Genomic DNA, 121,140 nt, shown 5'->3' with positions numbered 1-121,140 from the left:
ATAATTTATAGTGATTATAATAATTTATTGAGACACAAATTGAGAAATTAATAGTGTTGCAAATAATGTACACATGTTATAAACTAACCAAAAAACAAGTGGCAACTCAAAGTGTCTCATACTCGTAAGGTTATCCAAGACCAGAAATACCCTCTCGATCATGGTATTCTAGCATCTATCTGCTCACTCACTTCTCCATCTAGTCTAGCATCTTCTATTGAGTTCATTAGTTTGTCTAAATTAATTTGCATAAAATTAACTCCATTATAATGTCATAAAGATGAGTTCACTTGAGCTGTTTGTGCTTAGGAGTCACGCAGGGCATTCCTGTATTTTACGTATGATTTATATTTGATAGAAACGCATTGCTAACTGCTGTTATCACAAGGAACTGGACTTACTTACCTACTGCAATCTGAGCATTTGTTTTACTAGTTGGTAAAGGTAGCATTTCTATTGTTTGGCGCTCCCCAAAGAACCAAAAGCAATATTCTCTCCGGGGCTATTGTGTACTGGAATAAAAAATAAAATTCATTTGCCTGAACTCTCTCAGTTTTGCTGTATGTCCATTTTAACTCCAACATTGAGTCTTTTCTACGTTATCACAATCTACATGAACTAATATTCTCTTCTCAATGAACTGTGACAAAAAAAAGTTTAGAGATTTTGTTTCCAGATTTATTTTGCCACAATTCTGTATATATTGGTATAGGTAACAAAGATGATGACTTGTTCTCAAAAGAGCAATCTGAGTAATAAGGTGAAGAATCAGGTACCTTAAGCTACCATGGGCATATAGATGCAACAAATGGTTTAATTATGCACGTGAACTAGCAAAAGTCAGCCTTTTTGTATTTTTCTAAATAATATATAATGGAGGAGAAGGCTCTTTTCTCTCTTCACGCTCGTTTATTCACTAATGAGAGCGTTGGCGGGAGAGTTCAAGTTTCATCTCATTTCCCATTATGATTGGTCAACCTCAGTTTAAGATTCAATAGTTTTTATAGCCTTTTGTAAATCATTTTAAAATCGTCTCACTGGTTCTACTATGTATAATACTGGGTTAGCTTTGCCATTCTTTCAGAAAAATTAGCCAGTGATTAGCCTCGCAATGCATGCTAAATTAATTAATTTAAAAACAAAGCTCTCCTGCAAATCTTCCAGCTATCTCTTTAGTAAATAACCTCCAAAGTTTCAATTGATCAGCCAGAAAAGCGTTCACAGTATAGCACAACCAACACAGAGAGCTTGCTAGCAAAAAAGTGTTAGGTGAATGGGTGGATGGGATGAAACATTTACACAAACCAAGATGCATGGCTGACACGTAGCAGTATGCAGGATGCAGTTTGGTCTAATTTCTGACAAATTGGCAGAAATCAAAGCACTGGTGTTAGTGGCACTGCACCTATACAGCTACCATTGGCCATTGGTGGAGAGTTTTCACATATAGATTTGGGACAAAGACTACACCTTTAACTAAAATATAAGCTTACAGAAGAATTGAACATTTCACCACTCTGGCAGAATTATGGATTATGAACTGCAAACTCGAGTGAGCATGTCCCAAGAAGGGCTGAGCTGGACCCACGTAATGTGTAGAGAAGACAGTGAGAGTTCATAAAAAACCACCATCCCAGCCCTTTTGTCCATGTCTGTTACTTTATACACAGCTTTGAGCACAGTACGGTGGGTTTTTCTAATTCCCTTTTTATTCATCATGCTTTATACAAATTCTGCCCTCTGTGGTCACCTATAGAAAAAGTTTCAGTCACTGCCAAAAGGTGTAACAGCATGCATTGAGTGACGGTTAGGACTCCTCATTTACGTGCATGTGTGTCCAGGTACGGCCCATACATTTCTCTTGTATGTTCTGATCAGGCAAGGTGCTCACTTACATCCAACACCAACATAAAGTTTTATGAGCCCTACCCCACCTGCATACAAATCTGAAACACTGATTGATTTAAACAGGAGCCGTTTCCAGTTTTCCTCTTATTGGCTACAACAAATAGTGTAAATTGTGAGAAGATGGGGGTATATTTTACACATATGTAAAGTAAACATGCATAGCAAAGTAGTAATGTTTAGAAAGAATGTTTGGGGTTGTGGATTGCCCTTCTAGTTTACCTTTAATGAAGTTTAAATGAAATAACAAGCTGAAAAAAATACTAAGGTATACGTAAGGTATTACCCCCAGTTTTTGTCGACAAAGCCTTTTTTTCAAGGGGATAGCGGTGAATACAAATGCGTCAAACCTACTTTAAACTTTTTAAAAGACAAAGCAATTAACCATAAATGATCAATGGCCTCAGGAGAAGCTTCTCTTATTAAAGTTTAACCATCATCTGATAAATTATCATACTATCCATTCCTGAGGTGATAATTCTTTCTTATCCTTCACATCTTTTGCATACTTCTAATCAATACTAGTTCAGCTGTCAAAGTGAAAACCTGTGTCCTGTCCTTTGCCAGGCTAATTGGATGAATCTCTTTGCAACAATTAATCTTTGCCTTTTAATGTATTTCTCACTATAACAGAGGGACATGCCAAACATTTCCGCCAGACCTTCTTTCATGAAATAGCAAGTGATGGTGAAATTAACATTAAAATATAAATTGGGCTGGAATGCCTGTGGAGGTAAGAGTGAGCTGGGGTCACATAACACAGCACTCCGTACAAGCAGCTATGTAGGTAAGTGTGTTAGAGTGAGTGTGTTAGTGTGTATGATATAGTGAGTGCAAGCAACTGTGTGTGCAGGTCTGTCCAGATAATGATGTAACAGCAAGTGAGAGGGGATTGTGTAAAGTTGCAGGGTATCCCTCTCAAGTACCAAAACTTCCATCTATGTTTGCATGCACTGATTAAACTTCTTACCAGGCCCTACAATGTAGGATTAGAAAGACATCAAATGAATGAACTGTGCGATAAGAGCTACTAGATACCACATATTTAATCACATATCTTACATGGCTCATTCAATAAGTTTCCTGTGGCACAAAAAGTGAAAATGGTCTGAAGTGATATTTTTCTCTGGAGATTAACCACCATCATGATGACATTAATGCTTTTAAGATAAAGAGGAGTCATTATTCCAAAATATGATGCTATCGTTGCCCCTTATACGTTTCAAAATGTGACCCCTCATCCACTGGTGGTTCTGCCATTATGTTGGCACAATGCAAAGACACTAAGATGGATACAATTCCCAGTGATAAACTCTGCACGTGTTTTGCATATTCAAAAGCTGTGGGTTTAATACTCAAAAAGTTAGAATGTTCTTCTATAGATGGTACAGGTAATGGGCATATTTAAACTCATACCTCTGTAATGGCTTATGATTAGTACCAGACGCTGCAAATAACAAAAGAATAAATACGAAGTATTATTTTAATGAAAAAAAGAAGCTGGGTGCAGAAAGACATTGATGTGACATGTTGTGAATAGTAATGCACTCCAGAATAAGTTTAAAATAAAGCGACATGTCAGTCTGTCCTTTTACTTTGCTGAAAAACGACAGTGGGGAGCTTTGGCAGGAGGCCTAGACTAAGCAGACCGAATGCTGCAAAAGACAAAGCTCTAGGTATGGAGCTCCAGACACCCATTTTCAGGTTTAATGGCTGGGTCAGCAGAACACTTCCATTGTCAAATAAACTCATATAATGGACAGCCTTTTCTTATATATATGCATACCTAGTGAACTACTTGTATTTTTACTTTTATTTATATAGTGCCATCAATTTACACAGCTCTTCTTGCAATACATATATTCGAGGGGTATGAGAAGACTAGAATTGACAGACTGAGACAAACCAATGTAAAGAGGGCCCAGTCACAAGCTTACACTCTAGAGATAATAACGTCTGTATGGCTTCTGTACTTCTAGGACTGCACATATTGTACCTCCCATGTATTTAAATATAAACTGAAGCATTAAGTATGTCTGTTGCTGTTGTAAATATTATATACATACCACAATTCACAATGAGTTCTTTATTTTAAAATGCATATATAATTCAGTTTCAAGGGAAATCAAATGCAGAATATTAATGTCTTACATATCTTTAAACAGACCCTCCAGCCATCACATACATTTTAATGCATACGGTAGCTGGGTAGTACTTTTAAATTTTTGTGCTGTTTTTGCAAACTCATGGGGGATTCTGCAGAAGCATAAATGTATGCATTTAACGCTTCGCTATTTCTTACAATGAGAGCCATGGAAGCAGCCAGTCAGTGGCAGGAAAACAGCCGATCAGTGCCAAGGATTATCGTACTATAGAGGTGGATGGAAGCTGCAGAGCTGCAGTTTCTAGTTTCTAGTTCTATAACTACATTTTGAAGAATGCATATTAAATCACCGTAATATGTATTCTTCTTTAGTAGGAGTGCTAGGAACATTAAACTGCCCCTTTATGTTTGATCCGACGCATAACAAATTAATGTATGTGTGATGTATACCAGTCCAAGACTTCAATTTGCCTACTAAGCTTTAAGAGTTTGTGAAATGGACTTTAAAAATATCTAATAAACTTGATGTACGTTATGCAGACAAAAGTATCGGGACACTGGATCATTACACCAACAGGGACTTGAATGATATTACATTTTGATATTACAATTCTAAATTCATAGACATTAATATGTAGTTGCCCCCCCCCCTTGCAATTACAGTATAACAGCTTCCACTCTCCTAGGAGATTTTGGAGTGTTTTCGTGGGAATTTTTGCCCATTGATCCAGTAGAGCAAACGTTTGTGAGGTCAGCACTGATGTTGGACGAGAAGGCCTGGCTTGTAATCTCCGTTCCAGTTCATCACAAAGGTGGGGTTGATGTCTTTATTTTTTTTTTTATACTTGGGGATTCCTTTGAAATACCCAACGCCCCAATGCATACACACACTTTATATTCAAGCTTATTACTAATTATTTCATTGTGAATTATTTCAATTCAATTGCATTCTTTCTTTGAGAGCACATTTATTCTTTTAATTTATTAATGCTTTTCCTGCCTAATTTAAACATGTATTCAACAAGAAGTCCTCACTTCCACTCTGTGCTTTTCAGCAAATAAATTGTACCTATGACAAAGGTATTTGTGTGTTTTGTTGCAGTCATTTTCTTGTCTCTCAGTTCTGTGACAAAAATAGTTTTAAAACAATAATTCTAACGATTGTAACATTTGTGGGCATAAAAAAAACAATAGAGTTTTTTTGGACAGCCAGTGATTGATGGAGTTCTCGGCCTTTGACACCTTATATTGTTAGCAAAGCCCAAAGAGCACATAAATATAATGTTCAAGTGCAAGACCCCTGACAGAGGCAAGAGATGTCCACCTTACACTCAGGTAACGTATTTTAGGAATTACCAAGTTGCTAGGGATACGGTATGATTACTTGGTTGAAATGTGGCTGCATTATAGGCCCACTGTTTCATCACATATCTCATGTAATGGAAGGGCACAGGGCAACAGGCCTCAGTTCTAAAGCTTACGGCAGGCTGCCCCATTGTAGGATTAGACTTCTCCATGCACCAGTGTTAAATGGGCCACAACCTCCATAGAATGCTGCACCCAGCACTGCGTGCCTTAAAGAGCCTTAGTCCTGGGATACGGCATCATATCTGGGCATGAGGCAATAAGGACGAGGGATGCAGAGGAGCGAGGATAGGCAATATTTCCGTATAAAGGTCAACAGTGTCTGTGGCATGGTTTGTGAGGTCCATGGATCATCATTAAATTGCCCATCACAGGCTCCAGCAAACGTCCACCGTGAGTAATGTTGGTGCCGACCCTGCGGAGTCAGGCCAAGGACAGCACCAAATATAAATACATGAGTCAAAGCATTAAGAGAACACCCACTTTTTCCTTCAAGTCTCACTTATATTGTTTGTGGGATCTCTATCAATGTGTGCTACATAGTTTTTTTGTTCGTTTGTTTTGGGAAGGCGAAGAGCAGGAATTCATGGGTGTCCTTTACTTGTGCGTGGCTTAACACCACCCGCAAATACATGAAGGATAGATGCACAAGATTAATGAATCTGTTGTGCCAGTGGCTTTTGTAGTGAAAAGTAAGAGCCAAAAGATAAATCTTAATGACAAGGGCTGCTTAGTTTCAGTTCCTTAATACATGCAGACAAGGCTTGCTTTACTAATCCCTGACAAAATGTTGGTATTTTTACATTGACACGTGAGTGGAAATAAAAAGAAAAAATGTAAAAAAAATAATCACATTTGTCCAATGTGGCATTGTATAAGAAATACTTGCAATCCATATCATTATATTGTATATATTTTTTCAAGTTGAGAGAAATTTAAAAATAGCTTTATTTCACAGAACTAGCCAAATAAAGACATTTATTTTACTGCTTGTATACCACATGAAGTGAACGAATTGTTTTTAGAACTGCTTGTGACTGACCCCGTCAGAAAAGGGTTGCTGGTTATCACGTTGCTAAGGGACACATCAATACCAATTAAAGACTTTTAGAGCAGTCCTTGCTCTTTAGAGCACGATTTCTGTGAAAGTGTTATGAGCAGATTTGATTACATGAAATCAGGGAGCTTGAAACCTTAATAGAGATTAATTAGTTCATCAGCAAAATCATTACAACGGCACAAAGCATAGTACAGACCAAAGAGAATAAGCTTGGTCATACAGTGCAGACATTTCTCCATTAATGAAAATCGGGCTTTAAAAAATAGCTTTAAACACAAATCATGCATTTGATTGCACCTTGGAATAGTCTTGTGAACAAAGTTCACAATTCAGTTTTTCCACATCCTTGTGATACTCAAGATCTCAAAACCGGTGTAAAGAGATAAGTGAATTAAATGCAAATACGATTCATAATCAGGAACCCAAAATTTTAAGTCAGGGTATCTGTTACCTGTGGACAAATATGGATTATTTTATTTATTTTTTCTTGGGGTGGACAATCGAAGACTGAAGGCTATATGGATCATCACTGAATGGGCCCTAAAAAGATGTGATTTCTTTAGTTTCTCTACATTTGGAACCTAAAGGGTGCCTGGATATTTCCCTTACCAAGGGCACTTAGGGATAAGGTAGTATTTTCTCTTTCTTTTACTCAACCCTTTTATCCCAGGGGTAGGAGGGTAACAGGTGGGATCGATGACCCTCTGAAGATGATTTTTCTTTTAACTCGCATCACTCTAATGGGCCGGGAGGGTAAAGATACCCCCTTTCCAAGGGTAATAATGTGATAGGCTTCTCTGAAGAGGTGGGTCTTAAGGGATTTTTTTTTTTAGGACTGGAGGCAAAGGGAGGGTCAGATAGGTCAGGGAAGGGCATTCCTGAGGATGAGGGCAGTCCATGAGAAATGTTGTAGGCAAGCATGAGAAGTGGAACTAAGAGTTGAGGACAAAGATTGTGAGATGAGCGGAGAGAACGTAAAAGGAGTGTATTTGGAGATAAGTGAGGAAACGTAAGTAGGGGAACTGCTATGAAGAGCTTTGAGAGTCAGAGTCAAGGTTTTAATTTGAATCATGGAGAGTATGGGCAACCAGTGAAGAGACTGACAGGGGGAGAGGTGGTGGAAGACAAACGGGTAAGGAAGTTAAGTCATTGGCGTAAATTAATGGCAGAAGCCATTTAGCATGATGGATTGAAATGGGACAAGCATGAGAGAGACCAGCTAAGAGTTACCGTGTTCAAGACAGGCGATAAACTTACCAAGGGGCATAGTAGAATGTGAGAACAGAAGGGATCCTAGAACTGAACCTTGAGGTACACCAACAGAGTAAGGAAGGAGAGAGTTACCAGAAAATATGTCGCTGAAGGTGTGACCAGAAAGGTAGGATGTGAAGTAGAAAAGATCAGTGTCAACTGGGAAGGGTTTAAAGCAAGAGTGGTCCACAATGTTAAAAACTTCAGAAACATCCAGAAGGATTAGCAGAGAGTTATGGCCCTTGGATTCAGCACAAAGTAAATCATTGGCCACTTTAATAAGATTTTCTTAGCAAGGGTGAAGGCAGAGTAATCGGAATGTAGCATGAAGTTATAGTGCAGGAACTCAGAGCTAAAATGAAGCTTCCGCCAGCCACATTCAGCAGTACAAGACTAATGACAAAGATGTCAAGTTAGTGTCAGGAAGAACAAGTGGTGGTTGGGGTTACATCCTCAAGAGCAGATCTGACAGAATTTTAGAGAGGTAGGTAGGCTTGACAAGTTCAAGATGGGAGACAGGAGAGGGTGTAAGTTTGTTACTGGAGATTTAAAAAAAGGTCTCTGGTTACACAAGGTTGTTGTGTAGAATGAGGAATAGGGGCAAAGCAAGAGAGAATAAAAAAAAAAGGTGGTGGTGGGAGAGGAAGAAAGGAAAGTGAGCAAATAGAAAAAATATAAAGGTCCAGGGTGGGACCATCATCATGAGTAGTGGAGTTAGTATGTTGTGCAAGATCAAAAGATTGAGTAATAGACAGGCATTGAAAGCCAACGGGACTCAAAAAGGTGACTACCGGGATAGTAAAGTATTTAAAGATGAGACAGGGTACACCAGGAGAGGAAGTGGAGAAACCATGATTAGAAGTGGTTAAGAAAGACATTGGCAGGAATAAGGAGACAGTATTCAACAGCAATGCATTAAGATACAGGATTGAATATCCAGGTGGTATGAACCTCAAAGGGGGTCAAACGAGACTGATAGAGCTGGGGAATAGGTTGAAAAGTACAAGCTGAGGAAAGTAGGAGGTGTACATCACCACCCTTTTTCCCCCATTTGGGCCGGGGAGTGCGAGTGAGGTGGAGGCGGGTAAAGCCCCTTGGGCCAGATGGTACCAGCTCCTGGTGACTCACATACACACTGACACACGTTCGCTCATCACTTAACTTTCCAGCAGCCGTAGCTTTTTCCCACTGTATTTCCACCTGGTCATGCCAGTCCAATATTCTTCACAAAGGGTCAGAGGGTCAGTCCAACCTGGACCTTTTGGACTGACTTGGGGGGGGGGGTTGCACCAGGCCAGTCCGCCCATCTATGGTTGGAGGCCACCATAGGAGGAAGCAGCTGGAGAAGCAGTTTTAGATGATGTTGGCCACATTTCAGTGAGAAGGTATAGGGACATAGAAGTGAAGTGGATGCTGTAGTTTGGTAAGAGACTAGGTAAAAGAAGAGTGTATGTGATGAGTAAAGGGGAAATGAAGAGTGTATGTGATGAGTAAAGGGGAAATGAAAGTAATGAGGGAGCAATAATATAGCGCCTGGAGAGAGAGACATTTTTGAGTAATGATAGAGAAGCCTGATAATATAAACGTGAACATGTTGCCTGGAGAATGTTAGTGATAGAGGTGAGAGAGAAAAGGGAATAGGAGTTGTTGAGTAAACACAATCAACCGGTATGGTAGCAGTTGATATGGATCAGTAGAGTAACGATTGAAGGAGTACTTCCAGATTCCTCTTTCATATTTCTTTGTTGCCTTCTTGCACTCCCTTGTGAACCCCTCTTGTAAACCTTTTAGTGGCACTTAGGAAACTGGCATTTAGATGGGAAGTGGCCTGTGCCTCCAGGTTGCCAATATACCACTTTTTTTAAATATAATTTCCCTTTCTTTCATTGTATTTTAGGGAGGGGTGTTCTAATTTGGTCACATTTTGAGTATGAGTGAACCTTGAACTTGCATAGCCTCTCCTGATATTCCCATAATGTAAGCACCTATTCCCCTGCAAACATTTACAACATACATTTAACACAAAGAGAAAACAATAAATTACCATAAAAGGCACTGCAAAAGACCAAACAAAACATTTCTTATGGACTAACGTTTTATTGTCTGCAGATCATATGAGAAATGTAAAAATACACGCTGAAAACCACAACACACAAACCAAAAAACATGTATATCACATTCAAACCCCCTTGCATTTTTAACCTTATTTTTTTTCTGACACAATTTTCAGCTTTCAGGTGAGCTTAAGTACATAACACTTTTTGGCAGCATTTCACATTCCTGAAAGATTTGTCTGATAAAAGTTCAAGATGTGTTTAAGAGGCATTTCCACCTTAATGCCCATGTAGGCAGTATTATTAAACATTATCAAGCCATGTCATCCAAGCCCTAAACACTGGGACATGATAAAATTATTCCACACGATTTAATCACTCACCCACTAAAAGGGCTTGTATGCGATTAATCACTTAAATTATTTGAAACATTTTTTTTTGGTATTTATTTTAAGTATAATCTAGCCGTTTAATTCACAATTGATTTTTCAAAATATATATTTTCTGTGCAAAATGTATTTTTGTGAAGGCTTATACCACATTATGAAAAAACATCTTTTATAAAAGATTTTTAGTTCTAAAATTGCTAGACTGAAACAGCACAACAACTCTGTCATAAAAACACCCATTCTACATTCTTTGTAAATGTACTTTGGTTGTTAAAAGGTGTTAAAGAATAAGCAAGAAGGAGGTGCCTTGTATGTGAATTATATAAACTCATATATATATGGAAATGTACACAGGAGTGACTATAGAAAGCTCACTATAAGCACAACCTGATTTCCAGGGTAACAGCATTTGGAAGGCTATCATTACCAGCAATGCCCAACGTCTTTATGAAATGATCCAGTAAGATACACTGAACTGGGATTTAAGACAAAGCAAAAGGTTAGGACAACACCAGGCATTGCATGGCAATAAAGCATACATTCAAAATTTACAAAAGAAAAATGATCTGAAACCCGTTTGACCAGCAAGAACTATTGAGAGGCAAAATATTACATCATATTAAAAAGTAAAAGCAACAGTTTATCCAACCAGGCTGCAGCATACCGTTTGTTATTGCTTTAGCTTTCTATACAGAAGATGTATTCAAGTATATACACAACATAAAAGCAATGAACACAATACCCTTGCCATTGTGAACACACACAACCTCTGGTCTTACTGGTCTGTAAAAGCTTCAGAAAACTTCCAAATCAGTCACTTCCGTGTAACTGTACCATACATAGATTGGTAATGTATATCTAAGGATTTTTTTTATACCAAAAAGAAAAAGGCATGGCCCAAAAAGTAAGGGACTATTCATTTGTAAAAAAGTATTGGGCACAGAAAGAGATCACTAAAGTGGAATAAAAATGACCCCAATTCTGTGAATACATTTCATGTATACAAGATGATAATCTGCAGACGGTGTGCACAAAATAATGACTTCAGGAGACACCAACATACAACATAATAAATGGAGCCAATGGGCTAAATCTCTACCATTAACCAATACAAGCACAGTCATCCATGTAAAAAAAAATGATATTGCTTTTATTATTGCCACAAACCTCCAGTTGTCAAATCGATTGGAGAATGCAAAAGTACACTTTTACCAGAATACTTATGTAATATGGACTTGAATATGAAAGGGCAGAAGCCCTTTTCTGGTGGGGAAAAGGTACACTCAGTGATCATTTCACCAGCCATACTTCCATTTTGGCACGTGCAGACACAGCATCAATATGCACAACGGAAATAACAGTTAACATGTCTCTGAATATGTACACATTTTTACAGCAGTGCAAACAGGGAGGAAGACCATTTCCCTCATCTGGCTTCCATACTAATCAATGGGAATACTATCAAAACAAAGTAAATGTTACGCATCCAAACTGAAATTGAGTTGGTGAAGTACCATCTGATATGTATGGCATATAATGTAACATAGTAAAAAGAAAGTGAATTTTCACACGACACCACACAAAACAAGCTTCTTTTCAGCACTGAAAACATTTCAACATAATTAGAATACAGACAGTACATATTAATGTAACATTAAAAGGTGCTTCTCAGCAGGTTGCATTATAAGAAAATGCAAGGAGGCAAAGTGTTGAATAATAAATATACTAGTTATAAGTACATTTTATACAAATAATAAGATAATAATACAAAAAAGTCTTTGCAGAACAGTAACCATGTACACTTATTGCTCGGACTGCTTATCAAGGAGCACTTCTTAACATTTTAGGTAATAGCACATTACAAGCAGCGAGTCGCTTCTTCTGCTTTGTTCCTGTAACCCTTGAGCTTCAGTAATTCCACTGGGATTAAAAATACTAATACAGAAAGAATAAAAGGTACAAAAAAGCATGATGTGCCATTGAGATATGTCTATCAATCACAGAGAGACTCAAATTAGACTTGATGCTCATGCCCCTTTATAAACATAAAAAAATTGCAGACTGCATCCAGCTAAATGGTTTTCCCATAAGTATGGAATCACCCTGCTCCTGAAGCTTTCATGGAGAGACTATTCTTACTTCATTCCCACTGTGATTTTTGAGGCATGTAGACTACAGTGTTTCAAAGAACACCGGAAGCCAGAGCCATCAACCCTCTCTTCTCTTAGCTTAGTCTTACAAATGCCTTGTTTCCTCCATTCACACTTTACTAGATAACACTTATATTTTTAAATGGTTAAAACTGAAGTGTGTAAAGTAACTGAAAAAACAAACACTGAAAAGGTAAAATAAATAAAAAAAAAAAATTGCACAAGGCAGGCAGACGTAAACACTTCAAGTGCGAGTCTTCCAGACGCCTCGGATGCGGAGCATGTGCCGTAACCACTATGAGGCAGCTTGCAACTTGAACAGTCAGTAATCTTGCTTCAGAGCCCGATGAGAAAATCATCTGTTCACCGTCATGATTTAATCTTCCATAACTAGAAGAAAAAGAAAAAAAAAAAAGAAAGACCGGGAATAGTTTCAAGTGAATGTGATTTAAAACTTTGGAATCTTAATATGCATGTTGAAATGATACATAATAGAATTTAGTTACATAACACTTGCGTGATTTAAATGGTTTGTGCACTCAGGCAAGGGCCCATAATAATGTTAGTTTAGCAGAACTATGAAGGAACATGTTACATGTCATACGCACCCAAAATACATTTTGTACCCGACGCATTCTCCTATATCACCAACCTCTGAGATTTACAGCTTTAATTAGTTGTAAACTGCTATCAAAGCTTTACAATGTAAATGGGGTATAGTAATCTCAATCTGGCAAAAGAGCATAAATAGAAAACTGGCCCCCTGCTTTAAAATAGATTCACTTACATTACTTTGATTTATTTATACCAGAATAGCTCCAATGTCAGGATTATAAATATTCAGCTTTTCAGTTACTCACCTTCAGGTTAAACCCAAGCAGATCGCTAATAACACCAGAAACAGCAGAAAGGATGACCACCTGGGTGATGTTATAAAGCAAAGGATTCATCGTAAGCCCGTACAACCTAAAGGGATTGTCCAGTTCCTTAAAGCAAGACAAGCAATCCGTTAGACTCAGAGAACTCTAAATGCACACCAAACAATGGCAAAGTCCTTTATTAAATCAATATATAAACCTGCGATAATGTGGTGAGTTAGCGGCACCAGAGACCTTCCCTAATATTGCAGCACTATATACAAATACATACAAAGAAGAATGATAATTGGCACACTGCCTTGCGCAAATGTCAAAGCAGGGTAAAATCAATTCTTTACTGATGGTTCTCATTGCCCCATACACAGGATAGGCATGCATAGTGCAAAGTTCATGTAGTAACCAACAGAAATATATATTTTGCAGGGTCAGCTCAGTCCATCATACAGGAGAACCAGTATTCACCGTTCTTACTGTAAACTGAAGGCTGTGACCCAAAACTTGTATTATCCTGCAAACTCCCTGGTCATTGGATACATTGCAAAATGCTATGCAAGCATTCCATCGTATCATATCTCATACCATCATATGCTTCTACTGTAAAGCCATAATTCAATTGATGTGAAATGGCTGGTTATAATAAAAAAAGGAAAAGGACAAACATCTTAGAGACATTAAATTCTGTAAAAAAAAAAAAAAAAAAAAAAATTGTAAAACTTGGGGTATCTGAATGACAATATGATATCTAGGCCCAATATTCTGCTTAATTATCATGATGATAAAAATTAATCCAACAATAAGATCTAAAACAAGTAACATATAAGGCTCTTACTTTTAACAACTTGGTGGCCAATTTCAAGACATTATTGACAAGTGTCAGCTCTTCCTTCTTGTTTGGTTTCTTCTCCATTTTCAAGTACAAGTTTATCTGCATTATTGAAGGGGATATGTTAATGGGCAAAACTGTGTTTTAACATATACATATAACTAAAGCTCTGCACTTTGACACTACATTTTCACATTGTCGAGCCACCTATTAATTATATTTTTCATTTTATTTATTGAATCTTGTGCCAGCTGTGAGGCTACATATGATAAGCAGAGCCTACCTCTAATTCATCAACTGCACACAAAACACAAAGAAACACCTGAAATAAAACAAAACCATGCTTCTCACCTGCTCGGTCAGTAATATTGAGGTATTGCTGTACTTTTTGCTGGTTTCTGAGCCAAGTGTAACAAATCTCAATAAAAAGAGCGTTAATGAAATGCACCAGATCACCAACTCCCAATTATAATGATACGCCAAGAAAGTCTCATGAACATGAAGAAGCTGAAACACAATAAGAGCCAATTATATTCTGTTAGAAGATGGCGATAATGAAATGTATATCAGTTCTGCACTTCCAAATCAGTAGCCACACAGGCAATAACATACTATGTGCTATAAAAATTAATATCCACAGTGTCTTGTTTATTTCAGGATTCTGTTCCTAAATGTTCTTTTTCCCCAGCAAGAAGCTAATTGACATTTATGAAAAGCATTACTTATTCCTAGGAAAGCAGAAATCTTACAAAATTAATGAAATGACAAAAAAAAAAAAGTGAGAGCATCTGCTATGCTGTACCGATTAGCGTACAAACAATACACGTTACACTACAGTAATGTGCACTTGCAAGTATTGCTCACTAGATGGCAGACAAAGGCTAAAAATGGATTTCTCAGTTTAACAAAGACAACTACTTGAGCTGGCTTTTAATATGAAACTGCCAAGAAAAGCGGGTTTCATAAAGATAAAAAATGGCAGCTTTTTAAGACCCCTGATTGTTACTGCGTCCTGAAAGTAATACCTATACCCATTATGGAGGTTTTGCATGTTAGCATAATGCATGGCATAGTGTTGCCTAATATTTATCGATACTTGGTTGTGTATACCTCACCTGGGCACAGCAAATAAACACGACTGAAATTGTCAGTAAAAAGGCAGAAGAAACTATTACATCAACCGAGCGCTGGGGGCCTCTCCGCTGAAAAAAAGATGGATATAAAAACATTCAGTTAGTGTCTTGAAAAATAAATTACGAGGAACTCGGACTTCTCACTAAACTCCGGGAAAACTAGCGGCGGCCCATTTAACATTTGTGCCTTATGATGATCCCCTGAGTGTTATTGAAACGAACAGCGGTTCAACACAGAACAATTTGGAGGGTCATAAAACACAAAGGGGTTTATTCACTAAAAGGACAGCTGGCAGGAGAGTTGATGTTTCAACTATTAATAAAATAATAAAAAGGGACAACACTGGCAGATTTCTGCAGCACACAAACCGTTCTGTGCAAAAAGATATGTTAAATGATAAAATACAGAAAGCAAAATGAGTGAACAGAAGAAAAATCCAAATCAATATTTGGTGCGACAACATTTTGCCTTCAAAACCACATCCTACATTCTAGGTACACTTGCACACAATTTTTTGTCGGCAGGTATATTGTACTATTGTACTACTTAAACTAGAAACTGTGGTTCTTCAGTGGATTTAGACAGCCTCAGTTGTTTCTCCACATAATCCAAGATGCAAAGTTGAGATCAGGGCTCTGTTAAAAAGATCGTTTTTAATGATTTTGGCTGTATCACATGATGGATAAGTATCTGCCTATAATTGTCCGCATTGAGACCATTCATTCTGACCAAATCCCCAACTCCATATTCGGCCCCAAACGTGCAAGGAATCTCCACCATGCTTCACTGTTGCCTGCGAACATTCTTGGTATCGCCCTCGAGCCTACAAACTTCACAGCCAAACATCAACTCATCAGTCCAGAGCACCTGCTGCCATTTTTCTGCACCCCAATTCCTTTGTTTTCATTAATAGTTGACTTGCTTGACCTTGTTTCCATCCAAGAGGTATGGCTTTTTGGCCACAAGTCTTCCATGAAGACCACCTCTGATCAGCCACCGGATGGTAGATGGGTATACTGTTTTCTGCGAATGTTGAGCTGATGGCGCTGCTGGACATCTTCGACTGTAAGCATGATGTGTCTCATCTGCTGCACATTGGCCGACCAATGTGTTTATTGTCCTCAACGTTACCCGTTTTATTTTTTGCTTCTTCAAAAGAGCTTGGCCAGAATATATGTAAACCTGTCTTCTTGAAATTTCTGCCTGGGAGAAACTTTGCTTTATGCAGTAGAACTACCTTGGGTCTTATTACTGTGCTCAGTCTTGCTATGATTATGACTTAAGTAAGTGAGTTTGGGTGTTCCTCATCCATTTTTTTCCCTCCGACACCTAACTGTGCAAGTGTACCTAAAAAAAACTGATGTTTTTTGAAGGAAAAGGGTGATCACACCAAATATTGATTTGATTTAGATTTTTCTTCTCTCCACTCACTTTGCTTTTTGTTTAAATTATATATATATATAATTTTTTATTATTATTTATTTTTCTTTTTTAAACTATTATTAACATGTGTTTTTGAAACTATTCTTGCTTTCAGGCAGGTGTGAAAAAATGCTATAAACTGTGTATAATTCAACACATGAGGGAGCTTTGTATGATCCAGAGTTAAATGAGTGAGATTTGTGCAGAGCCAGTTGGCCCTTCAAGAAGCTGAAATCACAACCCCTAATCCACAATTTCTGAAACCTTCCTCTTTATAATGAAAACCCCAAACCAGGAATTTTATTATATCAATGACACACCCTAGAAATGACCCATGGGCTTTTTGGGGTGGGGAATAAGATATGTCTGAGCATTCAATACAGTGTTGTATTTAAAGAAATAATGTAGCACTTGAGAAAAACGGGGTTAATATCATACTATTCCAGTAAACTCTCATACATTTGGATGGTGACACAAACATCACATTGAGCTTGTTGTTTATGTCAGTGCTAAGGAATGAAGTCCCCCCGTAGAGGATTGTTCTAGAGTGTTTAACAATAGAACCAAAGCATTTATCATACTGCCTTGTAGTAACAGCCAATATACAGCTATTTTATGTGAATCATCATGTTAATGTAATTCCTATGAAAACATTTAAATATTGCAAATATTAATATTACAAAGCGACACTAGTAATATAAGAAACAGGAGTTAACCAAATTCAGAGAAAGTGGCACTCCGGCCAACATATGCACTTTAATCCCTACAAAATTTCAAGTTGTCCCTTTTGCAGATGTATGGTGGGACTCCATACCCCCTATATGCATTTGCCGGTTACTTTGATATGTCTAGTTGGGTGTCAGGGAATTCTTATTGATTCTATATCAAATATCTGAATGTACAGTGGTTTACTGACAGTGGTTTACTTTTTTTGCAGTTTATATATATCTATATATATATATATATATATCTATATATATATAGATATATATATATATATATATAGATATATATATATATATATATATATCTAGAGAGAGAGATATATATATATTTTTTTAAAACTTACTTTGAGATAGGAACGAAGGGAAAGCCACATTTTAATGTTTTGTACTTTCTTAAGGCGGAAATGTGGAACTTCAGACTTTCTGGCTCTCCGAGCAGATGTTAAATGACCAAATAATTTGGCAAAAAGTAATCTCTACAACACAGAAGCATTACACATTTTCACAATTATATATTAAAAAAAACATTTGACTAATTTCAATGTAAGAATGAAATATGTAAACAAATGGATGATGAGACTTTTGTGAAAGCACTGTTTACTTTGTGACAAGTTCGGACATACCAGAGAATATGGTTCAAAAAAATATCACAAAAACAATTGTGTCAAACTTGAAATAGTTACTCAAGTTGTAGAATTTTTTTTATTATTAATTATTTATATTCCTTCCTAAACGTCACTACAGATCTGGAGATCTTTACTACGGAGTCACTATTACCACTACAGCCCTAATTTGTTAATCTGCTCCTGTTCATTTTATCACTGATTTTGAATGGCCAACCCAAGGACCAGGCGCTTTCCCTTTTACATAATTTTACTTTGCTTTTAGATTTGTGCCACATGCTTAAGGAGATACAGTAACAATACAGTATCTCATTCTTATTTATTTCAATAATGCAATAATTATGTAACATTTATGTTAAAGAATTTTTGTAACCGACACTACACGTTACCGGTTTCATCATCCCCTTTTATCCATAATGGTAAGATATCCTTGTATTCACAAGATACTGTATTCACCAAAGGATGTGCTTTATTACTGGCTACTTTGGATATGCAACCCTTAAAGTTATTTATATGAATGGTAGTTTGGGAAAAAGAAAACTTTGAAAGTTTTGCTTTGCTTATTGCTAAAGCAGTCACCTTGGCCAGACCTGGCCTCATTACAGTTACACATTTTGCTACAAAAATACTTTAATCAGGATATTTCGTTAATCCGAGGTACACTCACTAATTATGAAGCATGATAAGATTTAAAATGAAAGGCATCTGCAAGACTTCTTTTTCAACAATGATTGACCTTTAGTACAACAATGGGTGGCATGATATACAAATAAATAAATGGAGCAAGATTAAGTACAAGGCAAAGTGATTAACGCAAAATAATTACATTTAATGTTGCAATATTACATTAGAGGCACCCTAACATTATAAGTTCAGAATTTACATATTGCTCAACATGCAAAATAGGGAATTTTAAAAGGTCGCGCTCAACATACCTGCTTGTATGTCCTCTCTGCTACACAAAGCAAGAAAAAGAAAATCCAAACCAAGGAGACTCGAACCACAAAACTAATGACCACCATAGAAATGACCATGATGTCCGTGCTAGAACCAAACGCAATACTAGAAAGTTCTGAGGCAGAGAGGGTTGCCAGCTGTTCCAGGTCCCTGGACTCAGACAGCCTAAAAGCAAATGGAGTTACACCCAGGATCACAGAGATAAAGTTCCCAAATATCTGATAGCCAATTCCTGGGGTGTAACTGTTTACCTAGGATATAGGAGATATAGGAAAGTCTTTATTAATTTACTTGCAAAATGTTAATAAATACATTGTATACATTTTGGTTACCAATCACTCTATACAGATTATAAAAGATTACATCAGTTAAGTTTTAAATGTATCATGTAGGTTCCAAGCATGTACTCATAAACTTTTAGTTTGGAGCGAGCGCCATTCTTGAACTTAAATTACTGGTCTCTTCCAAGTGCCAGCTAGCCATTATTCCTATCCTAAATGCAAGATTTTTATTATCATTATAGCAAACACTCTAGGTTCATGGATCAGAATATTATTTTTACATTAAACAGTGTCCAAAGCATAAGATACTTACTCTGTTCATGATCATTCCACTGATCTCCAAAACAGACATATCTGCTTTCTTGCAGTCATTGCCCTCCCACACGATAGCACTAACTTTCTCAAGTCCTGGATTAGAACTATGAAGCCAGGGTAAGTGACTCTGGAATGGGGGAAACAGACACAAAAAAGTCATTTTTCACGGTAGAATGTGTTATTAGATCTGTATGCGTCCAACACTGTGCACATTACCTACTCAAGGATTACACTACTTAGGTTTCTTTTCACTATTAATAAAAGTTTGGTAGGTGATGTACAGATGGGGGGGGTTTGAAGAAGTTAAGACAAATTACTATTAAAAGAAAAAAAATAATGGAAAAAGAGATAAGGGTAGAGGGATGGGGCAGAGGGGAAGATGGCTGTAAAGTATCCATTTGTACTAGCAACAACAAAGAAAAAGCTTGGACGAGAACCTGATGAAAGGGATCATCTCTAAATTCCCTCTTCATGCACAGGCCACCGTGGTTAGTTTCTGCATCGGTTTCACTGCTGCAGGAGGAGCGACACTCGGCACAGTGCAGCAGATCCTCCCAGAGCACGTCTTCGGTTTCGGATTCCGGTCTTGTGCTTTCCGAGTCCTGTCTGGAGCTGGAACACCGAGAACTGCAACTAGTGCCTGATTTTTGGACGTCCTGAAAAAACAGGTTTGGTACAAAACCAAAATGATGTGATTAACCAGAAACAGGATATATGGAGGTGGCACAGGATGGATTCACAAATAATCCTTTTTATTTATGCAAGATGCTATTTTGTTTCTTTGATATAATAAACATACTGAACGCTGATGCTGTTCCTCCCTTTTCCTTCCCGAGTTGTTTCATATCGTGCTGCAGCACACACACTGGGGATATGATATCATTTGTGCGAATGCTATACATTCCTCATATTTTCATACAAATTAGTGTTTACAATATCATACCATTGCAGTGTTTTTGTTGATCTCTAATGTGAGAGACCTTTCTCTATTGAGAACATGCTTCGTAATACTGGATGTCCTTTTATTTTCAGGTGTGGGATAAAGCACACTACTGTGTTACGGTTTTTGGATTTTATCATTTGTCTGCTGGTGTGCTGTTCACATACACGCAAGGGCTGTACACATTTTTTGGTTTTTAGGATTAAAAAAGTGTTCTTATATAGCAATATGCAATATTTGCCATAACAGGTGTTTGGGTCCTACTATAAAACCGCAAGCCTTCAAGAACATCAATTAACTTTCTACCATCATTATGAGCAGAATATGCAATACAACTTAATGCAGAGCAGAAGTACCTCAAGTTTAATTATCACTCTAAATGTAGTTTTCATCTTGGAGACTTAAATATACTGACACACTAAATTAGAATCATATTAGTGAATGAAGAGATTCCACCAGTGAAAATGATCGGAAATAAATGAAGCAAAACATATTCCCAATTAGACTTCTGGTGTTAATTGTTTTAATAATTATGCCCACAGTTCACATAATTGGACACTAATTACGCTTCAGCAATTAATGCCAAGAAAAGAAAACTGTATGGATGTCATACCTCTTCGATGAACTTTATGTACTTTAAGAACCTAAGCAAATGAAAGAAATTAGATGATCTAACCCACTGATTTCATGTAAAAGGTGTTTCCATATAAATGTCCTGTTTACTTGTCTTTGTTACTCAGGGGCAGTTTCTTTATTTCAGTAAAAATGAAGTCTTAACCCAGCTGGCATACCTCTGCAGCGTAGTGCTTTTTGTAATGATGGGCTTTTCTGTTCCTGACGGTACTGTCATCAGCCACACGATCTGTGTTTCGTCGCGCTATGTATCCTGTGCTTGGATCATCTTCACTAGATACTTCGTCAGAAATATTGGCTGCAGCTCTTTGTGCATCCTGGATAATACAAATATAACGGTTTGTAAGACAGTTAAAGACAACTTAAGGTTTGACATGCAAATTTTGCTGTGTAACTAGGCGGGATTATTTGCCGATGCACAATCATTGGTAAGCCAGTTTAATAGGTAAAAGGCATGCCATTTTTTTTTATTATTATATAGTGCAAACAATTTACGCAGCGAAGTATGGCCACAAAACAATATTGTACTAGAATAAAAACAAGTTATTTGTTTTGCATTAAGGTTTTTGCATTAAGGCATTTCTTAAACGCTCTGGAAGACCCGTTCAACAGATTTGATAACAGGGAGAAGTGGTGCTTCCGAAAAGTAGACATGTATGTAGAAGCAGTGGGCTGAGAAGGTATGGAGAGACATGCGAGAGAGCGACATAGTCACACTTGCAAGAGGACTGATGTCTGAGTGAGTATGAAAACATGTGAAAGAGCCTTGCGAGACATGAATTGCCCACCCCTGTAATGCATAGATTAATTGGAAAATAGCCAATTGTTACCATACGAAAAGTTGAGCAACAGCTCAACCATTCTTACAAATACCTACAAATGCTGAGCATATAGGTCCCTATTACAAAAAAATTATATATCTATAATGCTATAGTTTGAGCGAACCCTTTTATGCCTCCAAGCTACCGAACATAGCGCGAGAGGGAGTTTCAGTCTAACTTTGCAGCTCATTAGTAAAAACACACAAAAAAGTTGACCGGTCAGTGGTATTTAACCCCGCAGTGCTTAGCAAGAATGTTCTCAGACACATCATCAAAATGTTGGAGAGGGTGTGATGCGATAGGGATGTCGCAAGATTACAAAAAACGTGGGAGAAGGTTCTAACAGAAATAAGTAGTGTCACAGGGATAGTTATTCCAGTTAAGCCAGAAACAACATTGTTGAACTTTCTGCCAGGCAACATGTCAAGAGCACAGAGGTATGGAGAAAACCCATCGCACGTTGACCAATTCTGTGGCTAGGCATCAGAAAACCAGGGGGACTTAGAATCGGACACATACAAACTGTGGTCTGGACACAAGGCTTCTCAATTACAGAAACAAACTTAAGGGGGGGGGAGCCTTCAACATAAACAAAGCCAATAACTCTCAGAGACATGCAGAGGGTAGAGAAAGGTGCATTGAGAGTTCCATAGCTTGGTGAATGTTGGGGGAACTCTAAGGCAGGGCTTGACAAATTTGTTGTGAATCTAGGCGCCAGCTAAAAAAGTTAGGAGCCAGGATTTTTTTTTAAACTAACAGTTGGTCAGGAGTGATCTGATCATCATCAGCCCACTTATTAAACTCACAGCATTTGACCTGGAAGCACCCTGGACTTTCAGGTCAGTGCTGTTTTTTTGGTTTTTTTTTTTTTAAATAATTTTTTTTGATATATATATTTTTTTTAACACTTTCAATGCTGATGTTCCATTGGAGCACAGCATTGATTGATATTTAGTCCCCACAAGCTTGTGGGGACAAATGTTAACCCCTGCAATGCCACGAATGTGTTATAAACAATTGTGGAATTGAAGGGGTTAACGCTGCACTGTCGCTCTCATGGAGCGATCAGGCAGCAGGGGGGTGTTGGGGCTGGTCTCCACACTCATGTGGAGACCAAAGAACCCTCTCCCCTGTCACTGAAGCTGCCTCTGACAGCTGGGAAGCAATTGCTGGTCTATAGACCAGCCATTGCAGGGGGGAGGAGTCTCTGATGACTGCTGTAGGCTTCCATACCTACAGGAGTCATCAAAGGGCTTGTGGTGGCTCGTTTTTGCTGTTGCTGGTCTGCCTGGACTTCCAGGCAGACCACCAGCAGCAGAGCCCCTTGAAAAACGGGAATTAACCCCTAAATGCCGCGATCGCGGCATTGAAGGGGTTAACGCTGCCCTGTCGCTCTCATGGAGCGATCAGGCAGCAGGGGGATGTTGTGTCAGACTCCTGGGCAGACAGCAACAGCAGCGCCCCCGCGTGGTGACACGGGGCATTTTTTTGTGAATGTAAGAGGCTGACAAACTCCTAGGCGCCAGGACAAAATTCTGAGTCGCCATGGCGACCTGGCGCCTGGGATTTGTCGAGCCCTGCTCTAAGGTTTTGTGGCTCTCCATTCCGTGTGAAATTACTAAAAAATGTTAAACCAAGGAAGGGGGAGTGCAGACCTATACTAATATACGCACGAGATGCACCCATTGGGGCCGGACAGATATTTTTTTCCTTTTTTGATCTGTAGACTGACTTGGTTGGTTTTCAGTTATTAGTAATCATCATGTGTATTATGCTAATTGTGCATTGCTAGCCTGAAGAGGCAATGCTGCAGATTGTATTTGTAATAATCCAGCTTCTAAGGGCATTAAGGGAATGTAGATAAAGGATCTGACATTACTGGACACTGTAAATCTTTTATGGTGTTTGTAGGCAGCATACGATTATATTGTGATTAATAAAATCAATACGTTAAACAAAAAACTGGGGAGAAGGGAAGAAGCATAACAGAAGGATCCCAGGAAGTTTGACCTAAAAATAGAATATGTTCTGACATCATTCCTGCAGCCAAACTCCATATTCCTGGGGCTACTGAATAGCATTGCATCACATTTTTCTTGGTAACCTCAAAAGCATTGGCCCTAATTTATCCAACACCCAACATACCAGGGACTAGAAGAAATGGGTCTATAAGCCAAAGGCACCGCCACCTCCTCAAGAAAAAAACAACCACAATAGTATGCAAAGTATAAAAAACTGCAAAACTAAAAACTGCAAGGCACACAGATATGCAGAGACTCAAGGTGCAGATAACAGTTTACAACTAGGTCTATCAGGATTCCACTGTCACTGACAGCTTTATTCACAAAACAAACAGGCTGTGGAGTCATTAAAAGATAACATTAAGTCTCTGACCTTCTCACAATTACGTGCTTTCGTTGACAACACTAACATAAGATCATCTTCCTACTGCGGAACGTTCCCATTAAATCTGTTTAATAGTGTTTAACATCACATAAGCAGCCACAAGAAGAGAATTAAAAAATTTGATTTGGTAACAAAGATTAAAATATGCATTTTACTCGACCAGCTTGGCCCTTCTAACACAGGCTCCTTAAGACCATTCACTGTGAAACGGTGAGCTGAAACATTCACGTTGCCTGCAATTCCTGTTTACCAAATACTCCTCGTAACCATTTGAAGACAGTAAGGTCCGGTGACCAGGACCCTCAGTATCTTGATTGCCTGTTTTGGTTTATTTCTGGCTATGATAAATTGTTAGCAATACATTTTTCTCACATGCCATCTTGTGTGATTTGTGAAGTATTTTAACTTTTTATAAGAATAGATTTAACAAGTTACATTGAAAACAAAAGTTGGCCAAAGCAGCCACATAAAATGTTCCAAAGAAGCCCTAAAGTAATTGAAAACTGTTCTGTACATCATAGAGGGGATGGTGTTAAAACAAAACAGTAACACAGTGAGAAGCAAAGCCCTTCTATGTGAAATGGGGAAGATGGCGGACTTCATTTTTAATTGAAGTATCGTATACACATGGAGGTGATCAAAAAAGGATGTGGGAATCAGCATGCAATTCGGGCAAGATAAGAGACATTATTACCATTTTGGTTTTGTTGTACTTCATCTTTGTTTGTGGTGGATGATTCCTTTTTGTTCCTGCTCCCCATGAAGCTTCTTCTGAACGAAGAGATTCACAGTGAGGCTCGTGGAGCTGGACGCCATCTTCACTGCTTTTCCCAGTCAGTCTCCCCTCCAACGAGACGTAACCGTTGTCAGTTTCTGTGGATTTGTCGATAGAGTTTTTTGTTTTCTTTGAACTGGAGTGAAAGAGTGAATCACGTTAAATGATATTGGAAATATGAAAGCTGTATGAGGCGAGAGGGTATGTTTTAGTAGCTGCTTCAAATGCTACACTAACTAAATCTAAACTAACAGTTGTAAGAAGTATTTAGCATACAAAAACAAAAAGTGCGCTTAAACGGTGTGTTGAAAGGATTATATTGTCTAGTGTCTTGCATGCAATCTTAAAAAACAATCAGCAGATACAGTTCTGACCTGATACAGTTCTGACCTGATACAAAAACTAGGCTAAATCAGTAAATCTAAACACTTTTTTGGCTGCCTCCCCATCACGTGATGAAAAGTTGACAAACACAAAATGAAAGTATGTTATTGTGCATGATTGACAATCATCTGAATTACAGCAATGTTTTCTACAGACACCAAACATGAACACAAGGCAAAGAGTGTGCTCAAAAAGTCTGATAAAGCATGGCATGTCCAATGAAACCAACTTGGAAATAATTATTTAGAATGACCAACATGTCTTATAATAAATATTTCAAAGCATATTGTGAATTATTAAAAGGACAATTTTTGTTTTCGTTAATTTGGCAATAAGTCACCCAAAACAATACAGAACAATTTGGCAGTTTATTATATCAGAATTCGAGGTCTATCACCAAAAAGCTGGAACAGCGCAGTTTTTCATGCAGAGACAAACTAGAGAGATGCGGATGAATTAATTGACCCCATACAACAGAACCTTTGTACTTTGGGGGATAAAAAGACAATGAATGGAGGGCTGCATAAATGATATAAACTTCAATCTCAGAATCGACTAACCATGTTATTCCCAAGATTGATTTCCATTAACTTTTAAATGAGCAGCTTTAGCCATTGTTCAGCCAGCTGCCCGCTTCTAGCTCCGCAGTATTACACACAAAATAAAAATAAAAAGCTATTAATGTTGTGATACTGGACTTACATTTCCACCACTAAATTTTACACAGAAAAAGACATACAAGCCCTACATTCAGGGCATTTCATCTAATTCATTATAAAAAAGGTCCGTAAAAGGTTTTGTTTTTTTAATTGGGAAACTGTAGTCTCTAAAATGAAAACAAATATTTTTGCAGTGTCTAGAATGAAAACAATCTTGTTCTCATGAAGAGTCATTTCGAAACGGTCCAATCAGCTAGACAATACCATCAGTTGCTATGGTGATAAGACGCTGTAAACTTTGTACCATGATCGAGCTTTATACATAATCCCCAAACTCCTTCTGAAGCAGCAAATTAAGCACACTAGCTGTATCTAAACAACATGCATCACTCGGCTACACGGCAGGGACACCCAGTTAGGGTTAGACAACGTAAGATTTGCAGATGAAGATGTCATTTAAGTGAAAAAGAATGATATGGATGTTTGATAATTTACATGTGCAAATCATTTCAGTAATATCTTTCCCTACATAAGTTCTCGTATGTGTCTTCCCGCACAACGGCCAACAGGACTAGCAGTTTGTACTAGGCAGAATCCAGCAGGGGTGAAATAAATATACCACCCTCTGTGCTGTGTGTTTGCAAAAGTAATATTGAAGGAAGATGCGATGTTCATAAATTGTTGCTCGTGCAATTATCTCATGGACAAACTTGATCAGAATTTTTGGAGCACAGCGAGCAACAGCGACAAATCAGCACGATACGACACAAAGACGGACAAAACACACACTTTTGTGAAGATGTGCACTGCCCCTTCATTGGACATGGAGATTTGTTCGGTTTCTTTTCAAGGCACAGAAATAAGATATAAACCTGTGAGCCATGAAGTATGTATGAGGTGTCGTACCACACCAGTGTGACAGACGCAGCTTTGTTCCGGAGAGATTTCAATTTTTAAACAGTTACAATACCGAAAGAGATCAAATGCTTCAGGCAATCCCTCTAATGCGTGCAATTTAACGTTAATGGCTTTAACAAAATTAACTCATTTAAATATTAGAGAGCATGGCTTTATCCAATTCCTTATTAGAATACAATTGAATTTCTAAGCAGCGTTATACAAGTTTAACAGCCTATGTTAGAAATATTGCTTCTATGACGTGACTTATAGCTAGTTTGCTGGATCCCACAGCCGTGAGTCACGCGATGGTGTCGGCATCGAAGTATATCTCCTGCTTAACATTTTGATACTGAAGCTATCCAGAGAAGGGGTGTTGCACATTTTCAAATATAAAAATCTGGAATAAATACAAACCCTGATAAAAAGAAAGCAGCATGCCAGATATCTCTGAAGACCGTGCCAATACTGTAACAGTTGTTTGCACCGTAGTTCTGCAAAGTTCCCTCTTGTGTATTATCTGTGGTGCTAGAGCCATCGCCTTCCCTATGCACTTCCAAATGTGCGGCTTTCCTTAATTTCCTTCAGCAGAAGAGATCAGAAAGTCGAAGGATCTTAAGCATCGCCTTACAACGCACTCATGCAACAATGCCATCAAGGTCACAAATAGGCCATGTGCGTGGCTCAGGGACTACACACATAATATGCTTACAATGTATCAATGGTAAGAACCAAACAAAGGAATTAGTACATTATTATACTGGGAATAGGCGTCTTGCCAGAACTCCCCCTCATTTCACCTCTAACACTACAGTAGCAATGGAAATGCTACTTCATCATCTGCTTCCATAGGATTTAGTAAAGCAAGTTTTTTGTTGTTTTTTTTTATAGGAAGACACACAATGTGTGTTGACAATTTAAGCTACTAAACATTGCTATGGCAAATATGATTTGTAAAGAGCAATTACATAAAAGCGATGAATTCTGAAGTAATCCTAGATTAGAACTCAAGAGTGGGAGAGAAAAAAAGTGAAGAAGAAAAGGTTAAACGTTTAGGTTACTAAACAAGCTAGAGAACCAAAAGGACCAAATGATCATTTTCAGGGAATAATGAATTTGCTGAAAAGCGGGCTAAATCTTAAAAAGTAATGTTTTTTGTCTACCAACATAGCTAATTAAGGTTCTTAACAGATAATCCTAGCTGTATATATGGTTTAACCATTTGTGTGTGTGATATGCGAGACCTAATGTGCCACAAGAGCATGGTATACTAAAACCCATGTCAGATCCGAAAACGTGCATTCCAGGCAGGGAAGATTAAGATTTCAAACACAAGTTGCTCAACTAACCATCTGACACACAAAGGGTTAAATAAAGACCTGGCACACCAGCCAATCAGTAGTGCTCATAACAAAGTCATGCATAATCAAGCTAGCTTTTGCCATTTTTTATTTATTTTTTTACCTCCTTCTCTTTCCACCTACAATAGGAGGCGATTTAACAGTCCGCGTCGAGACAATCTGGCAATGTACAGCTCCAAGGAGCAGCATAAGCCACACAGGCCCAAATACTTCGGTCAGAGGTACACAGCGAGGCCCGGGTGCGATGAAGAACAAGACCACCGCAGCAGCTACAACCATAAAACATGAAAAACATAATTAAAGTGCATTATATATAATTACACATTACACGTCAACCCACCCGTCTACCCATCCATCTACCCCTCTTTCCAACAGTAGAAATATGAAGAATTTTATCCCTTTCAAACTAAAGCTACAGATATATAGTTGGCTCACTGTGTTTGCATACATCATCTAATAGGGGGAAAATACTACATTCAAAAGGGAAGAAAAGACTACTTTTATATTCAATGCAGCTACAATTAAACACAGCCAAACATACAGGCTAAAAATAAGTTACCATGGAAACAGACACTGACTTGGGAATGCAAATGAAACGGCAAGGGCTTTGTGAAAGGTCAGATATGCTAGTTATTTGGCATAAATTGCTTGTATGTTTTCGTTTAATATTTACGCCGAGCACCCTAGTGCATCAAGTTGTCAGAAGCAGCACCAATTTTAACTGAATGTACAAAAGAAAATGCTTTTTTTTTTAGCTTATTCCGACAGGGTTTTTCAGGAAGGAAACTGAGTGTATAGATGCCAAATGCCCAGATAAGTCACATCGTTCCCATCTGCAGGCTGCTACCATCAGTGTGCATGCAATCATCTAATCAGACACGCTAAACATGCACAGAAAATATACAGCTTCAATACCTTTTAAAAGTCTGGGGTCACTTAGAGATTTCTTGGCTTTTGAAGAAGAGCACATTTGTCCATTAAAGTAACATGAATTGGATGAGATATACAGTGTAGACGTTCATGTTGTAAATGAATATTGTATTGTAGTTAACAGAATATTCCATATGTGTACAGAGGTCGTTTATCAGAAACCATCACAAATGTGTTCCAATGGCACGTTGTGTTAGTTAATCCATCTTTAAGCTTAAAAGCCTAATTGATCATTAGGAAGGTTTGCAATTATGGCAATGTTACAGCTAAAAATATCCCTGTTTTCCATGAAAGTGACCCCAAATTTTTGAATGGCAGCATACAGCAGACTTTTGTTGTACATGCAACAGACTGACAAACATCGTATTACTTTCCCATTATAACGGTGGCCATTCCCCTACTTCCGCGTAGCACAGCAGTAACATACGCGATGTTTGATATTTATCTTCATTTGTAAACATCAATACATTGGTTTATATAGACACACCTCGGCCTCTTGTGGCTTTACTATTTGCATATTAGCGCTATTATGTACTTAAACTAATTGGAACCTACACCGTACTATCTGTATGAACACTTAAATATTTACTTAAAACAATGCTTTCGGTGGCATTGAAATATTTGTTTAACCACTTGTTGCCTGCTTTGTTGCATGGATCACACTGATGGACTAGAAGCAGGTGCACAAAGGAACAAATGACAGCGACTGTAACACTTATGGGGGAGGGGCGCGTATTTCAAGCCATGAGCAATACACAGCCTGGATTAGCTAGAGCGTCTGGGACATTGCAACGCAGACCGTTTGCAGGTAAAGCACAATTTTTTGATTTACTTGGTGACTTTGTAAGCTCCTTCAAGCATAAAAGGACCACCCCTCCCCCAAAGAAAAAAATATATCGCCATCAATGGCATTCTGGACCCAACGTGAATTACTAGATCAGAGGGACATAAAAGATGACATTTATTTAGATTTACCTGCAGAGATAAATAAAAAATAATAAAATGCATAAAAGCAATAAACCATTATATTCTCAGAATATGTATTAAAAAAAATCAATTGCCATGGAATTCTTCAAGCTTCGACTAGCTTTTGCATGTAAAATGAATATAATTTGGTTTATTCATGTTAGTGAATTGTATATTAGTGCCATGTGTCTTCTGCTTCCAATCTGTACCGCATTTCTCATTTACATAAAATTTTGTGTATCCAATAAACATTACTAAGACATAATCTGCCCTGAAAGTGTTTTAACGGCCGTCCTCCATAACATGATGAAAACTAGTTCTCCATAAAAAAACACATCTGGTTTGTCTGAACCCTACTAGGTGGCACAATAGAACGATAGAACAAAGTATATTGCATTTTCAGCCTCTTGAAAAGTTAAGGGTAATTATGTTGCACAGCACCCCTTAGCTGTCATGCACTTGAGTAATGTTTTGAAAAATATTTTGGAAAACGTGAAAAATCTATGGGCAAGGTTTGATCTTTAGTAATAAAAATAATTTTTTTTACCTAAAGTGTGGATCAGACAAACTATACACGCAAAGATTTTGACTGGTGAGCCGCACAGTGTTTTCCACAGCCATCGTCGGGGAACACACACATCACCACGTTTGTTTGAGGCCACATGATTCAGAGTCAAAAAAAGAACGGAATTTCAAAATACTTCAGAGCCGTTTTTTTAGATCACGAAGTGTTTTGTTTCAAATCTTAAACTCATCGCAAGCTTGTTTAGGCAGGGCCCGCCTCACCTTTTGTTTCCGTTAGCCCAAATTATACCTGCTATGGCCTGTGTACCCATTGTACAGTGCTGCAGAATATGATGGCGCTATATACATTCTAACTTTTTTGTTTTATCATTTTGCATTAATTGGGAAAAGATTATATCTTTTTTTTATTATTGTGGAGGAAGGGTGGCACAGTTCTCCCTTCAATATCATAAATGGGTGAAAACACGGGCACAACATTTAATACTTGCTTACAGCTACAACTTCATTAACTCTTACAGGTTACAGAAAACCGTCCCTCAAAGTAAAATAATAAATAAAAGCTGATTGCCCTACTAACGCTCTGCACCCAGTCATTCAGTATGATGGAAACGGTTTGCTCCCGTATTGATGCAAGCACTGCAAGAATCTAAGCACATACTATATGGATTCATTCCTGTAAGAAACCCATTGGAAAGAACAAAACAAGCGTAACCAGATAAACATCAGACGCCGGATCTGAATGATCCAGCACTTTTTAACTCATTTGGCTATTTAAGGTCTCTCCTGTCGTTGTACAGATTACAATCCCTCTCGTTTTCTTACACAATTTTCAGCAGTTTAAAGGAATCTACAGTCCTTTTTGTAACGTACATTGGTGTACATTTTGCATATCACATCAAACAACGTAAAACATTGTGCCAATAATAGGCGACATTATGACGCAGCGATTATCATTGTCAAGCCCGAGGGTATTGACCATTATATATGGTATGAAAGAAGCCAACTGAGAAACAGCAAAGTGATTAATGAAAGGAGAAAAATGCACTAATAAGACTACATGCGATAAAGTACCAAGCAGAACTGGCTAGGTCGGTTGCTAATAAAAATACTTGAAGGTGCTATTCATGCGAGACATTGCATAAAAACAACTAACAACCTAAGGTACAGGTAACATGCAGGCTAAAACAAGTGCTTTTGGGCTAGAGAATAATGCATTATGATCATTTACCATAAACAATAGATAAAGGATATATTTCATGTAAAATGTAGAATATGGGAAAGCAAGAAATCTGCCCTTTTCACACGACCGCACCAATCATCAATGTTGCCTGTTTGAGTCTTGTACATTTAATTTTAAAAATTGTACATGCATGTATTAAAGCACGCAATACACACCCCTAGCTACATGAAATTACTGGCCAGGGTCGGTTAACCAGATCAAGCACAAAATTAAGTATTCACACCCTCTCCACACGCCCCTCCTCCTAATCCATTTATGCCAATTACACCATTTTTTAGGATTTTCTGTTAATTGTGCCATTAGTAGCCATTTTCATGCAGTCCGGGGGGGGGGAGGCAAGCCCAGCAGAGTGTAAGTACATTATGCAGCAAATATCCCATTACCACGACGAGTGTATGCGAATTGGAATCACCCTATAAAAGTCTTTAGGTAGTGGATTAAATCACCAGCATAGAGAGAAAATGCCCCCTTGAACTACTTGCCAGCCATTCTCTGCATATTTCCCTCCTCTCAAGTCATGCCTTTAAAGGATCCCATATTTCCATCCTAGTTTCTTTTTTACGTTAGTTCCAGGAAGGGCAGAGTTGGCCCTGTACACCGCAGACGTCAATCTGTGAAATTTCTCGTATTTCAATTTACAGTTTGGAAATTAATTTGAAATGTATCCAGTGTGCACGTAGCATACAAAAAGAGGCTCTGTGCTGTGCTGAATTCACTCACGGGTGGAGCAGAATAACAGGCTAAATTCCCTAAAACTGAATGCATACATTGGCTTCCAAGATGCCCCTCTGTCTTCCAGAGGAGTTTGACTCATAATTTCCCCCGGCTGCTGCCTCTAGGTCAACCGATGGCACGCACAAACATAGCGGACTTAAAAGGGCTTTACTTTTTTTTTTTTTTTTTTTTTGCTTTCATTCGTTTACTAAATCAAGTTTGTATGTTGTTGATTAGAAATCTGAAATATTTGGCTGTAGCAGAAGCAGTTTGTCTGCCGAACGGTTGGAGAGCGGAACAAGAATTTTCAAGTTTGGGGCTGCATTTCTACAAGCGGAGATTTGGCCAGAATTAACGGTATCTTTAATGCTGAGAAACGCAAGCAGATTCGTATCCGTCAAGCAACACCATCACGGAGGCGTCTGATTGGTCCCAAAGCTATTCTACAATAACGACCCCAAACAAAGTCATTAAGAACAAGAAGTCATGGAAGCGATCGTATGGTCCCACAGAGCCCTGATCTCTAAATTGAGACTGTCTGGGGGAACATGTTTTGCTAAAAAAAACAAAACAAAACAAAAAAAAACAAAAAAAAAAAAACTTAACATGTCCATTTTAGAAAGCATTCTTACTTTACAGCATTGTTTTCACGCCTGCCTAAAACCTTTACAAGGTACTGTAGGTTTAGGGTTTTTTTTTTTTTTTAACCTTACCTTGAAGAAGATACAGGAGAAGCAACCAAAAGAAAATGAGCTTCGATGTTACTTGAAGCCACCATCTAAAGAAAAAAGGAAAGAATACAACTCTGACAATTCCTTTCCTTGTAAGCGATGTCCAAGGGCTTTCAGGCTTTGCTTTAGCAAATGCAGATCCTTTTAGTAACAAAAAAAAGCACAGGTTACTCAGAATACATGGGTAAATAAAAATAATGATAATGCTGTTAACCCCCTTAATGACAATGGGTGGTCCCTAAAGCCATTAAAAGGGTTAAACATACATTTACATACATACATTTAGGACAGTAAGGCCAGCCCTATGTTTTGGATAAGTGCTGCATCATGTACAGAGAAGTTACGGAAACTTGTTTTATCTTTCTCCTTAATGCTACCCGTCACTTAAAAACTGTATTTAAAAGCTTACTGAAGTATGCCATTAATATAAAGTCCTCACCTATGTATTGCATCACAGCAGTCTGACATCATACAGGCACTCTCACCTCCCACCTGAAGCTCGTGCATGTGAAACAGCAGACCTCTACAGATCCTAATACACAGTGTTGGCCAGCCATATGGGGGTGTGTGTGATTGACACATAAAAAAAATTACTTATCAATCGAAGTCTATATGGTTTTGTGAATGTTCTGCGCCCCTGACCTTTTAAGATTGAGCTGCACCTTTAGTTAATTGGCTATTAGCTCCACCACTTATCAGATATTCCAGACTGATCAAGCTAGTAACGTTTTAACGCTTTAAATTTAATAAACCCGATTGGACATGTTATTCAACATGGGCATTTGCTATTGATTTACTTACCTCTAACAAGATCCACATCTATAAGATCCGGTTTGACATGCCCAGTCTTCTTTGGTTTGTTCCTTAAACCCTGGAAAATGGAACATATATGATGTATATACTGCAAAAATAGTTTACAATATGATACATATAATAATAATAATAGAGTGCATCATTATCGACAAGTTAATAAGGTACCAAGGCTTCAAGCACCAAGTACAATGTAAATGCTAGAGTATTCTAAAAGGAAGGGAATTTCCATTGGCTGTTTGTAATTGTCCTTGTTTACATTCAGGGAAGTTTTTAAAATACAGATATGCCAGCATTTTGTGGCAATAGTATCTCGTTAAGATTCGTTTTCAAAGGTTTTTAAACAATTCAAGTTCACCCCTAATGTTTTCAGACAGCCGAGTCATGCGAAAGTGTTACCTTAGCAAAATCTACCGGACAAACACCCTGATCATTATCCTGTCTTGAAATAAGAAATAGGATGGCTTTGATGGAAAATCTAAGGTTACGCGGGAAAAAATGTAATTGGACAAGCAGGACTTCCTTAGTATCACCACAAATAATCAATTCTGTGAGGTGTCTGAGCAGGGAAGTCACCAAAATGTCAAATGATTGACAACTGCGACCTCAAGGTCTGCAGGTACAGAGAGTTAATTGGATCAAAATTAAAATCACTATGTAATATTGAAAGAAAAAATCTTTGACCGTGGCAATTTAACGAATCAAGAGATGTAGTAATACGCCCATTCAGACCTGGCTCATCCATAAACCCACCTACACCCTATGTATTTTTTCCCAAGGACAGATGCATTTTTTTTGTGTGTGTAACCTATGACTTTGCATTTTATTTATAGAACACCATCAGATTGCACAACGCTAATTAAATAGGAGTGCAATGCTGGGGGGGAAAAAGTGATACTACTGAAAAATTGTCCGAATTTATGTTCAGCAACATCACCCAAATATCGTAATAAAATACATGCATAGGATTTTAAGTCTTGGAGGGCCACCCCCTTTGGGTTGGGGTAGCGAAGATTTATGGCCAAATTTGTTTTTACTGGAGACTTGACTAAGTTAGCGGCAGTGTGATTAAAAATGCAGTCTTTCAGATAGAATAAAATGGCCTCAACGTCCCACCCTTACTGGATATACTCAAGAAGGACCTGTCACATTTTACGTGAACTTTTATTTGACACAGCCCAACCATTAACCCCAAAATAAGGATTTTCATCACATGAAGCTTTATTCGGAAACATATTAAGAGTCTATTGAACTGCTTCTTTTGCATCCACACGGAGATGCTGTAAGATGAAAGAATTTTAAAAAGGCACTGATTGGGTCTAAAGCTGCAGGAAGACATAGAAGCCTAGATTTACTGTACGGTACCAAGAAAACACATAAGATTTTTTTAAGTTAATAACAATGATAGAAGCCCACCTACTAATGGGATAAGGAAAGTTTTCAAACATCCCAACTTCCGAAAGACATTCCAGATCTCAGGAATTTCTGCAACCGTTCTGCTTTTGAGAGATCCTCGACAGGCCTACGGGTCTATAAAATCAATCTGAGTCTGTGCAGTGGCAGCACAGACCACCATTGAAGCTCTGAGGCAGGGCACAGCAGGGTACTGCTTCCGGTAAGGCCCTTCTCTTCTTGACCTTTTCTCACACCCCCTAACAAAGGTGTCCAGATTTGGACACCTAAAACATTGGGGGTATTTGTTTCATATAAATGAAATGCATGCTCAGAAGAAACATCCTTATTCTTTAAAAAAAAAAAAAAAAAAATACATATTTGCCCCTGATATATACACAAGGCAAGTCGAAATCCCTCTGACCCCAACATATACACTACAAGTGAATATTCTGGACTAGACTTGAAGCTGTTTACTGAACAACAAGGACAAATTAAAATATTCCTGCACCGACCAGAAAACCCGCAAACCTATATATCTTGAGGGTGTATAATGTAATCATGCAGCGGGCACTACACATGCACCGACAAGTCTCAGAACTGCGCTACTTTAGTCACCAAACTGGTTCGCACATGAACTTCGTTGTCCTCTGCTACTATTTCACACATCTTGAAGGATTTCACTCCCTTTGTTGTCTGCCGCTTCACACGCATCAAGTACACCATGAAAAACCCACATAAATCACGAAACCATGGAAAGTAAGAGCATTATTGCTCGGGACTGCAGATTTGTGTCAATGACCACAAGAAATCATTTGCTGCCGTTTCGCCATCGTATTCCTGGCCTCCGTTGCAATGAGGACTTTGAGGAATAATGGGATCAACTCTAACACACAATAAGAATAACTATAAAAATTCAATATTCCATTTCCATGGTCACCACAGCTTTCCACACAGCCCAAACTATGGTTAAAAGTAGTCCAACATGAAATCGCACAAACCTTATTACATGTTAGCATGCAGCCATCATTTTGGCTCACTACAAGAAAAATATGCAGGTTTCATTCATATGGATGCCCAAGCACTCACAAAGAGGAAAAAAGTGTTAAGCCAACAGTGTTAAATTGCTGTGCTATACGGTAATACAAGAATAATTGGTGTTCTTACAAATGACCCAACTTACATTATTTTAAAATTAGGCAATATGGATTGTTTCACTCGGTTAGCCACAATAAAATGCAAGCTGTGCAGGTCAACTTACCAGCTTTATGAACTGCACACCATCAAAAGAGAACAGTTTCGTTAGCAAGGATTATTCTCAGGAAACTAGCACACAACCCACTTTTATTATATATGAAAGTGATCTAGATTTCTGAATATGGCCCAGACCGAGATATAGTCTCTTATTCCACACGCAAAACAGAAGCTGTCACTTATTGCATTTGAAGGGTTTATGAGTACAAACAAGCATCTACAAAATAATACTTTGTAATGCCCATTGTTTACATTGAAAACAAGCATACATTATAAACACACAAACAGTGCAGCCTGAGTAAGTCACCGGCACACCAGTCTGCTGATTATTGTGGGGAAAGTGGCTCTGCTTAAGGAACAATCAAAATGGCATGACTGTTCATTTTGACAAACCTGATATAAACAGTACTGTGCAAAGTTTTAGGTAGGTGAGAAAAAAAAAAGCTTTCAAAAAGACATGTTAAATTGCAAAGCGAGTGAAATCAAGAAATATTAAAAATCAGTATTTGGTGTGACCACCATTTGCCTTCAAAACAGCATCAATTCTTCTAGGTACACTCGCAGCGTTTAAGGAAGTCAGCAGGTATGTTGTTTAAAAAATAACCGAGGTTCTTCTGTTAATTTAAGCAGCCTCTGTTGCTTCACTCTCTTCATGTAATCAATCTCAGACAAACTCAATGATGTTGAAAGCAGGGCTTTGTGGGGGCCGTACCATCACTTCTAGGACTCCTTGTTTTTTGGGGTTTTTTTACACTGAAGATAGTTCTTGCAGAATAACTTTGGGACCAATCAGATGCCCCTCTTATGTTATTACATGACGGAGAAGTATCAGGAGATACCACTCATTCTCACCAAATCCCGAACTTAGTTTATGGAAATGCAGCCCCAAACTTGCAAAGAAAGCTGTGGCTTGCAAACACGCATTCTTGTACTGCTCTCCAACCTTCAGATGAACAAACTGCCTTCTCCCACAGCAAGATAATCCAAATTTTAAATAATCACAGAGTACCCGCTGCCATTTTTCTGCACCCCAGTTCCTGTGTTTTTGTGAGCAGTTGAGTGGCTTGGCCCTGTTTCCACGTTGGAGGTATGGTCTTTCAGCCACAAGTCTTCAGTGATCCCACTGTTTTCTGCCAACGCTGAGCAGATGGCAGATGTGAAGGAAACTAGGCATGTTGTGTCTTGCATTTGCGGCACTAAGTTTCCTTGGCCGACCGCTGCGTCCTCAATATTGCCCATTTCTTTGTGCTTCTTCAAAAGAGCTTGGGCAGGACATCGTAACCACCGTCTGCCTTAAAATTTCTGCGTGGGAGAGACCTTGCTGATGCAGTATAACTACCCTGTGTCTTGTTGCTGTGCTCAGTCTTGCCATGGTATACTTTGTTTGACATTAAATTGTCACTTCACCTTCTTAGTGAGTTTGGCTGTTTCTTACCCAGTTTTATTCCTCCTACACAGCTGTCTGTTTAAGTTAATGATTGTGTTTCAAACTACACTTTTATGATCATTAGCACCTGTTTGGTGTAATTGTTTAATCCTACAGCCAACTATATGCCTACAAAATCCATGACAAGTGCACCTAGAATTGATGACTTTGATTGATTTGCTATGAACAGTACTGTGTATATCTATCCACATTGTCCTAATGTTGCCTAAGCAAGCTGCTTCAGGGACACACACAAACTAAGATAGGGATAATTACACACACAAGGAAAGGATGTTTTAAAGTATAATGTGACATGAATAATCAGAGTTCTATGAGCGACACAATATGGCTAGGTTTCCACTTGGGTTTTTGTCCGGCGTTTTTTTCTTGATGAAAAACGCCAGGAAAACTGCCAAGAAAACTGCCGCTGCATTTACCTGCGTTTTGGCGTTTTTTCTGCAGTTTTTTCTGGCGTTTTAGCCTTTCTGTGGAAATTGCTTTTTTTGACCTTAGGCAGTTTTTCCAGCCTTTACAAGTTAGAAGTTTCACCCAGCTAAAAGGGATTAGGATAAATGGCAAGTATCTGCCCTCTCCTGATGTCATTTACTTGGTAGACCCTTTTGTCTCTTTTCTGTGGTTTGTAAGGCATGCTTTATTTCGAATGTCTGCTCCTCTGGGAAGATTGGCCCCAAATGATGGTGCAAATTGTTTGCTGTTGCTTTTGGCACGCAGGATCCGGTCGCGTATGTTTGTTTGTAATGGCATGTTTGTTCCAAATGGTGTAAAATTCAATATGAACCAGTCCAGGACTTTGTTTTGTGTGAAACTGTTTGTTTTCAGCCTATTTCTCGTAGGACACACAGATACTGGGTCCATCCTCTGCATTGTAACTGTGGAAAAAACGCCATAAAAAACGCCAAGGCAATAAACCCACATGGCTTTTTCATGGCGTTTTTTCTCTCCCATAGACTTCTATTGGAGAAAAAAAGCCAAGATTTCTTGCAAAAAACGCCAGAGTGTCAACATGCTGCAGTTTTGAAAAACTGCCACAGAGCCCAAAAAAGCAGAAAAACGCCAAAGAGGACTAAAAAAACGCCAAACAGAAAAACGCCAGGTGGAAATGGCATTTTGCGATTTCCTATTGAATTACAGCTAACATCTGGCTGCATGCGTTTTTCACAAAAAAACGCCAGGTGGCGCTATTGGCGTTTTTATAGGCGTTTTTAGCTAAAAAAACCCAAGTGGAAACCTAGCCTAATGGGATTTTTTTTTGTCTTGTTGCAATTTTACAGAATGAGAGAGAACTAACATGCTGTACATACTCAAAACAAAACAAAATGTGGAAACACTACCTTGATTTCTCTTTGTTCCACAGATTTTTCCCAGATCTGCTGGTCATATGCCCCAATCTAAAAAAAATAAGAAGCACAGGTTAATTGAGAAATATCCACAATATAGTGTGTTTATATATGTATAATATTAATTAACTGCTCGATTTAGGGATGTTGTGAAAATGCATGCTGAATGCGGAATTAACAAAAGGTTCAATACATCGTTAGCAGAGCTCAGGGAATGATTTATAGGCCATGCATTAGTAGGCTAATTCCATAAATACACATTTAAAATGCAGTTTCCCAAAACCAGTTGATCCAGCCATCATACGCACTTCAATGAATATGATCATTGAGTGGTCCCTTTACGTTTTCATTGTGTCCTCTGCAGATTATGCAGAATTCCCCTGTATCAATTTGCCCACCTCCTATTTTCCATCTAGAAGATGTGTTCGGCTAAAGGCATTTCCCTATATGCGACATTTACTTCTAGTCAGGTCCATCACTGGCTTGAGGAACACTGCAGGTGGGGGTCTCTTCCGACCCCCATGTGCAGCAAGAACTCACATTGATTCCAATGTACAGGGGATATTAAACACATAGAAGGGAAAACGCATAAGAATGCTAAAATTATATAAAATAACCACAATCTAGGGTATAAACACATAGCAATCATTTCACTCCCTTTACTATGCATTGTACAGGCCCATCCAAGCTATGGAAACTCCCTTTACAAAGCCCATCTGTCCTATCCACAAATAATTATTTTAATATAAAAACATTATTTATGAGGGGTTTGACCAGTTGGGCATTGGGATTTTTTTCTAGGGCAGGCAAAAAGAGGAACTGTTGCCGATCAGCCCCACTGGATAACAGAAAGGGGATGGGGAACGCTGCCTATGGGATATGTGGTGGGCCTCCTACGTAAACCCGGCCAGCTAAATATGCTATATGTGGTTGGCACTCAAAGCTTTAAAGGCTTTTATTACAGAAATTCAATATCTTTCAACATGAAAGGAAATGAAAAATATTAGTTACACTTAAAAGAGCAGCCATGGTTTTAAAATGTAACCAAAAACCTTAGGAGTCAGCAGTTTTCTTTCCACAATTGACAATTATTCGGTATTATTAAAAGCTGCAGGAGTTAGCAAGAGTTTCAATATTAGGCAAAAGCCCTATCTACACTCAAAAACAGGCGCGATGCTTGGACTGCCTGCGGTGACCGTATGCATTAAACAAAAGGCAGACGCTGTGATTTTAGTCTCGTCCGGTTGCTGCATGTGTGAGCGGTCCCTGGCACAGCGATTAGAAGGTGTCATTTTTTTTTCTCTATTTCAGAAACCACTTTCATATCAATAAATATGGTCAAGATACCAGCAGTTCTGCAATAACGGAATATAGAGTGTAACCATATAGCATACTTACACGACTAGTTTCTAAATGCTCTATTTTGATAAACAGCTTAAACATACCAGGCTAATGGAGACATCACTGTGGACTGGATTTTCCCCAAATACTTAAAATGACTTGTATACATGTTAAATAAAGTAATGTGTTGTTTTTCGGCAGTTTCTTGTTCAAAGCCTTTCAGCGGGGCCTCTGAATTTGTTTTCTCCACATTGCTCTGCTTGAAGGTCTACTAGGTTAAATGGGACCGGGAACGGTTGTAGGAGGTCAGACTGGTATCATGTAGAGATGGATATGACTCAATATCTCAAACCATTTAATGCAGGGAACAGTCAGAAGAAAAATAAAATGGACAGGTTTCTTTTACTGGGGATATTTAGGAAGTTTCCTATTCAAATCATCTACTGACTAAACCATTCTTTAAGCTTGTTAGTTTTGTTTTGTGGATTTCAAAGTTGACAGCAATTTGTGAACGTTATCTAGATGAAACCCTATAAAAGCAGTTTCTATGCCCGTTAATAATGCTGATGGTTTTTCCCATTTTCCTGAATGGGGTATTCTAACCATTATTTAATTCACTTAATTTGCTATGTGGGCTGCTTTGAGCCTCTAACCTTCTTTCTATGGACGAGGTCTCCATAACTTTTCCTTTCTTGACTACATCAAGTCTTTTTGTGGGACATATTTAAGAGCATGCAGGGGTAAGTTTGTTATGGGGCTTTGCTGATCTCCCCAACAGGCTCATGGACCGGTGGTGCAGCAGAGAGCTTGATTGTCCAAGAGGCCATAAGTAGTTATATTACCCCAGGGGTCGATCATTGCAGGGTTCTTAGTTTTGAATCTATCATAACGAGGAATGCTGAAATGGCCACAAAACAGCACAAAGTACTTCACAAGTACTGAAAGGACAAGCTAACCCATGGGTATATATATGAGCGAAACATTATAGGTCACAGAGTAAAATACATTTCACAAGCAATAATTGTCTAAAACAAGTGGTAACTTGTTAGCAATACATGACAATTTCCCCTGCATATTCTAGATCGAAAGCAGACTTTCAGAGCTCGAGCTGAGATGTTTCAGAGCATATTGCGCAATCCATATAATGCAGGTAAAGGTGGCATGTTCTAGAAACACACCTATAGTCACGGGTCAGTACACGTAGCAAAAATTCACTAGAATCCATGTGAAGTGTAATCATATGTGCATTTTACCAACACTAGATGATGTTACCTTGCAGAGTACAACCGGATTACACGAGGTCCTCATACTTTAGTTAGGTGCTCAGAAACAGCAATGCGTTTGAAATTATGTTAACCTGAACGTTATCCGAGATGCATGTATTTATGAAGCCAACTTAAGGTCTGTGACACTTACAGATAATGAAATCACCTGTAATTCTAACGCAATAATTTAAACGCTAAACCAAAGAAATGTTCGGTTTGCTTCTAAGATGGGAAACCACAACTGAGGTTAATTCACATTTTAAGTTGAGGATTGTAGTTGAAAGGATCAGATGCCATTACAAGGTGTTTGTAGACATGACATGACAGTACTTAGCACCCCATTATTTACAATACACCCACCACGATGCAGGTCATAATTTTCCAAACTGGAGCCACCTGCTCGCGGACACAGGGCTGAGGGGGGTAACAGAAGACGTTACATGCCCCTGTGGTAGTAGTTCTGCAGCTTATCCCAAGTGCCCTGACCTGAAGAAAGACTACTACAGGGTTAGTGTGCGTAGCCTGTGTATGAATGACCTGGGAGACGGCTGCTGGGTCACTTAGCTTTACATGCTCCCTGACCAGAGGGTGTCAGCCCTCCTCTGATGGCATAGAACATTTGTGTCTTTAAAGAAAGAGGGGCATTCGGGTGAATTGTAAAAAACACAGTAAATATGTGAAGCAATGAAAGGAGACTCTTTTTCACATTATAAAACTGCCAACTGAAAGTTGGTACTTATTTTTTCTTCAGTCACTAATATTGATATTAAGTACAGAAAATACAAAGTCTCAGTTTCCAAGTATTGCCTACTCATCAGAAAACAATACGCATTCACGGCTTAATCTTCCATAATCTTAATTGTATGTTTCATATTACCGGCGGTGAGTCAAGCACAACAGTCTGAAAAGCTTATGTCAAGAAATCATTTTGTAAGACAGAAAGACAAAATTGTGTATCTAAACGCATTTACATACTAAATTTTTTGGTTATTGTCAATTAAAATTGCTGAAACAAGACTGCTGTCCCAGGTGTAAAAAGAACAACGCTGTGTTTGTGTTGAGGCAGTCTTATTTCAGCAAAATAATACATTGCTGATCGTGATATGTTTAAATGGCTTCTATCACTGCCTCACCTTTCAGCATAACTAAAATGTGTATGCTAGCAATAAATATAATGATATAGAAAAGCACTGGATATAGGTCAGTCTGTCCTGTCTTGTTGTTCTTTTATCTGGCCATAAGTTTGGTTCAGGTATGGCACAGAGGAGGATCACATTCGCTAATTATGCCAATAAATGTAATACAGAACACAAAAAGCAACTTGAACATGAAAGAAAACATGAACATCAAACTTTAAAAACAATACAAAAAAAAACCTTACCTTTTTCTGATACCAGACTATTGCATCTGTCACTTTGGAGGCCATTTATCCTACTGAAATCACACATCTGACATCGTAAGCTGTAAGAGAAAGAGAAAAGCTTACTCCCACCTCGCTCCAAGCGCTGTGAACACAAAGTGCTCGGATGCGGTGTATAAATAGCACAGATACCTGTACACCAAGAGGTGTGTGTGCCGGTGCTTACGTTACACCCCTCATTACTATTTTAGCAACAGGATTCCTCGCCTGTTGCGACATCGCACAATGATTCCACTGTATTAAAACTAAATATATATATATACACTTAGCAACGCAAAACAAAGGAAGCAAGAGTCAAATTCACAAATCCCTTAACAATTGATAGAAAATTGAAATCTTGAGTCCTTCAAGTGTTTTGACGTTAGAAACAAAGCGACAGCTCAATTCAGCACGGTTTATAAAAGGTAAATATTGCTGTTATGTACAAAAATAAGAAATATCTATATTGATTTACATCATTACAGATTTTGAATCCATTAGTTTGACTATACCTGTAGGAGGTGAACAAGGTTTCTGGAGGGGACAGTCCAGTTATCATATACACCATAATGCATATTGCAGTTGAGTGGGCCATTTAAGCTTTCATTTCTATCTCCTGCAAGTGCATGAAGGGATTTATTTAGGGGAATCTTCCCTATGCGCGGTTGCCTGGCTACTTCGTCCCTTGACTTAATGTGAAGAAAAAAAACAAGAGAGCAAACTAATATAAATTCTTTGTTAGTGGGCACACCTGACTGCCTCCATTAAATAAAAAGAGCATCTCAAATAGAAAGACATGACACTACGGCTCCATAACTTCCCCCTTGTTTGCCTTTGCAACTTGGAAAGTTATCTGATCAGGTTTTGTAGAGGATAATGAGAAGCGACATGATAATTACTATCAATTAGAAGAAACGTAGCAGTTTGTCACTGGCAAAATGCCACGAATTTAGACTTTTTTTTTTGCTTTTATAAAATTTAGTTTCCTCTGAAACTACAAAACAGCATTTTAGCGTTCTCAAACCACTTGGTCCTAACTTGAAGGAAGAGTGCATGTCTTTACATCAGACCTGTACGTTGTATTCTACTAAGGAGTTTAATTAGTAACACCCCAAACAAAACACAATTACTACTTGGATGACACTTACAGTCTGGAATACAAAAAACATGTGTGTCATTCCCCATCTACATACGCGCATGCCGAGCAACATACTTTAGTTTAATCATTCCATTACACAACGGACTGTTACCCAGCTCGTAACACAACGTCCTAAATAAAAACACTGCATCAGACTCATCACAAAAGCGTTGCTATGGCAAACTTATCTTTAAGTGATAACAGTGCATGCACCGTACATAATGCATAGTACAATCCACACCATCGTGTCACTTTCAAAGTGTATAATTTGTACTATTTGTAGTAAGACTTCAAAATACCGTATTTGCTCGATTATAAGACAAGGTTTTATCTTCTTATATTCAAGGTGGTCTTCTAATCAGACCTCAAACAGAGGTCTGACTACAAGACTAAGATCCAAATCCCCAGCAGCGCTGCAGGGTGGAGGGGAAAATCTATGAGATGCGTGCACACAACCTCTGCTGCTGCCGGAACTTCTATGACGGAGCGCAGGCGTCACATGACCTTCCGGTGCTCATTCATAGAATCCCCGGCGGAGGTGCCGGCAGCAGCAGCGGAGGTTGTCTGCGCAGACCTTCCCTGGCTGCCCCCACTACACACCAAGGAATCTGAACCACAAGGAGAAGTCTAGGGAAGCACTAAGTCGGGGGGGGGGTGAGAGTGGCATATGGCAGGTATAAGGGCTTTCTGGAGGCAGAGTGGCATATAGGGGGCTAAAAGGCATATCTGGGAGGCAGAGTGGCATATAGGGTGGTATGAGGCATATCTGGGGGGCAGATGTGCAAAACTGGGGGCAGGTTGGCAAATAAAACAAAAACGTAATTTTTCTCAGTCATAGTTTTTATTAAATATGAAAAATAGTTTACAAGTGAATTAATATTTACTAGTACAACTTTTTTCTCATAGGGCAATCTTATATTCAGCTGTTTTTCCTAAATTAATATTCAAATTGTGAAGTGTCTTATAAATCGAGTAAATACAGTATATTAAAATGTATTCCCCTACAAGAATTTCCAAAGGAGTCACATTTTCTTCTCACTAGTACTGATAATACACCGGATTATTTTGTTAAAGGGACTCTCCAGCCATCATATGCACCTCACTGAATTTTCATTGTGTCCCCCTTTCAAGGGCCAGAGTACTTAAATACACTATCAGGGATTGTAAACTACCCCTTTAACCCCTTCAATCCCAGGGGTTTTTGGTACCTCAAAGCCCAGAGCAATTTTGCCTTTTTTGGGGTATGTCGGTTTAGCGATGATTCTCTTTTCCTGTGAATAGTGTACCCATATAAACTATATATTGTTTTTTCAAGGAGAGATAGAGCTTTCGTTTGATACCATAGTTGGATGATTAGCTGAAAATTTAGAATGAGAAATTTAGTAAAAACTAGCGAAGATTAGAAAAATAAACTAATTTTTTTTTACATTTTCCCCCTGAATCCTCACAAAATTAGGTAAAGTGATGGAAAATCCCCTCCAAGTTTATCAATTCAGGTGTCCTGATTTCAGAAATACCTAATTTATATAGATTTTCCAGACTTTCCCAGCACCAGGGAGCGTTCTATTAGGTCTACAATTTTGTATAATTTTTATGCCTATGGCTTAACGGGTTTGGGGGTTGTGAACGGGGGCAGGAGGGTTATACTGGCTAGATGTTATGCTAGGGCAATGGGATGTAAGGTTTTTTTAAGAATTTTTTTATTATCTTTTTTTATATTTTTTTAAAAAAAATTTTAATTTTAATTTTTTTTACATTTTTTGTATTTTTTATATATTTTTTTTTACACATTAATGGTTAGAGGTCCTCCTAGGGACCTCCTGAACATACCAGTGATGTCACAGTGACATCACAGCTGACATTATAATTTTTTTTAGTATTATTTATATTATTATTTTAATGATTTATTTAATATTATTTTTAAATGACTAACCGTTTTTTTTTTTTCAGCTTTTCTGTTACAGGCCGGGAGGGGGAGTGAGAGAGATGGTTTCTCACTCCCCTCCCCGTGATCCCCCTGCACAGATCACACTGTGATCTCTATGCAGGTCCTCACAGACCTGCATAGAGATCGCAGGGTCTCTGTGCCTCATCGGAGGGCAGGATATCCCCGCAGGGGATATCCTGTCCTCCGATGACCTTCCGGGTTACGTCAGCAGTGACGTAACCCGGAAGGGAATGCCCGATCGCGCGTTTGCAACTGCGCGATCGCGCGATCGGGCAGTTTACCGGTAACAGCTTACCGGCTTTCATGCCGGAAGCTGTTACGGGCGATCGGACAGCAGAAAGCCGGCAAAGCCGGCTTCTGCTGTCAGTGGGGAGTCCAGGCTGTCAAACGACAGCCTGGTCTCCCGTGCAGCGGCAGGGATGTGTCCCTGACGCTGCACGAAGGGCTGGACGTACCGGGACGTCCATAGGGGTTTCTTTGTGGGCGTTTTTTGGACGTCCCGGTACGTCTATAGGGGATTGAAGGGGTTAAAAGGAACAATCACATCAATGGTAGGTTTCCCAGATTAAACAGAAGCTTAGGGATCTCTTAACTCCACTCTGAACGCCCCTATGTACATATTCATTAGTAAATCCAAGTTACAAACTAGTGAATTATTTTATTTTGACCACACTAACTCGACGTTGCAATCATGGCTGCTGCACCTGAATGTCTGAAGCTTTGTGAGCTCTTCTTGAACTAAACAGTTGAGCTGCTGGGTCTATCTGTACGAGTCAGCGCAATAAACAGGCTAGAATAACCTGCTATAGACATAAACATATGTAATTATGAAACGTGAAATTACTGGTACGTCATATTATAACAAACACCTAATTTATGCTATTTTTACTTCGGTATGGAAAAGGAGAATCAGCATTAGCTGGTTTCAGAGTTAGGTTTCAAAATGTAAGCTCTCAGAACGTCCTCTAAAACATACAAACAAAGCAGATCGGTTACTTTTCCCAGATTCTACGTTTTGCAGTATTTGAAAATATACACCGAATCGGAGTATTGATTTTTTACATCAGAGCCTGAGAACATGAAGTTCTCCTATGGTTATATACCAGGTGGATTTCTAATACATTAGTATATATTGGAAAAACATACACCAAGCGCAAACAGAACAGTCTCACATAAAGCCAATTACCATCCTAGTGTGCTTTGGACACATTAACACCTCAGTTACAATTCATTATTAAGGTTTAATTACACTCAAAACAAGAAACCAATTTACAAAAGTAGCCCCAAGAGAAAGGGCTGGTCCGAAGTAACCACAGCCATGAGGAGCGGTAAGTAAGTCTGCGCTTTATCATGATAAAGCTGCCATATAAGAAAGGCAAGGCTTTTGTTTTAAGTGAATCAGTGCTTGGTGAAAGCTGTACACCGACACTCATCCGATCTACTATTCCGTCTATTGCTTTAGGTGCAATATTCACACGCAATGTAAAATATCATTCTTATGTTCGTATGATCGGGTGTTCTTAATCCGCTCACGTGAGTCAAAAGGATAAGAAAAGCAGCCGTGCATCATTTCGCTATCGGCTAATAATTGGTCCGCTAGGACAAACTAAACTGGTCAGAGGTCTTCAAACACAAGCAAGCTGATACCTGCAAAATGAAACATACAGGAACAAAAAAAAAAGTGATCATGCCTAATAAACAAACCTACAGACCTCTCCAGGCACCCACAACATTCTACATATATTACACTTTTGCAAGCAATATAGAAACTTATCCTGAAGCGGGAGACTAAAAAAATGCTCATGACTCACAAGGGTGTGCAACTATACGCTAAGAACATCTTTCAACATAGTACTGTAGGGAACACAAGTGCATCTCTGAGGTATCCAAAACACACTACAAACCAGGTGTTCTATAGTGCACTGCTTAAATTATTCGGTACACTGTACATAAAGAAAAATACAAATTTTCTTTAGTACACATTGCCTGAAATTGATTATAAGGGGAGATTTACTAAAAAGGTGTACATACACTCAGGCCATCTTAATCTTGTGTGTACATATATACACAATGACGCCAATTGAGAAGTCTCGTACAGTTCACATAATGCTTCTGGTCAGGGCCGGCCCAAGACTTAATGCCGCCTGGGGCGCCGGGGGGGCGGCATTTTAAACTTCGCCGACGCCATTATCTACCCTAACCCCCCCCCGTACTTACCTTTAAACAGTCCTGTGGCGAGTCTCCTTGCTCTGCCACGGTGCCGGCTTGTAATGCTGAGCGCCGTAAATTGACGTCACTTCCGGCGCTTAGCATTACAAGCCGGCACTGTGGCAGAGCAAGGAGACTCGCCGCAGAGGAGAGAGGGGCGCCGAGCGGGTAAGCGAAACCCACTCGGCGCCCCTCTCTCTCCTCCGCTTAAAAAAAAAAAGCGCTTGGGGCGGCAAAGTGCCGCCCCTTCAAAAGTGCCGCCTGGGGCAATTGCCCCAGTCGGCTCCATTGTAGGGCCGGCCCTGCTTGTGGTGCATGGAACCCGCAGGTAAAACGGTAGGAGATACCCTTTAAGAAGCAGTCATTTCAATAAATAAAAAAAGCCAAACTGGCTTCCTTCTAAGACAATGAAGGGAAATGGAATAATGACACAGATGCCGAGACCAAGAAGTTAACAGGGTCGCTACCATGCACATTTAAGACAGGTTTATAATACACAGACATGGCATATGACACTACGTTTGTTTACTCAATATATTGAATGATAAAATGTAGAATATGGGCATGTGTAATATCTATACAATCCGGCATATTTGGATAATAATGCATAGGATAAAGCCATGCCTGGGGAGCACTGCCAACCCAATGTTGGCAGTGGAGTGTCCCTTGTAACGGACAATCTATGGAGACCTGAGCCCGGTTAGGATGGTCGCTGAATAGTTATACCAAACCTGTAGAGGCTTTCTGAACTATGCAATTATTTTTATAGCAAAAACAAAGAAAAGGACATCACAGTAGAAGGTACCATCCATAAGATACTGAAAGGATGAACATTACCAACATATCCTGGATGGCATGCATGTTTGGGGGTTTAAAGGCATTCAAAAGGGGTCACTATGCAATTTCATCCTCCCAGTGGATGGTGCTTTATCAAACCTAAACGGAAACTCAACCACCTTCAAACGTCACACAGACGTCCAATGGTCCCCTTTCTCCCCTCTAGAGAACCATGAGAAATTCAGACCTTTAAATACCCATTTCTGGGGGTCCTCCTATACTGTGTATAACTTTTTTGGATTACAATCGGAATTCAGTCTAAAATATCTTTTTGTCCCACCTTTTCAAGACAGCCCAAACCTATCAACACCAGCCGAAAAACTTAATGCAAGAGAGCCAACACAATAGGGAGGAATGATCATTCAGACTGCGATAACGGAGTTATACTCAGTAGGTTATGTAATGTGTAACGCATGCACACATTCATATAGGTCAGAACACTTGTTGGAATTTAGTTTTAATTCCCATATCTAAAGAAGGAAAGAAAACTGGAACAAAGTGCACAATATGAAATGGTCAATAAAGCATGCCAATAAATGCTCCACACCTAGCACTTCAACGTACATAGCAGTGTTACATGTATTACATAACACATTGCTGGGGTGCAGTCACCTAAATGATAATAGACCAAGCCCTTCTTAAAAAAATTAAACGATAAATCTCAATTTGTCATTCATATATTGACTTTATATGAAACAGGACAAGCCGAGCCCCCCTAACTTCTTGTTACGTGCTAAAGAGAGACATGATAATGCACCAGTGTGCAGTGGGAGGCTTTTTTGACACAGGCAGTTACGTAGCCTAGGTGAGCAGGTCCAGGAAGACAGCAGTCGCCAGTAAAAACCCGGGGGGGCAGATGGTTCTCCTAGGAGATCAAGTGGGTACAACACCTGGCATACCATTACACAATGGGCCAGTTACATGGGACATCTTTCATCACCCCAACCAGCCTAGTTACACTGTGGAGGCTGTACGGTAGACTTCAATAAAAGGTGTTGTGCAGATGCTTTTATTGTATTTGGGATGCCAAACATGGGGGGGCACAAGTATGACATGTTTGCACCCAAAGTGAATATACTTTTCAGGGCTATAAAAAAAAAAAAACCTCAAACACTAGGAGAGTCTAGTATTTGTCTGTCTGGCTTGTAACTTCTACACAAAATTTCTCAAGTCTTTAATTCCAAGCATTGGCAAACACGCACCGTACCCAGAGGTAGCCTATCAACACTACACATTGCAGAACAGGCCAGCATGCCATGGTACGGAGGGAAAGATCCTCGGCAGCTCTGCAAAGCGTATGCTGTGAAACTAAAAAAAAAAAAAAAAAATATGTACGTTAACATTTTTTGATGTTTCCCCCCCCCCATATATAATCATGCCTGCCAAGTTTTTAAGTCAGTCATCTAAACAAGCATAACAGGCTAAACGGGTGTGAAAATGAATATGCAAACGTTTTCATTTTGATCTAGATTGTCTTTTCAGCAATGGTCTATAAGACTTTGCTGATTCGGATTTACATTTTCCCAGGCATATTAACAGTCAATATTAGCAGATTGCTTTACACTGTTAAACAAACTGAAACCTTAATGTGATACCTTAAACGCTAACATACCTACAAAGACATCAGTATGAGAAGTATGTCACACTCTTCAGATCTTTTAAGCGAGCGGCTATTGCAGAAGCTAGCATTTTGACATGATTAGGGATAGCCAACTATTCCATGCCAGCTCCACGGGCAAATCTGCAAGATCTCGCCTGGCTGATGAAACCCTTTCAGGGTTATACAAGCGTTTCTGTAAGGAGATCGCACAATATATTTATAAGTACATTCACAACTGAAAAACTCCAATCTATGTGACCACTGTAGGGAATAGCAGAGCATCATACAAGTTTCCCTAAAATTCCCCTTCAGGACGTGCTGCTACATCCGAAGGCTGTTTGCACCACAATATGCCAACAGTTTGAAAGTGCTGCTCCACTTAGACAAAACATTCACTACACCGTCTAGTATGCCAAACAAACAAACATCAGCAGACCTGTCATTTTACATATAAACAGATGGGAAATCCAACCTCTGCAGCATAATCTCCTGCGGCAAACTGAAATCTTATTTTATAAACTATTAGAGGATTTCAAAAATGAGTCTAAAACAAAGAAAATCTGGTAACAAAGAATCCAACAGTACACTTTATCACACTTACTTTACTGAGCCGAGCACGAAGTCCCTGAACACAAAAAGAAAATGCAATGGAAAAAAATCTTTAGGAAGGGCCAGATAAGATTACACTTGGATCGTGCGGTACAACTATAAGGTCACAGGCACTTGGTCGCTCAGTGATAGCGAGCTGTGCTGGTGTGCCAACTCACATTTCAGTTTAAAATTAGCAGGTGGGGGGGTGGAAGTGTGCCACAAAAAGCATGGTAAGCAGGAGAAATTAAACCTTGTATAGAAACTTCCTTGTGGTCTCGGTATAACTGAGAATTAGAACTCAAAGCAATGTCATGTGACATCATATGGAATAAACCTGATCACTCATGACTTCTATCTGTACATTACACTGGTACCGGTGCCACCACATGGGAGGACCTCAGTCCTAATGTGTAAGGATTCTAATAAAGATGGATTATTGGCTACCTCATAACACATTGCTGAACATAAATACACAACTGTAAGCACTGATGCAGATACAGAAAAAAAACCCATTATATTTTCAAATAGCTTTCCCTAATTTAGGAGCATATCCTATGCCTAATATTTTCTAGTGGTTTCTCTTTTAACCCCTTCACACCCCTATAGATGTACAGGTGCATCCATAACAAAGGTGAAATACCTGTATGCCATGACTTCTTTGAAGAGGTGGGGGGGGATGTCTAGCCTGGAATCTCCCTTGTTGGCACATGCTAGTATTGCTGGCTTCCTGCCAGCCACTGTAACTGTGCTCAGTGCGAGTAATGGTACATCGTTTTAATAGGAATGACCAATAGCGGAATTGGAAATTCTCTCACAGTAGGTGTCAATGCTGACGGCCACAGAACGGTCTTAGGAGGAGAAGAGAGACCAAGCTGACCCCTACTGGGATCCCTGACTGATCCCTTTGCTAGCTATGAATCCCTGCTTTCTGATCAGCACAGGAGAGATCAGAGGTAAGAAAGAAGCATCTCCCTCTTACAAAAATGTAAAAAGAAACAAAAAAAAAATGAAATTTAAATCACACATTTTTTACCCTCTTCTTACTCTGATCTCCTTCCCGGTTGGGCACGCGGCCTGGTGTTTCAAATCAGGGAAGGGGAATCATTTACATGACCACAAGCACGCTCTCCAACACACAGAGATGAGAGGCCAAGGTAATGGGAACAAAGATTAACACTTGGGTTAAATGGTGTTACACAATATGATTTTAATTGGATTTGGTATTTAAAAGCACTATGCAAAACTGCCATTTCCTGACATAATGACAAGGATTTCCACACAACACAACTCAGCTCCTCTCACAAAACACATCTTGTGTATTTCCAAGCCATCGCTTTCACTACAATTAAACAAAAGACCAAGAGAAAATGTAATGAAGCAGATCTGTCAGTTTTCAAACCTTTCATCTAGTCTATCCTCTGCAACACTAAAGCATTTGTAACTGTGTTTACATTTTTATATACATATATGTGAAACAAAACTTTTTTTTGTGTATAACATGAGATAAGGTATGGAATTCCTTTTCCTGGGAAGTGCATTATTATTCCTCCCTGTTGACTTTTATCTGTTCTGTTAAGTTGCTGATTGTTCAATCTGGTGGCGTGTGCTAGCCTAGGCCGCACAACTGGGGGCATATCACCTATTGGGTGATTAGGGTTCCCGACATGCCACTGCACTGTGGGCTGGTATGCAAGACCAAAGATCTCCCTTGTAACTGGCCATTACACTCTATGGAGTATTGTACATGGTTTGCACGGCCTCCATAGCGACCTTACCCAGTGCCATAGTACCACATTATATCCCGGCTCCCAGCACGGAGGATAGTAGCCACAGAGGTAAGTGGGGACAGAAAAGCTGCCCTGGACCAGGCCTAGTGCAGCATCCAGCCAAGGTGAGTCTATGATTCTGTTAGTTCGTGTATCCCTTGTAAGGGCGAGGAGAAGGGAGAGAACTAGGATGGGAAATTGATTTAGAAAACGGTAACAAAATTACACCAAAAAATGTTTGTTTTACAACCTGTGATGGCGATCATAAAACTGTTTGATGCCATACCAAAACAAATCCGTGTGCATTACATAGTACCTTAGTATTCACAATGTTTAGAGCAGTCGGAAAACATGTTACCAATTGTTGAATGTGCTCTCAGCTTACACACACGTCACAAGCGAGCCAAGAGATCTCTGACATCAAGAAGCCTTACTTGATCAATATTCACCAAGCCATGACAACTACACATATTAACACAATGATACAACTGCCTAAGTACATTTTGAGTACAAGAAGCATTTGAAGCAGCTGCTTGGCATCTGGTAGCCACATCTTTAAGTTAAAATGTAAGCCATGTTTATGGAGCATGTTCCATCGTATAGATCCGCATTGGCCATTGTATGGAAGCAAAGGCTAGAAAGTGTGGGCTACACAAAAGTGCCCCTAATCGCTTCAAACAAATACACAACCGGAAAGAGATGCAACCGGTCATCTCTGATCTTTGGACTGATGCTGCTTATCTTGCATAAACACGTGAAATGCATATGACTCGTGATACGTTGAAAATCTTGTAGATTAAAAATATATCATAAATTGTACACTTTTGTCGCATACTTTTTCTGTGAGACAAGTTTTAGTTTATTTATCAAGTATGTTTGCAAGTCAGATGCCAAAACCTGTTTGCTAATCCAACAGATGGACATGTACACAAAAGGCGATGTCAAGCCTATTTACTACAGCAAACAAAGCCTGTTAACGGAAACACAGATTTCACAGATTGTTCTTCTATGGCTCAAAAGGGGAAAGTGAAATATAAAGTGGTGAGAAATAAAAAGCCATGGTATGGTACACAAAGCACGGTCAGAGTAAGCTTTAACCCCTTAAGGGCAATGGGTTGTCCTGAAACCTATTAAAAACAATGCATTGTTAGCCTGTACATGTAAGGGCTTAAGAAGCACATGGCTGCTTTGTCACGGGTGTAAGAGCTGGGTGAGTGCGGCTGTCCATGGGGCCATAAATCAAAGCAATGCTTTTATGGGGGCTACGATATTCGGATACCTGATCTGGACATAAATCCCCTATACATTACATTTCTATACCATAAGGCGGAATCCGGTACCGGATAGGCACCCAGAGTCGGTGTGAGCATCAGGTGAGAATGATGAATGGATGGAGGATGGAGCCAGAGATGTGTCAGTCACGGACAGATAGGTGACAGCTGCCCGGAGAAGCCATTTGCGTATCCCTTTGTTAGCCGCTAGCAGCATAGACCGCATGCCGGGCACGGGTGGCACACGGCTCCCACGGCGCGCTGCCATTGTAAATACCATGCAATGACCAGAAAGGGGTAAAATCAGTCGTTCGGTCTTGTACCAGTAGCTAAGTTGCGCTCAAGACGCTCAACTCTACAAGAGAGCACAGTACTAGCCCTCCCAATGTAGCTACCCGGCTCACAAAGAGGGGCACAGTTACCTGCTGCACCGCAAATTCCGCCTCCCGCCGCGGGGACCGGACGGAGATGTTGAATCTCACCGGAACATGAGCCCAGCTGCAGCCGCCGCGCGCTCTCCTCACTGATGCGCGCAGCCTACAGGAACCCAATAAGCGCGAGCCTGCTGTCTCTGGCACGCGGTACTCGGTCGCACTATCTTCCCCCTGGTAACGACCTTGCGTCAGGCAAACCTCCACCAATCGCAAGAGCGCCTCGGTTTCCATTCTTGTTCCACAAAAAGCTTACCCAGGCCTTTCAGCGTTAAGGCAGAAAAGGGGCGTGCCTAAGGCACAGAAACAAATATGGCGGTAAAATATTGAAGTCTGCGTATAAACCCTCCGGCAGCCATATTTGTGTCGGGAGCAAAAAACAAACACATATATCTGATATTAATGATAACTGTGGATCTGCAAAGTGTTGATACTGCAATCCGTATGTATTAAATGTCGTAGTTAGTTGAAAAGGAGAATGATATTAGTTAAAGTGCGTTACAACTATTTGCAAATGTTAAAGGGTGCAGTACCAAAGATGGCAGCCTAGTGTTCCCTGAGTTCTGTGGCTATGGGAACGAATACGCTGAGAAAACGACGAGTTTGCGCACTTGGCGGCTGGTAATCTAAATAGATTGGTAGCTGTGGTATGATGGACACGGTGGCAGACCAATCGTTACAGGACACAACCCGGAAGTGTTTGACTCCATGATTCCGTTACTACTGCGGACGGAATATCCTGGCGGAATTAGCCTGTCGGTAGGGTAGGCTGATGTCGTTCGCCATGGTGTGTTGGATGGGTCCCCGGCCCTAAACAATGTCCGGTAAGTGCCGGGTATGTTTGGAGATAATGCGGTGTTTCTGGATTTCGGCTTTGGTAGAAACGGGACAGTAACAGTGTGCTCGGTGCAGTATAATACACCCATATTGGGGAAAATACTATACATTTTACGAGGAATATTCCACTCCCACAAGGCCATTGGATCTTTAACTTTATTTTAATGCCCCCATTTCTAATTCTAGTTTTCCCCTTTGGATCTGGTAATGTTACGTTTTAGAGTGATTTGTTATCGGTGACTAAATGATATACTAAAGGGAGAGTTATGCTTCACGCTGATCGCCTTCCCTGTTTATCATGAAGGGCAAAGCTGGCAAGTTCACCCAGCAAGAAGGGCTGAACTGGCCCTGTATAAGGCATAATTCAATGGGCAAACCTAACCATACATTATGCAGCCAAACTCTCCCTGCAGCAGAAGCTCAATGGTGTTGGACCTTCTTCAGTGGAAGCCAAGGACTCACAGGACAACTCTGTGAATAGGCCCACATGTCACCTTCCTCTACCGGATAAATAAACGATGCTGGAAGGTATTGAGGTTGTGTATTTAGTAGACCCCATCTCCCTGGTAGGCTTGACAGGAGGCTTGCGATGCTAAAGTATGGCTATGACATATTTGGGACATTTACTTTTAGGAACTTGACTAGTGAATAGATGCTCTGAAGCCGTTACTAAACCTAAGAGGGCCATAGTACAGAACAGTTCACGCTACCTGCTTTTTCCATAGTTCAATACCAACCCCTTCCTGCCGCTAGACCACCGATTAGATTAGTTGACCGACCAGTCTTGATGCCCAGTTTCAGCTGTACTTAGAGCATGGGCATGTAGTATCTGCTTTTCACAGGTTGGGGAATAGAACGTTTCTAGATGTCTAGTAACGAACGTGTGATGGAGCGGTATCGACGCAGTGGTTTACGCTGGCTTTTTGTGAACACTGTACATTCCATCGTACATCATTGATAACGTATGGCATCAAGTGTACGGACACAGCTTTCCTCGTGTTCACCGTTACTTAAAGTGACATGGTATTTGGGGTTTGAAATGTAAGCCTTTTGTTTAATTAAACTACCAAGTATAATTCACCATGTTATATTACAATAAAGCAATCCTTCTATCATGGACAAGTTGCATCTTAGAGTAGATGGTCCTTTTATTTATGTAGTCAATATTGCCCTCATTCTTGTTCTGTTATGTACGTTGTTTAAAGTACCAAATCGAGTGGCAATAGAAATCCTCTTCCCCTTCCTATTGGCCTCCAACATTGCATATGCTGCAAAACATTTTCATTAATGTATCCTCTACAACAGATGATCTTCACTATATACTTCACTGCTATATCCAAGGAACATTACTAATCATACTGGACCTCTCTGCTGCGTGCAACATTGTAAACCACCCTCTTCTCCTTCAAACTGCATGATCTTGTTCTCTGTGAAACTTCTCTGTCGTTGTTCACACCCTACCTCTCTGATCGTACCTTCAGCATCGCCTTCACCGGTAATGCATCCTCTCTCAGTCGGGGTCCCCTAAGGCTCAGTTCTAGGACCTTTTCTGTTCTCCTTTACACTACCTCACTTGGCAAGCGCTCTCCCTCTGTATTAGTAATGCAGTTAGTCACACAATCTAACTCTATCTGGACGTTTCCTAAAACTCTCCACACTGGTCTCTCCGCTCATCCAGTGGTCTCTGTCTGTGCTCTCCTTGATTTCTAGCTCTCATGCATGCTTGTCCTGTCTACCCAATGTACAGCACTGTGGAATATGATGGTGCTATATAAAACAATAAATAATGATAATCGATATGTTTATGAAACATGGTGTCACAGAAAACAGCAAATTGTATTTTTTTTATGTAAGTTTGCGTATTTTAGGTGTTGAGTAAGGAGGAGGAATAACTGATGCATGCACCTGGTGACCCTCTTATTCGCATTTATTTTTCTCAGAGATGGGCCACGATACCTTTTTGAATAACATTGTGTCTGTTTTTAGGTTCCTCCCCATATCGGTGTTCAGTGTTCCACTGGAAGACATACTAAACAGTTTTCTGCACTCGAGGATGATACCAGGAGCTCGTAACTCTAGTTTTAAATGTGCATGCTGATTTCATCTTGGCACAGAGGCACACTTCATCTGGACTCTGAACACCTCAAAATCAGTTTAAATGAGAATGTCCCTGGCGCAGAGAGTGCTGCTCACCTGGCTTTTTAGCCTGCTGTTCTTGATTATGTTGGTGCTGAAGCTGGATGAAAAGGCACCCTGGAACTGGTTCATCATCTTCATTCCGGTCTGGATATTTGACACCATCCTTCTGGTCATGCTGATTGTAAAGATGGCAGGAAGATGTAAGTCTGGTTATGATCCCAGAAATGGTGTGCAGAATATGAAGAAAAAGTCTTGGTACCTGACCGCCATGCTTCTGAAACTGGCATTCTGCCTCGCGTTATGCGCCAGACTGCAACAATTTGCAAATATGTACTTATGCTTTGTCTTTATACCATTGTGGATCCTGCTGATTGGTGGACTAAGTGAACTCGGATATAATGTATTTTATGTGAGGAGAGACTAAATTATTTAAAGTCCTCCGTAAATATGCATTTTTCATTTTTTTTTTTTATTTGAAGTTCCCTGTGTTAAGTTGGAGGTTGGGTTACCGATTTATCCTTTTCAGTGAAAAATAAAGCAATGCATTGCTCACTCCCAGGTAACAGAAAGGGTTAACCAAAGCATGCGTTTTCTTGCACCGTCCTGTATATTACATGTAAATAAATTGTGATAACTTCATGATAGATGCCCTTTCATTTGTGGTAGGTTGGTTGGGGCGTTCAGATGTTTAAATACATTTGCACCAACGCTACATCACAGTGTGCACTTGTGTCTCCAAATCAGTTACATGATACGCATATTGGATCATGCAATGTAAGATAAACTATGTATTTGGAGATAGGTGAGTGGAATATGGGAATAAACTCAAGTCAGCAAGATTAGCTTGCTTAGATCTGTGAAATGTATGTTAAAATAAGATCTACAAGAAGAACAGTGATTCAATGGCAGAGATCTGTATGGTTTGCTCCTTTGTGTAGTTGTAAAACTCTAGGATATGACATTACCGGGTCAGGGTGTCACCCTAGTTATAAATGGGTTATTATTGACAAAGCTAGTGGTATGTAATTTTTTCTTTAAGCTTCCTTTACCTACAGACCAGGAGGCTTCCATTGATGTCCGTCATGTGATATTTTGGGTGACACCACACTGAGCTGATTCTTTATGGCAATGCTAATGAAGTCTATTCCTCCACAGGCTCTTTAGCCAGAGCTATTAGAGAGATAGAGAACTATTAAAAAACCACAATGTTCTGAAAAAATGTCAGGAGTTCCTCTTTAAACCAAAGTGGCAATTCATACCAGGGGTGGACTGAGCCGTTTCATCTGTGGCTGCACAGGGAAGAGGTGGGCCGGGGCCAGGAGCCAAAGGAAAGATCTCTAGCTGCTTTCACATGCATAATAAATGCCACGCTTCAGTCATCATATCATTAAAAAGTCTATATCTGCTTTCTACTAGGTTTTAACATGTTCAGCTGTTTTTATTTATACTTTTAATATTAAAGAGCTCAGTGACAGGGCAGCTCGGCATGGTGTTTGAGCAGGGAAAGTCGTTCAAAACATCATGACTGGCAACAATGGCAGCCTCCAGGTCTACAGATACATTTTATTGAAGCAAAAGGAGAAAACCAGTTACTTTGCCAATGCTATCCTACATTATTCTACACAGCAAGAATTTCCCCCCCCATAAGACACACAGAAATGCATCTGGTAGCTGAGTGCGCCCTTTGAACGATTGCATGAAGGGATGCAGCAGAATCTTCCGCAGCTCCTGTGGGGCTGTTAGACTGGTGGCTTCCCTATCCATATGTTCCTTCAGTCTGAACAGTATTAAACTGTAAACCTGGCACTGATGAGTACAGTACTAAATAACTAAAATTCAATGTCAGAAGGCAAAAATACATTCTTCGTTATGAGGATTGCTGGAGTGTACTTGGGATAGAATTCCCAGGATTTATATAACATGAGAGCCAGCATCAAGCGAGTAGACTCATATTTTGCACACAGAAAGTGAAACCCTAGTTTTCTAGTATATGCCATTTAATATTTGTGTGCGTATGTATGTATATATATATATAGACATATACATACATACACTGGTATAATATATAGTTTAATATATAGTTTATTTTTTTTTAAAAAGGACAGTAATGACCCAGGTGGCCTCAGCAAAGAAACATTTTTGTACTTTGAGTCCATGTGTATTATTTAATGTGTTAATAAATAAAATACTAAAGGATACTGCTTTAAGCAGCCTCTAGATTGTAAGCTCACCTGTTGCCTCTGTAAGTCAATTTGTTATGTTACATACTACTTGTTATGTCCTGTCTACCCACTGTACAGCGCTACGGAATTTGATGGTGCTATATAAAACAATAAATAATAATAATAGTGGCAGAAAAGCACTCGCATGGAAATCCGCTTGTAAATGTAAACTGCTTTTCATTCAGTTAAAATTAAATATTCCAAATCACAAAGACACCTAGAGATAGGCTGGCCGGTGTTCAATTAACTTTAACAGAGTATTATGCTTTCAGATTATTGTCTTAATAAAGCAGAAACGGTCACCTGTTATAACTTTTCCATATCTATCTCATGACTGCATGTGTGTAAAGCAGCACCATTGCGTTAAAAAAAAAAAAAGCATCCATCTCACGCGCAATCACTAACGCCAGAAACGGTCAAATATAAACAGTGCAATAAATGAAATTTTTCTATGGAAAAATGTAGATAAACTCAACTTTGTCCACAGTCCTATTATTGATTTAACGATAAACTGTGTTCTAAATATATACTTAAGATTAGACTTATTTTTCATCAAGACTATGTTCTCTAACAAAGAACAGGATATGCTTATGCATGCAAGACTAAGAAATCCTGCCCCATGTTATAAAAATGCAGATGTAAAAACATTTCACTGTGTTCCAGATGCCTTAACCTCCGAAAACATACATGGAAAACCGGCCTATAACTGGCCAGAGATCCAATAGGATGTGCGACACCAATCCCTCTTCTACTTGATTCCTACCATCCCACCGGCTCTCTGGCAGGGACAGTATGTGGCCTATTCTGCCATAAAAGTACATGGTCTGTACAGGACGCCTAATGGCCTCATATAGTATGGCAGCCGGATAAAGCATTTCTCCAGGAATGGCACGTGGCAATCTCTGTGTGTTAGGATAGGACGTTTTGTTTTGTTTTTTTTTTTAACCATTCTCACAAACTAATCTATAGATCAGTACCCTGGCCTCTACCCATGCTGTAAAGGGTCTATTTAAAATTGTATTGCACTACCAAAATCCCAATGCGGTTGCAGATCCACTTGGTCCTTGCATTATGGATCCCAGCATCTGCCATAATGTTTCAAAATACTTCTCCATAATCTCGCCTGGACGTCCCCTTACTACAGTACAGCACTCCTGAATACGATGGTGCTATATAAACTAATATAGAACAAGGTACAAGGCTCACAGCTACAAAGTCATGAAATAAACCTTAATTTGTAACACAAACATATGTTGCAGAGGCACTGGCTCTCCATCAGGGTAACGTATGATGGCTGAAGGTCGTTACAAACTAACGTTATGTTAACACACCAGCTATTTTTCATATTATATGGGTACTAGGAGAAAGAACCGTTTGTAGCAATCTGCGGCCGCTGCTGGATCATTGCACAACATGACTTATTTGTTCTTAATTCTAAACATAACTAAAAAAATACCCTTCATTCAATATAGGATGAGTGGCACAAAAATGTTAAAAGGTCAGCTAATTTATTAGTAAATAGCACTAATAGAAAATAAAAATAAAAAACCTGGTACATGCCAAAACACAAACATTGCTTAGAATGATGCTTTAACAAAGTACGGTGCTAATAAATATATAGACAGGGGTTACACAATCTGAAATGCCACCATTTTGACCACCAGCTTTGTGATATGTATAGGAGATTTAAAGGCACCTAATGTTTTTGTTCTTCCTATGCAGTCAATGGTTAATATCTTTTTGGGAAAATCCAAACAAAGCAAAGTGCATCTGTAATCAGACAATTAAGCAATGGTATAGGTAAGGGAACAAAAAATACCGTAGGGCTCGTAGAAAACAATCGCACCCCTATTCTTTTTTGCGTGTGCTTGAGTGGAGCTGTAGGTGGACTCCATGGCAGCAGCAGTCCTAATTGTACACACAGTCCTGTAACGCGGGAGCAGCGGTACCTAGGGCAGATCTTTTTATTGGAGAGATACTGCACCCAGCGAATACTCCTGGCTTCGGCTACTCCCTTTTAATACAAATGCTTTCAATAAATAATCAGTATGCGCCACCGCTGGGGAATCCAGAGCACCGCAGGTCATAAGTCACCTTCTCCACCTCCATTTAAATGGCACAGAGACTGAGAAGAGCTGCCTCTTGGAAGTTACATTCAAGACGGTCTTTATATGCATAATGTCAACTGTGCCGAGTAAGAAAAACAGTTATATTTCAGGCATACCCCGCTCGAAGGACACAACCATCCCCGTTTACATCCGCTCACTTCACGAGAACGGACACACAGCAGCACAGCGCCAGCTTGTCTTTCGTACATGCGTTAAGTGAATAAAGGTAGTGCTTCGCTTTTATATACATGCTCTGCACCCCATTGTGTACGCTAATGTGGGGTAGGCCTGTCTGTAGGAGGCATCACAACCATAATCCAAAAATATTAATGTACCTTGCCAGGGCGTACATTTGTAACAATTATATACAGTATTGGGGCTGGTACTGTGCATGACTTGCCCTGTGCTATGAGTTTATGAACGATATTGTTATAATTATCACCACTGTATGCTTTTGATTTGAATAAATAAATTTTCATTTTTTTAATCTCTTGTCCCTACAAGAACTGTCGTCTAAGATCAGTTGACAACGATTATTTAAAGTACATAAGAGTGAAATAATGTGAACGACCAATGATATAAAAGAAAATAACCTTTGCTTCCTTTGTACAAAATATTTTAAAATATGTTTAAATACATTAACAAATACAGTTAAGGATCTCGATTTTCTTTTACAGAAGTTATTCAAAGACCACACTGAAATTTCCGTTAAATATAATTACCTAACTGAGGAATGATGACTAACCCAACGCAAAAGTATTTTATAAAAAGGCACGAGAGCATAAGATTCTAGAAATGTTGATCTTCTTATGTGGCATATCTCAAGCAAGCAGTGTTTTGCCTTTATCGATTAATCCAATATAAAATTTGGTAAAATCGCATGATTAACTCCTTGGGTACCGAGGCAGAGTCATGCCAGACGCTATTTGGAAATAAAAACAATAGTATTGTTATGAACCTTTATTAGTTGGTTCAAATTTAATTATAAATCACACTAAAAAGATTAAAAAAGCTATTTACACTACAGTGCTGACACATTTAAAATGAAAAACTGATATAAATAAGCTCTATGGAAAAGCCTGGAACTCTCAAAAAAGAATTCTGGCTCATCATACAAAAAATATATATATGTTAATGTCAGCTCTATTCTAGAACCTACAACTTAAAAATTTAGAGACATCTTTATGTTAAACCTGCAGTGTTTACAGTGCATCTGGCCCTAAGTGCTTTGATAGTTCACAGTTATGGACAGGCACTGAGGAATGTTACATCGCTACATAACTATATTCAGTAACAGACAACAGAGAAAACCAAAAGCCTGCTCTGTCATTTACCAATCAGATCGAGAAAAATAAAATTAGCCGTGTGTACAGATTTCAGCATTGGTTTCCCTCTTCTGTCCGCACAGCTGGATTCGGTGACGGTCGCTGTCTGGTGTCCTCTGGAGTGATGGGAATTCTGACATCCCTCGAGTCTTTGTTAATCATGTCCAACACAGACGCCACATCAAGCTTTATGTGGGAGTCCTTAGCATGATCAGCTTTAGCTCTAACAGTCTGACATTCTGCAGGTGGTGAAGAAAATGGAGGAAGAGTTATACTACCAAGTTCCTTTCCCGCTAGGATGGGAGAAATTGGTTTGTGTTTTATTTGCAGGGTTTTTTGTGTTGGGTCTTTTAATGGCCCAACATCAGACGACTGTACATGAGAGGTATGTGTGCTAGAAGCACCTAGTATATTTTCTTCTTTTGCAATGTCTGGCTTGTTATTCTTCTCCAAATCTGGTTTTTCCAAGATATTACTTGGCTGTGCAGAATTCACTTCTGGATGGTACCTCTTGAGTCGGATGTGCCAAGCCAGGCTACACACAGCCGAAACAGTCTTGAACTGATGTACAACATTCCGCGGAATAAAATAGATGTCCTCATCATACAGCTGTATCCTGGCATAGCGGATACCTTCTCTGCGCAGTTGATTCAGTTTTGCATCATCAACCCACTGGACACACTAGGAAAAAGAAAAAAAAAAAACAGAATACATTCGATTGAGTAAAAAGGTCATGTCACATTGTGGACCTGTCTCGCTGGGCCAGATACTGATGTTATTTCACCCATTCGGACCCAAACACCAAAGGGGAAGAGGTGTTTCAGCTGGTTTGGCTTTACTTCACACTTCTCCCCCAGGAGAGACAAGCCTGAGACATGTGCTGGGCTCAAGTCTGCCTCATCAAGCTCCGTAGAGGTTAGGCATAAAAAGCAATTCAATAGATAAATAGATATTCCATAGACTGGTGTTTAAATGCCCCTAGACTGTACAAGAATTTTCTTCAAACATAACCCACAATGTGCAACATTAAAATAATGCAGATATAAATGCAAAAACTAATGGCAATTAGCACAAAACAACAAAAACATGTGTAATGCAATAGTTGGACTAATAACTTCCATACATCGGGTCAAAAGATGTTACAGTTTCTTATGCAGCACCACTGAGGAAGAATGCATTTTAAAGTACTTGTAAGATTTCTCTTTTGTTTTTTTGTTTCTTTTTTGTTTTCACAACCCCCCCCCCCAAAACTTACCTACAGAAGCTGCAGCTCTAGAGCTGACACAAACTGCACCCTCTGCAATCCCAATTTTGTATCACTGATTGGCTGCTTATTTTTTCAGTTGTTGAAAATGTATTGGGTGTAAAACAGAGTCTGCATATACGTTAAAAAACGATAAAGATGGATGTTCTACAACACCATTAGCTTGAGTGCTATAATTAATCAAGCTAGTGATGAGGCCTTACAGAAACTGTTTAAGGTGATTAACCAGTCAGCCCAAATTAACACATTGGACATCATGGAATACAACACAGAAGACATGTTAACTTTTAGCAACATGCAAAGCAGACATCCTCTGTCTTTGAAAGCAGGGTGCTAGACCTGGAAGCCCACACGCTGCTGGCCTATGTCTGTGTAGATTTACAGCACATGGCCCGGGTTCTGTTTACCTGAGACAGTGGAGGTTCATGCAAGTCGAGCTGCAGTCTCTGTACCACCTCTAAAAAATCTTCAGCATGAAAACATATAACGTCTTTGGTTATAAGGGGCTGTTCATTCCTATGATATGAATGAAGAGAAAGAAAACAAAGATCAATGACACAGAACAAAAAGACAGTTTATATCTGCAATCACAGTTTATACGCATAGTAATCAGAACTATACAGAAACACTGCAAATCAATATAAATGACATAATCAGAAATGTAAACAATAAAAAGCTAGCAATTCATCATTTGCACAAGAAATCCTTGCAATTTTAACCAGATCCAGAAATGCTTAAGCAGGGACAGATGAGGAGTGCTTTCCATCTATATGTTGCAGTCCGCATACGCAATTGGTATCGCCCGACGCCTGGGACATGCAGTTCCGGGTCACGGGCAGGTAGGGAAGCAGCAGGGCTAGGATTCAGGGACACCGCAGAGCGGATTTTCTCCAGTAAGTGGCAGGTCGCCACTGAAGCCTCCCCCCCACGCGGTGCTGTGGCTGTACTGGATATGTCGTCATTTCTTATCAGGCACGATGTCCAAGCCCTCACACAGCCCTGTTTGTTTCTGGCTGCGTGCACCAGAGCTTGGAGGAGGAAGAGGTCCGGGGAGCAGATCTTCTGCATTGTAGTGGATGTGAGGAGAAACTCATAGGGTGATGATTTTTTTTTGTACCAGGACAAATAGATTGTCATGAGGGACAATTAGATTGGGCTATCATTTTAGTCTCTTGGACAAGTATATTTTTTTAAATCCATACTTCTTAGCTTGCTCTACCTCATATAATGCCCTCACACTGGCAGTAACTTATTCTTAAATCCCAAGCCTATGTAAGCAGGTATATTGGATATATAATATGAGCATTGTTAAAGGAGTGACACTGAATACAGTACACATTTTAGTTGGACCTACAGAAATTTGGCGGGATTCGTTATACCCCAGACTCCCAATTGACATAAAATCTGCATAAATCTCATTTAATTCAGTTTACGTGAAGAAATTTAAAGGCAATCATCACTGCCAGAAAAAGCCTGCACTGTTTCAAACTGAACAAAGCAGATTAACCTATAACAAAGAAAGAGCTGTCGTCGGGAGCATTCCACTGGTTGCCAAGGTAACTGCAGTGCTTTTAGCACTTTGTGCAAGAATTCTTCTTTACCCAAACACAGTTAATACAGACAGGGCACATTTACACCAATGATTCCAGTTTTTGCAAACTGTATTAAATATATCCAAAGAAAAAAGAATAAGTGAAAACAAGATGCAAGAAGTAACACTTACCAATCTCCGCAATGCACCGCCTTTAACACCCCCACCGCTGCTGTGGTCTGCCTCTCAAAACCTTGGCCTATGTGATCTGCATGTGCTCTCGTTCGGTCTTCAAACAGCATTTCCCGAGGCTCGCTAGCTCGAGGTAGGTACTGTAGGTTTTTTATTTCATTGGTAGTTCTAGGAGGATACAATAAGATCACGGAATGATATATTTATACTGTGTGTTGTCCAAGATGCATGCCTCTACAAACCTGTGATTTATTCCCTAGAGCATGTGAACGATGAGAAGCACCGCACAGAGCAGGGGGAAAGCCATTCTACTGCACTGATGAAGCTCACATGTATACCCCATAGAGGCATGAGCTGAATTACAATATTTAGATACCCCTTAATTACCAGCCTGCATAGATGGAGACATTTGTCCCTGAACTGTATTGTGCCAATGGCATAAAAATATTGGGTACATTCTATCTACTTAAAATAACCTGAGTTATACATCTGCTAGTAGAACATAGAATAAGTTTCATTTACAATGCACATTTCATTCATTAGTAACTGGTGTGCTTTAAAGATTTTTTTTCTCCCTGACCTATCTTTGTAGACAGACACTAGTAGCGTACATACCTTTTTCTTTTAAACGGTGACTTTGGCATGTCGGCCACAGGAATCATCTGCTCTCCTGGGCGCACCCACATAATGGGACCATCATCACTATCTTTCCGACTCTTCAGCTGCAGGCTTGATTGCGTCCCCCAGGGCAGAGTACACTACAATTTCAATTTAAAAATGAGTTTGTTGCTTAGTATTTCCACGCAAAAACGTTCAATGCTCTTACAAAAAGCAAGTTATCATAGCAGTCCACTAAGCAAGAGAAACAAAACCTTTTTTTTTAGTTTTGTATTTGCAGCCATGCTTTTTGCATTAATAATAATAATAATGCAAGTGTATATATATATATATATATATAATGGACACACAGATGGTAGAAGTTATTTTAAATGTTTAAGTGTTGCATGAGACTGCTGAAAAACCATAACTCATTTAGTCCTGGAACGGTAAATGTGCGGCAGTGACAAAAGACGCACAGGAACATTTGGTTCTGTGCAGGACTTCCGCGGATGTTTCACACACACACACACTAGCTTGCGCTTCTGTCCGATTCCACCCTTGCTTAATCAACCACCCGACAAATGTTCCAACCACACACAAGTACCACATTAAAATAGTTTTGTTTTAACCCCTTAAGAACAATAGGCTGTCCCTAAACCCATTGAAAACAATACATTTTGAGCCCATACATGTACGGGCTTTGTCATTAAGGGGTTAAGGACAATGGGCGGTCCCTAAACCCATTGAAAACAATGCACTTTGAGCCCCTACATGTACAGGCTTTGTCGTTAAGGGGTTAAAAACAGTTCTAGTTTTTAAATGTTTTTAGACTGCAGGATATATGTTGTTATGCATATATATGCTCTAGTTATTGTATTCTAGTCAAACCTACTAGGCTTCTTTGTCATACTGACTTAGACGGACAATATCCAGTGAAGTCCTTCCCACCATAGACTTTGATTAGTCGATCAGGACTTCACTAGCCACAAAAGAAGCAGATCAGTGTGGTGTTTGAGTAAGGAAAGTCATCCAAATAGCGTTGTGTCTTACCTTTAAAAAGGGTGACTCTTCCAGCATGTCCAGGAATTCTGGAAAATAGTCGCCAACTTCCTCATCCACTGCTCCAACCAGGCTAATCTGCCTCATCGCCCCTGCTCTGTACGTGCCATGGGAGTATGTTCTCTTTACCTAAGTAGTCAAAGAAGAATGTTTTAAAGCAATCCAGTCGGAAATACATCTTGAAATAAAGCATAGGCGACTTAAGCAAATAGTCTACATGCAAAGAGGCATTTTACTGAAGCACAATCATTACGGCAGGGCTTGACAAATTTGTTGTGAATCTAGGCGCGAGGTAAAAAAGTTAGGAGCCAGGATTTTTTTAAACTAACAGTTGGTCAGGAGTGATCTGATCATCAGCCCACTTACTAAACTCACAGCATTTGACCTGGAAGCGCCTCTGGCAGCTGGGACTCAATTGCTGGTCTATAGACCAGCCATTGCATGGGGAGTCTCTGATGACTGCTGTAGGCTTCCATGCCTACAGGAATCAAAGGGCTTGTGGGGGCTCGTTTTTTGCTGTTGCTGGTCTGCTTCCAGGCAGACCACCAGCAGCAGAGCCCCGTACAAAACGGGAATTAACCCCTAAATGCCGCTATCGCGGCATTGAAGGGGTTAACGCTGCACTGTCGCTCTCATGGAGCGATCAGGCAGCTGGGGGGTGTTGGGTCAGTCAACACACAACACCCTTCCCTGAAGCTGCCTGTGGCAGCTGAAAACACGATTGCTGGTTTTCCAGCAACCGCGTTTTCAGCCTACAGGATCACTCCGTGGGAGGGATCTCAGACTCGGGGGCGGGCTCGGAGTGGCTGTGGTGACTCAGCCTCTTACATCCACAATTTTTTCTGGATGTAAGAGGCTGACAAAACCTAGGCGCCAGGACAAAATTCTCTGTCGCCATGGCGACCTGGCATTTGTCGAGCCCTGCATTACGGGGTTTGACCCCTATTCTTAATTACTGTTTTTACAGAAGTATTACCAGGTGATGTCACCTACATGCGATAAAATGTTGAACTCCATTCATTTGTTTTCAGAATCCACCACTGCCAACAGCCACAAGACCAATGGCCGTGGACTGCAGGGCAAGAGATGCATTACCGGAGTATAGTCAAAGCACCATATGCAGGGCTTGACAAACCCCAGGTCGCCATGGCCACAACAAATCCCTTTCTGACACCTTGGTTTTTGCTAGACATGCTCAGAGGAATAGGGATAAAGAGAGATGTCCCGACTACCAGACTATGTCCCTGATTTCAAGGAAGAGGCAGGGTTCAGCAGGGTCACCAAATCTCAGAGGCTTTATACTGGCTACCTTAGTGTGCAGCTTCAGACTGCTTCCTTTTGTTTATGTACTATCGTATTTGTCAACTTTATTTAACCCTTTCAGTAGCAACAGTTTTCAGAACCTTATGACCAGATTTCTTTTTGTCATTATTACCATGTTTGGTAAACCATGATTCCCAATTTCCATGACATCCATGCGTTACATCACACACCATATGGTTTTTTTATTTTTTAACTACTACTGTCTAAAGGGGTTTGGGAGGGGTTTATCTTAGCTTTCACTATTTTTTGTTATTAGTTACTTTTATTTTTTTTGTTTCACCCTCTCCTCCTCCTGGGAGTCTGTGCTGATCACACTTATCAGCACAGACGGCCCTACATTGCTGATTGTGGTGTGCACGTTCACCCAGCAGGGCTCTCCTGTCCCCGAATAAACTTCAGTGGGTGTCGCGTGATCAGGCATTCCTTTTAAGACTGTGGTAGATCCAAGTCAAAAACTGTAAACCCCTGGCCATGAGTCAGAAATTCTCTATTTAACCCATTCCTGACAATGGCTGTTTTAACATTTCTGTGAGGTTTGTGTTTAGGTGTAAATTTTCTTCTCTCTCAGTGTATTTATTTACACTGTGTACACACACACAGACACACACACACACACATTACTCTATGCATTTCCAGCTTCTAGCAGATGGCACTGCCAAAAAAAGACACCCCAATATGTCTTCAGCAACATCTCCAGAGTACAGATATGGGGGCTAAAAGGCCAAATTTGGAAGATGCACATTTTTCAACTTGGAATTTTAACATCCTGTGCCTAGTTCCTATTTGGGACATCTTTAAAGTTAACAAAACCAGTTTACGCCATAAAAGCTTTACAAACTAGACATCCCAGTGTATTACAAGTGCTGTTGCTTTTACTCTCTCCATGCCAGGATTTTTGGGACGATACAGCTCCAATTTTAGAACTAATTTTTTTTTTTTTTTTACATTTTCTTAAAACTGAATGTTCCCCTTATGATGTCATAGTGACATCACAGGGCTTTTTATTTTTCAATTTTATTTTTGAATAAATGAATGATTTTCCATGATGCGCCTAGCACATCAAGTGTCGTCAATTAGTTAAATGCCTCACTGTACAGTCAAAGTAAAGCCCACAAGCACACCAACTACACACCCTGTGATAACTCATTTGCTGACCATTCCAAATGTTAAGTATGAAAAGTATACAAAAATTGTGTTCTGCTTCATTTTATATTACCTGACATTTGCAACAATGCACGGTATGTACTTACAACCAAACTTTTTTTTTTTTTTTTTTTAGCCTAAAGGGCTAACCAAAGTTTATCTCCTGTAAAATTGGCTCAAGAATGTAAGCGCAAAATGCCAGTAACATTGCATCTAAGGCGTGACACTGGTCACCAATTATACTCAATAGTGTATTTTACTTAGAAGGGTAGAGCGTTTTGCCGTTAATTTAGCGTAAAAAATCTGTTAAAGCCTTTACCGAGCTCTTCCGTTTGAAAACAATGTGATGTCTTATTATAGACATATGTATGTAAAACGGTCTCACATGGTTTAAACTCCCAAAGTTGAAGTCAACACTCAAAAGCTCTAATTCCAGCAATGGTGTTTATTCACTACAGGAGGAGTTGGCAGGAAATTTTGGTTGCAACTCAGACTCTAAAAACCATTAAGAGTGGCTGCTTTCCTAAGCACTCTAGTGAGAGATTGCCTACACTTAACGTACATTTTATGCACCCCAAATAATTGTGCTTATTTCTTGGAAACATAAAAAGCACTCACCTGAGCATGGAAATTTGAAATGGTTGTTGTCTCAATGTCTTTCTTGCCCAAGATTTCCATTTTGACTGGGGAGTTCGGGAAATTAAAGGAAAAATAGTCTAAGAAATCTGGTAAGTATGTAGCTGCCCCATGTACAATCCCCATGACATAATAAGCTGCACAGTTTTCATTCTCACTAAAAACCAGGTTTACAAATTCCTCGGCAAACCTTTCCATCTCCACAGGAGACAGTTGAGAGAGCTCACTGCTGTACGCGTGGATTAAAGAAGCCCCACCATTAGGCTGGTGTTCAATGTGAATGAAGTGCTTAAATTCCAATGAGTCCAAACGTTTAAGCTTGTGCTGAACACGTGGCTCCTTCAACGAGACAAAAGGAAATTCATTCTCCGCCGCACTCTTCTTTTTCTCCACCTTTCCGTGCATGTCCTTATAATGGTCCTCATGTTCTACTTTGGCTTCCTGGTTTTGAAGTTTCCTTATATCAGAAACCAGTCCTGAACAGATGGTCTGAATAGATTTGCTATACATTTTGGGATGTTTTCGTTTCTCCCCATCTTTGTGTTTCTTTTTCTTTTTCTTCTTAACTTTTTTAATTTGTAGCTCTTCTGCGTTTGGTTTAGGCTTCTCATTCGACCCTAGTAAATCAACAGAATACATACATTTTAGTTTTCCCAAACAAGTATTATAATAAAAACACCAATTACCTTCTCTTTTCTCACATCTTTAAAAACCCTGTTCGAGCCCACCAAGTCTGAGCCCATCATCCCCAATTTGTTTTATTTGATAATTCAATAAAATGAGTAAATCTTGTATTCCATAATCAAATGTAATCAATTACATTTGAGGTAATTTGTATCTGTTATCTTAAATCTTTATGCAGTTTTAAATACCCTCAACATTTGCTTAACATTTTTCAAAACTGTTGTGACACTATACATTTCATTCACAGAGAAACCCTTTAGAACACATGTGCTGTATATGTCTGTATCAGTATCATCTTGCCAGTGCCTTTGAAGCAGGACATCAGCTGAAACGCCTTATGTAATAAATGCCAAGTGAGCTTACCAAAGCAATTCAAGAACAATTCTCACCGCACACTGGAGAGCTTTTCCAGATCATTTCAGCCCAAAGCAAGACTAGGCAGACCTAAAGTGACCACCCCACCAGAAGACCAGTATATGAAGCCAACATCATTACAGAATAGAACAGCACCTGCACCGACAACGGAAGCCCGGCTACTCCAGTACACAAAAGAACAGTCAAAAGATGGCTGGCAAAGAATAGAAACATCACTGGAGCTCACTGACAATAAGCATCACATGGCAGGAGATGTGTTTGTACACATTCACAAATGTGTCCTATCACATGCATTTTAATATAGCAACCAGCGATGCAGCACTACTTTATGTGTCTAGATAAAGAACGTAAAAAAAAAAAAAAAAAAAAAAAAAAAAAATCAGATCCTGTTTTTGGCTAGCCCTAGCTAAGCTTCAAGCCAGTCAATGACTCTTCCAGCAAGAGCTTCCCCCCTCAATCCTAGGTGCTGCAGTGCCAATTCATTCAACCCATTATGTACCCGGTATAGCACTGCTACCATAAGTGCAGCTTTTTGAGATGTACCAGGTACATCAGTAGCCAGAAAGGCGTTAAAAGAAAATTCATGTTAGCTTGGTGCCATGTAACTATCCTATTGCAAAAAATTCCAGACTAATGCCATGCAAATAGTAGCTTAAAAGGGTTAATGAGAGAAGTACAGATCAGGAAACCAACTAAACACCATCTGTTCCATCAATATACCTCAGGGAACATGCTTAACATACAGCACAAAAGCCAAGGTGTGTTTAAGATCAAAGTGCCCTGCTCTTATGGTATAGAAGGATTTCATTACATCGCATGCATAATCTTTGTACTCTGTTAGCGCTTTGTGCAGGGAACATTTGGGACGCACAAAAGGATTTAATGATACAGAGGTGCGCCTTTGCTGCCAACAAAAGAGATGTGTGAATATGAGTACTACGAGAGGCATGGGCCACAGATTGGAGCAATGATATTTCGTATCCACACAGTCTATGCAGCGGCACATTTCTGCATCCCAGCAAATACTAGAAGGGTGTTTTCTTCCAGCAAGAATATGTTAAATAAACTGGCCCTCCCCTGTAGACTTCACTTCTAGTGCTAAGCGATCCACGTGATGCGGTTCCACCAACATCAGACCCACTATTACGTAAATGAGGCAAAAAAAAACAAAAAAACAATGGAATATTCTTCCAAATAGCACCGATTTCTGCTGTTATCAAAGCCACAACAAATACACGAGCTCCATGGAACGAAAAGCAGATTTACCACGCACCTTTCTGTGGTAGCTTCATCTCGCCATTTTCCTTCTTTATTTCATTCATTAATTTATGCTTCTTTTTTTCCTTCAGTTTCTCTTTGTCTTTAACCTTGAGTTTCTCTTTCATTTCACCTAAACAAAAATGTAAACAAAAAGTCAGCATCTGGAAAGCAGAAACAGGTTTAACAGGATATATATATATACACTCGATAAACATGATAATTTAAAGGGACACTCTGTTGACATTTTGTCCCCTCGCAAACGCATAGAGGGATTTATCCCCACGGACTGGCCGTCTTCCCCATCCTTCGCCCTCTTGGCTTCCAGGAAATGCAAGCGGCCAAATATACTTCCTCCACACACCTGCCAGCTACAGCACACGATCCTGCAACACCATCACAAAGCACTCCCATTTAAACCAGTGCAAATACTTTAACCCCTTCATGACCAGGGGTGGTTTTTTTTGTTTTTTTTACCATGTTTGCACTATAAAAACACACACACACATATATATATATATATATATATATATATATATATATATATATATATATATATATATATATATATATATATATATATATATATATATATATATAACCAGTGCAAACGGGGGGGGGGGGGACGACTCCAAAAGTGCATTTAGGCATTTTCATTTATTTTGGCACTTACAGGGCTAAATACGAATGACGCGCATTGCTGCTTCTAAACGAGATTTATTTTTTTAAATGCAGTATCCTGGGAGTTGCGCCCCAATAGCGGCACGAAAAAGGAAAAAATGCTCAACAAATGCATATATTTTTGAAAGATGACATCCCAAAGTATTTTACTTGGGGCATTTTAATACTTTTTATTTAACTATTTTAGCGTCAGTTTGTCCTAAACATTGCGGTAAAATTTCATTTTTTTTTTTTCATTTTAACAAACCCATTTTATCCGAACACAGTATTTTACTGCATTTATTCCCCTGGGTACGTGAAATTACTGAAACTTGTGATTTGGATTTAGACCCCCCCCAAGTACAGGAATACCCCATATACGTGGGTAGGGCATGTCTCTTTAGCATTCTGGGTTCAAAATTGGAACATGCGCATTACAGTTTTCAAACATGGAGTTTTGACAGATCAGTTTGCTGGGTCCAGGTTTCATTTGATACACAGTAGACGTCCCATATTTAATTTTAACCCCTAAAACTATATATATTATTTCCAAAAAGCTCATGGAATCTAGTTATATTGGCCTGTCCCATGCCGCCGATTCCGCACGTATAAATATATACACACTTATTAAGACCTTTTACACATAGATTCTTCAGTCTGCAACACCACAATGGGACATATACAAAGATAAAGGTAGCACACATACAAGCTAAACTAGACAACACTAATATAGCTTGTAAGCTGACAGTATAACCATCTAATTTAAAAAGCAGGAAGTGCCAAGAGAATGTACATAACCACAACATTTCAGATCAGATAAGTTCCTTTAGTTAAATTATAACCTGACAACACTGCTGCTCACATCCATTACAAAACAAAGTTACTGTTCAAAAATATCACTTATACTCATCGGCCCATCTGCCACATAACAGGGGGTCCGAGCGCCCTATTGAGCAAGCAGCTTCCTTGTAACGTGACTAGTCAATGGACCGGTTAATAGGGACATCACCGATCTCCTCAATTGGCCCATTAACACTATGGAGGGCCACGCTTCCTTTAACCCATTCGTAACAGGACTGTTTTAGTAACAATGGTTGTTTTAACATTTCTGAAGTGCTCGTGTTTAGCTGTCATTTTCTTCTCATTTACTGTAACTCACACAAATAGTTTTGCTTTTTTCTTTAGATATTTCAATCTAATTTACAAAATCTAATGAACAAAAACTGCTAAATAGATTCTAATATTTGTCTGTTTTGAAATACCCCAAGTTTTTATGTTTATTTGCAAGTTACGTGTATTGCTATTTAAAAAAAAAAAATAGCAATAGTGACATTGTAACACTGATATCCATCACGTACCCCTCACTCACGCTCCACATGTACATATTCTGACACTTTTCATACAGCTGTTTTAGTACCAATCTTTGCCAAAGTTGATGCTGGTAATTTTCTCACAGATTGCAATCAAGGGATACAATTACTAAGAATTTAAAGTGATAAAACCCATGCATTGATCTGTTGGGTTGTTTGGGGGGTGAAAGTCCACATTTGGGACATGTGCACATTTCTCAACTTCAAATTTTAACATCTGGCCCCCATGTTCTATCTGGGACATCTGTGATGTCAGCCAATTAAACTTACCCCAATCACACCAAAAAAAAGCTAGATACCCCTGGGTATCTTATTTTAACACTTTCATACATTAATTATACCACCAGCCTCAATCAAAACTTGTGGTAGTAATTAAATAAGGCATTTACCTTGGTGAGTCTGGTCCCCCATCAGCATCCTCCCCTACTTCTGCCTCACACTGCCGACAGTGGTTAAACACATACCCTTCTTGCCAGTGCACATACACATGGTATATTCACCAACATTCAGCTCCAACAATGGCTTGAGCAAGACAGCTACCATTGATTTAAAAGAGAGCTTTCCTGCCATTTATTGGCTGCGTTATGGGCCACTGGACTTCAGCTACTCTAAACAGGAACTGATTATGGGGTCTATTTATTAAGGGTACAGTTGACGATTCAAGTTGCTTATTTCACTAATCATAACAAACATAAAGGATACTCCGAGTGGATCACTTGACCCTTTAGGTCTTTCCCAAGCTATCACTGCAACCACAAAAGTCACATTGTACAGTGGCTGGAGAACTTGATGTCTAATCATTACTAACGATCTGACTGTTTGTAACCAAGTTTAAATGTGTGATTCTGAACTCCACACAGATGTTCTATGGATTCGCCTATGGATTTTTATTTTTCCGTAAAACTTTTAAACAATATACACAGAAGGAAAAAAACCAAAAAAAAACCATATCTTACTAAAGAACTTAATGTGGCGGTTTCCACAGCACTGCGAAGCGTTTGTTACTTATTACTATTTGAATAGTGTATAGTTAATGGATTTCCATGTACTGAATAGAGGTCTTAGTGATGCCCTGATGTTTATCCACAACTCTACTGCTGCCAGCAGGCACCTATCCATCACTAGACATAAATGGTGCCAGCTTCCTGCAGAAACAAAGTGTACTCCATTATCTTTCCGAGCTCAATGTCTCGAGCTCAGCAAGCGCTCATTTAATCACAAGCTCCAAGAATACAAAATGAACAAACCTGAACGCAGGAAATACCTTCACAGTACATCAGACGTGCACAATGCAATAGGCGAGCAGACCTTCCGTAACCTTTTCTGTGGCACAGTTTATGTTAGCGTCAGAAGGCATCTAGCTCGAAAAATGTAGCTGTACAGTGCACTATATAAATTGATAGATATTGTGCCGGTCAAATGAGAAGCTAAAATTATTAATTGGGATGCCAGGGTGGACATGGTACACAGGTATGAACTGTGAATTATCTAGTGCTGCCACACAGGTACTAAAATAAAAAAAAATGTTACGCGTATACAGCATTACATGACAAGGGCTTGCTGTTAACATATAGTGCATAACGCTTTCCTGGGACTGAACTACTAATGCATCAGCTAAAAAATTGGTCACCCCCCCCCCCATAACAGACTGAAGATAGAATAATCTTATTAAATGTTATAAAGACTTTAACAGAAGCAATTTTCCATGATGGAAACACCCTGCTAAAGAAATCCCTTTGAGGGCAGGTGCACAAGAAAATGGACCCCACGTTTACCGATCTCAAAGTAGGTTTAAATTCACTCATCTTTCTTACCACTTTCCTGTAATGCACACGCATAATCCATGCAGGACACTAGATGGTTCGCATTGGCATGGAAATCTCAAAATTGTAGAAGTGCTTCTTAAAGGACCACTTCATCTATCATGAGCATTTTAACACATACGATGGCTCTGTGGCCCCTTCACATTTTTTGTCGTGTCCACCTTGCAAATGTTAAACGTCCCCCCCATATGCCTGCTTCAGCTGGACATATCTCCTTGCACATGATATACTTACCTCCTTACCTTCAAGCAGCCAATACATGGAAAGAATGACAAGAGTACAGAGAGGGGGCAGCCACAGTTTCTACCTTAGACAAGTACTTTATTATATGTATGTTTAGTGTTTGAAGAATTGAGGGCTCTTAGGGACACTTTAAATAAAAAATCCAATGATAATCCTTTTCTCCCTTAGCATAAGATAGTACTATATACAGTGATGTAGTTTAGCATCGACTTTTTTTTTTCCAATTTTATTTCAATAAGCTATCAAGAAGCCATTGTTCTCGCATGACATTTTAGGTGACTTTCCATGCTCAAACACCACATTGAGCTGACTTTGTGGCAAATCTAACAGGGTCCCTTCCTCAATAGACTATCATTACTCAGTCTGTCTGGGTGATTAAGACTGAAGCATTCTACCGCAAGCACTACGATAAGGAGTGAGGGTGTTTGCGTAGTGGATTGAACACAGGTAACAGAGCTAGAACACAAACAAATAGCTAATATGCAGATGGCCGAAAATATTATGTAAACACTAGAACGGTTTACAAAAAAAGTCACAATGTTTGAGAGCATATTGTAAATCTGATCCTTGTAATAAAGACATGTAATAAGCGTACCCCTTTAATGTATGGAAGAAATATGTTGTTATAACTTTACAGGGCTCTTTGAACTGTGACGCCACTGTGACTACTAGGAAATTTGCCACAAAAGACTAGTTTTTTTTCAGGACACATTTAATTCAGTGCAGATGAGCACACGTAAAACGTCACTGGGGAGTACACGGCATGTGTTTATTAAGTGGTCCGAAAATTAGGAGCGAAATGGGGTACAAATACATCTTTTTTTATTCCTTGTCTTGTTTTTGAACATACTGCACCGCTTTATGGGCTACTATAAAATTCACTAAATGTATAGCGCCAGAGTCAGTACGAATACTGTACTGTAGTGACAGATTTGGAGGGTGTGCACAGTGTTAACAGTGTGTATTTATACACCTATCTATAGTGTTAGCCTGTGTGTGTTGTTGGATAGTGTGCACATGTGCATAAGAGTGTGGTGTTTTGTATGGTATAGTTTGACATTAGCGTTATGTGTATGTCAGCATTTAGCATTAGTGTGTATTAGTGTATGGTGTTAGCATGTGTGTACATGAGTGTTACTGTAAGGTGTTCATAAGAGCATAAGAGGTTAGCCGTGTATTACTGTATGGTGTTAGTGTGTAAATGTATGTTAGTGCATGGCAACAAACCTAACTTTTTTATGGCCAAAGCAGCCTTCACCACGGTAAGTTTATGGGCCAAGGACCATTATAATGGGACTATGAGTTTGTATTGTGTGATGTCAGAAGAACACACAAAGAGCCATCATCAGCATTATCCACTGGATAAAGAAAAAAACTGACAAGGTGGTGTCATGTGTTTGAGAGCGTCACATCAAGTTTTAATCCTTACTTTAACATAAAAATATTGAAATAAAATATTACTATATGGAAAAAAATATTAAGTATGAAAAATCAAGCAACTATTGAAAGAAGGCAAAATGTTTTAATTTTTCCTTTCATTATATATGAATTGAAGAATTTCCAAGCAGAACGAGAAGAAACTCAGATTACGTATCTTGCAGACAAGCTTCTCATCGACGTCCACATGAATTGTTTGAAGGCTAGCCGTTATCTTTTATTTATATAGCGCCAACAAGTTCCACAGCTCTTACAATACAAGGGGTATGACGAAACAGGAACCGACAGACAACCCGATACGTTACATAGAGAGGGAGCCTCTCAGCTACTCACAAAACCCAAAGCAACCTCACCCTTATGTCACTGGCACAGATCTGACTGAAAAGAGAAACTTATAGTTAGGAAGCATGTCGTTTGCTTTCTCTCTTGTATTTCATTACCACACCGTCTGGGTTTTCACTTGTTACCCAGGCTGATCACGCCAATAGTGCATTTCATCTGGCAAAACCTGGTGGGTGATGTATGGAAGCAGGACTGGACAGCAGAAATGAACCATTTGGCCCTTCTAGTTGGCACATTTTTTTCCTGATGTAACTACATGGGCCACGCTCAAATACCTGAGGCAAGCAGCCATCTGGTAGGGGAGCAGGTCCATCTAAAAAGAAAGACATCTCTCACAGTCCAATAGGAAATGCATCCATGCCCAAGGCAAGGAGACGAGGGCCACACGCTTTGCTCGGTGCTACAGATACTTGTACGTTCTTTTAATGGAACCAGCGAGCCCCGCTTTAGGAGGTGCTATGGTTATATAGACAAGGTACTAGGAAGTGACAGTGTTCTAATCTTACAACAACCTTACAAACCAATGGCGGGGAGCATTGTGGCAAACTTAGGAGTATGTGAAAAGCCCCCATTATAAAGTTCTAGCAGCAGCTCGTGTCCCCGAAGCCCGTGATCGCACAGAACGTGCGGGAAACAGCAGCAGCAGCCGTGCGAGCTGCAAACTGAGCGCCAATCCCAAGAGCAAGCTTTCCAAATACCTGAACAAACACCGCGGAGATAACAGTAAACATTCCCATCCCGGCTTCCACATGGCACAGAGCCGTCAAAAACGGATAGCGTTCTCTGTTCATGCACATAGTGAATGCGGGGACAAGAAGACCTAACGGCCCTGACACGAGGTAACTCGGCTCCGAGTGTAAACAACACACAGGCCCCAGAAGAGACTATCATGACACCGGGATGGCAACTAAACTCCCCGTCACATGCTGTTCAGGTGACACAGGGGTGATGCCCCGCTAGGAGTGCGAGAGCAGGGGATGGGCACGGTGAGGACACGCAAAGGGCAGCGAGCACGGAGCAGTGTTTACATGACACATGGCGGGGGCACATACTCACTCTTCACGGCAGCAACTGGGGTGGCAAGGCGGGGGATTCCCACAGATTTCGTCTTCACCTCTCCGTTCTCGTCCCCGCCTTCCTCCCGCCGCCTCTTCTTTTCCTTGTCTCGGGGCTTCTTCAGCTTGTCAGTGGGTGTCACGGGGTGTGAGGGGCCGGGTGGGGCGAGGCACGGACTGCCACTGACGCTGGCCACGGCCGGGAAACTCCATGTTGAGGAGCTGCCATAGCTCGATAGCCCGCTGTTACTCCCGCCCCCTCCTCCCCCCTCGCCATTCACACGCTTCGGCTTCAAACCCTTCTCGTCTGTACGGATCTTCTTGGCGGGATGAAGAACCCGGGTACTTGTGGCGGAAGAGGTGGAAGGTGGCGGCTGGATTCTAACCTCTGCGCCGCCCTTTACAGGGATCACTTCTCTCGGCTTGGCAAGCGGCTCCTGTTTGTCAGCTGGCGCAGCACGAACACTGCTCCACAGCTCCGCCATTTTGGGCTCCTGTGATGCCCAGACTCCGCCGCCGAGCTGCCAGGGAGGAGTAGGCGGGGCCACTAGAGTCAGTCCAATTACCTACCAGAGAGAGGGCGAAAGCTGTAACGTTGCAACCAATCGTGTGACTGGGCTGTATTTGCAGTGACGTAAACGGTGAAGTCAGAGAGACGCATGGGAGCAAGGGGCCATTTTGTTAGTGTCGCCGCGGAGAGCGGTTGATGGGGGTGGCGGCGTTTGTACTGTCTGTAGAGCGCTGGATGGTGAAGGGGTGTGTATAAAGCAGAGGGGTGTGTCCGCTTCGCTTTATTCTAGCTGGACCGATTTGGAACCTTGGAAGTAAGTACTGGCCGAAACCCGTTGCCGGGGATTCACGGTGATGATGTGATGTGTTTGTAAGTGATAGTAACTGCCGGTCAATAAACCCGAGGCGACTGGGTAGGGTACTAAGGAAATGTGTTTTTTTTTATTTATTTTTTTTTAAATACGGCATCTTATTGAAGGAAAGGTGCGTGCGCGGGACGTGGTTTCCCGTTTGATAAGGTAAAACCGCTCGTATGCGCCGCTGCTGCTGCATGTGTATATATGTATCAAATTGTATTATTTTAAATCCGTTAACCCGGCATTTGCCAGAGAGGAGAGAGCACTGAGCTTTAACAGAGTCCGATAGGCGCAGTACGATGTCCGCTGTGAACTCGATACTTTGTGCATAATGCCAACGCTTTATACACTGTCGCTGCTGGAAAGTTTATGACCGTGACGTCGCACCCTCCGTGTCGCCCGGACATTTTTTTTGTGTTCCGGATAAGTAAGATTTTATGACGCTCCAAGAAGCCCGAATTGTGTGACAGCGCAGGCTGGTCCCGTCACACAGGCTCCTAGCGCTGCCGCCAAAAGTGGCGGGAATGCTCCGATAGACAGGAGACGGCGCATAATAAATGAACATAACGTTATTGTTTAAAATTTTAGCCGGCTCCATTCCCGTGCTAACCCAATGCACACGGGGTGACCGTTAAACACAATAGCCTCCCTGACGCTACTTTTCTAGTGTTTATTTCTTCTCCTATTTACTCTTTCTCTGATCTCCATAAGGAGGATAGAGGCTGCTGTGTATGTAGCATTTCCCTGAATGTGGAAGCCGCTCTGTAGTTCTTTATAAAGGACAGTTATTCCACATTTACAGCTACCGTAGTAATCCCGTACCTGGGACCCTCTAAATTAGCTGACCCGGAGACTCTTACGGCTCTATGTAGGGACTTGCCAAATGGCTCTGATAACGCTCCTTCTGTAAACCTTGACTTGTAGATACTCTACAATTGAGTCACCTGCATTAAAGCAGGGATATCAACCCACATACTAGGAGCAAAAGCACCAATGGGGAGTCTTGTATATGTTTCCAGCAAGGGGGGGGGTATGACTGAGTCGGCTGCATGACTCAGAGTTCGCCCTGAAACGTGGGGGGTCAATGCCGCAGTTTCCATGTATGATTGTCCTCATAGGCCACTCAGTGGTTGCCAAGTCACTTTCAGGGTCTGCCGTGAGACTTACGAAGCACCTGTTTTTACTGCGATGTTAAACGATGGTTGTTAAAAAAAGGACACCAACCTCATCCTTTAATAAATACATGGCGTTGGTGGTATCAAGCTAAATACTTATGGGGCTTTTTGGGGGGTCAAGATGGTTTCATTGAGAGTACCAGTTAAAAACACAAGATGTATAAATGAGTAAGTCAGAGCACAGTACACACTGCGCGTAAAGACGACAGACGCCCTGGACTTTGTCATCGTTCAGCGAGTGAGCCTTTCCAGCAGCCTGTGGCAGAGGCACAGACATGACTGCAGCCCCACACAGACAGCTGTCACTTTAGGAAACTATCAGTTCTTTTATAAAGGCCGCACTTTGAATTGCTTAGATGTGTAAAATTAAGTATTGGAATTGTATTCAATAAAACATGACTTGTTTATATTCCTACCATTAGTACTGTGCCTTTATTATCTTGCATACAGGCTAATATATATAATTTCATGTAGCCCTAGCAACATCATTTTCTTCTTGGAATCATTTGCATGTCTTATCGGTCTGTGCGCAGGTGAAATAAGGTTGCGAAACACTTCAAAGGATATTTCATTTTGAATGCAAGTGGAAGAAATACAAAGCATTGCATGTAGTAGGAAAGAACCGCCGACGTGACTGATGCCAAACCCCAACCATACCTGTTACCAGAACTCTCACGATCGCCCATACATCCAGCTTTGTTTGACTTGCAACGTTTCTAGACGTTTTCACCATTATAGATCATCTTCCTTTGGCGCTGGTAGTCTGTGTTTAACCACGGAATGAGCTACTGGAAAGAGTTTCTTTAGAGCACATTTGCTGTAGTTTTGCAGGAGTTTTAGGGTTACAATGTTTTTAAATAAAATGGAAGTGATCAATTTCCATAAAGCAAAGAAATTCAAGCCACCCTGGCAGAGTAGTGCAACCGACGGGCAGCTATGAGCCAGGATGTCTGCTTTTGGCACGGGATCCATCACTCATCAGCTTCTATTCTACATGGGTTTGTTGTGCAATTTGCCCACGCGGATATCACAGCAGTAGTTGTATAGCACAACACATCGGCATGTTTTTACAGTCCGTAAGAAATTCTCCGCATTTACAAGCTCTGCCTCAAAGCTGCTCTTTATGCACTCTTTTCACTTTTTTTTTTTATATTGGTGACAGTTGTTCACTAAACAGGCTCTATTGTCTTTATCTGAAGGGCGAGACCTCGCATGCCTACTACAGATTCCACACACTACATTATTAAAACCCCCAAATTACCACGCCACCATATCTGCTCCTCACAATCACGTCTAAAATAAGAACGGCATCTACGGTACATGCGTTTTTAATGGTAAGCAGTGATCTAATACCGGCTCAAGATTTCTTTATTATCTTGATGAATCGTGCACCTTACTGATTAGTTATAAAATAGGAAAGTCAGAAGGACCACATATACACAATGTAAATCTTTACAATAGATTGGATCTTTTTGCAAATGACTATGTAAATGTGAAGCGTACTCAAAAGCTTTTTTGTATACCTTGGTATTCCAGCGTGATCTTATAGAACAGCAACCAGATCGTGGGAGATACAGCACATCAGCAGGAGGGGATCATAGGAGGATCTCTGCTCCCCATCAACCCTTCTCGGGTAGATTATGCTCCATATGTGATATCAGATTTTAATACAAAAAGTTTTCTGTTTCAACTCAAATTCCCAACTAAAGAAAACATGCTTTATTAAGCTATTCTCATTGTATGATTTCAGTTGGTTGTAATCATGGTATTAGGGCCTTGTTTTAAATGCTGTTGGGGGTCTACATATGTGTAGGTGCCAACCTTTGATATATAGACAGCAGGTGGGCCCTAACTACCTTCGAAACAAAGGGACCAATCCCTTGGAGTAGTTGGTCTGTGTAATAACTGGGGCCATATTTTACTTACCCACTAAAAAGTCACAATGTTTAAGATACTACAATATCAATGTCATGTTTCTGTATTATCTGGCAGGGGGCCAGGAGGGAGCCAGAAGCACTGCCTCACAAAGAACTTTGCACCATAATTGTTACACAAAACAGGACAACAGGATTGACAATGAAACTGTGTATAATATAAAAATAACCTTTAGCTTACAATTTACAAACTGTATTACAATCGTATCGGTTAACCTGCACGGCTGGCCTCAGATATCCAGCTAGGAATAAAAAATAAAAATAAAAACCATCAGGGCCAATAATTTACATCATGTATAAAGAACAGTTTAAGACCATGCCGAGATTTCTTACATCTTCTGTTAATACGCTATGACTGCAATATTGTCATAATATATACCTGCTTGCCCTGTACAAATACAAAATAACACCTAAGTTGTAATCAAAAGTTAGCAAAAAAGTAGTCTGTAAACTATCATAAAAGTCTCACTATATTAACAGATCTACAAGCAGCGTGTAACGGGGTTAAGAGACATTAAGGCAATGATACATTAAGTTACAAAATCATACGTAATACTTTTCTTAAACCAAAGTGTTATAATAAGGCAGGTATATGGTCCCAGCAAAGAAACATTTAGCATTTGATACTGGAATAAACCATTTAAATAATTGAGATATATATATATGGAATTGTACAGTAGAAGTGTGTACCATTGTGTAGGGTAATCTACACTTTGATTAAACACGATTGGTACGGAATACTTTCGATAATGACGGCAATATAATCCCTTCACTGTTTGGCCGTCTTTCAACATATGCGCTGAAAGCTCCTCGGTGAGCCGGGAGGTTGGGTTCACTGCGCGTAATAACAGCCGTCTTCTGCGGGTCCTCTTCATCTAATACTACTGAAACTGGATGAGTCTCTAGGCCTGAGTCATGTCCATTGTGGAGATGAATCCCCCGATACTCTTGTTTTCTCGCTGTTACTGAGGCCTGTGGAGACAGATTATTACATACAATATTACATATTGCTGTTGAATTGTATGTTGAGTAGTAATTTGTAATACAATCGTTACTTGCAGTAGGCAGATGCAAAATTGACTTGTCTCTTTCCTACTGTCCAACACTTCATGCATACCAGATACATTCTACCAAGTTTTCTTAATAGTAATTACACCATCTGTAGTAACCTTCCAAGATGTAGTGTCATTTTCAATTCTAAGTGAATGTCAGGGCAGCGCTTCATTAATACAGGGCTCGACAAATCCCAGGCGCCAGGTCGCCATGGCGACTCAGAATTTTGTCCTGGCGCCTAGGAGTTTGTCAGCCACAAAAAATGCCTCCGCGTCACCACGCGGGGGCGCTGCTGCTGTCTGCCCAGGAGTCTGGACAGACAGCACAGCCACTCAGACCCCGCCCCCGAACCTGAGATCACTCCCATGGAGTGATCCTGTAGGCTGAAACCGCGATTGCAGGAAAACCTGCAATAGCGTTTTCAGCTGCCACAGGCAGCTTCAGGAAAGGGGTTTCAGTGTTGATTGGGTCCCCACACAAGTGTGGGGACCTGACAACACCCCCCTGCTGCCTGATCGCTCCATGCGATCGCGGCATTTAGGGGTTAATTCCCCTTTTGTAAGGGGCTCTTCTGCTGGTGGTCTGCCAGGCAGGCCAGCAACAGCAAAAACGAGCCCCCCCCCCCCCCCCACAAGCCCTTTGACTCCTGTAGGCACGGAAGCCTACAGCAGTCATCAAAGAGACTCCCCCCTGCAATGGCTGGTCTATAGACCAGCAATTGCGTCCCAGCTGCCAGAGGCAGCTTCAGGGACAGGGGGAGAGGGTTCTTCGGTCTCCACATGAGTGTGGGGACCTGACACAACACCCCCCTGCTGCCTGATCGCTCCATGAGAGCGACAGTGCAGCGTTAACCCCTTCAATGCCACAATTGTGCATGACATTCGTGGCATTGCAGGGGTTAACATTTGTGGGGACTAAATATCAGTCAATGCTGTGCTCCAATGGAAAATCAGCATTGAAAGCACTGACCTGAAAGTCCAGGGTTCCTCCAGGTCAAATGCTGTGAGTTTAGTAAGTGGGCTGACGATCAGATCACTCCTAACCTACTGTTAGTTTTAAAAAAAAATCCTTGCTCCTAACTTTTTTAGCTGGCGCCTAGATTCACAACAAATTTGTCAAGCCCTGCATTAATACATGTAAACACAGCCCCCCGCAGCAGGAATGCACTTATACAAAAGGTATATACCGGGAGCAGCAGCGTCCGAAGTTTGCTGTCCTGCCGTCACATCCGTGGATCTGGCCGGGGGAGCACCTGGCTCGCAGAGCTGCTCTGTATTGTCTGCGGGAAGGAAACAATACTCCACTTACTACTAGCATGATGTACACGTATGCCTTCTTTAATCTCCACTGTGATAATCAAAACTGCTCCATGTAATTACCTGAACTATAACAAACCATTCTGTATTCCAAACGATTTCACTTAATACACATCTGAGTTAAAAGGCTCATAATGTGTTCTGAACCAACATGGAGACAAGCAATAGTTTAGAAAGCCGCGGGTTATTTCTACCCATTAAATATAGTTTGGTGCAGAAGCCCTGGGAGATATTGGCACATATGGTTGCCTATTTATTCTTCTTTCTTGTAAACATTAATTTACGTTAGTCAAGGCAGCGGCCTGTGGACATTTTGTTGAAAGTATGTATAGAAGATTAAAATACCAAAAGCACAATGGAATAAGAACTGTAAACAAGGAATTACAATTATTGGGAGCGGGCATGTAACTGTAGAAGATATCCAATGAAGAACCCCCAGGTGATACAGCAAGTGGTCAGCGTGCTACAATAAAGCATGAGGCTAGGGTTGGTTTGCACCGGGTTAGTACGGATTTTTAGTGTATTTACGGTACGATCCACTACTGCCAAAATACTATACATGCAATGAACAAGTGACCTGTGATATTAAAGAAAAATATCAACCTTTTCAGCAAAACCATAGAATTAAGTTGGCGTGCCAGGAGTATAGATATGTTGCATGTATGCTTGTGCACACGGGGGGGGGGGCAACTTCTTAGACTTTCCAGTAGCTTTATTTATTCATCCCCAATTAATTATGGTAACTTCACATGGGTTGAGCAGGTTCATCTACCACTATCCCGAGTGCACTCAGTGCTGGACAGATATTCATCTACCTAATCATGAGCACTTTCACAGCAATGGCTCATTAAGATCTCTACCTATCCAACTCTTCACACACACCTTTACCTATAGCGGTGTAATCGGATATTCCTTTTTACACACGAATACGGAAAGCCACGATTCTTCTACCTATTAATTAAAGTGCGTTCTGTTGTATAACCCTCAGAGATATTTCTTTTGGATAAGGGAAGTTCAGATACAGTATACTCACTACTGTAGGGGGAACAGGAAAGATGTCTTATCTCAGATACTGTCCCCTGCTGCTCTTTTTGTCCACTCTGTTGTTCAGACTTCCCCAGAGCCCTTCTGCTCTCTTCTATGGACAGGAAGTGCTCTGGGGAAGCCTGAACCGAGCGGAAGCGCCTTGGGACAGTGGGGAGAACCATGAACAGAGTAGGCAGAGGTGAGGAGAGCAATAAGTTACCCGAAATTATCCCTTATCCTAAATACTTGTAGTCTCAAACATTTCGGATAATGGATACTCAACCCGTACAGCCGTTTTAAAACCTGGTTGTGTGTCTATTAATGTCCATTATCACAATGCAAATGCACAAAACAAGACATGTCTCTATAAAACCAAGCAAGTATCTAAAGCTGGAAACAAGCTTTGCAATTAACGAGAAAAGCTCATCTGAAAAGATACAGGCGTAATAAACGTTCACCTCAAAAGGAAGGGTTTAACTTTTCGCAATACTTATAGAAAGGCCAGACGAAGGTAGAAGTTGGAAGGGAGGCAAATGTAGACGCTTGCTAGATATTTGAAAGGAGCCAGACAATAAGTTTAAGATTAAAATAAAGAGCCACTCCTGGATTTATAATCCGATAAACAAGCTACTAGAAGTCATTGTTACTGATAGCAGATAAGGGAGTCCCACTCTCCAAGCAATTACAACCAGCCAAACTAAACAGATTCCGACATGTTTAGCAAAAATTGCAATACGTACTGTGTAACCCGAGTCATCTTTACATATTTTCCATAAGCAAACTGTGAATACACACCAACTTCTGAGGTCTTGCTACAGCACTAACCAGTTTGTTTATGGAAATATGTAAAGATGACTACTTGCGTTGCAGATTTTGGCAACACGTCAGTCTTTTGTTATACTGTCACACTTTTATCCAGAGAATAAAAACTTAAATAAAATTACCTTTTTCCAGCTTAGAATTTTTGGGGTTTGATGAATCGTGCCTAGCAATAGACATGGGTAATACTTTCCTAGTAGATAGGTTTTCAGCTGCCAAAACAGCAGATACAGTGGCACTTGCGGTCGATATGTTTGACAAGCTTTTTGACACTGACCCAAAGGAATTCTCCTCATCTATATCAGAGTCATCAGAGTGCAAGGGGTTTGTAAAAGACAACGGAGCCTGAAGTGAACGGGGTACACTCTGATCTTCAACCAGACTTTGAATATGAGAGGTTACTGTGGCGTTGGAAATACTTTCAGTTGCAGAACTCCCGTCCATTTCTTTATGCTTGTGTTCAGTTTCCAAGGCAGAAGACATGGCAAGTCCTTTCTCTAGAGGCAGATGATCTGGCCTTGGCGGATGATCAGAGCTTCTTTGATGTGGTTTATCTTCTAACATTTTAGAAGGCTTTGAACTTCTACAACTAACACAAGCATTTGAAGTCAAGCCTACAACAGAATCCACCGAACCGGACTCCGGCATTTTCAGTGATTGGTCAATTGCATAGCAGGAAGTAGATTTCATTTTGATGCCAAGTCCCCTATGCAAACCCGTACTGGACTCAAAACTTTTGGGACCTTCTTGTAGAGGTACCTTCTTTATCTCAATACTGAGCTTGCGCTCAAGCTTCCTCTCAACAGCAGGTTCGTTCTTCCCAAGTACCTCTCCTGATTTGCTAAAGTTCTCATTCAAATCTGTTGAATTCTCACTGGACAGCACATGCAAAACTGGTTTCGGATGATAGCGATCGCTGTCCTGCCACACGGTTGTCACAGTTGGATAAGCAGAGGGAGGTGAGGGCGTCAAGATGGGCGGCACAGGATGAGGTTCTGGTGGTTGTAAGATTTCTTCCTTGACATCTCCTTCTACTAGGCAACTAAAAGATATTGGCAAATATTTAATTTCATAGCATTTATAATAAATACTAATAGTTCACAGATTTGCTACATTTAAGATTTTTTGTTACCGACCTTGCTTTTTCATATGGTTCCCTGAATCACACAGAAACAAATACACGCACACAGAGTACAACAGGCAAGGGAGGCGAGCCATGAGTATTTGTAAGAATATTAATATTAGGTTGAGAACCAAAAACAAACTTTAAGGGTGGAGAGAAAATTCACGATTGCGCAGTTGCTAGATACGATAGTGATGAGCTGCTCACCAAGTATTGGCAACAAAATAAAAAACGTTGGCCAGAAGAATTAAAAACCCATTAATTAAAATTTCTTCAGGGTTAGTTAGAAAATATGTTTAAATGATACGTGGCTTAAGGCACAATTAACTGAAAAGCGCAAATCAGCTAAACCAATACTCCCTTCTGTTTGCCATCCCGTTTACCTTCTGACACACATTAGCCAACACCGCTACATCATTTATTTTGTAAGAAATATACAAGTCTCCCAAAAGAATGAGAATTACACCAACTGTGAGGCTTTATCTTATATTTTACCACCCATAAGCTTAAAATTACATTTGCAGCAAGGGTGGGAAGCTCAGCATGAAATGAAACTGTTCAGCAACGGACTACTCTTTGATGGACCTATAAAAGCTTTCTATGTCACTAAATGCCTCAAAGTAATGTACAAACAAATGAGGGGGAAAGACGCCTTGGATAATGCAATCCCTAGGGGCTTCACACAGGTCCTGAGAGAATCTCCAGCCTCAATAACCAAAGTCATTTGTGAGAGAGAGCAAGCCATGCCATCATTCAATTTGTTAATCTCTCCAAAAATAGTCATGTGTTTGGCAATGAGACGTTGCAGGGGATAAGCAGGGAAATTGCCTCAATAGATGAAATTCACACCATGCTTAATACAATAACAGCTAACTGCACGCTACCAATGTACAGGAGCACAAAGGACAAATTGAGAAACTTTACAGAGTTCTGGCACAATTCCAAAGAACCCTCAAGTTCCTCAGATTTCATCTTGGCTATACAGAGAGGGTTTTTTTTTTTCATATCTATCTATCTATCTATCTATCTATCTATCTATCTATCTATATATATATATATATCAGATATACAATGGCGGTACAAAGGATTTGGAATGCAGTGCATGTGCCAAAAATAGACAACACTGATAACTGACTATACGCCATCTTTATAAACTAAGCCCAAGGAACATGCACTCAAAATAAAGCAGCCCATGATGATATTTATTATTATTTAGTGCCTTCTGTTACTAGCACAATCAACATGGAGTAGCACAGATAACTGCTTGCGATCAAAGTTAGCTACTTTAAACATGATAAAAAAAGGTTATGTTACACATATCAGACTAGATCCTTTTAAAATAACCCTACATCTTTTGTCACTATTGTACTCCTATATGCATGTTCAAATGTGGAAGTCTTGTGACCGTGGATCATGAAGCTACAAAAACATTTTCCTGTTCCTTAAAATGTGAATGGAAACAGACAGCTCTGTGGCCACAATGTGTAAAAATGAAGTGTAAACTTACACGACAAATGCTTTAACGTATGCAGAAATATTGCATGTTTTTACATTCACACATTTAATTGCCAGCAGCATTTTGCACTTTATTATACTGCTGCATTTGAATGCCGCTTTGCCTTCAAAATATTAACTGCTCGGAATAAGACAGCTTCTTGGCCTCGAGGCAGTTTCATTAAGTGAAGACCCCCATGCAGAACTGCCGTAACAATGGAAACAGTGCAACTACTATTTACAACCCTACTACAAGTACTCAATTTGTACAACTGGTGCCCGGGGTTATGTGAACAGCAGGGGTACATTTGCTATACAATCGAATTCCAAAAACCTCTAAAACAGCAGGGTGCAGGAACTGCAATGGGAGGTGGGGGTAAAAGCACTCGCTAAAATCCTTTTCTTTAGCAAAAATGCTTTTAGTGCTCGGAGGCAGGAATCGTGCATCAGTACGTTTCATTATCAGTACTCGGCATTTCAAAATCATTGTATGTTTGTATAAAGAGCCAAGAAGAGCGTCAGTCAGGGGACTGTACAAAGTGAAGGGAATGCAGCAAACACACAAATTACTACTAAAGGATTATTTGTTGCCTACAATATACTTTAACTAATATAAAGCATTTTGGTTGTCACTCGCGTCCGCATTTATGCTTTTACATTCTGCTATGGAGACCGGCCCTTTGGAGTTTGAGAATCTCCCAGGTCAGTGATTTTCCCATATGCTCATTTAGTGATCAATCTCATGTAACATGTAACAGGCTTTACGTCCCATATACCAATACATGCCTACTGACACTGCATTCAAATACCTTCACTTGAATGGCCAATGTAATGTTCATTCACACCATGACGTTCCTACTGCTTACCTCCTGATTCGTGGCGGCTTTGGTGGAGGGCAGTCCATTTTCTCACTTTCCAAAGGACTAACTGCGTTATCGGTGCCGTCATCCTGCCAACAGCAAAACCACATCAAATGGATCTCCTATTTCATGTAATTAGCTACATTTCTTAATGAACAGAAGACACTGTGAACGTCAAACTATTTTGAATTCATCTCTAATTAAAAACGTATGGGTGTGATGCTTAAAGAGGTTTCAGAATTCTAATTCTCGAATTATTCTTAATAATTCAGTTAGAAAAAAAAATTCTGAAATGCTACAATGTGAGAAACATTTAAATACACAGGATCTAAAGAAAAGCTGGAAATTAAACTCTGTAAGGAGAGTTTTTGATAACATTTAAGTCAGCAAGCAAAAATCCATGCTGGATATTAAACTCTACCCAGTCAATCATTTTTAAGATGTTTTGCTTTGTCGGGATACACATACCAAGCCATCCACAATCTTCTTGGAGTCGCTTTCATACACCTGGAGCTGCTTTTCAAACAACTGTGCTATCGCACGGTGCACAAGCTCATACTGCTCCTACAAAAACACAGAGAACCCCACAGATGATGAATACAATAAAAAACACCAAGGAAACAGTCAGCTGAAAATACTGTCCAATTTCATAGAAATCTCCACATCAGATACTTCAATATATTTTTTTTTAATATAGAAACCTCTACTCCTTTCATACCTTTTAGCACACAGGCACAGGATACTGAATACATGAAATAACCGACTTTCACTTTGGGGTCTCAGTACACATTTCCCCTTAAAGAGAATGTGATGCCTTTATTTAATAGATCATAGAACGATGCAGTTACTTCTAAAAGTTAGTGCCGGATCTCTGCAATTGCATGAGCAGACACTAGAAATGTCCACAGAGTACGGGTAACACGTTCCTGACTGTTCCTTTAAGTAAAAATTATGCAGTTTTTGTACACGTTTTAAAAAGCATTATTCACCGGTCTTCAGACCACCAAAAACAGACACACTCTACCTTGGTTTGCACCGCAGAATGCCGCTGAGTTCTCATTTCTTGAATTAAACAGAATACATTGAATTGTTCAGGTATCCGCTAATGCAAAAGAAGAAAGAACACGAACATCATTAAAAACTCACAAAACGCTCTGGTCTGTATGAAAAGATGAAGGCCCTAATTAGCATTCAGGAAAATACACATCCCACAACTGACACCTTTACTCACCCCGGATTTCAGCAGATTCCACGTATAATCTATGGCACAAATTGCTCCAGTCCGTCCACATCCTGCACTGTTGAAAGAAAGGTGGAAAACACAAATGTAACCAGACTTACACAGGTTCTATGACATTAAATCAGGATATTAAACATCTAAACCGAATTTTAGTAGTCACGCATTCTTAAGTCCTCCATCTGCTAAGCCTTTTAGCAGTGCCTACATCTCGTAGCTTTTTGGTTTTAAACAGACATACTATTTGGCGCACAAAACATTATCAGGAGCAAGTATCTGCCAGAGCCAGTGGAAACTGAGCTCTACCAAGTGGCCAAGTAGAAAACGTATTCTTTCAAACCTTCATAGCCATCAGCACTGTGAGGACGGACAACTTCACGTGTGGTACAGTAACCAACTCTCCGTTCAAGGATACTCAGACTCAGTAAGTACTCTCTCCCCCGCTGCCTCTTAAGACACCTCTCTTATTTTGCAGGTATGGCTGTTGACCAGTTATGGTCAGACACATCCTTGACAGTCTATTACAGCAATATGTTAGTCTATTTCATATAGCTGCTTTTCCATGACTTATTTCCTGGATGGTTGTGAGCAAAAACAATGTCACCCATGCATCATTTGGGACTCCATACCTATCCTCTACAATCATATATGAAATGACAACATCTACAGTATGCTTTGCAGAAGGACATTACCTACCTGCAGTGTATACATATAGGTACATCGTCATGAGCCTGATAATCTCTCATTAAACTAATCATATCCAGGATAGAATCAAAAGATGTTGGAACATCGTGATCTGGCCAGTTCATGTAATGAAATTGATGGATTCTTCTCGTTTCCTGCAGAGAAGAAGTTAGAGTTATAACATTGAAACATGGGCATTGCCTTATCTTGTAGATGCATGTAGCGGAAACAATGCAGTTAACCCCCCACTACATACACTTCGCAGGCCGGCTGTTGAAAAGATTTAGGATATTGTATCAAATTTTAATGCTGTATCACATTGAAAAACAGTACACAACATGAGCACATAAAAGACATAGTACTGTGAGCCATGTGCTGTTAAGGATTTCTGCCATATATATTCAAATGTTCACAGTCAAGTCAAACACAAAATATTGAAATTGATGCATTTTGCTTTTGCTGTAAACACCGTTACAGAATCTATGCTACCGACTGATCATGTTCATTCATCCAGGTAATGCATAACAGCATAGGAGGTAGCTAACAGAGCAAGCAAATCATGATTCTGCACGGGAGAAGAAGCTTCTCATAAAAGGTATTTTGTTTTGAATATTGGCAGCTGAGGAAAGCTTACATTACATAAATATGTATTCTTGTTGGTGGAACTGCATAAGGCACTGGAGCTTCCCCATTTAACGCGCATGGAGAAATGACTCCCTCCTGTAACTTGGCATGAAAATGACCTTACATAACGTAACGCAGAAAGATGATCTGCCAAAAACTCAGGTGATTACTAGAAGACTGAATGCAATTACTAGAACTGCTTTTAAATAGGCAGCATGCGACTGAGAAGCAGAAGAAAGGTAATTAACATTTCATCATCCCTACGGAACTAGAGCAAAATACATAAAAACACAAAAATTCAAATTATTTCTAGGCGGAGGGGGTGTGTGTCTTAAAATAACCTAATTAACAGGACCTGCCTCCAAACGGGGCAGAAGATTTGGTAAACAAGTAATGGAACTTACTGCAAAATACATTTTCATGCACATATCAAGGGTGGTGAGGGAAAAGGCCACCATTGGTGACAAGCAAGTGCCCACGTTTATGCCACATATTCCAATATTTCCAGTATTTTGGAAGGGATTCTTTAGAAGAGCTTGGCTAGCTCACAGAAACGCATAGTAAAAGAACTTTCACAGGAGACCTTTGCCATGGTTGGCCCTTCATAATGCATAGTGAAGTCAGTGAGCTGAAACTACAATGGACCAGTAAACGCCCACGAGTGAATAATCACCAATGGCACATACACTATACAAAGTCAACAGGCTTTCACCAAAAGTGTTTTTTTTTTTTTTTTTTTTTTTTAGGAACCAGATATTCTAGAATTGCTTTAATGTGCAGTGGCAGTAACAGATTGCATGGTTCTCAACACAATAAGCTATACAGAGCCAGATTCCTCCCAAGTCTGCCAACAGGCTAGATGGGGCTTCAGTGGCCAGGTCAACACGCAGCATGCACCAATATGCCTTAAGCGGCACCCATCCAAAGATTTATGCATTGGATTATTTTTATGTATTTAATGGAACTACATAATGACTTACATTCTGAAACTCCACCAGCAGTGTCCTAACAAAGTAATCTGTCCTGGACTGTTCAGCATCCTAAATAGAGATGATAGAATGGAAATGTTCACACAGACCTATAAATAGCAGGCATGTTTCAGTGTTTATTTAAACCATTACAAAATCCACTTTATTTTTTAAAAATTTGGTAAGATTCCCTGAGCTTTCATGTATGTGTGGTTTAAACTCATTAAGCTTTCTTTGTTCAATCTGTGGCTGTTATATGGGAATTACCAGTTCCATTTAACCGTCTCATCTGCTTATAACACTAAGCACGTGAGATCAGTCTGCAGGGAAAAGTCCACTGCTTTTAAATGGGCACCGGTCTTATTATGCATTTACAGTCAGGTTCCTGGCAACTGAACTGTAGGCATATAAAAAAAAAAAAGCCAGGCAGTTAACCAACAGAAATAAAATATAAATAGAACAGTGCTGGGAAATAGGCAATGGAGTGCTAACAAAACAAACGCCGCTACCGCCAGTTGTACAGACAACATAAAACATTTGAGAGATATATATATATATATATCTATATAGCTATAGATATCTATATAGCTATAGATATCTATATAGCTATAGATATCTATATAGCTATAGATATCTATATAGCTATAGATATCTATATAGCTATAGATATCTATATAGCTATAGATATCTATATAGCTATAGATATCTATATAGCTATAGATATCTATATAGCTATAGATATCTATATAGCTATAGATATCTATATAGCTATAGATATCTATATAGCTATAGATATCTATATAGCTATAGATATCTATATAGCTATAGATATCTATATAGCTATAGATATCTATATAGCTATAGATATCTATATAGCTATAGATATCTATATAGCTATAGATATCTATATAGCTATAGATATCTATATAGCTATAGATATCTATATAGCTATAGATATCTATATAGCTATAGATATCTATATAGCTATAGATATCTATATAGCTATAGATATCTATATAGATATCTATATAGATATCTATATAGATATCTATATAGATATCTATATAGATATCTATATAGATATCTATATAGATATCTATATAGATATCTATATAGATATCTATATAGATATAGATATCTATATAGATATAGATATCTATATAGATATAGATATAGATATCTATATAGATATAGATATCTATATAGATATAGATATCTATATAGATATAGATATCTATATAGATATAGATATATCTATATATATATCTATCTATATATATATATATCTATCTATATATATATATATCTATATATATATATATATATATCTATATATCTATATATCTATATATATATATATATATATATATCTATATATCTATATATATATATATATATATATATATCTATATATATCTATATATATATCTATATATATAGATATATAGATATCTATCTATATCTATCTATATCTATATATCTATCTATCTATCTCTATATATCTATATATCTCTATATCTATATCTATATATACACACACACGTATATCCACACACATAAGAAATGAAAGATTGCAGTGGATCTAAGCTTTTAATACTTACGCAAGAGATGTGGAATGGTCCAAATGTTAATGGCTGCTCTCCAAAACTGGGAAAGTATCGTTCACATTTTTTCTGAAAGAGGGAAGAGACTAAAATGAAGCATTTTAAGTGTCCGTAGATTGAGAAAGAACAGACCATTTTTACCTAAATTTTTTTAAATGTCAGCTGTGCATCAAAAGGCCAAGGGTATGATATTTCTCCCTGACATCACTGATATGTTATCTTTAAGAGGCACCAGAGGCCACAACCAAAGTAAGTTGCAGGAGGAATGCCTATTACGAAAGTCCGTTCTATCACCAGGGGGTACAAACATAATAGGGCAAAAGAAGGGGAATTCTCTCCTGCATAATTAAAGAGCGAGGTAATTTTTTTTTTTGTATTTATGCTGCTATTTAAAAAACAAAAACAATTCTATAAAACACCCACGCTGACACTAAACTCACTGCACAGCGATACAAACTGTATGATTGAAGAAATAAATAAAAGCTTCTTTATGGAGCTATTGCTCTATAAACATATGGAATATCTTCCAAACATTCAGTTTTGAAGAACAGTCCAATTTTCACTTTAGTGGGCCACGTGGCCACTTCACAACACTTATGCAGCGGAGCACCGTCAGGTAGCGTTTTGGTAAGGCTGGCATGGACCTGCTAGTCCTGTCCCCCTTGCCTTCAGTCCAACGGGGACACCTGAAATGCTGAGGGTATAAGATGGTAGGTTTGCTTGTGGGGCATAATGACTGCAGCTTAAGCAGTACAATTTTAATATTTTTCTAAACTTAAGTCACAAAAACAAAAATAGTCACAAAAGTTATTGTCAAACAAGTTTCTTTTCAAAAGAAGCCACCAACTCTGCAGAGTGTTCATTTTAAATACTAAACAGTGAAGCACTCTAGGAAGCTGCTAAGCCCTCATTTCCCCAGCCAACTACTCGGAAAGAATGCACTGGATGTATTAGCAGACTGGATGCCGGAGTCACTGACCCCTCCAGAGAAAAGTACAACATTAAAAAGGGATCTCAAATAAAACCATGATCTAGACTCCAAGACAGACAATAGTTTCAAGTCACATTTATTAATACATACCCTGCCCATTTCAAACTCGCGGCAAGCCATTACAATTATCTGTAAATACAAGAAAAAGAAAAGTTGTGAAGGATATATATATAATGTCAGAAAGGAATGCAGAGGCATCTAAATACTACACAGAGCTTATACTTTAAATCTTTACACTTTTTTAGGACAGGTAAGGCTATTAGGGCAAACCATGCATACCATAATAGTAAAATAAAACTAAAAAAAAAATTCAATTTCCCCAAGAAGTTCAGTTAAACTAAGACTAAATTAATTTCCTAGCTTCCCGGGGTAAATATCCAATATATTTCCAAGATTGACAGATTTGGTTTTGTTTTATTTTTAAGAACAAAATATAAATTCACGTGTATGTGTATTTTAACACTAAATGTTGCAGAAAAACCAGGAGATCCCAACATGGTTCACGGTACATCTTACACCCTAAAGGCATGTAGCGTTTTAACACTTGCTCCCATCGTACAAGCAAAGCGACAGGCTCAGACACGAGTCTGCCTGCGGTGGAGGTTTGATGCGTAAGCGCATGCATAGTGTGCACGGACATTCACGGTTTCCTACTCTCTGCCATATAACAAAGTCTGCTTAATGAATATTACAACTGGTGATATCCCATCACTGCTTTTAGGACCGTCTACACTTTAAAGGGGACACACTAATGTGTCCCAGGCAGCCCCCTACACAATGCATATGAAAGTGCTTTGGCGAGCACTTTCATAACCACTGTTCACAACAGGGGGAGAGGGCGTTCTTATCTTAGGGAGAAGCTCCAACTTCCCGCTCGCTCTGTGGCGGTAATTATACCGCGCGCCAGGAAATGCGTGCGGTTGAAGACCACTAGGGGTGGGCAAAAGGACAAATGAATATAAGGGACTCCTTAAATAAGAACACTCCTATACATTGGCAAAGAGGGCCAGCATGGAAATTTAAAGGGACCTGCATTTAAAAACATATGAAGGTGGCTCTGATGTCAGATGGGTGAACAAAACAAACAGTTCATCATTTGAATACATTGTCATAAGCTGTAAGTGTACAATAATGTGTCTATGTACTTACTCCAACTTTGTACTCCCATATCATCCTCCAGAAATCTATTACAGTATTAGCTAGCGGCCCCTGTGTTGCTATGTATGCTCTCGGTTCTTTTACTCCCTGCAAATCAAAATAGTCATATTAAGATTATTAGGAGAAAAAAAGCTGGTGCAAATGGTGCATTTATAAAAAAACAATTGTTTAAAAGGGAAGTCCTATTAGAAAAAAAATTTTGAACATAAAATTCTGTGCCGTATACAGTGACGTAGGCTGGCATTGATCAAATAGAAAATGAGAAAATGTATCCGCAGACCTGGAGGCAGCCATTGTTGTCAGTCATGTGATACTTTGAGTGACTTTCCCTGCACAATCACAACACTGAGCTGATTCTTTATGGCAGTGCTAACAGTTCTGCTTGGACAAACTCCTTTTCTCTGTGGACATTTATTAGATAAAGCATTCTATCGTTCACCATATGGCAATATGATAAGGAGTCGGAGTGTTTGTCTTGCAGACTGAGCTAACGCAACAATCTAGAACACATAAACAAGCATCTGTCTGAAAACATATAATGCAAAAATAGTATGGTAAAATAACGCAATATAAAAAACAAAAAAAAACAAAAAAAAAACACTTATGAGTGACAAAGTCGTCATTTAGTGGGAGTTCTTTTTAATCAGCATTAGCCCGGAAGACAGATTGATCCACTGGTGCTCTTCTGAGCAGATAACAAGAGCTAAGAGCCACTGCTTCCAATACATAGTCGGTCGCAGACCGAAGTTTACGAAACATCCTGTGCTCAGCCTACACAGTCTCATGGTAACTACCGTGAAGTAATAGAAGTAACAAGTACAGCGGGAGACCATTTCTGCAGTCACATAATTAAAAGGTATGTGAATACTTTAATACACAGGTGCAAATTGGACATCATTAATTATACCTGCCGCTGCGAGCAATTTGAAGAATCCACTTAAAGGTCAGTTAAGGTATTTCACAGCAACAAAAATGCCCAAAGACATTCAGATAAAAACCATTAAAAAAAAATATAATAATTTGCAGAATATCTAGTAGCAGATGCCTTTTCTAGAGGATTTAAGCAATAAATTATATTACAGAAGCATTTTAATACTTAAAAGGAAATTGAGTACAGGAGGAAAGTTTATTTTAGAGGAGAAACGTTAGAACAAGAGTTCATAATCTAAAACTGGAGGACCAGAGGCTTAAATGTAATGTAAGGAACATTACCGAGAGTGGTATATAAGTGGAATGGACTCCCAGCCAGCAAAGGCTAATACAGCAAGGGAATTGAAACATGCATCAAGCTATCCTGAATCTAAGACAAGACTAAGGGATGAATAAGGTCTGAGTTTTTACAACCAGGGGAAAAAAAAAAAAGGCAGAGTGGATGGGCTGAATAGTTATTTGCCATCAAAACGGAGAAGAATAAACCTGGTCTTGGGTCTCAAAATACATTTTATCCAACAAGTTGTACAATACCCAATAACTAATTTTCCCTCGTACGCTAAGTGTTTTTTTTAGTCACTTCTTGACTGGAGCCACACAAACACACTGGATCTGCAGAACTGAAGTGTCTTCAAGAAACAAGACGCTCCGTACCTTGATAAAGCTTGCATTGATGTAATCGGATTCATGCGGAGGGATCTTCAAAGACAGTCGGACTCTGGTGTGGTCAACTGTGTGGATGAAAAAAGTAAACATGAAATAAACGCGTTATGTCTACCAGCTTTTAAAGTTCGGAAACGTGTCACGATTCACAAGTTAATAAAGTTCCTCAAAAGAAATGCAACAGACCTTCTAAAAAGCTTAGAAGGAATGAGACCGAGGGAAGTCCCAGAAGGGTTTTTGGCTTATCTATATTTTTTGTGCAGACATTTGGGCATAAAACTATGGTACATTTGCCACCTGTTAAGGTTTCACCTGCCCCACACAATCCTTCACATGAACACAACAGGGTTTATTTACTAAATGGAGGAGACTCGACATTGTGTTTCAGCTCGACTACGCTATACATTATGAACGTGCAATCCCAGAGATCTTCTGCTACAGGAGCTGGTTAGCTGTATATTTCAAACGGAAGAAAAATGCCTGCTTACACATAGAATTATGCATTATACAGAGCCTGTTCAGCACGTCTTGGTAATGGCGGCCCATCATAATAAACAGTGAAGTAAGGGAACTGAAACCCCTCTCACGCTTTAGTGAATAAGTCAAGAAGATAATAGGGTGACCACACATATACGCTTTGTGCTAACCCGTTATAATTAAAGAAATGCAATCAGCGAGGAAATTAACATTACTGCTGGTGTTGCTTTATGCTAGCAAGAGTAATTTAATTACTAAACAAAAGATTTGATCTAGATAGGTGGCAATACGTACACTAGCAATATTGTTAATCTTCCACATGTATCCAGTGACATCATATCCCGCTAATGCCAACAACCCCAACTCTACATTCCATCCATTTATCAAACCAGCCAAGTCTCACGTCACTGGGGTGAAAAACCTCGTTTTTTGTTTGCCAATGGGGCTTTACCCAAAGTCACAGCCCATATCCGCAACAAGAGCGATGGTTTTAGCGCACATTGACACTGTTACCAAATAAAACAAGATATTGCTATCCTTCCTGTGAAATGAAACGTAACTTACACGGCAGAATATCCTTATATCTGTTCTTTTTCACATTTTCCTCTTTCTCGCCTGTACTGGTGGGATAGATCTTGTCTGTTCTGTACTTTGTGGACAGTCTCCTCAACCGCTGAGAAAAGAAGAAGAAACAGACATTAAGAAACTGCAGCAGGAGGTAAGGAAATGAATACCTTACAGAAGATAATAACTACATAATACAGACGTGAAAACACTACGGGTGGCAGCAGGAGGCAAAATGAAGTGGCGTATAAATGTATTATGGAAGTGCATGTGACTGCTCTGCGAGACGGCAGCAACCAGCCGATGACCCTCATTAAAGAAAACGTCAGTAGGAAATAAACGTTTGATTGTATTAAATGCATTAAATAGCTTCTTCCACATATAGCAAAAACTGCATTCTAATACACGAAGTACAAAATTCATCTCAAGAATTTATATTTTAGAATTCTACAAAAAAAAACTCATAAATTTTCACAATGAAAAAAATATTGAAGCAGACGTTAGGATTATGGTAGTCAGCACAATAAATGAGATTCACTTAACTCCTGTTGAAAAATGTAATTCCTCTTATCCTCTCATAATCTAAAGACAGCTCACCCATTAGAAATGACCCAGATGCAATGCGTTTATTCCCACCCAAACAGTCTGCCCTCAAGGATTACTCCAGCTCTGTTCTCCAACTAAACATCGTACATCCGGCACATACCGTTCATCTGCATGCTTCTAAAAGGCTATATTTATAAAGCTTACCATGCGATTGGTAAAGCAATATTCAGTTAGGTTGATACAAGATTAAAGCATGAAGATGAACCTCACTTGCCAAAAAAAAGCAGAAGAAAAAGCAGAAGAGCGAGGAACCCGGAGCACATGGAGCTTAAGGTTATTCAATTAAATAAAATGAGAAGTGCTACAGTAGGAACCATTAAAATAATGCACAGTAACATTAGTTTGCAGACAATTAACTGCTGGAGGTTATAACTAGGGGCCTAAAGCAAAAAAAGAAAATATGTATAATATATATTTATAACCAAAACTGGAGTCCAATTCCAGACTGCCCAGAAGGACAGCATTGACTAAATAGAGTTTGCAAGCACATAGGCACATTACAGTATGATTTAAAGAAAACGGCTGTTTAATATTTTCAGGTACAAGGAACCAAATAAATGCACCATCTCTTATAAATAAATGTCAAAAGATCCGACACCTTCGGGCACTTAGAATTCTAGATAGAAGAAGGGCTCTCAGACTCCGGTATGAAATAGGAAGTAGCCTTCACACAGTTAAAAGGATAAGAGCTTAAAATGCCAACAGGATAAATATCCTATTGCTATCCTATTAAAGGTTTCCTTCAGAGTGCAGCAAGGGAGGTCAATGCAGAAACGAAGGGCGTTCACTGAACACACTGACTGCAGTGTTTCTGGAAAACAGAACGTCCAGATACGCAAAAGTCCAATTTGTTACTCACAAGAGAAGCTTGTGGCAAGCCATTACCACATATGGTAGAAAGGATGTGAGCGGCAGTGGAACAATTGAGAGCGTCAAAAATATACTTCCTGCTTTCAGTGCTAGCTATCCCCATGCGAACTAAGAAATATCACCATGTACGCAGCATTGTCTACGGTGGACTTCTGTTGAAACATTTTCCATTACGTGCTACGTACCGACAATTAACCATATACAAGCTTCTGAAACGGGGAGACTATGTTCTACCTCCACCACATTCAAACTTGTGAAGTCAACGCCTACATTTGGGGTTTGGGACATCTATGTACAAAGTAGCTGCCAGCCTTAGTTATGCCGTAATTTAGAAGCCAACTTCCACCATCCTGCCCATTCAGTGCTGTGGTGGCAAGGGGAAATACTAGGGCTGCAACAACTAATCGATAAAATCGATAATAATCGATAATGAAATTCGTTGGCAACGAATTTCATTATCGATTAGTTGAATCGATTATTATCGATTATAAAATGAGGGTTTTTTCAGAGCAAACGCTCTGAAAAATCCCCCTCATTATATAATCCGTTTAGTCTGACTCACCGTCTCACAGCAGCAGCTCCTACTTACTCCCCCTCCCTGTAATCACTGTGACAACTGGCCCCGCCCCTTCCTTCTCCAGGCCAGAACCACATGGCTGTGACACTCATCTAACTGTAAGTATATATATATATATATATATATATATATATATATATATAATGTGTATGTGTGTATATATATATATATATATATATATATATATATATATATATATATATATATATGTGTATATATGTATGTAATATATATATATATATATATATATATATATATATATATATATATTTGGGCTACTGAAAATTATGGGAGGTGGGGGTTAATTTAGGGGCAGTTATGGTTAGTGGGGTGTTTAGGGTTAATTTAGGGGCAGTTATGTTAATAGGGTGTTTAGGGTTAATTTAGGGGCAGTTATGTTAATAGGGTGTTTAGGGTTAATTTAGGAGCAGCTGTGGTTAATGGGGTGTTTGGGGTTAATTTGAGGCAGTTGTGGTTAATGGTGTGTTTAGGGTTAATTTAGGGGATGCTGTGGTTGATGGGGTCTTTAGGGTTAATTTAGGGGATGCTGTAGTTAAGGGGGTATTAAGGGTTAATTTAGGGGCAGTTATGGTTAATGGGGAGTTTAGGGTTAATTTAGGGGAATCTAAATCCTGGGGGCAGTGAAGTGACATATCTGGGGGTATAAGGCATATACAGTATATAAGGCATATGTGGGGAGGGCAGTGTGGCATGTCTGGGGAGGACGGAGTGGTGTATCAGGGTGTATAAGGCATATCTGGGGGTAGAGTGGCATATCTGGGGGTAGAGAAGTGGCATGTCTGGGGAGGATGGAGTGGGGTATCAGGGGATATAAGGCGTATCAGGCACAGTGGCAGATGTGGGAGGCAGCGTGGAGTGGCAGATGTGGGAGGCAGCGTGGCATATGTGGGAGGCATTGTGGAGTGGCAGATGTGGGAGGCAGCATGGCGTGGCATATGTGGGGAGGGCAGGGTGGCATGTCTGGGGAGGATGGAGTGGTGTTTCAGGGGGTATAAGGGGTATCAGGCACAGTGGCATGTGGGGGGTAGAGTGGCGTGGCAGATGTGGGAGGCAGCGTGGCGTGGCAGATGTGGGAGGCAGCGTGGCGTGGCAGATGTGGGAGGCAGCGTGGAGTGGCAGATGTGGGAGGCAGCGTGGAGTGGTATATGTGGGAGGCAGCGTGGAGTGCTGTGGTAGGCAGCGTGGCATATGTGGGGGGGGGCAGCATGGCATGTCTGGGAGGCAGCGTAGCAAGCCTGGGCTCAAATGTGCATATATTGGGGGGCTGGTTGGGAAATAAAGACAAGAAATGTATTTTATCAAAGTTTTTTTATTCTGCTGTTTGTATTTAACATCATTTGTTTAGTAAATTATTTTAAATAAATGAAAAATTTACATTCATTTTTTTTATCCGATTAATCGAAAAAATAATCGGCCAACTAATCGATTATTAAAATAATCGTTAGTTGCAGCCCTAGGAAATACCAAAGAATGCATGCCAACCGTCTAAGGCCTTCAAAATGGCAGCAAGAAGTCTGTGTCTATGAGTCATGGAAACTATTAAAAAGGGCTTCTCCAAGCTTACCAAGAAGATAACCTTTTCTTTTCATTCACAAACCCATGGCATGCATACCTTTATGTGAATACATTGCATACCTGATCATCTACCACCAGATATTTATACAGGGTGGTTGCATCTTTCTCTGGAGGGTGGTTTCCAGATGGCCACCCTACAGGCACACTATCCTCTACAAGGTACAGACCACATAGAGACACTAGTTTCTGCTCAAAAAAAGAAGACCTACTTTTTTTCTACTTCTTCAATGCAGTTTCACTATAGAGCTATCTTCCCTCCAAGATGATAAGGAAGGAGGATTTCTCAACTACGCATCATGAAAGAATTAGACATTCCCTTCTTTAATGTTAAAATATACATTACGCATGTTTTCTTCTAGAAAACATCACAACTGGCTACTGCAGCTTGGAGGATAATCAAACGCTCAATTTTTGAATTCATAGTCTGCCACAATTTCCTCATGAGTGATGGCTGGCACCAACAGATTGCGTTATTTGTTTACATCCAACATAACATTGTTTATTTCGGCTACAAATTTAGCGTAAATCTGTTTAGTCAAAGCCGCCGGTAAGCTAACCACTTGAGTGGATGCCATTCATAGCCATACGTCTGGCTCATCGCACGTGAGACCAAAGTACATTTTTAATTTCTTGCAGCAAAACACAGCCTACTTAAGGAACATTGTACACTTGTGGCCAAAGTATTTTCATGATTAAGTGGCACCTTGCCTTAATTTCAGCACTATGATGCTTCCAGGGCGCAATAACTAGCTTCCCAAATAGCAGGTGGTCACACGAAACATAGAAATAATGTTACTATTTGAGGCTTTTTAATATATGTATTAAACATATCACTTATAAACCATAGGACGATAAAAAGGATAACGTAGCATGATATTTGCAGGAATATCCATGAGTTGGCTTAAGTCATTTGTAAGGAGCACTTCATAAGGACTGCTTCCCAAGTCTAGCTGCATGTCTCTACGTGCTCCACTTGCACGCAACAATTTGAAGCTTTCAGCGTTGCATTTTTCCGGGGTCTCGGTGCTTTGCTTTTGGTTAGCCAGCGGCGGCACTGCATGTGATGCGCCTTGGCATTCTCCTGGTGGGGGGGGGGGGGACCAGACATGGCGCTCCTTTAAAAACCATATGGCTCGCTAACACACTGTTGCAGCTTACAATGCTGAAAGGCCAGATTTGTTTTCAGTGTGTTAGATGTGCCAACCATGGAGAAACACGATGTGTTGCAATAAACTGCAGACACTTTTTATATCTTAAAAAAAAAAGGAAGATATATTGTCAGCAGATACATGCTACAGATAACAAAAATGTGAAACAAACAAACACAGCGATCTATTCTGCTGTAGCAAAAGACAAACATTTACCAACAGGAATGAAACTATGGGCGACAAAGTCCCAAAGACGGAAGCCCAGATCATGAAGAGTCTTTCAATTGTGAATCTCTGATATGAGACATCTGCCAGGTTGCCACATAAGCCATGATGTGACGGAGATTTTATATAGAAGTATACAGTAAACCATGCCAGATGTACTATATTTTTACTATAGGGATCCGTTAACACCTATAGCACCTCTTCACTTGTGGTCTCTCGGATGAGCTACTACACCCTCTGTTATTTAGGATTGCCATCACATCTTGCATTTCGTCCCCAGTTTCTCAAGCAAAGGCCCATTCAGTGCCCACGTTTGGGTCACAAGGCAGTTCCCAGTAAACATAAAACTATAAAAGGGAAAAGAAAATGCGCCAATGACACAGTAAGGCATGGACAGATTGAACACCGCCAGCCCTGTGCAAATCAATAGTAACACGCTAATTACATGACAACGCTGCTTCTTCTCGCAAGGAAGAGCCTTGTGTTGGGAAGAAGGCACCTTCCATGTTACACATGCGCAGATGCTTAACGGTAGGCCTGAGATTAAGCGTCCGCAGATGCAAAATGGCTCACATTTCTACACGACTTAATCCCCCCAGCTCCTTTCCTACAAGGAGATGCATTCGGCTGAACACATCTCCTGCTCAGCAACGCACAATAATGAAGTACTTTCTTCCATCCAGCTCCATCGTGTGCATGATACAGCAGAGGTCCCACAATAACTTGAACATTTGTTGCTCCCGTTAATATCGAGGAGCACTTTCACACCAGCAATAGGCTGATGAAAACTGGTATGAAGAGGATACCGGTGCTATAGCACGATCGCAAGCTGTTTTAAGTAAATAATACTTTCCAAGTACTTTAATGTGCATTAGTCAGTGAGGATGCAGTACACCATCCCTTTAAGCGTTAGTGAAACACCAATAGACTTTTAAGGGAGCTTACCTTGCACCGTAGTGAATGCGCAAGCTGTGTACTTAAGGGGGAAGTGACATCTGTCTCGTTCTCAAATTACATTTTACTGCATGTAAGTTCACGCAAGCACTCATTGTTAAATGGGGTCTAATTAAAACGGACTACAATGTGCGTAACAAAACACACACATTAAGGACTGGTTTGGCCCTTTAGTTGAATTTTTATGTGATCAGGTTTGCTACAAAAAGCCTAGAAGGTCCCGATTCAAAATAGTCTGAAGCTGACATTTTTTAACATGCCAATACAAGAGAAGGTTTCACTCCAGAATCCCTATGGTTTTCCCCGAGGCTTGGTGGAGTAGTCTCGACTATGTAACAAAATGCCACATGACACACACAACATACCTTTACCGACGCTTACAGGGGAAAATGACATCTGCCCAGAGATAACATGCTTTTCTTAGCAGGCGAGAAGCAGAAAATTACACGGCTTTAGGAGGCTGAATAATTGGTCTTAATAAACCTCATTCACTTTCTCCTGCAGAGGAGCGGCTGTCACGTTGCCAAAGCCTTACGCTTTACTGTTCTATATACAAGAAGTAAGACCGCGTAGCGATGGCTACCGGTTAAGAGAGGCAATATCTGCATGAATGTTGCAAATCATTACACCATCTCTGCCCCATAGTTTAGTGGCTGCTTGTTGTAGCTTTGGGTTAAGCAGTCTAAGTCTTGTTGAGAAGAAACGTTCAGAACAATACATTAGAGTTAAAGCTATGTGGCAACCTTACAAACAGCTCAAGGGAAACCTACACATTTTTCATCATAGATGCCTAGATTAGGGTATATCAGGCATCATGCGACTTGGTATAATATATAGATGACCACATTATTTACAATTTAAAATCAAACAGTAAAGGTAACAAAGTCTTCTTCTCCTCATTAGTAAACTTAGCACACGTGGTTGTACACACATGTAGACCACACATGCAGCCCATACAGGCAACAGTACACATGTAACAGAGGAGGCACACGTCATCTTGAACACGTACACGAGTAGAACAGTTTTCCCCACTGCTGGTCGCCCACTTTTGAGGGCTAAACTCAAACTGGTCTCATCAGTAATCTGGCTGCAGATGACGGGAGTCCACCACCTACAGCGCTACGGAATTTGATGGCGCTATACAAGACCAATAATAATACTACAGCTCACCCTGCATAACATATCATTAAATGCACGAGGAGACATGGCTATATGTCTGGAGGGAACAATGTATATATATATATATAATAGCAATGCCCACCTCAAATTGCACTCACTTAAAAATAAAAATTAAAAGCCCCTACCAGCCACAAAATCACTTACATTCTACAACAGATGCAGCCAAATCGAATGCTTACTTGGAAAGACTGCTTCTGCCTTTCAAGTCCGTAACTGGTGTTTATTTAATAAAATCAATAGTTACGTGTACTTTATTATTATTTCTCAAACGCATGTCTAAACATTAGCCGGGGATGAGAGAGTTCAGCAAAAACCTCTGTGTAATCCAACAATTTGGCTAACACTGCCATAAAATCCGTGCAGGAAATCTGAACAGTTTTGGGCCTCTTGGGCATCCTTAACGCCCTGAGTAACGTTTTCTGTATAGTGATAGAAAAGACATGGACATAAAAACATCCAATCTCTGGATTAGTTTGAAAGACAGTATAAGCACGCTCACATCAAATAATGCGTTTTGACTTAAAGCCTTATTTTTTTTGGATGTATTAACCCTCTATATCCAATAAAAGGCAATGGGCTTTGGAGCGCGTATTGTACGGTTCAGTAAGCATTTTGTTCAGGACTTTTAATAAATACACGCGATTAAAGATTTTTTTTCCGGGAAGGGTCTGAGCATTCAATTAACAGTGTTAATACTGTTGCAGTATGGAAGTGCTGGATTCGGCGAGGCCAGGGGAATAGAAACTTTAGTCGCAGTAAACACAATATTATACTGTTTGAAAAGAAAAGCAGTCCCCAGAACAGACCAAGACCAGAATACATACCTCTTCCAGCAGGCAGATTTACACATGGGTACCTGCGAAACTAAAACCCGTCATCCTTTAAACATGAAGCCAGGGGATGCTTGGCAGCCACTACATGTATTAACAAAAATATAATAGGATGAACCAAACGTGCGCAACAGAAAGGCTCTAAAAGCAGAATATCGTATGTCTGTAGGCTTCAAAGATGCACTGCTGCTGGAACAACATTTAGACTAAATGCATTTTCTTTGTAGGCTAAAGTGAGATATAGTTTCAAATTTCACACAGCGACGGTTTTGAGCGGCAGCAGTCTGTGGCAGAGCCAGCAACACCTTATCGGTTTCCTGTCCTGAAGATCTCTCAGATCTCCTGTAACCGCCCATCAAGCAATATCACGCAGGGAAACGATATGGCGATTGTCATGATTAACTCATATAATGTAGTGGATGCATGGAAGGGTAACCCAGCAGAGGTGGTTAGTTTCTTTGTTTCAGCACTCAATGAGTTAATCTGAGGTTGATTTAATGTGTTTCTTTGTGAATGCCCTCTGTATCTGTTCTGGCTAGAGGTGTCATCTTCCCAAAGGACCCCTGTGGTGATTCATGGCCTAACTGATAAGGATCCTTAGTTATAGGAATTCCATTCCTATCTGAAGTGGGGGGGTTTCCATCACCTTTACCCCACCATAACTTATTGGCACATCAAAGATGGGACCCGATTCTTGGGGATGGTGTCATATAATCAGTCATGTGGTCAGAGGGGCGTTTGCTTGCAAAAGTCTGATTTAGGGACAATGCAGCGACCTCAAAGCAGAACTCCATGATATACTCTGATTGGAACAACATCATAAGAACCATCTGGACTTAAGGAGTTCCCACAGACCTGCTTATTGGAGAAACTCGTGAGTGAGGGTCCTGTGTTTAAGTCCTTTTGCTTTTAAGAACTGTTTGCTGTTTTATTTTTATTTTGTATGTCTTGTTTTTTGTAATTCTGGCACTGTGTAATCTTTGTCTTTTTGTTATTAAAATATTCATAATCCAAGTCTGTCTTTGGGCTCTAGTATCGATATCCACGAACCCTAAGAGAGGATAACACGTTACCATATTGTTATTAAGTTTTACGGGATATATATATATATGTTGTTTGCCCGGGGTGGGTTGATATATGTATAGAGATAAAGGTTCTAATTCGGATTTCTCACGAATCCGGTATCAAAACCGTGAGTGGTGGCAGACTACCTGGGGGGATACAGGCAGGATTTGGGGGTTAATTTGGTGTAACTTATACCTTGTTAAGGGGTCAAGTTAGTAAATCCAGAGGCCTGGTGCTATTAACCCCTTCATGCCCACGCCCTCCACACAGTCACGGCTTGGCAAGTAGTCCTGACCGTGACAAACTTGGTGGCAGCTAGGTGGGATATCTAGAGTTTTTTAGTGCTATTTGTATTGCCCGGTTTGGTGATTTTAGTACTAGAAGAAATTACATGGGTTTTGTGTAATTTCCCAAAGACATTACTCAGACATACAGTGCAAAACAGTTCGTTCCTCTCCTTTTTTGTTTTCTCTACCATACTGCATTATGGAGGCATATCGACGACAGCCAAAAGAATCTCTGGAGCTGGTTTGTCAAGAAAGGAATATACAAATTTTTGGCAAAAGTAAAGAGCAGCTGATTTTGGATCTCCTGGAACATGATAAACTCTGTGCAGAGCAGGCCATTGGAGCAGATGTGATTTTGGAAGAGCCTGTGGATCAAGGATGTTTTCCTGATAAAGTTAACGCCTTGAGTGTAACGGACTCTGAGTTACAAGTGTTACTAAAGGATCTGGGGAGCGTGGATCCTCAGCTAAAGTTCAACCTGATTCTGCAGTACAAGGAGAGAGAGAGGGAGGCTGCGGAAAGAGAGAAAGAGAGGGAGGCTGCGGAAAGAGAGAGAGAGAGAGAGATGGAGGCTGCTGAGAGAGCTGCGGAGCGGGCAGCTGCTGAACGAGAAGCTGAGCGGAGGTATCAGCTGGAACTTCTACGGTTAAAACAATCTAGTCTGTCTCCCCAAAGCATTGTTAACGGGGATGGATATGCTAACAGACCCCGCCTGGAACACTTTCCAATGCTGGAAAAGGACACTGACCTGGATGTGTTTTTGAGGGGGTTTGAGAAAGTGTGCCGGCAGTACCAGCTGCCCAAGGAAGAGTGGGGAAAGTATTTAACCCCACGTCTGAAGGGGAAAGCCCTGGATGTGTTTGCTTCCCTACCAATGGAGGTTGACCAGGACTATGAGGCCATAAAATCTGCCTTGTTAAAAAGTTTTAACCTCACCCCTGAATTCTACAGGAAAAAGTTTCGAGAGATGCAGCAAGCTACATCGGACAGTTGCACCGAATATGCGGGACAGCTTCGGACTGTTTTCCGGCAATGGGCTGGAGGCCTACAAGTTACTACATATGAGGCCCTGGAGGATCTGATGATTTTGGAGCAGTTCCTGAGCACACGAAGTCCGGAGGCCCGAGAGTGGATTCTGGACAGAAAACCTAAGACCACGGCAGAGGGGGCAGATCTGGCTAACGATTATGCCAACAACCGTACTCCAACAACCAAGCGGGTACAAGCATCACAAGGACCATCTACTTGGAAAGGAGCAGCCTACCAGCCACCAACTCCTAAGCCAGCCGGGAGATTATCACCAACACCTTTCCTAGCCAACAGAGCAGGGGCCGCATCGGGCCAGGGGGATACCCGCCGGTGTTATCGGTGTAACCAGACTGGGCACTTGAGTGCCACCTGCCCTTCTAAGAGACCATCTCCACAGACAAATGGAAATGGAGGTACAGCTGGGGGAGCTGCACCTGTTTTATTTGTGGCTAGACCAAAGGAGGCACAAGGAGACAATTTGCAATGTGTAGCAGTTGGGGAACACCCAGCTGTCTTGTTTGTTTCCAAGGTTCAGGGGAATGAAGATGAGAACCTACAAAGAGTGACTGTAGGTGACTGTGTGACTATGGGACTCAGGGATACGGGGGCTGCTTGCACTCTGGTGCGGCCTGAGATGGTAAAATCGGAGGATCTTATCCCTGGGAAGACCATGTCCATCCATGGAATTGGCGGGGTGCGCCCTGCAGTGCCAGTGGCACGTGTGTACCTTGATTGGGGTGTGGGCAAGGGTTTGCGGGAGGTGGGGATATCCGAGGATATTCCTGTTAATGTTTTGCTGGGCAAGGATCTGGGTCGACTTGTTTGCCAGTATGCACCAGTTGAGGAAACCTGCAAACCTGGAGGGCTGGTAGAGAGCCCTGTCCAACCTAAGGTACTGTCTGAAACTTTGGGAGTAGTGGGTAGCTGGGAGGGAGCCCGGAAGGTAGAGGTAGGCCTGTCTGAACCAGCACCCAGGATACTGTCTCCTGAAGAGATGGAGGGGGATATGCACCAAGGGACCAGACCTAGAGAGCAAGCTCTAGGGGAAACTTGTGGTTTGACCTTTGGAGGGGCAGAGTTTCAGGAACAGGGAGTCTGTAGTGGCTCTTCTGGTTTAATGCCCCCTGATACGGAAAAGCATAGTGTTACTATGGGTGATCAGGTAGCCAAGGGATTTGGGCATGCTGGGGATACCTCTGTCAACGTGTCTTCAGAAGTTGTATGCCCTGAAGGTATTATTCTTGGAAACATAAAGGGGACTGGGGATGTGTGGCCAACCGTGCCTACAGCACCTGAGTACTTAGATTTGGGTGCAGGAGAAAGTATACATGATATAGGGGTGTCTGAGGATATTCCTGTTAATCAGTTTTCTCAAAGGGAAAACAAGGGATATTTGGAATGTGATGTTTCTGTGAATCAACAGCCAAAACTCAGTTGTAATGGTCCAGAGGAAATGCTTACTTTAACCCTTAAAGTGCTGGAGAAGCAGGAAAGGGGTAGTTTATCCACTGTGTCTAAGACTCCTACAGCTGTAAAGTCTGGAGATAAGGAGGAGGGGGAGGAAAATTCAGACCCTGTTATTCCTTTTGTGTGTTCACTGAGTGGGCAATGTGAGGGGCAGAATATTTCCCCTGTAGCTGTAGTGGCATACCAGCAAGATGCTGGGGCAACAGCTACAGAGGATAATATAGTACGGGTTGATGAAAAGACAGCTACATTGACCAGTCAGCAAGAAACCCCTCGCCCTGTGAGTGTAGGTGAAGCCAAGAGCCTGGGATCCACAATGGATGCCCAGGACAATGGACACCCTTTTGCTGTCTTGCTTGGCAATGGGCAGCGTTTAGCTATCCTAAGCAGGGCAGAAAAACAAATGGATGAGGCCTTAAAACATCTGAGTAACTTATCGCCAAAGGAAGAGGTTTATTCAAGGGTTGGCAAAGAGTGCTTAGCTATGGTGTGTGCTTTGCAGGAGTTACAGCCATGCTTGTATGGTTGTGACTTCACTGTTATAATCTATCACAACCCTTCTCTTCAGGCGGATAGAGTAGATGGGAAGCTTAGCAAGTTGCTCAGATGGAGTCCGGTGCTACAGCAGTATTGTTCTACTGGCTGGTGTGACAAGTCAGCTTCTATGGGAACGCTGACTGTTTGTCTTGTCAGGGGGAGACTAGAATTTAGGCAGACATAGCAGATCAGCGTGTGCTGACCTCCTCTGTCCACCATCTTAAAGGGGGAGGTGTCATGATTAACTCATATAATGTAGTGGATGCATGGAAGGGTAACCCAGCAGAGGTGGTTAGTTTCTTTGTTTCAGCACTCAATGAGTTAATCTGAGGTTGATTTAATGTGTTTCTTTGTGAATGCCCTCTGTATCTGTTCTGGCTAGAGGTGTCATCTTCCCAAAGGACCCCTGTGGTGATTCATGGCCTAACTGATAAGGATCCTTAGTTATAGGAATTCCATTCCTATCTGAAGTGGGGGGGTTTCCATCACCTTTACCCCACCATAACTTATTGGCACATCAAAGATGGGACCCGATTCTTGGGGATGGTGTCATATAATCAGTCATGTGGTCAGAGGGGCGTTTGCTTGCAAAAGTCTGATTTAGGGACAATGCAGCGACCTCAAAGCAGAACTCCATGATATACTCTGATTGGAACAACATCATAAGAACCATCTGGACTTAAGGAGTTCCCACAGACCTGCTTATTGGAGAAACTCGTGAGTGAGGGTCCTGTGTTTAAGTCCTTTTGCTTTTAAGAACTGTTTGCTGTTTTATTTTTATTTTGTATGTCTTGTTTTTTGTAATTCTGGCACTGTGTAATCTTTGTCTTTTTGTTATTAAAATATTCATAATCCAAGTCTGTCTTTGGGCTCTAGTATCGATATCCACGAACCCTAAGAGAGGATAACACGTTACCATATTGTTATTAAGTTTTACGGGATATATATATATATGTTGTTTGCCCGGGGTGGGTTGATATATGTATAGAGATAAAGGTTCTAATTCGGATTTCTCACGAATCCGGTATCAAAACCGTGAGTGGTGGCAGACTACCTGGGGGGATACAGGCAGGATTTGGGGGTTAATTTGGTGTAACTTATACCTTGTTAAGGGGTCAAGTTAGTAAATCCAGAGGCCTGGTGCTATTAACCCCTTCATGCCCACGCCCTCCACACAGTCACGGCTTGGCAAGTAGTCCTGACCGTGACAGCGATCTGCATACTTTTGCAGCGAAATACATGGGAGGAATGCTAAATGAAATCCTCTACGCATTTTATCTATGTATTTTGCAAGCTGTTCAATGAGCAAACAGGACATAACAAGTAGTAAAGAATGTAATATTTGACTTCCAGAAACAAGGGGTAAGGAGGGCCCTGCTCCAAAGAGCTTACAAGTTTAGAGGGCATTAGGGTGTATTACACAAGTAGTAATAGTGCCAGACTATTATAAGCTTTCCAGGAGGGGTGAGCTAGGAACATGGGTAGAACGGTGTAAATGTGCAAGGTTGTAGACGTCCCTAAAGAAGTGAGTCTTGAGGGATTTTTGAAGGAATAAAGGCAGGGGGAGAGACGGATAGACCGGGGGAGGGCATTCCAGAGGATAGGGGCAGCCCTGGAGAAATATTGTAAGCTTTCAGGAGAGCTAGAAATCAGAGAAGAGGATAGAAGGAGATCATTGGATGAGCGGAGAGACCGGTTAGGAGTGTATTGAGAGATGAGTGATAAGGTGTAAGTAGGGGAACCGCTATGAAGGATTTTGAAATGAATCCTGAAGCGCACAGGCAGCCAGTGAAGAGACTGACTGGGGAGAGACGTTAGTAAAGCGATGGGAGGAAGATAAGTCTGGCAGCAGCATTCACGGATTGTAAAGGGGTGAGACGGGTATGACAGGGTTACAACATACAAGGTGGGAGATAATGTAGGCATGGACAAGACCCTTAACGGCATTTTGTGTTAGGATGCATCTCCTGCTTAGTAGTGCCAGACTACTTACTGCTAGCCAGCTCCAACACTGGCTCTCCCAAGATTTTAAAGGCCGTTAACAAGTCCCCTAAATGCAGAAAGAGCTCACACTTCATCCTTGGGGTCAGTTTAGGCCAGCACATTGTCTGTTTAAATACCAGCCCAGGGGCAAACTCATTAGGCAAGAGGTCCCAGATGCAGACAAAGTACAACCCTTCAGAACAATGAGTAGAATTAGTCAATTTATATTTTAATGGAATCTACACCTGTGAGCACTGATGCCAACAGGATACTGTGTTCACAACATGAGAGAAGTCTTTTATATTATGTATTTTGTATTATCCTGGAAGCCAATTTAAAAAGTCCTTAAAAACAACGTACAAATAACTCAAAAAGGCAACTATGCACAATACTCTGACCCTGAGCATTAAATGAGAAATTCTATATTATTTGGTCCTGTGGTTGTAAGAAATATGCATGTAATTTGTCACAAGTCTCAAAAAAGAAACCACTACTACTCACCTACTATTGAAGCCTCTTTACGGTACATGGCCCAGACTACATCACATGTAACACAGCATGCAATGCAATACCATTATATTATATATACGACATCCTTATGTCCTTAGGGTGTCCTAAGTCTGGCTAGAAAAGGTGACACAAAACTACAGCAAACATATCTAGTTCTAGATCAGGAGTTAAGGACACCCATGCAAGTAACAAAGACCTACTTAGACACAGCAGGTACCCTACTGACAATAGGGTGGTGGGGGTCCTCTTTAAATGGAACTATTGTAAGCGTCATCCATCCCGTCACCGATCAGTATACAAACTAGCCATGCAATAGAGCTATTCATCTGTCTGGCACAGCATTTCCTTTTAACCCATCCCAACAAGGAAAGGCCTCATATTGTGTCTGGGAGTATACCAAGAGCTGCTAGAGGCAATGAGTCAGAGGATATTCCCAGGACCAAGACATTCTTTTATCAGATCCCCTTCCTCCTTACAGTCCCACAGATTAACTCTGTACACCCAGGATCATGCTTCTAGCTATATCTTTATACACACACATACATACATATAATAACGCTGTATTCCCTGTGTGTGATTGAGATAGATATATACACACAGGGAATACAGCGTTATTATTGTACTCTCTACATATTGTGAAGTCCCTTGAGTTTGTGTTCATTATGGCAGGGTATCGATGGGCAGCACAGCATTACTTATAAATTATTCCCCATGCACACAAACAAAAAAAACGTCTCAGGCGCTTCTATCTTTAATTTGTTAAACCGGATAAGTTTATACAAGCTTCCCATGAAACACAAAATGTGACATGCATACAAACAGTGAAGGAAAACGAGCGGGAACCTTTTCATTGTACATATATTTAATATTGTGAATAATGTCTGTGAATTATAATAATAATGTCACACAGGTGACATTGAAGCACATGGAGGTGTGGAACGCTTTAATTGCCGGTGGATTGAGTAATATTGCTTTGTTAAGAAAACCGGATCAGAGAGATTAGAAGTGGAAGTAAACCGAGCGCGGTACCTAGCGTCGTTCAGCACATAATCATTTTCTGGAGACCATCATCACGTAAAAATGACCTACCGAGGAATCAGCAGAAGAGTCTCTACATGCATGACCCGGGTAACGTGTAAAAGGCTTTCAAAAGCGCATTATAAATGTCCATCCGAAATATCAATTCAATTAAATTCATTTCCTACTCCACTCCCAGACCACAGGAGCCGCCAATGCCCAAGAGGGTTGATCAACATCCGTTTACATGCAAGATTTAGGGCTCGGGTTGCCTGTGTGCGCTTCTATGCATTTTCATGCAATTCTAAATACATACAAAATACCAGATTAACGAGAAAAGTAATGCGGCGGGTGGTCCAGGAGATAATGCCTCCATTGGAGACCTAGATACCAACTGGTGCTTAGAAGAATAAGAAGCATCTGACACAATGAGAGAACAGCCTGCTCAGGGGGTGGGGCAGGCTACTTGACACTAGTCTTAAGACCGCATTTAGGGATGACCGATTTATTTAGAAGGGAGGAACGGCACACGCAGAACACTCATATCGCTTTTTGAATCGCCTATAGCCATAAGACAGATGCCTCAAACTCTTCAGAAAGAAGACCTGCACGTGGGTTGAAAGAAAGGACTATAATAGAATAAATGGCGAGCCATCTCCACAGCCAAGGAAAGGAATGTTATACGACTGATAGACAGCATTGACTATTAATACCAAGTGAAGTGTTTCTCCAGCATATGCCACCCTTGGAATCCACCAAGACACCAGCAAATGCTTAGGAAGGGCCACTTAACTCCAGATATGCTTTGGCTAGCAGGCGATGGCTTAAGGAATAGAAATTGCTTCCTATATATAATTATACAGAATCCATACCTACACAACACCTTCTGGCTTTCTGCTAGCAGGAAAAAGAATTAACTAAGAAACACATTGGCAAATACATGTTTCCAGGAAGCCCTGATGAAATGCTCCCTCCCCATAAACTGTAATCCATGAAGTGATCAGGAAGGAAGGAGGGGGAGATGAGGGAGGCAAAAAAAAAAAGGAAGGAGAGGAGGGGATCGGTTCTGAAATAGCGCAAGAGGGGTGGAGGGAGGGTACCCCCAAAGGCAGCTACTACAATGTGTTCTCTACAGCCCTTCCATTCACCGGGACACACCGCAGCACCACATCACACGTGTACAAACACCCAGAGCCGTGACCCTGCCCCTCACTAACGCATACTCGGCACACAAGCCGTCGCCGGTCGGGAATACACACCGTTAAGTTTCCGGAGCCCCGATCCATGCCCTGCTACCAACCCCTGCAGCCCCCTCTGTATCGCTCTCACCATAAATTCGCAGGCGAACGTGTCCTCCCCGTTGTGGTCCTTGTTATTCATGGCCTGCACTTTCTGAATGAAAGTCCTGAGGATCTCCACTTGATCCATGCTGCGAGCCGTCTCCTCCCCTGACTCCCTTCTCACTCACAAGCTCTCCCGATCACACCCAGCACCTTGATACGCTTGGCTAATGAGGTGAACGGTCCTAACCACCCTGGTCTTGGTCAGGGTGGAGGAGGCCGCTGCTTTTTTTAACCCCTCGCCATACGAAACAGCCCCCGGCCTCTCATTTGCCTCAGAGGGCAAACAATTTCCTCAGGTCCCTTCCCAAACCTCCGCGCTCCTCCCAGCCGACCACCAAAGCACACATTGAGATGCACCGGAACTCGCAGCCCCAGCACCCCTCCTTACACAGTTCCCCATTGGCTGCTCCTTGTCTCTTTCTGAAATCCTATTGGCTTTCCAAGTATGTAGAAAGAGGGGGCGGGATCCAACCCAACCCTTCTGTCCGTCACAAATTCAATAAGCGGTTGATCGATCGGCCATCTTAGGGCGGAGGAGGGGTGGGGCCAGAGGGGTGCGGTTTCGGCGACTCGCAGCCAATAGAACTTGAAATGGAAGACGTTGGCGAATCGAGTCGTGGAACGCACTAAGCCTGTTCTTACGTTACCGCACCAGATTCCGTTAACTCTTTCATTCCGAAAACATGACGCCAATGCAATATAAAGTATTGAAGGATTACGTATGCTTGACAGTTGTTACTTTAAAGTCCTATATATTTTACTAATTCTACCCTTCATTAAGAGCACAAAGTAAACTTTTGCTTCTAGTTTGAGTATAAGAGTTTGTGGCCTTTAGTTGAAGTTGAAAAACAGAGCCACATAAGGCTTTGGAACCAGGCGGTTTATTCCTTTCAGCGTTTCTTATAGACGTATACCAAATGTTTTTCTTCTAGATTGTAAGCTCGTTTGCACAGGGCCCTCTTCACCTTTTGTTGCTGGAAATCCAGAATGTTATGTGATTCACTACTCGTTACATCCTGTTTATTTGTTGTACAGCGCTGCGGAATGTGATGGTGCTATATAAAACAATTATGAGAATTGACCACATCTCACCCCCCCAATCCATTTGTCTGAGAGCAATAGTCTTAGGGATGTTATAAAAGGGACACTTTAAGCATATATACACTTTAATACATATGGTAGTTGAGTGGTCCTTTTAAGTTTCCATTTGGTAGCAGTTGCTAATGCGTGGGGGATGCATATGACCCTTTCCTGACCCCTAGATATTCACTGT

General features: G+C 40.3%; 4 protein-coding genes across 8 annotated transcripts; 1 reads left to right on the top strand and 3 right to left on the bottom strand.

Moving 5' to 3' along the window:
* Positions 1-11,835: 11,835 nt before the first annotated feature.
* On the bottom strand, positions 11,836-55,567 carry PHTF2 (putative homeodomain transcription factor 2). 3 transcript variants are annotated; one of them, XM_053465473.1, is made up of 18 exons: positions 55,445-55,567; positions 43,646-43,725; positions 39,653-39,709; positions 34,220-34,289; positions 33,401-33,559; positions 28,416-28,581; positions 27,369-27,533; positions 24,931-25,147; positions 21,168-21,326; positions 19,874-20,092; positions 19,435-19,563; positions 18,819-19,091; positions 17,605-17,736; positions 15,095-15,181; positions 14,331-14,486; positions 13,986-14,081; positions 13,139-13,264; positions 11,836-12,668 (listed from the first exon to the last, which is right to left on the bottom strand). In XM_053465473.1, the coding sequence occupies exons 2-18, from the start codon at positions 43,688-43,690 to the stop codon at positions 12,648-12,650; spliced, it is 2,277 nt and encodes a 758-aa protein (XP_053321448.1). In that variant the 5' UTR covers positions 43,691-43,725; positions 55,445-55,567; the 3' UTR covers positions 11,836-12,647. The 3 variants fall into 3 exon arrangements, with proteins under 3 accessions (XP_053321448.1, XP_053321449.1, XP_053321450.1); XM_053465474.1 differs by lacking the exon at positions 55,445-55,567 and adding an exon at positions 51,996-52,090; XM_053465475.1 differs by lacking the exon at positions 27,369-27,533.
* Positions 55,568-56,130: 563 nt separating this feature from the next.
* TMEM60 (transmembrane protein 60) lies at positions 56,131-59,073 on the top strand. 3 transcript variants are annotated; one of them, XM_053465479.1, is made up of 2 exons: positions 56,131-56,277; positions 58,277-59,073. In XM_053465479.1, exon 2 carries the CDS (start codon positions 58,449-58,451, stop codon positions 58,851-58,853), a length of 405 nt encoding a protein of 134 aa, XP_053321454.1. In that variant the 5' UTR covers positions 56,131-56,277; positions 58,277-58,448; the 3' UTR covers positions 58,854-59,073. The 3 variants fall into 3 exon arrangements, with proteins under 3 accessions (XP_053321454.1, XP_053321456.1, XP_053321455.1); XM_053465481.1 differs by having other exon boundaries at positions 56,195-56,212; XM_053465480.1 differs by having other exon boundaries at positions 56,200-56,217.
* Positions 59,074-63,376: 4,303 nt separating this feature from the next.
* Positions 63,377-81,569, bottom strand: RSBN1L (round spermatid basic protein 1 like). The gene is made up of 8 exons (XM_053465472.1): positions 81,080-81,569; positions 74,165-74,281; positions 71,815-72,449; positions 68,722-68,859; positions 67,687-67,829; positions 67,072-67,239; positions 65,756-65,864; positions 63,377-64,765 (listed from the first exon to the last, which is right to left on the bottom strand). Exons 1-8 carry the CDS (start codon positions 81,561-81,563, stop codon positions 64,136-64,138), a joined length of 2,424 nt encoding a protein of 807 aa, XP_053321447.1. The 5' UTR covers positions 81,564-81,569; the 3' UTR covers positions 63,377-64,135.
* A 3,620-nt stretch (positions 81,570-85,189) lies between these two features.
* Positions 85,190-120,242, bottom strand: PTPN12 (protein tyrosine phosphatase non-receptor type 12). The gene is made up of 15 exons (XM_053465476.1): positions 119,854-120,242; positions 102,645-102,753; positions 101,595-101,671; positions 100,002-100,097; positions 98,943-98,981; positions 97,859-97,930; positions 96,270-96,329; positions 94,678-94,820; positions 93,976-94,042; positions 93,769-93,846; positions 93,213-93,308; positions 92,751-92,833; positions 89,393-90,309; positions 87,293-87,385; positions 85,190-86,025 (listed from the first exon to the last, which is right to left on the bottom strand). Exons 1-15 carry the CDS (start codon positions 119,950-119,952, stop codon positions 85,967-85,969), a joined length of 2,088 nt encoding a protein of 695 aa, XP_053321451.1. The 5' UTR covers positions 119,953-120,242; the 3' UTR covers positions 85,190-85,966.
* Between the last annotated feature and the right edge of the window lie 898 nt (positions 120,243-121,140).

The sequence above is a fragment of the Spea bombifrons genome, chromosome 4 (assembly GCF_027358695.1).
Source record: "Spea bombifrons isolate aSpeBom1 chromosome 4, aSpeBom1.2.pri, whole genome shotgun sequence".
Taxonomy (NCBI): domain Eukaryota; kingdom Metazoa; phylum Chordata; class Amphibia; order Anura; family Pelobatidae; genus Spea; species Spea bombifrons.
The sequence above is the reverse complement of the archived record's forward strand: the minus strand, read 5'-3'. Positions and strand labels throughout refer to the sequence as shown.

Bases quoted from the DNA above. Each gene is read 5' to 3' on its own strand.
- PHTF2 (XM_053465473.1), bottom strand. From the start codon at position 43,690: ATGGCCTCCAAAGTGACAGATGCAATAGTCTGGTATCAGAAAAAG. The intron at 21,327-24,930 runs GTAATAATGTCT...TGTATTATCCAG, and splicing joins AGTACAACAAAACCAAAATG to GATGCACAAAGAGCTGCAGC. The intron at 20,093-21,167 runs GTATGCCAGCTG...CTGTTTTTTCAG, and splicing joins AAAAGCACTACGCTGCAGAG to GACGTCCAAAAATCAGGCAC.
- TMEM60 (XM_053465479.1), top strand. From the start codon at position 58,449: ATGAGAATGTCCCTGGCGCAGAGAGTGCTGCTCACCTGGCTTTTTAGC.
- PTPN12 (XM_053465476.1), bottom strand. From the start codon at position 119,952: ATGGATCAAGTGGAGATCCTCAGGACTTTCATTCAGAAAGTGCAGGCC. The intron at 93,309-93,768 runs GTAGAGTGTGTC...GTGTTTTTGTAG, and splicing joins ATTCTGCGGTGCAAACCAAG to GAGCAGTATGAGCTTGTGCA. The intron at 87,386-89,392 runs GTAATTTTATTT...TCCTTCCCGCAG, and splicing joins AAATTCTAAGCTGGAAAAAG to ACAATACAGAGCAGCTCTGC.
- RSBN1L (XM_053465472.1), bottom strand. From the start codon at position 81,563: ATGGCGGAGCTGTGGAGCAGTGTTCGTGCTGCGCCAGCTGACAAACAG. The intron at 74,282-81,079 runs GTGAGTATGTGC...ATTTTTGTTTAG, and splicing joins CCCAGTTGCTGCCGTGAAGA to GTGAAATGAAAGAGAAACTC. The intron at 67,830-68,721 runs GTAAGACACAAC...TTGAAATTGTAG, and splicing joins AAGAGTCACCCTTTTTAAAG to TGTACTCTGCCCTGGGGGAC.